This window comes from Miscanthus floridulus, chromosome 15 (assembly GCF_019320115.1).
Source record: "Miscanthus floridulus cultivar M001 chromosome 15, ASM1932011v1, whole genome shotgun sequence".
Taxonomy (NCBI): Eukaryota; Viridiplantae; Streptophyta; class Magnoliopsida; order Poales; family Poaceae; genus Miscanthus; species Miscanthus floridulus.
The window spans coordinates 83,812,976-83,957,154 of record NC_089594.1 but is presented as its reverse complement, the minus strand read 5'-3'; the positions used below and the strand labels follow the sequence as shown (position 1 = coordinate 83,957,154).

The following is a 144,179-nucleotide window of genomic DNA, read 5'->3' as shown; positions in this document are numbered from 1 at the left end:
ATCAACAAGAAGAAAACTCAATCAATCAAACTTCAAATGTGGTTATGCTACCAGGGCTAAAACTTCAAAACAACCCCTATGGTGCTGAAGTTGAGCAAAAGGTAGCTCATGGGCCTTGCTGTTTTGTGAAGGTACTTTTTGTCAATACTGAATCTTACTTAGGTACTAATGAGATCTGCAATTCTAGTTTGACGAACATGAGTGCAGAATAGAAATCAAAAGACATTCAAAATCTTCGGATAATAGTTGTAAAACTTTGTTTACTGGGTTTCTCTGGCTTTTGCATATGTTAATAAATGTCTCATAGGTTATGATGAAATAGAAATACATTGAATAATAAATCATTACTCGATGTGTGTGAGTGATAGTTAATTATTATATACTGTAATCTGTAGGATCGATCAATGGATACAGCATGGATGTCATTACCTAGTTAACCAAAAGTGAACAAGGTATAAACCAAGAAGAAAAAACAAACACATAAAAATTTCACTTGCAGGACACGCTAGAAAGCTAAAACTGAATCGCTTCAAAATCATGAAAAGTTACTTAGCATTTGTTTTCATTGCTGGCATACCTCTTATCCAAAAGAAAATTTTGCAGCGTCCTAATCAATTCGGACTCTTCCCACATTTCCATGTTGGTGTTCATAGGAGGTTTAAAGCCAACTTGAGATAGTATAGTCCTTAGTACCTTCCTAATATTTGGTTTTTGGGACACAGAAACAAAAGCTTGACACAGGAACAAGCCCTCTTGCTTGCGATAAATCTCATTTGCAAGGGTAGTTTTTCCAAGACCTCCAAATCCGACAATAGAGAGCACCTTTAGCTGATGTGAAGCAGGCACACTCTCTTCATCCATCAATTTTATCAGTTGGTCCCTGGGCTCCTCAATACCAACAAGGCTGGCTGACTCTGCATGGAGTGCCAAAACACGAGAATCGACGACTGTGTTGTTTGGCTTGGAAACAGTTTCATCGACCTTGTACCTCATGCGTCGCTCGTTCACCTCCATGACACGACTCCTGAGGCCTTCCAGCTCCTTCGCAATCTGATGCCGAATGTTCATGGTTGTCAGCAGGCTCATGCTTCTATCCATGAACCCCTTGAATCCACGCGGCATGCTGCTGTACTTGCGCTCGACGCGATGCAGGAACTCATTGATACTGTCATCTATATCGTAGGAGAGTTCACGTACCTCCTTCACCCAGCACTTGTCTTGCTCGTCAGGCTCTTCCATGTCTGACATCTTCTTCAGGAACGCGTGCATGCTCTCTAGCTCAGCTTTAAGGAACATGATCTGTCCCTTAGCTTCTTTGAGCAGCTTGTACTCAGATGTGATCAAATCACCAAGCTTCGCTATCAGGGAGCCCAAAGCACCATGAGAAGCGCTGACCACGGCAGCCTCCATCGATCCCCTGGCCTTTCCTTTCTTGTGCTCAGCACTCTGAATCTGAAGTTGGCGATGTGAGGTTTTCTCAATTTTACTCCTGAATCAAATATATCGACAGATTCAGATGCTCTGTTTTCATAAATAAAAACTAGTTTATTACTCAACCTGGAAGATTGATCATAGGTTTTTTTTAACAATCTGCACTTTTATTTGGAGAAGAAACATAAACAAAAAACTGCCAGAGAAGAGAGCGAGATTCGCTGAGGTCACTCACCACTACAGCGGAGCCACCACTATTGTCTCTGCTTTCTTAGTTTGACAGTACGTATCCAGCTTCATTTGAAAAGCTTTGTGAGGTGAGGTCAGTCCTCAAACTGCAAGAAAACTGTCCGCGAGCTTTGTCAGGCAGCTGTGAGATGTGGAACCACAATGAGAAGATTGCAATTTTCAGTCAACTCTGAGATCTAGTGTGTTCGAACTTCAACAAAATAAACCAAATGGAAACCAACGTACGTACGTACCAAGTTTTTCTGAGAAGTGGAAAAAAGACGGGTGATGGAGCAACACGCCGTCGCTGATTGTGTGCTGCTCCGAGTCACCGAGTGATTGTGTGCTTCCCCAATGGCAGCCAGATGAAGAGGGAGAGGCAGAGAGAAGTGTCCCTGGACCTGGCCGATGGAGTTTTTCTTTATCACGATTTACGAGTGACAGCTCTAGACTTCTAATTATCAATCTGGACTTGTATCTCCACTTTGGTTCGCTGTGATGGGAAAAAACTGTTGGCTGCGAATAGGCTGGAAGTCCGCGCCAAAGATCTGAGTGAGCAATAATCAGTTCTTTTGGTTTTCGATCCCCATCCCCAATCCATATACTGACAAGTTGCGCCTTGGATCTGTCGGAAATCTGCGAGTGAACGGATAGGTGTACGTGAAGTTCCTAAGCGAGAAAATGACAGAGTAGTAGAATGAAACAGAGGAGCTGAAATGTCAAGGAAACAACTGCGCAATTGTCCCAGTAGCGTAACCAGAGTTCTATATGCGATTACAAATGTTTATCCGGACTATACACACTACTGTACTATCTTTCCGTCAGTGTCAAGCTTTTTATACTTAAACAAAAAGATCCCAAATGGCCTAAATCATTGCACCCACGTCAGATGCGTTGAATTCCATAATTTTCTTTATCTTTTCTCTACGTCTCAATACTTGAGGACTTGTTTAAATCTAAGGTGTAAAATTTTGGGGTGTCACATCGGATATCACGTGAGGGTGTTGCATGAGGTGTTTGGATACTAATAAAAAAATAAATTACAGAATCCGTCGGTAATCCGCGAGGCGAATTTATTAAGCTTAATCAATCTGTCATTAGCACATGTGTTACTATAGCACCACATTGTCAAATCAGGAACTAATTAGGCTTAAAATATTCGTCGACCAAATTAGTCATAAAATGTACAATTAGTTATTTTTAGTCTATATTTAATACTCATGCACGTGTCAAACAATCGATCGATGGATAAGGAGTAAACTTTTAAGGCCTAAGTCACCGGAGAGTCCGTCAGTCCCCTACCCAATCATGCGGCAAGAGACGTCATGGGCCCATGGTGTGGAGAAAGTCGTGGTCTCCCGTCTCTAGGAACCCTGCCCTCCTTTGTAGAAGTCGTGATCTCCTGTATCTAGGAACCCTGCCCTCCTTTATATAGTCAGGAGGTCAGAATCCTAGTCAGTTTACAATGAGAGTTCCTAGTAGGATTACAGAATAATACTACTACTAAGATTATATGGGGAGAATCCTAGTTAGACTACATCTTCTCTCTTCCTTGCGGGGTATCCTGTGGATCCCGCACCGACAAGCCCCCGAGCACTTCATGGTTGAGCTCTAGAAGCCTCGTCTTGTTCTTTTAGGTCTTGCCGAGCAGGAACAAACGTCGTCCGAGTGCTTTCTTGAGCGAAACCGTGTAGCGCTCTGTGAGATCTTCGCGTGGTGTGTACCTTTTTGAAGAAAAAAGTACTCCCCTTTGGGTGTAGCCCCCGAGCCTCTTGCTATTTGGTACAAGGAGCGGGAGGGTCTTGTCTTGAAATCGCTCTGATCCTTCGTTGAAATGTTCCCGAGCATGTACCCGGGTTCTTTATAAAAAAGAACTCGGTTATAGCTCGGTCCGGCTTCTTTTTGTCATGAGTCCTTGAAGTAGTTTTGTCTTGAAGAAGTCTTCTTGGTGCCATGTGCTTTTTCGAAGAAAAAAGTGCACTCACTGAGTGTAGCCCCCGAGCCTCTTGCTATTTGGAACAAAGAGCTGGAGGGTCCTGAATCTTTGTTTGAAAATTGCTGTCTTGAAGAAGCCTTTCGAGTGATGTGCACTTTTTTGAAGAAAAAATGCACTCACTGAGTGTAGCCCCCGAGCCTCTTGCTGTTTGGAACAAAGAGTTGGAGGGTCTTGAGTCTGATTTGTTCGAGGAACTGAAATCTTCCCCTGTTGCAGCCTCTGAGCATTTATCCGGGTTCTTTGATTCAAAAAGAACTCGAATGCATTGTCTTGGCGTATTCTCTGGTAGTCTGTTGTTTGTCAGGTGTAATTGTATGGTGGTGGTTGAGTGTAAATGTTGCCTGTTCACAGGTTGTACAGCGTTGGCATATTCTTCCGAATATGCTCGTCTTCGAGTACTGTTCCTTCTCGTCTGAGTCTTCCATTATTGAGTCCTGTCTTTTCACTGTGTCCTTTGTTAGGCTTGTTTCGTTGGTACTCCTAGTCCATGTGCATCGCTCCTTCGATCTATAAATACCTTCCTGGAGTGCTTGTTTTCATTCATTGAACATTTTGTTGAAGCCTTCGTAGTCATGAATATGGTAGTTTGTGAAGTAGAGCAGCCTCCGGGCGTATTTTGTAGTTCCTATGCGTCTTGTCGTAGCTGGAGGAAGTCTTGTGATAGGGATTAGAGGTAGACTAATCCTGCAGCGGCATTGTACTTGGAAGTACGTGGTGGTAGTTGGAGGAAGTCTTGTGATGTGGGATGTGTTCCTTCATCCAGCAGTTCTGGGTTGATCTTCCTTGCCCGCCCTGTGACTGTCCGATGCAGATCAACACCTGATCCCACATCACGTCGGGCTTGGGTAGACAGATGCCTGCCGACTTCCCCTGGTCTATGTTGTCCCGCCGTGCTGCTGATTTCCGCCTTGGATGCACTGCGTCCGTCATTTGAAGAAAATAGTGTAGCCGAGTGCGGTTTGTTCTACCGAGTAGCAATTTGGGACACGTAGTCGTTCCAGAGCCTAGCTGTGTCCGGGTTCCTCTTTGCTACCTTGCTTATCGTAATACCGAGTTCATTGGGTCTTGTAAGATGTGTAATCCTCAATTTCTTGAAACCATTTGTAATGAAAAGAATCTTGTCTTCTGAGTTGTCATTCTTTATTCTGCTGATGTCCCGGTTGTTCATGATAGTCCCGAGTTCTTTTTTAAGGACCGAGTTGTTATGTTCCTTGTGAGGTAACCTTCCGTTGCTTCATGGTTGATGAGTTCTTTTTGCAGCAATATGGTAACTCTGCCATTTTCCTGGATGGATAAGTCCAAAATCTGCACGTTCAACTGTACCGTTGTGTGGATTTGTGCCTTCCGTCATTTTAGCTGTGTCAGTAAATGGACCATCGCGTTCTCACATCATGCTTTAACGGGCCTGGCGGGTCGTTTTTATCGCTGTAAAATCTATTTAAAGACCTTTCATCTTCTTTTTCTTTACTGCCCTGCTCTTGCCTTGAAACCCTAGTTTTCATAAATCCGCCGCCGCCATTGTCATCGTCACCTTAGCGCCGCCGTCTGAGCCTCATCTTTCCCTATTGCCTTCTTGCTTCCATTAGCATATGGGCAAGAAGAAAGCCACGAGCAAGTCCCAGGCAGCCTTCGTGGACTAGGAGTCATCCCTTTCTTTGATCGAGAACCAAGAGTTCGTGGCCATGAGGGCTGCCTAGAAGGTTTGGCCGGCTCCAACAACAACCGAAGACCAGCTTCGTGAGCTTGTCAGTGATGGCTTGATCTAGAGCAAGGACATTGCTGAATGGAGAGCTCCAGGCGAGCATCGGGTTCCTGCTCTGGGTCCTAGTGAGATCGTTCTTTTTGTCTCTTTCATCTGTGCCGGTCTTTGCCTTCCTACTTCTGCCTTCCTTCATCGGTTTCTCAATTACTTTGGGGTTAGCTTAAACCATCTTGCTCCCAATATGGTCCTCCATCTTTCTATTTTTGTTCATCTTTGCGAAACTTTCCTTGGAATTCCCCCTTCTCTTTCGCTACTTCTTTCGTCTGAAACCCCAACCCCGCCGTGAAGACACCAGTGTTCTTGGTGGCTGCGGGATTCAGTTTCACCAAGGTCTTAAGAACAAGTTCTTTGACTATGACCTGGTTGATTCTGTGAGGGATTGGCGTGCCGACTGGTTTTACGCCGCCAATTTGATTCCTCCTCTTGATGTTCACTCTGGATCTAGTCCCTTGGTTAATGACCGATGGGATAAGAACCCTGTGACGACGGCTGAGGTTTAGGCGATCCAGCCATTTCTTGATAGGATAAGTACTCTAAAACAGCAGGGCTTGATCGGCTTCAGTATTGTCTTGAGCTTTCTTCGTCGTCGTGTTCAGCCTTTGAAGGAGCGAGAGAACTTTGGCTTCGAGTACTCTAGGGCTGAGGAACCTTCTCGCATGGTCCCTACCCTTGAGTTGACCGACGAGGAGGTACTCGAGCGTCTCCAGAAGATGCTGAAAGGAGCAAGCGTTGTCCCGCTTACTGTCTCCGAGTACTCTGCAAACAACCCGCCTCCAACTGTAAGTCGTTTTCTCTTCGTGTGGGTACTTTATGTATTTCTTTTGCTGTATCCATTTTTGCTTAATTTTCCTTGTCTTGTTGTTTTATTCTTTTCATAGGAATTGGGGCGCAACTTTGTTGACCCGATCCCCCTTGATGTCCTCCCTGCCGTGGTGAATATTGGGGAGAACCTTGATGGGGCTTCTGTAACCAGTAAGTTCCAAATCACCACAGTGTTTCCTAGAGTTTCTTCCGGAGTTGTTGATGTATATGAAGAATATGTTCCTTGTCCAGTCCCTCGAGGTCCTCGTAGTGTCTCGAAGAGGGGGTGAGCGGATGGTTCTTCATCTAGCTTACCTGCTTCCAAGAAGTCTCGCCAGCCGAGTACTCATCCAGGCACTCCAGTTATAGGTAGCGTGCTCCTAGGTGCGCATATTAATATGTTTGGTCTTTCTGTTATTTATTTGTGCCTTTGACTGAGTTCTTTTCTCTCTTTTTTAGATGGCGCTGTAGCTGTCTTGCTGGAGACTGAGGAAGATGAGGACGATGATGTGCCCCTCATTACGCGTCGGTGAGTTGTTTACTTGTCTTTCTTTTGTTGAGCACTTCTTCTTGTTCTGACTTCGTCCTTGCTCTTTTTTTGTAGCAAGCGGTCATTGGGCTCGAGTTCTTCTGGGGTTCCAGTATCGACCACGCCACCCCCATCGCGGGGAGGTGGTGATGTTTTTGCTACCGTTGTTCCCCCTGTGAGGTCTTCTTTTTGTTTTACGAAGAAGAAGATAGCTGGGTGAGTGAATTCTGGTTTCGTCTCTTTGCTTTTGTTCTCCTTTTCTCTTGTTCTTATTGGCGAGTTTCTTTATCAACTTTCAGGCCTTCGTCTTCTCTCGACCCTCCATCGACTTCTTGCCAGTCCTCTGGTGTGCCACCGAGTACCGAGCCTCAGGACTCGGAGCGCACGGTCGATGAAGCGGCTGTGGGGGAGACAAGGTTTTCTGGTGATGATGCTGCTGCTGGCTTGGTTGCCCCGGAGGTGACTGTGGCCATGGTGGTGGATTCATCTAGGAAGGTAGCCGGGACTTCCCATGATGTTTCCCTGATCTTGCCTTCTCTGCATCGGCCGTCTTCTCCCTCCACTCCTCTTTCTACTGAAGATGTGGTGCATCAATTTGATGCCACTCATCGGTTGTCAGAGTTGACCGCTTCTTGGGGAGACTTTGCGACCTTTGCAACTTCTTTTGGAGAAAAACTCCAAGTAAGTTTTCTGAAGTTCTTTCTTTGGATGTTCATCTTTCTCCTGTTATTATGCCTTTTTTCTCTCTTTCTTTTTGTTCAGTCCTTCTCTTGGGACCATACCGGCTTCTTTTTCTCATCGGAAATCGAGAAGAAGTTGTCTTCTGAGTTGAGTGCCCTGAAGACAGAGCTTGGTCTCTGCTAGGACGAGATGGAGGCTGAGCGTCAAACGCATCAGAAGGAGGAAAAGCTCTTCGTGCCCGGGTTGTTGAGGCCGAGAAGCAGAGGGATGCTGCTATCCAGAAGGCTTTAAAGAATTCGGAGGCCATGAAGAATTTGGAGGCCGTGAAGAAAGAGTGCAATGGTATTGCGGGTTCTTTTTGTTTCCTTCTGTATTCAAATTCTCCTTTCTGCTGACTTATTGTTTGGTGCCTTGTCTAGCTCTCCGAGTTGAAAAGCAGAAGCTCTTGGAGGGTTTTGATGAAATGAAGACTCTTGTTCATTCTAGTCACAACAAGGCTAAGGAAGTAATTACTCATGCCGAGGAAGAACTCGCGCTTGCTAAGTTGATTAGACATGGAGCTGATAGAGATCTTGTGTAGGCCCAAAAAACTATTGAAGACTTGTCTGGCAAGTTGGTGATGGCTACTAAAAACTGGAAAGCTTTGTGGAAATCCTTTCGTTCAGTAGCCGATGTTCTCCGAACTCCAGCGGATGATGGGCAATCTTGGGCTCAGTTAATTCCCCGAATTCCGACTCATTTCCAAGAGTTCGTGAAGAGGTGCGCCCAACTGTGTACCAAGAATGTCCTGGCCCAGGTCCGGGTTCTTGCTCTAGAGGCGCCTTTGTCCAAGATAGCAGAGGAAGCCGATAGTCAAGAACACATTGATGCCGTTGAGAGGATGGAGCCTGAGGTCGAAGACCTAGCCAGTAGAGTTGTAGATAATCTTAATATTGTTATCTCTTCTCCTGATGATGATGCTTGATGTAATTGACCTTTATGCTCGCACCTCGTAATATGACATTATACTTCTTTTTGAATGAAGATTTTTTGTTGATGTCTTCTTTGCCTGGATGCCTTGTTTATTCTTTGGATGAGTTGTCCAAGTGATCAGAGTTATTTGACTTGCCGAGTACTTTGTCTTGTTTTCATCTTTGCCATGTAAACAACTCTGCGTGTTATCTTGACAAACTTTCTTGATTTGTTGAGTACTTTTCTATCCTTCTTCTGTGCCATGTAAACAACTCATTATATGTAGATCTTTGTGTTGACAACTTTTCTTGATCTGTCGAGTGCTTGTCTGGCCTTCGTCTTTGCCAAGTAAACAACTCTGCGTGTTATCTTGACAAACTTTGGGCTCTTGTTAGTACTGAAAGGACTTAGGACCGTAGATCTCAAGCGTCTTCAGCTTCTTCTTTTCAGCTTTTTTGCTTAACTCGAACTGTGTTCAGCCTCTGTCTCTTTCCTTAGTTGCAAAAAACTTCTCAGGATCGGTAGGCCCCCGAGCACTTCATGGTTGAGTTCTGAAAGCCTCATCTTACTCCTTCAGGTCTGAGTGTAGCCCCTGAGCCTCTTGCTTCTTGGCACAAGGAGCTGGCGGGTCTTGTCTTAAAATTGCTCTAATTTATGCTTCATGCTTAATTTCAGTCGCTTTGCTTTTTGTTTTGGATGTTAGCTTGTTAGCTACCCTCATCGGCGGGCTCAAGCATCTTTTCAGCTATTTTGCTCTCGGCCGGGACGCTCAGGCGTATTTTCAGCCATTTTGCTTTTTGGTTCGGGTGTTAGCTTGTTAGCTACCCTCATCGGCGAGCTCAAGCGTCTTTTTAGCTATTTTGCTCTCGTCCGGTAGGCTCAGGCATGTTTTAGCCATTTTGCTCTCTGGTTTGGGTGTTAGCTTGTTAGCTACCCTCATCGGCGGGCTCAAGCGTCTTTTTAGCTATTTTGCTCTCGGCCTTTATGCTCAGGCATATTTTCAGCCATTTTGCTTTTTGGTTCGGGTGTTAGCTTGTTAGCTACCCTCATCGGCGGGCTCAAGCATCTTTTCAGCTATTTTGCTCTCGGCCAGGATGCTCAGGCATATTTTCAGCAATTTTGCTTTTAAGAAACAACTCGGGGAAAGCCAGACATGTGTTGTCGAGAAACCATCTTTATTGATCATGATCGTTTGACAAGCCATAATACATATGTTGTCGAGGAACACCATCTTTATTGGCCGTGAACGTTGATCTCTTGTGGTTTGTACATGTATTCTTCCTTGAGTTGTTTTCATGCATAGAATCTTCTTAGTTGGCTGATGTGCCATGTATTGCTGACTTCTTTCCCATCTTCAGTTATTAACTTATATGTGACTGGTCCAGTGACTTTTGAGACAATAAAAGGACCTTCCCATGGACTCAGTAATTTATGGCATCCATCAGTTTTTTGTATTCTTCTTAGCACTAGGTCTCCGACTTGTAGTGATTGAGGCTGGGTATTCTTGTTGTAGTGGCATCTTAATCCTTGGAGGTATCTTGCTGATTGAAGGGTAGCGTTTACTCTGACTTCTTCTGTACTGTCGAGTTCTAATCTTCTGGTGTGTTCTACTTCTCCTTCGTCATACTATTCTATCCTTGGTGATGTCCAAATCAAGTCGGCAGGTAGTACGGCTTCTGATCCGTAAACTAGGAAGAAAGGCGAGTATCCGGTGGCTCTGCTTATTTGAGTTTGTAGCCCCCATACTACTTTGGGTAATTCTTCAATCCATTTTGATCCATAGTCTGCTAGCTCTTCATACAGTCTTGGTTTCAATCCGGCTAGTATGAGTCCATTGGCCTTTTCTACCTGTCCGTTGGCTTCTGGATGTGCGACTGATGCGTAATCTATGCCGAAGCCACAATCATGTGCCCAACTTTTGAATTCTGTGGCTGTGAAGGAAGAACCTAAATATGTGATGATTCGATTGGGCATTACGAAGCGGTGCATAATGTCTTGGATGAACTCGACTGCTTTGGCTGCGCTATATTTTGCGAGTGGTTTGTATTCGATCCACTTGGTGAACTTGTCAATTGCTACGAAGATGTACTCGAAACCTCCCTTTGCTTTCTTGAGAGGTCCTACTTGATCCAGCCCCTAGCAGGAGAAAGGCCAAGCGGGTGGGATGCAGATGAGATTGTGGGCTGGCACATGAGCTTGTCTTGCGAACATTTGACAACCTTTGCATTTTCTGACAAGTTCTTCTGCGTCTTTCAGAGCTGTTGTCCAGTAGAATCCGGTGCGGAAAGCTTTGCCAACTAGTGTTCTTGAAGCGGTATGATTTCTGCAGCAACCTGAGTGTATTTTGTCTAAGATCTCTTTGCCTTCTTCAAACGAGACACATTTTAGGAGTACTCCTGACGATGCAGCTCTTCTGTAGAGCTTGTCCCCCACTAGGACGTAGTTTTTGCTTCTGCGAACAACTCGGGTAGCTTCCTCTTTATCTACTGGCAACTTATTCTCTTTGATATAATCAATAAAAGCCTGTGTCCATAAAGTGTTGATTACCAGAATCTGGTTGCCTTTGGCTGTGAGTTCTGCGCTTGTCTCACCGGATTTTTTGATTGAAGGAGCTGATAACTTCTCTATGAATACGCCGGGTGGGACCTTTGCCCTGTCTAATCTGAGCTTGGCGAGGACATCTACTGCAATGTTGGAATCACGCAGGACATGTAGAATTTCTAATCCTTGGAAATGTTTTTCGAATTTTCGGATTTCAGCGCAGTAAGCACCCATGTTTTCTTTGGTGCAGTCCCAATCTTTGTTGACTTGGTTGATGACTACTGCCGAATCGCCGTATACGAGTAATCGCTTGATTCCGAGGGTAATTGCCACTCATAGCCCGTGGATGAGAGCCTCGTACTCTGCTTCATTGTTGGTAGCTTGCCATAATATCTGAAGGACATACTTAAGTTGTTTTCTGTCTGGAGAAATTAGGAGAACGCCCGCACCGGCTCTGCCTAGCTTGAGTGATCCATCAAAGTACATCTTCCAGTGGTCAAGGATTGTATTTGACATAGGTTGTTGAATCTCTGTCCACTCGGCAACAAAATCGGCAAGGGCTTGAGATTTGATTGCTTTTCGCGGGGTGAAATCGATGTTGAGAGCACCGAGTTCAACTACCCACTTTGATATGCGCCCTGTTGCGTCTCTGTTGTGTAAGATGTCTCCGAGTGAGAAATCTGTCACCATGGTAATCTTGTGGCTTTCAAAATAGTGGCGAAGCTTGCATGAAGTGATCAATAGGGCGTAGAGTAGTTTTTGCACATGCGGGTACCGAATTTTTTATTCTGATAGTACTTCGCTGATGTAGTATACGGGTCGTTGTACTTTATACACGCGCCCTTCTTCTTCTCTTTCTATGACTATCGCCGTGCTGACCACAGTAGAAGTTGCTGAAATGTATAGCATCATGTCTTCGTCTTTCTTTGGAGGTGTGAGAACTGGTGAGGAGGTGAGGTATGCCTTAAGTTTCTTGAAAGCTTTATTGGCTTCTTCCGTCCACTTGAACTTGTCTATCTTCTTTAGTAGTTTAAAGAAAGGTAACCCTTTTTCGCCGAGCCTTGAAATGAAACGGTTGAGTGCCGCCATGCAGCCTGTTAGTTTTTGCACATCTTTGACGCTTCGAGGTGGGCCCATCTCTGTTATGGCTCGAATTTGCTTGGCGCTTGCTTTGATTCCGCGATGACTGACCAAGAATCTGAGTAGTTGTCCTGAAGGAACTCCGAATACACACTTCTTTGGGTTCAATTTCCACCTCCACCTTTTCAGGTTCCCGAAGGTTTGTTTTAAGTCTTCAATCAGTGTATCCGGGTTCTTTGTTTTTACAACCACGTCATCCACGTATGCTTCTACGTTTTCGCCGATCTAATCACTAAGGCACGTTTGGATAGCTCTTTGGTAAGTGGCTCCATCATTCTTAAGTCCAAACGACATGGTCTTGTAGCAGATGTCTTGCTCTAGTCTTGTTCTTTTAATGTGATCTGGTGATACCCTGAATAGCAATCAAGAAAGGATAGTAGGGTGGATCTTGCTGTTGAATCAACTATCTGATCAATGCGTGGTAGCCCGAACGGATCTTTCGGGCAGTGCTTGTTGCGATCTGTGTAGTCGACACACATGCGCCATTCGTCTGTGTTCTTTTTCTGTCCTAGAACTGGGTTTGCTAGCCAATCTAGATGAAGTATTTCTCTGATGAATCCGGCCGCCATTAGCTTTGTGATTTCTTTTTTAATCTATGCCTTCTTGCCAGGTGAGAATCGTCATAGTCGTTGCTTTACAGGCTTGGAGCCTTCTTGATATCAATTCTGTGCTCAGCCAACTCTCTTGGGACACCTGGCATGTCGGCCGGCTTCCAAGCGAAGATATCTTTGTTGTCCCAAAGAAAGTTGGTGAGCGCGAGTTCCTATTTTGCCGAGAGGTGGGCGCTGATGGTTGCTGTCTTGGAGGGATCGCCAGTGCCCAGGTCAATTTGCTTGACGTCGGCTTCTTTTGGTGGTGTGAGGATGCTGGGCTTTTTAGCCGGTATCTCTAGTTCTTCTTGGCTTATTTCTGCGGCAATAGTGGCTATTTCTTTTCTACCATTGTCGGCTTGTGCTTTGGCTGCGATTTGGATTGCCTGAACGTCGCAGTCAAAAGCGCGCTTCAAATCACTTCAAAGAGAAAGGACACCGTTAGGTCCTGGCATCTTAAGCAGTAGGTATGGATAATGCGGTATTGCCATGAATTTTGCTAGTGCTGGGCGCCCGAGAATTGCATGGTATGATGAATCGAAGTCCGCAACCTCAAACTTGATGAACTCTGTATGGTAGTTCGAGGGAGTTCCAAAAGTAACTGGTAGAGTAATTTGTCCAAGTGGCATGGCTGCCTTGCCGGGCACTATGCCATAAAAAGGAGTACTTGTTGGTGTAATCATCCCGGCAAGTTGTAGTCCCATCTTCCTTAGCGTTTCTAAAAAGATGATGTTGAGTCTGGCTCCCCCGTCGTTTAGTACTTTGGTGACAGTGATATCGGCAATAGTTGGATCTAGAACCAGTGGGTAATGGCCTGCGTTTCCTACGCTAGTCCATTGGACTTCTCTTGAAAATTGGATTGGATACTGTGACCAATTGAGATATCTTGGAGTAGCCAGTTCCGCTGCCATGATAGTTCGTAGTGCTAATTTTTCTTGATGTTTGCTTCTAGAATCTGGGGCCCTAGAGAAGATCACTGCTACCGTCCCCCTGGATTTTTGGAATCCCTTGTCTTTGTGGTTGTCCTCATCTTTTTTCTGATTGTCTTCTTTGGTGTTCTCCTTACTATCTTTTCTTGTGTATCGATCTTTGAAGGTGTAGCAATTTCCGATGGTGTGCTTTCCATTAGGGTGTAAGATGCAATGCATATTTTCAATGTCATCATATCTTCTGGGTTTGTAAAACTTCTTTGATTTGTCAGCCATTGCCACGGTGTTGTCTGGTCTATGTTTTCTTTCCTGATGTCTGCTATTTTGATGATTTTGCTTGTCCGGGTTATCTCGGTTGCTTCTATCCGAGAACCTTTCTCGTGTCTTCTCTTCTGCAGTAATCATCTTTTCTACTGTTCGTCTAAATTCTTCATTGTTTCTTGGATTTTCTTTGCAGAAGTCTTGAAATTGCCACCTAGCCATGATTCTGTGAGAGAAAGCTTCAATTACTTCTTGTTCGGTGATGTCATGTACTTGAGCTCGTAGTTCGCTGAATCGTCGATAGTAATCTCTGAGACTTTCACCTCCCTTCTGCTTGAGTCCTTTTAACTCTGCGTGGGTGATTGGGTGTGTAATGATCCCTGCGAAATTTTCACAGAAAGCTCTTTGCAAGTCCTCACAATTTCTGATTGATCCTAGATTCAATTTGTTGAACCATTGGAGAGGCATGGTTTCCAGGGCCATGGGAAAGAACAGGGTCTTGATATCGTCGTATCCTCCGGCTAGTTCAATCGATTGCAAATATATCCTAAGCCACTACCTTGGTTCAGTCTTGCCATCATATTTAGAGTGGTTGGACGGTTTGAACTTGTGAGGTAGTCGTATTGACGCAAGTCTGTTTGCAAAATAGGGGAATCTATCATGCGTTCTGGCTTCTTTGAATTCCGATTCGGCACCTTCTTCTGGCCAACTGTTGTTTTGATGAGAGTAATCCTGTGAGGCTGTCTGGGCAGGCGCCCTGCTTCTAGTCTTTCTTGGTTGTTCAACTCGGTGGCTCTGACTATGGTCCCTTCTACTTTCTCTGTTATGACTTCCACTTGGTCCAAGTCTCTCGAAAGCGGACTTTCTTTGATTTTGATCTTCTTGCCTATGGGTCGTTGATCTGGCAGGTAGTCTTGAGTGGGTCCTTTCTTCGTGCGTCCTCAGGGCTGCTGACCAGAGAAAATCCCGGAGCTATTCTTGTTTTTCACTGGGATGTGAGGTCGCTCTGAGTTCTTCTAATGCTTCCCAGATCTTATCGTAGGGTGTATTTGTCATGCGTCTTTCTTTGACTTCTCATTGTGATTTTCTTCTGTCGTACTCGGCCAACTCTGACTCATATCTGATCCAAGCTTCCTTGCGCTGCCTAGCACGGTGTTGGCGTCCTTGCTTCAACTTGTTTTTTCTTTCTCTGGCTTGTTTTTGATTCTCGGTCTCACCATCGTAGCCCTAGGCAAAGGGTGATATGTTGGATTCTGATTCATCCGATGACCTAACATCGGGCGCTTCTGGGGGGACTAATGGTGATCGAGGACGGTGAACTGTTCTGTTATTGGCGTTAGTTTTCACACTATCGGAATTGCTGATAACTTTAGTAGAGGCCTCGAGGTCGTAGATCGAGTCTCCTTCTTGGTAGGGTAGAATTGCCGTTGTCATCGTGTCGACCTGTCAGGTACTGCTATCCTCAGGAACAGAGCCTGGCCAGTGGACGATGCAATCTTGAGATGTTATAGTTAGTACGAGACCTTCCTGAGCTCCCTTCAGTGGCATTCTAAGCACTGGATCGAGGAATCCTTCGGGCCTTGTCTAATAAGATGTTGCCATGTTGTGGAGTCCGAACGAAAAAGGATCCAGCTTCTTGAAAAGATTCTGCGTGTACTCTGAGTTGTATTCTTGATAGGTTAGGACCGTGTTCTTAAGCCCCATCGGAAAAGAACTCGGTTTCCCAAAAGAACTCGGATAAGACTCCATCTCGGATGTGGAGCCTGAGTTCGAGTTGGATACGCAAAGCCATGAAACCTGAGTAGAATTGGACATCACGAGCTGTGTGAATCTTCCGGTGATTTGATCTGTCGTAGTCGTTGAAATAGAATAGTCTTCATGGTGATTCGAATCTTCGAGAAGACGGCTTTGGAGCTTGCCATTGTCGTCCGCCTCGCAGATTCATGAGCCGAAGATGAAAGTTGATCCCATCGAGAAGGTCATGCTGTCGAGATCCATCGAGCTCTCGGATGCAAATTCGCCGAAAGCCCCTACCTGGCGCGCCAGCTGTCGATGTTTTACCACCGATAGCCTGCCACGGGGTAACCCGGGACAGTATGTTCGGGCTTCAGCGTATGCGGAACTCGACGGTGAACGCAAGAGACAATCGATTTATCCTGGTTTAGGCCCTCGACTGTAGTCGAGTAATAGCCCTACGTCCAGTCGGTGTTAGCCTTTGCGTTGGATTGATTGTGTGTTATTGTGTTGTAGAAGTCGTGATCTCCCATCTCTAGGAACCCTGCCCTCCTTTATATAGTCAGGAGGTCAGAATCCTAGTCGGTTTACAATGAGAGTTCCTAGTAGGATTACAGAATAATACTACTACTAAGATTACATGAGGAGAATCCTAGTTAGACTAGATCTTCTCTCTTCCGTGCAGGGTATCCTGTGGGTCCCGCACCGACACTGCCCCCCCCCCCTCATCAGATCCTCAGAGATCCAGAGAGATCCTGAAACCCTAATTCATATTCTCCTCATGACGATCAGAGCTAGCTATCAAGAGAAGATTAGTCCTCCATATGATCTAGTCTTATAATTAAAAATAGTGAGATAGAGAGTGAGGGAAGAGTTTGGAGGAGATGCCGACATGTCGATGCTCTCTCTATGGCTTGTACCTTGGTGGATCCAAGTTCTACTTGAGCTTGTCTTCGAGATATCTCTAGTAATCAACTTCTGATTCAAATAAGCATCTTGTTTATATTGTTCTTCAGGTTCACGACTCTCTTTTGAGTGCTTTATTCTCTTCCTAGGGGGAGTAGAGTATTAATCGTGAGTGTAAGCGTGGTGCTTAGACTTAGGTTAATTGTGGATGCCCCCTGCATTCTAGATCGGTGGTAGATCGCGTGTGTGACATCAGTACTATGTAGCATTGTACTATATAGCATCGTTGATCCTTTGTAGTCCACCTCCCGTCTGTAGGCGCACGTAGGACCCGGTTACTAAGGAAAGCATCCTTTGTTGGTGTCTTCCCTTAAGTAATGTCCCCAGTTGGACAGTAGAAGACATAAGCTTACCCAAGCCAGAACTAGAGACCCTTAGTTACCCTCTTTACGCTCCTGTTTATCCTAACCTTGTTGCTACTCCTAGTTAAAATAACTCTTGACCTAATTGTTACCCCTCGTTAAGTTAGACCGTGGTTAGTCTCACACGTTTTCCTGTGGATACGATACTTGGAATACTTCTGGGTGAAAGCTACAGCGGTATCCATGTAGCTCTCCCTTTTTTTCTCCAGCAGTCCCCCAATAGCTCTCCCTTTTTTTGGTGGCCATCAAAAAATCACTCATCTCCCCTCAAATCAAGGGGGAGTTGCATCTCCACCAATATATTTGGGCCCACTCCAACTGCCTCTTCTTCCTCTGTGATGCCCGCGTGACCCCCAGCCTGCGCTCCCCATGTCCCTTGGCGATATCCCATGCCTAGAGAGGGGGAGGCATACCACTTGTTCATCGCGGGTAGAGACGTTGCATGGGGGCTCCTTTGCGCAGCCGTGCCCACCCGCCAACGTGCTCGAAGCTATCGGTCGGAGCCCCATGACGTGCTTGGAGCTGTTGCATCGCCCACCGCAGCGCCGCGCGCGACCCGGCTGCTCGCCCAAGCCACGGACCTACATGTGGAACTCGCGACGGACATGCCATGAGATCCATCGAGGAGCTCGCGACCAAGCCATGCGGTTGCTCGCCCAAGGCCCGGGACCTCATGACCGTGGCCATGGCCGGCGAACAGGGCGGCGGGGCGCCATGGCTGGGTGCACGCATGGGAGGCCGGGGACGGGGACAGCAATGACGGGATCGCAACAAGAGACGAGCTATTGAGTCGGGCGTCGGGGAGATCGAAGTCACTGCGAACGGGATCGGTGCGGCCGTGCGGGGAAGAGACCGATGAGTAGAGAGAAAAAGGAAAAAAATAAATAAATAAATTGCCTGACACGTAAGTCCCACGTATTGAGGGAGATTATTGGTGATCTGCTGTAGTATCTTCCACAAAAAGTTCAAAAAGTAATATTAGGCTACCCAATACCATCTTACTAAGAGAGTTGTATTGGGAAGCTAATGGAGATGCTCTGAGGGTGATTTAACACAACTTGTATGCAACCCCAAACTACTAGTGCAAAGCGACATTCTAAGAAAAGATGCTTAATTGTCTTATTCCTGTGACAAAAGCAACACTTCTCACTGCGTTGCCAATTGCGTTTTACTAAGTTATCTTTGGTTAAAACTCCCCTTCGAAGGTACCACATAAAAATCCAACATCATATTAAAATCACTGTTCATACACTGTAGTACAGAGCCGGCGGAGCTCGAAGTCGTGGCTTCGCCGGCTCCTCCTCTTTTCGGCTTCTTTTCAGTTCATTTTGCGCCTCGATTCCGAAACGGCTCCTCTTTTCAAAATTGTAGATCTTGATGCGATTTACAACTTTGTAGTTGATAAGTTTTTTTTTATTTCAAACTGTTTAGAGACCAAAATGTTTGTTTAATTTCTTAAATTTTGAAATGGAAAATTTAGACTTTTCAAACAACCTCGGATGTTGATATTGACCATACCAAATTTGTGCTTCTCAATACAATATACAACATTCTTTTTGAAAAACTTTTGATTCAAAGTTGGTTAGAGTCCTAAATATATGTTTAAATATTCTAGATCTTGAACTTTTTAATTTATAATTTACAAATGACCTACAATGTTCACAAAACTAAAGTTGCAGTGGTCAACCCAATCTACAGGTTTGTGGTTGGTAAATTCTTTATTGGAAGTTGTCTAGAGCCTCAAATTTTTGTTTTAAGTTCTCATATTTTGCGATTTGAATTTTTGAAATTTTCAAACCATCTCGATGGAGACACGTTTTATACCAACGTAGTAGTGCTTGACAAGCTTTAAAACTTTATAGTTGAAACCTTTTTACTTAACATTAATTATTTAGTGGCCAAAAAATTCAGTACATCTTAGGCTGTGTTTAGTTGGGTGAAATTTGGAAAATTGGCTACTGTAGCACTTTTCGTTTTTATTTGGCAATTAGTGTTCAATCATAGACTAATTAGGCTCAAAACGTTCGTCTCGCGATTTTCAACCAAACTGTGCAATTAGTTTTTTTTCGTTTACATTTAATGCTCCATGCACGTATCGCAAAATTCGATGTGGTGGCTACTATAGCACTTTTTAGAAAAAAATTTTGGAACTAAACGTGGCCTTAGCACCTCTTTTCACGGACGGGGTGCTGAGTCCAATCAAATTGTTTTTGGTTGGGCGTACAAAACACTGCTAGCAGAAGTTGGTAATAGGTGACCTATATATTAAGTTGTTTAAGATACCCGTACGGCAGATCGAGGAATAAATTGATTGGGTATATGTTCCAGCAAATTTGTAACGGCATGGTCCATCTTCAACAAAAAAGTGGCTTATTAGCATGTATGTGTGGCACGACATCAGGAGAAGAAATTGTTGTTCTTCTTGCGAACCTCCACCTTGAGCACAACCTCATTGTCCTCCTCCTCCTCCCACTCTTCGTCGTTGTCGTCATTGCAGGTGCGCTCGCAGATGACACGAAAAAAGCAAGTGTCTCCAACCTCGAGGCTGTTGTCGATGCAAAAAGGTGCTTTAGTGTAGAGAATAAAAAGAGGAACAATCTGGTATAGTTGAAATTCGCTGGAGACCCAATCCGGAACGAGCACGTCGAGATCAATGTGACGATGTATATATATGTAGAGTTTGGGCTGAGTTATAATAGAGTTAGGTTTTATTATTTTCAAAATATTTTTTTGTGAAAAACAATTTCAAAAAAGACCACAAGTAGTATTTAACCCTAAAAAGATACTCCAAAACCTCCAAAAAAATCGGGGAAAAATACTAGAAATATTTTGGAACATGATGAACCCGTAAAGTATTTGAAGCTCATGAAAAGGAATTTTAGAGCATCAAAAGATTGATTTTTTCTCTAGGAAAAATAGTAATAGGTTCTAGAAAAATCTAGAAAATTTCTGGGGAACATTAGATGATGACTAAGCGCATTTAAAGCATTTTGGCACTTATAAAGCACAAGATGCACCTAGCATGAATTCAACAAACTTTCCTTAGGATATAGTTAATTTGGAAAACATTTTGAAAGCTATTACTTTTTAGATAAAGGAATTAATTCGGCTTCATCTCTTTTAACCAAGAGAATCAGAGACAAATTTTATATAAGTTGAGAAACACATTAATAAAAGTATAAAACCCACTTAAATATCCATAATGTCCAACAAATGACTGCACCATCTGTCAATAACAATGTCTTATTTGATCTACCCCTTTGTTTGTGCCAATCATGTGAAGGATATCCATCACATTCACAGGGCATTTGAGACCCAAAACAAGATGTATCGTCCACCACGTGAACTGAGCATACAGACACTCGAAGAAGTGTTGAATTTTCGTCCCTACTACAAAACACAAAAGATTTGTTCCTATTCCAATTCCTCTTTAGCAAATTATGTTTAGTTAAAATCACCCCCTTCTTGGCGAACCATAGAAAATTTGTAGTTTTCAGTGGTATACTTAAACGCCAAATATCCTGTGAGGCTTTAATGCTCATATTCGCAAGGAATTTATACATGGAAATTACTGTGAACTCGCCACTATTTTTAAGGGCCAAAGGAACCTATCTCGTCCAACTATTAGTGAAGCTGTTTTTTTTCTTTAGCTCCATGAACAACTCTATTGGTGGAGCTAGAGCCGTTTTGGTAAATCGTTGGCAAAACAGCTCCGAGCTCCAGAAAACAGGCTCTCACATAACACCATGCAGGGCACCAGGACGACATGAAGCCAGGTGAAGCCACTATTTTTTGCTCCATCCCACCTCAAACCTCTGTGGGAACATGATTTAAGGGGATTCTTCAATGAAGCTGTTTTGTTTTACCCCGTTTGGCATGAAATAGCTCTAAATGACTCTTGAAGCTGTTGTCGATGCAAAAAGGTGCTTTAGTGTAGAGAACAAAAAAGAGGAAACCATCTGGTATAGTTGAAATTCGATGGAGACCCAATCCGGAACGAGCATGTCGAGATGAATGTGATGATGTATATATATGTAGAGTTTGGGCTGAGTTATAATAGAGTTAGGTTTTATTATTTTCAAAATATTTTTTGTGAAAAACAATTTCATAAAAGCCCACAAGTAGTATTTAATCCTAAAAAGATACTCCAAAACCCTCTAAAAAATCGGGGAAAAATACTAGAAACATTTTGAAACATGATGAACCCGTAAAGTATTTGAAGCTCATGAAAAGGAATTTTAGAGCATCAAAAGATTGAAGTTTCCTCTAGGAAAAATAGTAATAGGTTCTAGAAAAATCTAGAAAATTCCTGGGGAACATTAGTTGATGACTAAGCGCATTTAAAACATTTTGGCACTTATAAAGCACAAGATGCACCTAGCATGAATTCAACAAACTTACCTTAGGATATAGTTAATTTGGAAAACATTTTGAAAGCTATTACTTTTTACATAAAGGAATTAATTCGGCTTCATCTCTTTTAACCAAGAGAATCAGAGACCAATTTATATAAGTTGAGAAATACATTAATAAAACCCAATTAATATCCATAATTGTAGCACCCAGTTTTAAGAATAAAATCAGGTACACACGATATGTGAGCCCAGAAAGTCAAATCTCGTCGATATGGACCTGCTGTAGCTCCACTTTTCTCGTGTTGCTGTGAGCAATTTTCTTTGCAGTGCAAACCGAAACAAGAATGTGAGGGAAGAGTGCGAATCATATATACCTGAACGACAAGGTTCTTGCTGTCGGACCTAGTTTTCCTTCAAACTGCCGCCTGTATAAACCTTCATTGGTGTTCTAAATAATGGCAGCTCTGGCATACGGCAGGAACGCAGCGCGGCTTTGAAATCAGTCTCCACTGAGAAGCAAGGACCAAGAGGACGCCAGTTAGTGCGTGGTGACAGCAGAGAGAGCCAGTCTGAGCTAATGTAATGCAAACGATGATTCAGAGAAATTGCACAAAGCCCTTTAAAGTTTGAAGTTTTCTAAAAGCCACCTACTGATCTAAGGTTTTTCGATCCATGGACTAAACTTTAGTTCTTGTCACATAAAATGTTTGGATGTCAATTAGAAAAACTAAACATTAGGTAATTATAAAACTAATTGCATAAGCCATGACTAATTCACGAGACGAATATATTAAGCCTAATTAATCCATGATTAGCATATGTTTACGGTAGCATCACATTTGCTAATTATGGACTAATGAGGCTTAATAGATTCGTCTTGCGAATTAGTCACGGCTTATGCAATATTAGTTTTATGATCAGTCTATATTTAATAATCCTATTTAGTTTCAAAACACCCGATGTGAAAGCGACTAAAGTGTAGTCAAAGGTATCCACACACCCCCTTAAAGGCCACGCTTTGATGTTGTCCTATGCTAACTTCTCTTCTGCTCCATGTCATCTCACTACTTTGGAGGAGTCCAAAAGAGCACATTGTGCGAGTGTCAGTAAACGCTAGTACTCGTGAAAGGACAGGTAGCTAAGTGGTTATAAGAGACTCAGAAGCACCTGAGGTCTTGGTTCTACTCTCCGTGGGAGCGAATATTCCAAGATTTAATGGCTCTGTGCTTTCAATGGTTGGCGACGTTCGTATCGACAGTGAGGCGTCCATGGTGACTTCGTCAATCTCGTCTCGAGGATTTGTTGACTTAGTCTACGAAGGTGCTCACAAGGGTAGAATTTACGTGCATACGTTCATAGGAGTGAGTGTGTGTGCACTGTGAGCGTCTGTGTTGTACTATGTATTTTAAACAAAAGTTATAGTACTCCTAGGTGGTCAGAATTTGTAAAAAAAAGAAAAAGAAAGATGTTCTACTTTGAGAACCACAGAGTCTCGAGGAGCATTTTGTAATTTTCCCTTTTTTTTACTGGCAATTGATATATGTGTGTTTGATGATATGATTTGTACATATTGTGTCAGAGATTGGTACGATGCTCATATTAAATAGAGTAGGTATTGCATGAACCTCGTTGTCCCAGAAAGAGGCCATACAAGTAGTAAAACGGAACAGTTAGGCGATATCGGAATAACTACGGAACTACCGCTATTAGAGAACAGACTTTAAAATGATGTCCCAATTTAGTATTAGCCTCAGCATTTTTTTTTTGCTCCCGAGACTAAAGGACCCTTTAGTCCCGGTTGATAATACCAACCGGGACTAAAGGTCCCTGCCCAACGGTCGTCCGCGGGGCAGGGATCTTTAGTCCCGGCTGGTATTACCAACCGGGACTAAAGGTTTACCTTTAGTCCCGGTTGGTAATACCAACCGGGACTAAAGCTTTTAGTCCCGGTTTGGGTGATGCCCCAGAAATAAAGATTAATCTTTAGTCCCGGTTTGGACCCCTAACCGGGACTAATTATCTCGGTCTATAATTCAGCTCGTTTCTTCCTCCCGAGCCCGAGCCATTCCATTCAAACTCACTGCCTCTGTTCGTCAGCTTGCTGTTGTTCTTGCTCTCTCCCCTTCCATTGGTGTTGCTCTTCGATTTTGGAGGTAACAAACTTAATCCTCTTATGTTTTATCAGTAGCTTATCTCATTTTGCGATGTAGATGCATGTGTAACTTTATATGTTGGACTTTATTATGATTTTATATGTCATTTTTAGCTCAAAATCACATGATGATTTGCATATATGTTTGGATAAACAAAAGTTAAATTAGTTCATCAAAATCACGCCTCGCTCGTCCTCGCTGGAGCACGCGCCATCCTCGTCCCCGGTGGCTTACGTGATCTTAGAATTAATTTTTCCATGAAATGAAAAACTTAGAAAATTGTTAGAAAATTGTAGAAAATCCGTACTAGTTGAACTTGCGGACCGTGTTCAGCTCGGCAAGCATGTTCTCTGCCGAGCGGTAACGGACGTCAAGGAGGAGCTTTGATTCTACGAGGGAGAGCGGCAACGGTCGTGGAAGACCGTGTTCCCTTTCTCGTAGAATCGGAGCTCTTCCTTGGCCAAGTACGGTGCCGGCCGGTGGAGAAATGCTCGCCGAGATGATCACGTAAGCAAGGTCAACTAGTACGGATGGTTATTTATTGAAACATGTTTTTGAGCTATAATTTGATGGATATTTGATAACTTCAGACCTACAAATGTCATCTACAAATGTTACTATCATCGGCAACCTAAACGCCCACGAGCTAGCCGATATCGAGCATGTCACTTAGAATTATTTTTTCCATGAAATGAAATACTTAGAAATCATGCCTTTTATTTTTTAGAATTAAATTTTCCATGAAATAAAAAACTTAGAAAATAGTTAGAAAATTGTAGAAAATCCGTACTAGTTGAACTTGCGGACCGTGTTCAGGTCGGCGAGCATGTTCTCTGCCGAGCGGTAACGGACGCCAAGGAGGAGCTTTGATTCTACCAGGGAGAGCGGCAACGGTCGTGGAAGACCGTGTTCCATTTCTCGTAGAATCAGAGCTCTTCCTTGACCAAGTACGGTGCCGTCCGGTGGAGAAATGCTCGCCGAGTTGATCACGTAAGCAAGGTCAACTAGTACGGATGGTTATTTATTGAAACATGTTTTTGAGCTATAATTTGATGGATATTTGATAACTTCAGACCTATAAATGCCATCTACAAATGTTACAATCCTCGGCAACCTAAACGTCCGTGAGCTCACTTATATCGAGCAGGTCACTTAGAATTATTTTTTCCAAGAAATGGAAATCATGCTTTTTTAGAATTAAATTTTCCATGAAATGAAAAACTTAGTAAATAGTTAGAAAATTATAGAAAATCCGTACTAGTTGAACTTGCGGACCGTGTTCAGCTCGGCCAACATGTTCTCTGCCGAGCGGTAACGGACGTCAAGGAGGAACTTTGATTCTACGAGGGAGAGCGGCAATGGTCGTGGAAGACCGTGTTCCCTTTCTCGTAGAATCGAAGCTCTTCCTTGGCCAAGTACGGTATCGTCCGGTGGAGAAATGCTGGCCGAGATGATCACGTAAGCAAGGTCAACTAGTACGGATGGTTATTTATTGAAACATGTGAAATCCGTACTAGTTTTGTTTAAATATATCATTTTAGAAAATATGAAATTTACACTAGTTTGCAAAAATAAGTATAGAAAGTAGATGACAACTGGTACCGGATCCTTGGCCTCTCGTTCGATTGCGAAATGACTAAGGCCAGAACTCCCTCTCATTATCTGCGGCAAGTGTAAGCAGAAGATTGTGATGGAGTACCGAGTCAAGAGACAGGGACCCAACAAGGGTCGTGTTTTCTACAAGTACTCGGATCGTGATGTGAGTTTCATACGCATTTTATAATTATGGCTAATTGACCTGCTTTTCTTGAATATTTTTGACTAAATATTTTTTGGCTTTAATTTCAGTGGGAGGGCAATGGATGCGATGGTTGGTACTGGGAGGAAGATTATGCTACATACGTGCAGAATTTGGGTGCGCTTGAGGTAGCGGCTGCTGCTGATGAGTCAGTGAGCCAGCAGGAGAAGCTTATTGATATTCAACAGAAGAATGATTTGTCTGTTTTAGTTGCGTACGATCACGAAATAATTATGTTACTGAAGTGCATTGTAGTTTTAGTTTGTTTAGTGATAGTTGGGATTGCTTACGTTGTAGCCAGGCTTAGTTAATTAATCAACCGTGTGTGTGTCATTTATGTTGTGTAATAAAATACTTAATTATGTTCAAGGTTTTCATAATTTGTCGTGTAATACAGATTATGTCACGCCATTGGATGTACAATACCGATCGCCGCTCCCAAGACTTTATTGAGGGCTTGCACTATTTCTTAGGTGTGGCCGAGGCAAATAAGCGGGATGGTTTCATGTGCTGTCCATGTGCCCTATGTAAGAATTTAAAGGAATATTCAAGCTCAATGAGTCTTCATTCATATTTGCTTAAGTCAAGTTTCATGTCAAACTATATATGTTGGACTAAGCATGGAGAAAGCGGGGTCATGATGGAAGAAGGTGAAGGAGAAGATTTAGACATTGATGACATTATTGCTCAGTATGGTGCCTTTGATGATACTACAATGGGGGGAGATGAAGAAGAGGTAGCGGTAGAAGATGATCTCGGTGATGCTCTTGGCGATGCCATTCGTGATGCACAACAAGAATGGGAAAGTAAAAAAGAAAAAGTTAAGTTCGAGCGCATGCTTGAGGATCATCGGAAGTTGCTATACCCGACGGCCGAAGAGGGGCAAAAAAGCTGGGTACAACACTGGAATTGCTACAATGTAAGGCAAAGAATGGTGTATCCAACAAGGCATTTGGGAATTTATTGAACCTCATAAAGAAGATGCTTCTGAAGCCAAATGAATTGCCCACCACTACGTACGAAGCAAAAAAGGTTGTCTACCCTTTGGGATTAAAAATCTAGAAGATACATGCATGTCCTAATGACTGCATCCTCTACCATGGCAATGAATACGAGAATTTGGATGAATGCTCGGTATGTAAAGCATCGCGGTATAAGATCAGGCGTGATGATCCTAGTGACGTCGAGGGTGAACAACGTCCTAGAAAGAAAATCCCTGCCAAGGTTATGTGGTATGCTCCTATAATACCACGCTTAAAACGTTTGTTCAGAAATAAAGACCATGCAAAGTTGTTGCGGTGGTATAAATAAGACCGTAAGGTAGACAATATGCTGAGACACCCAGCTGATGGGTCCCAGTGGAGAGCGATAGACAAGGAATTTCTAGAGTTTGCAAATGAGGCTAGAAACTTAAGGTTCGCCTTAAGTACAGATGGTATGAATCCTTTTGGAGAGCAGAGCACTAGTCATAGCACTTGGCCAGTTACTCTATGTATCTACAACCTTCCTCCATGGTTATGCATAAAGCGGAAGTTCATTATGATGCCGATCCTCATCCAAGGTCCAAGGCAACCTGGCAACGATATTGATGTCTATTTGAAGCCATTAGTTGAAGAACTTCTAGTTTTATGGAACAAACCAGGTGTACATGTCTGGGATGAGTACAAACAAGAACACTTTGACCTACAAGCAATGTTGTTCGTAACAATCAATGATTGGCCTGCTTTAAGTAATCTTTCAGGTCAGACAAACAAAGGATATAATGCATGCACACATTATTTTGATGACCTTGACAGTATATATTTGAAAAGATGTCGAAAGGTCATGTACCTTGGCCATCATCGATTCCTTCCTTTGAATCACCAAGTAAGAAAGAAAGGGAAGCATTTTAAAGGTAAGCCAGACCACCGGAAGAAGCCTCATAACCAAACCGGGGAAGATGTACTCGCAATGGTCAAGGATGTGAAAGTAGTATTTAGAAAGGGACAAGGCAGTGAATCTGTTCCCAAAGATGCTAAAGGACATGCACCCATGTGGAAGAAGAAGTCCATCTTTTGGGAGCTACCCTATTGGCAAGTCTTAGAGGTCTGCAATGCAATCGACGTGATGCACCTGACAAAGAATCTTTGTGTGAACCTGTTAGGATTCATGGGTGTGTACGGGAAGCCAAAGGATTCACTTGAAGCACGCCAGGACTTGTAGGGCATGAAAGAACGAGACAACCTTCATCCAGAGAAGACAGATGATGGACGTCATTACTTAAGTCCTGCTAGCTACACGCTTAGCAAAGAAGAGAGGGACAGCATGTTCAAATGTCTAAGCAGCATCAAGGTCCCAGCAGGATTCTCCTCCAATATAAAGGGTATAATAAATGTGCCAGATAAGAAATTCCTAAACTTAAAGTCCCACGACTGCCACGTGCTTATGACGCAATTGCTTCTAGTTACTTTAAGAGGAATTCTACCTCCACATGTATGTCTAGCCACCGTGAAGCTATGTGCATTCCTCAATGCAATTTCTCAGAAGGCAATCAATCCAGTGGAACTAGCTACTCTACAGAATGATATGGTTCAATGTCTTGTCAGCTTTGAGTTGGTGTTCCCTCCATCCTTCTTTAATATCATGACACACATCCTAGTTCATTTGGTGAAGGAGATTAGTATTCTTGGACCTGTGTTCTTACATAACATGTTCCCCTTCGAGAGGTTTATGGGAGTCTTGAAGAAATATGTGAAAGTCTGTTCTAAGTCTGAAGGAAGCATCGCCCAGGGCTATGGAATAGAGGAGGTCATTGAGTTCTGTGTTGACTTTATTCCTGACCTTGCCCCGATTGGCGTTCCTGAATCACGACACGAGGGGAGACTCAGTGGTAAAGGAACTTTAGGGAAGAAAATATATATCGGCATGGAAGACGATTATTTCAATAAAGCATACTACATAGTTCTTCAGAACTCGTCATTGGTGCATCCGTACATCGAGATACATAAGGAGTTCTTACGATCCAAGTTTCCAGGGAAGACTGAAGCTTGGATTAGGCGTCAGCACATGGAAAGTTTCAGTGGTTGGTTGCGAAAAGAATGTCAAGGCGATGACAATATTGATGAGCAACTGTATTTGTTGGCTAGGCAGCCATCGTGGCATATCCTCACGTACCAAGGGTACGAGATAAATGGGAATACATTTTACACAGTTACCCAAGATAAAAGGAGCATCAATCAAAATAGTGGTGTTCGCATAGATGGCACAGATCCAAATGGGAATATACAAACATATTATGGCCGTATAGAAGAGATATGGGAACTAGACTACGCACCTAATTTTAAAGTCCCTTTGTTCTGGTGCCAATGGGTGAAGCTGACCGGAGGAGGGGTAACAGTCGACAAAGAGTATGGAATGACAACAGTGGACCTCAACAATATTGGGTACAAAGAGGAACCATTCGTCCTTGCTGTCGATGTGAGTCAGGTGTTCTATGTGAAAGACATGTCTACAAAATCAAAGAGAGGAAAAAACGAAGACATCAACTCAATGATCAATGAGCCAAAGCGCCACATAATTCTTTCTAGGAAAATAAATATAGTGGGAATTGAAGACAAGTCAGACATGTCACAAGATTACGAAAGAAATGTCCGAATTCCACCCTTCATAGTGAAGAAAGATCCAAGCATCATGTTAAATGATGAAGACACTCCATGGTTACGACAAGATCATAACCAAGGGTCATACGTCAAGAAGAAATTCACTGTTGTGCCCGCATGATACAACGATGCATGTTTAATATATTATATTTTAGAGACAGATATTATGTAATATGTTATGACTTCACAATTGTAGATCTTGTTGAGATGATCAAACTTGGTATTCAGAGGTTTTTCATCTGAGGTCATTTAGTGTCTCATTTGAGCAAGTTTGACCAAGTCAAATTTGGACAAATAAAAAAACAACACTTTGACTATAGTATTATGAACTCTAAATGACTTCAAATTGAAAAGTTTTGAATACCAAGTTTGTTAAACTCATCAATATCTACAATTGTTGTTTTGGTCAACTTTCCATTTGAGAAAGTTTGGACGGTTCAAATTTGTGATTTTTAAATTTCAACGCCTACAAACTAGTTTTCGGGACCCTAGATTGTCTCAAATTGAAAAGTTTTGAATACCAAGTTTGTTAAGCTCATCAATATCTACAATACTTATATAGGCCATTTTTTCATTTGAGAAAGCTTGAACAAAATGTAGTTCAAATTTCACAAGTGTGTGACATAGTTTTAGAAAGTCTATATGAGATTCAAGAAGTTGTGACTAGTGTTTGATAAAAATTTCTCAAATGGGAAAATGAGCTATGTAACAATTGTAGATCTTGCGGAGATGATCAAACTTGGTATTTAGAGTTTTTTCATCTGAGGTCATTTAGTGTCTCATTTGAGCAAGTTTCACCAAGTCAAATTTGGTCAAATAAAAAAACAACACTTTGACTCTAGTATTATGAACTCTAAATGACTTCAAATTGAAAAGTTTTGAATACCCAGTTTGTTAAACTCATCAATATCTACAATTGTTGTTTTGGTCAACTTTCTATTTGAGAAAGTTTGGACGGTTCAAATTTATGATTTTTAAATTTTAACGTCTACAAACTAGTTTTCGGGACCCTAGATTGTCTCAAATTGAAAAGTTTTGAATACCAAGTTTGTTAAGCTCATCAATATCTACAATCCTTATATAGGCCATTTTTTCATTTGAGAAAGCTTAAACAAAATGTAGTTTAAATTTCACAAGTGTGTGACACAGTTTTAGAAAGTCTAAGATTCAAGAAGTTGTGACTAGTGTTTGAAAAAACTTCTCAAATGGGAAAATGAGATATGTAACAATTGTAGATCTTGCTGAGATGATCAAACTTGGTATTCAGAGTTTTTTCATATGAGGTCATTTAGTGTCTCATTTGAGCAAGTTTGACCAAGTCAAATTTGGTCAAATAAAAAAACAACACTTTGACTCTAGTATTATGAACTCTAAATGACTTCAAATTGAAAAGTTTTGAATACCAAGTTTGTTAAACTCATCAATATCTACAATTGTTGTTTTGGTCAACTTTCCATTTGAGAAAGTTTGGACGGTTCAAATTTATGATTTTTAAATTTCGACGCCTACAAACTAGTTTTCGGGACACTAGATTGTCTCAAATTGAAAAGTTTTGAATACCAAGTTTGTTAAGCTCATCAATATATACAATCCTTATATAGGCCATTTTTTCATTTGAGAAAGCTTGAATAAAATGTAGTTCAAATTTCACAAGTGTGTGACATAGTTTTAGAAAGTCTATGAGATTCAAGAAGTTGTGACTAATGTTTGATAAAACTTCTCAAATGGGAAAATGAGCTATGTAACAATTGTAGATCTTGCTGAGATGATCAAACTTGGTATTCAGAGTTTTTTCATCTGAGGTCATTTAGTGTCTCATTTGAGCAAGTTTGACCAAGTCAAATTTGGTCAAATAAAAAAACAACACTTTGACTCTAGTATTATAAACTCTAAATGACTTCAAATTGAAAAGTTTTGAATACCAAGTTTGTTAAACTAATCAATATCTACAATTGTTGTCTTATTGATATTCAACAGAAGAATGATTTGTCTGTTTTAGTTGCGTACGATCACGAAATAATTATGTTACTGAAGTGCATTGTAGTTTTAGTTTGTTTAGTGATAGTTGGGATTGCTTACGTTGTAGCCAGGCTTAGTTAATTAATCAACCGTGTGTGTGTCATTTATGTTGTGTAATAAAATACTTAATTATGTTCAAGGTTTTCATAATTTGTCGTGTAATACAGATTATGTCACGCCATTGGATGTACAATACCGATCGCCGCTCCCAAGACTTTATTGAGGGCTTGCACTATTTCTTAGGTGTGGCCGAGGCAAATAAGCGGGATGGTTTCATGTGCTGTCCATGTGCCCTATGTAAGAATTTAAAGGAATATTCAAGCTCAATGAGTCTTCATTCATATTTGCTTAAGTCAAGTTTCATGTCAAACTATATATGTTGGACTAAGCATGGAGAAAGCGGGGTCATGATGGAAGAAGGTGAAGGAGAAGATTTAGACATTGATGACATTATTGCTCAGTATGGTGCCTTTGATGATACTACAATGGGGGGAGATGAAGAAGAGGTAGCGGTAGAAGATGATCTCGGTGATGCTCTTGGCGATGCCATTCGTGATGCACAACAAGAATGGGAAAGTAAAAAAGAAAAAGTTAAGTTCGAGCGCATGCTTGAGGATCATCGGAAGTTGCTATACCCGACGGCCGAAGAGGGGCAAAAAAGCTGGGTACAACACTGGAATTGCTACAATGTAAGGCAAAGAATGGTGTATCCAACAAGGCATTTGGGAATTTATTGAACCTCATAAAGAAGATGCTTCTGAAGCCAAATGAATTGCCCACCACTACGTACGAAGCAAAAAAGGTTGTCTACCCTTTGGGATTAAAAATCTAGAAGATACATGCATGTCCTAATGACTGCATCCTCTACCATGGCAATGAATACGAGAATTTGGATGAATGCTCGGTATGTAAAGCATCGCGGTATAAGATCAGGCGTGATGATCCTAGTGACGTCGAGGGTGAACAACGTCCTAGAAAGAAAATCCCTGCCAAGGTTATGTGGTATGCTCCTATAATACCACGCTTAAAACGTTTGTTCAGAAATAAAGACCATGCAAAGTTGTTGCGGTGGTATAAATAAGACCGTAAGGTAGACAATATGCTGAGACACCCAGCTGATGGGTCCCAGTGGAGAGCGATAGACAAGGAATTTCTAGAGTTTGCAAATGAGGCTAGAAACTTAAGGTTCGCCTTAAGTACAGATGGTATGAATCCTTTTGGAGAGCAGAGCACTAGTCATAGCACTTGGCCAGTTACTCTATGTATCTACAACCTTCCTCCATGGTTATGCATAAAGCGGAAGTTCATTATGATGCCGATCCTCATCCAAGGTCCAAGGCAACCTGGCAACGATATTGATGTCTATTTGAAGCCATTAGTTGAAGAACTTCTAGTTTTATGGAACAAACCAGGTGTACATGTCTGGGATGAGTACAAACAAGAACACTTTGACCTACAAGCAATGTTGTTCGTAACAATCAATGATTGGCCTGCTTTAAGTAATCTTTCAGGTCAGACAAACAAAGGATATAATGCATGCACACATTATTTTGATGACCTTGACAGTATATATTTGAAAAGATGTCGAAAGGTCATGTACCTTGGCCATCATCGATTCCTTCCTTTGAATCACCAAGTAAGAAAGAAAGGGAAGCATTTTAAAGGTAAGCCAGACCACCGGAAGAAGCCTCATAACCAAACCGGGGAAGATGTACTCGCAATGGTCAAGGATGTGAAAGTAGTATTTAGAAAGGGACAAGGCAGTGAATCTGTTCCCAAAGATGCTAAAGGACATGCACCCATGTGGAAGAAGAAGTCCATCTTTTGGGAGCTACCCTATTGGCAAGTCTTAGAGGTCTGCAATGCAATCGACGTGATGCACCTGACAAAGAATCTTTGTGTGAACCTGTTAGGATTCATGGGTGTGTACGGGAAGCCAAAGGATTCACTTGAAGCACGCCAGGACTTGTAGGGCATGAAAGAACGAGACAACCTTCATCCAGAGAAGACAGATGATGGACGTCATTACTTAAGTCCTGCTAGCTACACGCTTAGCAAAGAAGAGAGGGACAGCATGTTCAAATGTCTAAGCAGCATCAAGGTCCCAGCAGGATTCTCCTCCAATATAAAGGGTATAATAAATGTGCCAGATAAGAAATTCCTAAACTTAAAGTCCCACGACTGCCACGTGCTTATGACGCAATTGCTTCTAGTTACTTTAAGAGGAATTCTACCTCCACATGTATGTCTAGCCACCGTGAAGCTATGTGCATTCCTCAATGCAATTTCTCAGAAGGCAATCAATCCAGTGGAACTAGCTACTCTACAGAATGATATGGTTCAATGTCTTGTCAGCTTTGAGTTGGTGTTCCCTCCATCCTTCTTTAATATCATGACACACATCCTAGTTCATTTGGTGAAGGAGATTAGTATTCTTGGACCTGTGTTCTTACATAACATGTTCCCCTTCGAGAGGTTTATGGGAGTCTTGAAGAAATATGTGAAAGTCTGTTCTAAGTCTGAAGGAAGCATCGCCCAGGGCTATGGAATAGAGGAGGTCATTGAGTTCTGTGTTGACTTTATTCCTGACCTTGCCCCGATTGGCGTTCCTGAATCACGACACGAGGGGAGACTCAGTGGTAAAGGAACTTTAGGGAAGAAAATATATATCGGCATGGAAGACGATTATTTCAATAAAGCATACTACATAGTTCTTCAGAACTCGTCATTGGTGCATCCGTACATCGAGATACATAAGGAGTTCTTACGATCCAAGTTTCCAGGGAAGACTGAAGCTTGGATTAGGCGTCAGCACATGGAAAGTTTCAGTGGTTGGTTGCGAAAAGAATGTCAAGGCGATGACAATATTGATGAGCAACTGTATTTGTTGGCTAGGCAGCCATCGTGGCATATCCTCACGTACCAAGGGTACGAGATAAATGGGAATACATTTTACACAGTTACCCAAGATAAAAGGAGCATCAATCAAAATAGTGGTGTTCGCATAGATGGCACAGATCCAAATGGGAATATACAAACATATTATGGCCGTATAGAAGAGATATGGGAACTAGACTACGCACCTAATTTTAAAGTCCCTTTGTTCTGGTGCCAATGGGTGAAGCTGACCGGAGGAGGGGTAACAGTCGACAAAGAGTATGGAATGACAACAGTGGACCTCAACAATATTGGGTACAAAGAGGAACCATTCGTCCTTGCTGTCGATGTGAGTCAGGTGTTCTATGTGAAAGACATGTCTACAAAATCAAAGAGAGGAAAAAACGAAGACATCAACTCAATGATCAATGAGCCAAAGCGCCACATAATTCTTTCTAGGAAAATAAATATAGTGGGAATTGAAGACAAGTCAGACATGTCACAAGATTACGAAAGAAATGTCCGAATTCCACCCTTCATAGTGAAGAAAGATCCAAGCATCATGTTAAATGATGAAGACACTCCATGGTTACGACAAGATCATAACCAAGGGTCATACGTCAAGAAGAAATTCACTGTTGTGCCCGCATGATACAACGATGCATGTTTAATATATTATATTTTAGAGACAGATATTATGTAATATGTTATGACTTCACAATTGTAGATCTTGTTGAGATGATCAAACTTGGTATTCAGAGGTTTTTCATCTGAGGTCATTTAGTGTCTCATTTGAGCAAGTTTGACCAAGTCAAATTTGGACAAATAAAAAAACAACACTTTGACTATAGTATTATGAACTCTAAATGACTTCAAATTGAAAAGTTTTGAATACCAAGTTTGTTAAACTCATCAATATCTACAATTGTTGTTTTGGTCAACTTTCCATTTGAGAAAGTTTGGACGGTTCAAATTTGTGATTTTTAAATTTCAACGCCTACAAACTAGTTTTCGGGACCCTAGATTGTCTCAAATTGAAAAGTTTTGAATACCAAGTTTGTTAAGCTCATCAATATCTACAATACTTATATAGGCCATTTTTTCATTTGAGAAAGCTTGAACAAAATGTAGTTCAAATTTCACAAGTGTGTGACATAGTTTTAGAAAGTCTATATGAGATTCAAGAAGTTGTGACTAGTGTTTGATAAAAATTTCTCAAATGGGAAAATGAGCTATGTAACAATTGTAGATCTTGCGGAGATGATCAAACTTGGTATTTAGAGTTTTTTCATCTGAGGTCATTTAGTGTCTCATTTGAGCAAGTTTCACCAAGTCAAATTTGGTCAAATAAAAAAACAACACTTTGACTCTAGTATTATGAACTCTAAATGACTTCAAATTGAAAAGTTTTGAATACCCAGTTTGTTAAACTCATCAATATCTACAATTGTTGTTTTGGTCAACTTTCTATTTGAGAAAGTTTGGACGGTTCAAATTTATGATTTTTAAATTTTAACGTCTACAAACTAGTTTTCGGGACCCTAGATTGTCTCAAATTGAAAAGTTTTGAATACCAAGTTTGTTAAGCTCATCAATATCTACAATCCTTATATAGGCCATTTTTTCATTTGAGAAAGCTTAAACAAAATGTAGTTTAAATTTCACAAGTGTGTGACACAGTTTTAGAAAGTCTAAGATTCAAGAAGTTGTGACTAGTGTTTGAAAAAACTTCTCAAATGGGAAAATGAGATATGTAACAATTGTAGATCTTGCTGAGATGATCAAACTTGGTATTCAGAGTTTTTTCATATGAGGTCATTTAGTGTCTCATTTGAGCAAGTTTGACCAAGTCAAATTTGGTCAAATAAAAAAACAACACTTTGACTCTAGTATTATGAACTCTAAATGACTTCAAATTGAAAAGTTTTGAATACCAAGTTTGTTAAACTCATCAATATCTACAATTGTTGTTTTGGTCAACTTTCCATTTGAGAAAGTTTGGACGGTTCAAATTTATGATTTTTAAATTTCGACGCCTACAAACTAGTTTTCGGGACACTAGATTGTCTCAAATTGAAAAGTTTTGAATACCAAGTTTGTTAAGCTCATCAATATATACAATCCTTATATAGGCCATTTTTTCATTTGAGAAAGCTTGAATAAAATGTAGTTCAAATTTCACAAGTGTGTGACATAGTTTTAGAAAGTCTATGAGATTCAAGAAGTTGTGACTAATGTTTGATAAAACTTCTCAAATGGGAAAATGAGCTATGTAACAATTGTAGATCTTGCTGAGATGATCAAACTTGGTATTCAGAGTTTTTTCATCTGAGGTCATTTAGTGTCTCATTTGAGCAAGTTTGACCAAGTCAAATTTGGTCAAATAAAAAAACAACACTTTGACTCTAGTATTATAAACTCTAAATGACTTCAAATTGAAAAGTTTTGAATACCAAGTTTGTTAAACTAATCAATATCTACAATTGTTGTTTTGGTCAACTTTCCATTTGAGAAAGTTTGGACGGTTCAAATTTGTGAGTTTTAAATTTCGACGCCTACAAACTAGTTTTTGGGACCCTAGATTGTCTCAAATTGAAAAGTTTTGAATACCAAGTTTGTTAAGCTCATCAATATCTACAATCCTTATATAGGCCATTTTTTCATTTGAAAAGGCTTGAACAAAATGTAGTTCAAATTTCACAAGTGTGTGACATAGTTTTAGAAAGTCTATATGAGATTCAAGAAGTTGTGACTAGTGTTTGATAAAAATTTCTCAAATAGGAAAATGAGCTATGTAACAATTGTAGATCTTGCTGAGATGATCAAACTTGATATTCAGAGTTTTTTCATCTGAGGTCATTTAGTGTCTCATTTGAGCAAGTTTGACCAAGTCAAATTTGGTCAAATGAAAAAACAACACTTTGACTCTAGTATTATGAACTCTAAATGACTTAAAATTGAAAAGTTTTGAGTACCAAGTTTGTTAAACTCAAAAAGATCTACAATTGTTGTTTTGGTCAACTTTCCATTTGAGAAAGTTTGGACGGTTCAAATTTGTGATTTTTAAATTTCGACGCCTACAAACTAGTTTTCGGAACCCTAGATTGTCTCAAATTGAAAAGTTTTGAATACCAAGTTTGTTAAGCTCATCAATATATACAATCCTTATATAGGACATTTTTTCATTTGAAAAAGTTGTAGAACAAAAAATACTACATTGTCTTTATTTTTATAGGTTCAACAAAAATTTTCTGTCAATTTTGGTCAAAAACCGAGAAAATATTGAAACATTGACGTTACAATAATGTGATAATAAATTTGCTATCGAATAATATTAGTTTTATTAATTTTAAGTTACAAATATATTTTTGCATTAACAAAATACTTAGTATTAGTAACATTTATATTCTATATTCATAACAGAAATTAAAAACTTTAGGTTACAAAATTTTCCTATTTACAATAAATAATTAGTTAATCAATAGTATTTTTTAAAATAAATATTGCAAAGTATTGAAGTTGCTATGGAATTAATTGATTAACCTAGTATTAAACAAAATCAAAATCCCAGGCCTTTCCAATTACGTTGGCGGGTTGCTAAAATTTTTAGGCCTTCAGTCCCGGCCCAGGCCAAGAACTGGGACTAAAGGGTGGGCGGCAATTTCGGTGCCCGCCCAAAAATACCTTTAGTTCCGGCTGGTAACACCAGCCGGAACTAAAGGACATTTAGTCCCGGCTGGTAAGGCCAACCGGGACTAAAGGTCCGGTTGGCCTTACCAGCCGGGACTAAAGGGTCCCAGCCTATATATATCGAACGTCTGTTCTGTTCATCTTCGATCTCGCCTCCGTCGCTTAGCCCCGCCCGGCCGCGCCATCTGTCGTCGTCGAGCTTGTCTCTGCCGCGCCGCCGTCGTCGTCTACCCCGCCCGGCCGCGCCATTCTCCCAGCCCACATCGCGCGCCGCATCCCGGCTCCGCCGCCGCACCCGACCCCACCCTCCGTCGCCAACGCTTCCCGCGCGCCCACCGTACCTCCGTCGAACTCTTGATCTGCTGCTCTCGATCGGCCATGTTTTTTAGATTTTTTTACAAAGTCTCGGCTGTATGTTAGATTAAAATATATTAAATTTTAATTAGTAGTTTATTGTTAGTTTTTAGTTATTTTTAGATAGTTTTTGATATATGTTAGATTTAAATGTATTAAAATTTAATTACTATTTTATTTAGATAGTTTTTTAGATAGTTTTTTTATTATAGTTTTTGATATATGTTAGATTAAAATGTATTATCTATTACTAGTTTATCTGATTTCATGTTAGATTTATTTAATTGGATTTAGTAATTATATATTCTATCTCTCTATATATATCTAGATCGAGAGAGATTCTATATGTATACATATGTACTTAATTATTTCTATATGTATATATACATGTACTTATTTTCATGTGTTGAGAGCGAGAGAAAATTGTATCTAGAGAGACATTCTATGTGTTATCACATGCATATATAGAGATATAGACATATGCACTTATTTCTATGTGTTAAGAGAGGGAGAAAATATATTGTATCATTCTATGTGTATATACATACATGTACTTATTTCTATGTTTTTGGATCGAAAGTGTTTTTGATTCGATTCCAAAGCCTATACCTTATTATTGTTTATCCTTATGAAATATTATGTGTTATTATATTTAATTGGATTTAGTAATTCTATATGTGTTATCACATGTACTTATGTTATGTACCATAGTAATTCTATCTATGTGTTATCTTGAAGATACAAATGGCTGCTCCGGATGATAACTTGAGTGATGACATAATGGCGGATATTATCAACGCCGGCACCAATGTGGATGTAGATGACACGAGTCAGTACTTTGCTGATTATGAGGATATCCTGAATATGCCGGTGGTTGAAGATCAACAAATTGTCGTGCAAGAAAATACTGGCGAGGTATATTCGATTATCTATCATCTCTTATAGATGCATGCGTACGTATATTTGTTGTTAATCGTTGTGTTTGTACTCATGTAGCCGGTCTCTGGATCTACATCAACCACCGATAAAAGTAGGAAAGTCCGAGGGCCAAAAAAGCCATTAGAGGGCCGTTTCATAATATCAGAATTCGACACCGACACCGGCAAACCATTGGGACCACATGCTCACACATATGTCAATCAATGTGGGTTCATTGTAAGGGATAGGATCCCAGTTAGTGCTCGTGAATGGAAGCAGAAGATATCCGCTCCTAATGTTAGTTTTGTATTTGATCGTGACAAGAACCTAGCTTGGAGAGATATCACTCAGCATTTCACATTACAAGCAGATGATGCTTTGAAGGAGCTAGTGAGGGATTGGACAATGAAGAAGATGGCAACATTGTTCTAGAGTTGGAAGAAGACATTGTATAAAAAGTTTATCTTGAAGAATGCTACGTCGGATTTTAATGCTAAGGCGTTTGTCAAGTTGGAGTCCCATTGGGATGCCTTCGTAGAATACAAGACATCTCAAGACAGTAAGGAATGTGTGATGAGGAATCGACAGAATGCCCGACAGAAGCAATACCATCATCGCATGGGATCAGGTGGTTATAGGAGTGCTATTCCCAAGTGGCAGAACCTAGAAGCAGAGATTACTACCAAGGGAATCATACCTGAAACAATAGAGAAGAACTGGCCTCAACACGTGAAGAATTGGTTCTACGCTCATGGGGGAAGCCTAGACCCAGACACTGGCAAGCTAATTTTCGGCCAAAAAATTGAGAGAGCAACATAGAGACTAGCTCATGCTAGGGAAGAAGCTGATAGTGGTGTTTTCAAGCCCAATAGAGAGAAGGATGAATTGACATATGCCCTAGAGAATCCTGAACACGGTGGTCGAACAAGAGGCTATGGGGAGGTTCCGTGGCTACACGCATTCCCAGTAGACAAGGATACCTACAGAAGCCGCCAGAGAAAGAAGGATGATGAGGCAGAACGAATCCGTGCATTGGAGCAATTTGTTGATGAGTCACGACAAGCATTGCTTGAATCACGTGAACGAGAAAAATCTCTTGACGTAAGAATGCAGGAGGAGATCAAGAGGCAAGTGCAGCTAGCAATGAGTCAAATACAATCGCAATCAACGCCGGGAGTCACCATTAGCCCTGTTGATCAGATGAAAAGCAGTTGTGCTTCTACGGAGCTGCCAGTTATTCAAGACGACGCTGGGTTGCGCTTCCCTGTTGATGACATTACCGAGCCTCTAACAACATGTGAGCTGCATATTCCAGATGGTAATAATGCATCAATCATGGTGGCTGTCGGGGTTGTATCTCTAATAGACCGAACGAAAACACCAAGAATCCATGGGTCAGTTATTCAACCTGGATATGCTAGCGTCTCGGTCGATAGAGTGCTCAAAGGTTACAGCAATGTTCCTCTCGATATTGAAGGCGGTGATGGGGAGAAAACACTAGGAGAAGCAGAGAAGACATTTATTCAATGGCACAAAAGCTTCATCATCATTCCTGGGGCGCCACCGCTTCCCCTACCTCACCCTAGGTACGAATGAAAGTGAATGAAATATTATTTTCCATTAATTTTCTATTGGCTTCAAAAATAATTGACACATAACTTGTTTTTGTAGTAGGGTCTCCCCCCAGCCTAGCCTAATCATTCATTCCCCATCTCATCACAGCGTCGCGGGGGGCGAGACGACTTTATCCCCACGGCGATCGCCAACTCCTACACCGGCCCTATCGCCTCCACAACGATCTCCAACTCCTACACCGGCCCCACCGCCTCCACAACGATCTCCAACACCTCCACACTGGTCTCCACCAACACCGGCCTCATCGCCTCGACGTCGGTCTCCAACACCGCCCCCACCCCCTCCACAGCGACGCACTACAAAGACGTCTAAGGTCCCGGCGGCAAAGAAGACCCCGAGAAAAAGAGTTATTTCTCAAGAAATACTTCCTGAAAAGACTGATGAGCAAATAGCAGCTGAAGAAGACAAAAAAGTGAAAGATTTTTTTATAGATATAAAGAACAAGAGTCAAGCGAAGCTTAAGGAGAAGCCGTACTTTTACATACCACGAGATGTGCTGAGGCAGAAGGTCGATGCTCACAAGAAAAAGATGATTGAACTTCGTAAGCCTTCGCCACTATCAGACTATGACCGCTCCCTCGTGAAGTCACATGATGCAGATAAGAAAAGGAAAAGAGCATCAGGGAAGGATGTCCCACAGCTCGGACAACAGAAGCAACCAATGCAAAATCTTGTTGTTGCTAATGAATATGGTTCCAACATAGAAGTCTATCGACCAGACAACTCTAGAGAAGTGTCGGTTCAAGCCCTTAATGCTTTTTTTGAAGATACTGGTTTAACCTTGGATCAATTGACGGGCAAAGCTCCAATCCAGAACCTGGAAGTTGATACCTGGAAGACTTATAAATATGGCAAAAGTTTGTACAACCCTACGGCTCTGAATGAATTGGGTACGCAAATGTACTTGCTCAACAAGTGGTACATGCAGGCGTGTGGCAGGGGTGAGCAGTGGATCTTTGTCAGATTTAGAGACCATCATTACTTCCGTGGCGATGACATCTTACATATTAGTTTCGAAGAATTGCATCAACTATACCACATGGACGCTCTGGACAAATCAATCATTAGCTCCTTTTGTTTGTAAGTGATTCTTACTTTTATTTAATAAACTCACTTCCATGCGTACGTGTATATAATTATCCTCACATGTAACTTATATTTATATACAGATTCCAGATGTCAGAGCTCCAAAGAATACAAGACACCAGTGTTGGCTTCATTGATCCTTATATCGTATTCAAAACCGGTATTATTGTCAAGGAGCGGTGGGTATCTGAAGCACAGGAGAATATCATGATGTTCTTCGTGAAGCAGCATGACAAGACAACAATATTTTTCCCGTACAACTTTGAGTAAGTGTTAATAATAATGTAGTCTACACATTTTATGTAATATCAATACAACTTATATGCATGTACGTGTGTGTATAAACTAATGCAGGTTTCACTGGATACTCATTGTCATTGAGTTAAACTCAAGTCGGTTAGTAATCTTTGACTCGTTGAGAAAAGAGCGGGCACTATACCAAGATATAATAGACATTATCCAGGGGTAATTTCGATCTCTCGCGCACAACTATTATTGAATAGACTTTGCCATAATTTATTAACGATCGTACATTATTGGTCGCACAGGGTTTGGAAAGAGTTTATTCGGCAACATCGCAAGGATTGCAAGGCACCACTTAATGTAGTTAAAATACCAGTAAGTTGTACTATATACACTTTCCCACGTGTTTAATTACTATATCGTACTTCAATTTACGTGTGAGATGATGAGAATAATCTTCTTCTCGTACAGTGGTGTTTGCGGCAGGAACCAGGTAATAACTTGTGTGGATACTACGTTTGTGAATTTATCACTGCGCACATAAGAAGAACTCCTAAAGATGTCCTCAGAGTACGTATATATCAATTTTTTATTTATTTTTAAATGAATATATATATATATATATGTATTAATACTTTTCCTTTTATTTCAAATGCAAGACTGAATGGTTGAAACGAAGGGTCATGCAAAAAGACCATCTGAAAGCAGTTCAAGAGTCAATAGCAGGATATCTTCTAGAAAAAGTGCTAAATCCCAACGGCGAATTCTACTTTGATCCTAAGGAATAAATGATGTAAATTAAATGTTTATTGATATCGTTATTTTCGAGAACAAGATTATGAAAGTGTTGTATATATACATATATATATCTATAATATATATAGGTTCATACTTTATTCGAATATAATAATGCTCAAGATAAGAATTAGATGTAATTATATGCGTGCGTGTATTTATATTAGCAGCGTAGAATACGTACATAAAAACATATTATATATTAAACAAATACGTGTAACTGAACTGAAAACAAATTAAACAAAAAAAAAGAAAAAGAAATGGAACCTTTAGTCCCGGTTGGGGTTACCAACCGGGACTAAAGGGTGCGGCCACGTTTACTCGGCTGGAGGGCCTTTAGTCCCGGTTGGTAACACCAATCGGGACTAAAGATCCCTCTTTAGTCCCGGCTCGATGACCCGGGACTAAAGGTGGCACCTTTAGTCCCGGGATCGTTGTCCCGGCGCGGTAACCGGGACTAAAGGCCGTTACCGCCCGGGACAACAAGTCCATTCTGTAGTAGTGTACATCTGACGCGGACGAGAGAGACATATTATTATCGATTGCTTAAAAACAACTCCAGCTTTTTGCACGAACCCAAACAAGTGGTGCCAAAGTTCTGGCAGGTGCATGTCGATGTCACTTGTCTTGCTTTGCTTTAATTTACTGTTAGATAGAGTAGTTCTAAACACGGTGATGAACCATTTTCAATCTGTGCCATTCCAGCACAAAAGCATTCTTAATTAAGCACTTCAACTAGAGCGATAAATAATGTCCTACCAATGGACATTAGGACGCACTTGGCAAAGGTACCCAACCAAACGCCAACGAAATCGGCAGGTTCCGTTCCGTCCTCTGGCTGCCAGGCGTCCACCTTCTTGGACATTGCCGTCATTGCTTGCTGGCTTCTGTGTTTCAGTGGGTGTCGTCTGCTAACTTTAGCTGGTAGAACATTTTTAATCACCTCAACTTCTTTTGCGTTTGCCTTTTTTTGAATCGTTCAGAGGGAATAGTAGACCAGGTACGTTAATTATATCTAGCACAACGATTAGTTCCAGTGCCCCCTTTCTTTTTCATTTTTGGTTCTATTATTGATTGATAAATTCACCTGTTTGGTACGTCTCCTGCTACAGTTTTACTGACTCATAGAGTCATAGGAGCTTCTGAAGTTAAAAAAAATTGCTTTCCAGGCTTCCAGATTATTTTAGCAAGAAAGAGTTGATTTATAAAATGGAGACAGAGCCATTAAGAGCTGTGCGAAACAAAGCTTTAATTTGTTGATGGCAATATGGCATCAATGTCTTAGAAGACAATGAGAAGGGCTCGCTGGCGTTGCAGCCCCGCCCACGGATCCGCCCGCCGGCACGTACAACGGCAACCAGGCAACTGGATGGCGCCGGGATGAGCGAGACTGGGAAAGCGAAATGCCCGCGGGCGGGCGGCCAATCGTGCTTTGTTTTGCAGTGTCGGGCGGTGGTCCGGTGGACAGGTTCCGTTTCTCCCTCCTGCAGATTGCGAGCGGCGGCGGCGCCGTTTCGTTCCTTTCTTTCTTCTTCCACGGGATAGAATCGATCGATCGGCGCCGCCCGAATCTACTAACTACGGCGACCCAGCGCCGGCCGGCAGGGCGTAGTTGGATGGAATGTGGACACTTTCACATGTCACATGTTGTTGCGTGATGCCAATTTTCTTTTGATTTATTTATTGTGACTTCCTCACATAATGTGAGTCACATTTGGTCTTCTGCTGAACTGAATACTGGTGGAGAGTTTAAGCTGCTGCAGGCTAGGAGGCTCTGGAGCTGGAATCCCTTTGCTGAATAAATTGTTGGTGCATGTGCATTACATCAGACCCGCTGGTAAAATAGTTCTTGACAAATGCAACCCTTTTGTATGTTCCTTGATTCGCTGCATAAATGAACTCTGTTTATGCTTTCATGAATCAACTCTGCATAAATTATTGTAATTGAGGTTGTTATATCAGTAGCAATCTCATCTGTTTCATTTTAACACCTCTCTGTAGTTTTTTAACCTTCCTATTTCGCTACTGAAATTATTCCAGGATAGCAAACGAAATTATTCCAGGATAGCAAAATACCGACATCATTCATCTTGTGCAAGTACCACAAATAGCTGAAACAATAGTTGGCAGATTCAACCATTCAGTCATTGATTCACTGCATTGTGCTCATTAGCCGTGCAGGTACAAAAACTACAGTAGTATCTTAAACTCATCCTGGTATAACCTGAAAGTGTTGCAAGCTGTTCTTGACGAACTAGCTCAGTTTCTTTATAGATTTTTCGGTAACGCTGAGTATAGGGTGTCCGTCCGTCCGGACGGTGCCGATGGTGGGCCATGAGTCCATGACATAGCCCAACGAACGCTCATCCACCCGCCCTCGCCCCCAACTGTTCTAAAAAAAAGAAAAAAAAACCTTCTTAATTATCCCTTCCGCTCCCTTCTCTCCACCACAACGCCTTGCGGCTGCTACTCCGTCCGTCCCTCGTCCTGAACACGGATGCCACTCTGCCTCACTGCTGCTGCACGCCCCATCTGGCGCCGCTCGCTCGCCCCCACCGCGGGCGCTTATTGCCCCTTCCCGTCATGCGCGCGCTCTGGTGATGGTGGTGCTCACTCTGCCCGTCACGCGCGCCGCCCGCCCGCCCGACGAGCCAAGACCGACGTTGGTGGTTGTGGTGTGCGCGCACGCCACTGGTGCTAGTGTGCCCGCCCGGCAGAGCCAAGCCTGCTGCCGGTGGCGGTGGGGCTCGCACGCCGCTGCTCACTGCCAGCTTCGACCCCGACGGCTGGAATCGACCAACGTCGGCCTTCCCCTCCACTATGTTGAATATGTATTTTCAATTGTTTCGGATGTTTCAGATGTATGATGCAGTTGTTCCATTTTGATGTTGCAAAAGTAGATCGGGGGATATTGCACATGTTGCATATGTTGCGGTGTTTCAGATGCATGTTGCAAGCATTTGTTCAAAATGTTTCATCTATTTCCAGACGTATGTTGCATATGTTTTTTATTTGGATGTTGCATATGTTACACACAAATGCTGCAACAGTATGTTTCAAAATGTTTCAGCTGTTTCAGTCCTATGTGTGCAGCAGGTGGTTTCATGTTATAAGTTGCAAGTGTTATTTTTTGGATGTTTTATGTGTTCCACACATATGTTGCAAGTATAAGTTCCAATTGTTTCATCTGTTTTCAGACGTATGTGTTGACACCGTTTTTTGCACGTGTCAGAATAATCGGAGTGGACTAATCGGCAAGGGGAAAGTTATTGAATACTTTGATAGCCAATGAAAGCCAGTTTGTAAAGATGGTTGCCGATAGCTGGTGATGGTCGATGTAAAGGTTGATTTGGACTCGGGCATTGCCGATGAGGTTGGAGGTGTTATTGTCGATGCCGATGAAGGAAGACTTGAAGACTACTGCCGATGAAACAGGGAGTATGCCGATGAAGGAAGACTTGAAGACTACTGCCGATGAAACAGGGAGTATGCCGATGAAGGAAGACTTGAAGACTACTGCCGATGAAATAGGGAGTGTGCCGATGGGAAGGAGGACAGTGAGATTTCCATCGTAATTGAGGCGGACAGGGAAATAGATAGGAGTTGATTTCCTTTTCTATATTTGTTAGGTTATGATTCATGTAAGAGTCACGTGTTTCCTTAGATATGGGATTGGTGTCCTAGTTGTGTTTGGTTGTGTCTCTTTAGATCAGGGTATAAATATGGAGTAAGGGGCAATGTAATAGATATATATCAATCAATATCAAAACCAACTTTTACTCCTATTTGCATCTACTTACTTTTCGGCGACTTCGTCAATCTGCATATTTTTCCTTTTTACGAGTTCTCATTGATTCGGCGAGCTGCATCGCTTCAGTGCGACCTTCGGCGATTCTCGAGTTCCGCGTGAGCACCTCTTGGCCGTGACTTCCGGGCGTATCGCTGTTGTCAGGACCAAAGTGTTCGTATCTTCATCCTTGTCGATTAGCAGGTCAAATCGACTGGCACGCTTTGGATATCGATTCGGGTATTAGCCCTTTGTGTTTGCAGATCACTTTTGCATCAACACATCTTTTGGCACGCTCGGTGGGACAAATCAATCAATATGTTCAATTCTGAGATCGATCCAGGGAACATTATCGCAGTATCAGAAGAAGATCTCAAGGAAGAACAGAGGCAGGCTATGGAAAAGGCTGTAGAAGAATACAAGCAGCTTTGTCTGAGATCGTTTAGCTTGAACAAGAGTGGACAAGTCATCCAGAAGCAAGATTTGCCGTTGCCTCGGCAGGTTACCTTTGACTCCAATCCTGGTAAACTTCAAGAGATGGTTAATTCTGCAGTAAATCATGCTTTGATTAATCATTCCAATGTGCTGTCCAATACTGTTCATAATGCTGTGGTTCGAACTCTCAAAGAAGGACAAGCGGCACCACATTACGTTGGGCCTGCCTATCATCAACCAGAGCCGGCATCTGTCAAAACTCCATCGGCTCCTTCGGCCGTTGTGGGTACAGAAGTTACTTCCCCTCCAGTATTGGCAGGCTCACCTAATATTCAATCTACACCGATACAATCAGATCAGGTACTACCAGGAGGGCGAGTTCAGCTTAATACAGATCTATCGGCATCAGCTATGTCAGGCCCTGTGTCTCAGAATAGCCAGATTCCTACTAATTGGTGGGGATATGGCATGCCTCCAGAGTCCTCTGCTTTCAATCCTAGATTACCTCAAGTGTTTGATGCAGTAGGAAGAGCGCCTATACCATCGGCCGTTTCGCCGATGGCTCAAGTGCCTCAATATGCCGCAACTACTTCTGTGCAACCAACTCCAGGAGGTTTCCAGATGCCTATGGTTCAAACATTCAATTCAAGTCCATCGGCGAGCATACTGCCGATGCAGCAGAAAGCCCCTGCTATGAGTCAAACTGGGGTTCAGTTCATGCCTCAAACCAGTTATAATTATCCAACAATATCAGCAAATTACCAGCCATCAGTAAGTTTTGTACCGATGAGTTCTAATAATGATTGGTCAGGACAGTTACCTACAGTTCAGCGAAATCAGCAGGTTACAGGGATTCAACAAGGTCATATGCAAGTTGGTTTCCAGAATCAAGCATCGGCAGCCCAGCCGATGAATCCTTTCCAACAGGCTAATGGACCACAAGTAACGGCAAATATGCCGATTGCTGAAGATCGTGGGCCACAAAGATATGTGGAGGGATGTCAGCAGGCACCTCCTGTAGAAATTCAACCAGTTCGTCAGCAGGAGGCTGATGCTTTTTGGGCCGATAAGATAGCAGAAATTATGAAGGATCAGTTTGGGATAAAGCCCAAGGTCAATACTTATTCTTATCGGACTCCATACCCTCCTGCATACGATTTAATTCCTCTCCCAAATCGGTACAAGGTACCGGATTTCACTAAATTCTCTGGGCAAGATGATACATCAACAATGGAACATGTCAATCGTTTCATTATTCAATGTGGAGAGGCAGCTAACAGAGATGAATTAAGAGTTCGATTATTTTCATCATCTTTGTCTGGATCAGCATTTACATGGTTCATTTCATTACCACCAAATTCTATTATTACTTGGGTTGATCTAGAAAAACAATTCCATAAGTATTTCTTTGCTGGAATCCATGAAAAAAGCTTACCGATTTAGTAAAATTGAGACAGCGTAATGATGAATCGGTAGAGAGCTTTGTACAAAGGCTACGAGATGTAAAAAATAAGTGCTACAGCCTAGTGCTGGATGATCGGCAGCTTGCCGATCTGGCTTTCCAAGGGTTATTGCCACATCTTAAGGACAGATATGCTTCTCAGGAGTTTGAAAGCCTCAGTCATCTTGTGCAAAGGATCTCTGATCAAGATACTAGGGTTTTTGAACCAAAAAGAACTGGAGTAAAAAGGTATCATTTGTTGAAGAAGTAGGAGATTCTGACTCTGATGAAGAACCAGTTATCGGCTTAGCTGAGTGGGTTAAGAATAAAAAGCCGATATCATGTCCCTTTGGTCAAAAAGAGCCAGAAAAGTTTACCTTTGATATCACCAAGGCCGATAAAATATTTAATCTTCTGCTTCAAGAGGGCCAAATTAAGCTGTCACCTAATCATGTGATCCCATCGGCAGAAGAGTTGAAGAAGATTTTGTACTGCAAATGGCACAATGCAACTTCACACAGTACAAATGAGTGCAAGGTATTCAGGCAACAGTTACAATCGGCTATTGAATCTGGGAGAATTAAGTTTGGTACTTCCAAGACCCAGAAGCCGATGAAAATTGATCAACACCCTTTTCCAGCAAATATGTTGGATGCCAAAGGAAAAACCAAGGTATTGACGTCAGAGGCTGCTGAGAAAAACGCGTCAGTAGACCCCCAACATCGGATAACTACCGATGATGCAAAGAGTAAGGGTTTGCTAGGAGAAAGCAGTAGTTCCAAAAATCCTCCTCGACCTGGCATTGTGATTACTCATCGAAGGCAGCAGGAGGGTTGGCGTCAACGTAATGACCGATATCGGCAACAGCAAGAAATGAGACGTCAGGAAGAATGGAATCGACATAAAGATCATTGGAGATGTCCGTTTTTCATCCATTGCTGGGAAGAAGGTATTAAATTGCCAACTGTTGAAAATTGCCCTGAGTGTAATGGTTATTACGGAGTCAATCGTTCAGAAAGGAGGTTTCAACGTGGTAATCAGGGTTTGTCTATCAATGAGCCGATCAGAGGCAGAGCATCAGTGCATGATCGGCTGGGGGGCAGACTTAGTGTACATGAGAGGCTTGGTAAACGCGCTGGATATTTTCCAAGGAATCAAGAGGAGCTTGAGGAGATGGCAAACGCAAGAGTTCCCGATGAGGAAATATTCTACAGGGATCCTAATATACGTCGTGTAGAACCAACTAGGACTTGTTATCAGCCGGTTTGGAAAACCAAGTTTCCTCGATGGTGCCCAGAGGGTCTAACAAAGACGTAGAGAAGGAGGATACAACGTGAGCGTCAGGAGGATTTATACCAAGAAGAAAATTCCTCCAATGAAAGGCCTGGTCATCAGCAGTGGCAGGTAAAACACAAAAATAAGGGTCCATCGACAGATGTTAATATGGTATTCATGTTGCCGATGGAGTTTTTGGCACTATCTGATAATGAGGAAGAAGTTGTTCTCTCTGATCAAGTAGCTCAGTTAACACTAGATCCAATGATGGCTGTTTTTGAGAAACCTACCGATGACGAGAGACAGCATCTTAAGGCTTTGTTTGTGAAGGGCAGAGTTGATGGGCAGCCTGTGTCTAAGGTACTTATTGATGGAGGGGCTACGATTAATATTATGCCTTACGTGATGTATCGGAAACTTGGTAAGGGAGATCAAGACTTGACCAAAACCGATATGATGTTGAAAGATTTTGAAGGCAATGTGTCACCGGCTAAAGGGGCAGTGTGCGTTGAATTGACTATCGGCAGCAAAACCTTGCCAACAACGTTCTTTGTTATTAACGGCAAGGGTGCATATAATCTGCTTCTAGGGAGGGATTGGATTCATGCTAATTGTTGTGTTCCTTCTACAATGCATCAATGCCTCGTACAGTGGATTGGGGATAAGATTGAGGTCGTCCCTGGTGATTCTTCTTATATCATCGCATCGGCAGAATCAGACACTTATGAGCGAACTAAATGCATATCAGGAGAAGCTTGGGAAAAAGAGTTCCTTAGAGTTGCTGATTATGAAATTCCACCGATCCAAGCAGTCGGTTCTGAAGAGGAGTTTTAATGGATAGGTTTGCCGATGATGGAAAATTAGGTCAAGGGTTCACATCGGCAGATGATTTAGTAGAAGTAGATATCGGTGATGGTGATAGGTTAAGACCTACTTTTATTAGTGCTAAGTTAGATTCCAAGTGTAAGCAGCGAATAACAGATTTGTTAAAAGAATATAAAGATTGTTTTGCTTGGGATTATACTGAGATGCCTGGATTAGACCGATCGATAGTTGAACATCGGTTACCTATCAAATCTGGATTTCGGCCACATCAGCAGCCAGCGCGCCGATGCAACCCTAATGTACTTCCTGACATTAAGGCCGAAATAACTAGATTAATTGAAGCAAAGTTTATTCGGCAATGTCGATACGCAGAGTGGATCTCTAATGTGGTTCCTGTTTATAAGAAAAATGGAAAACTTCGTGTTTGTATTGATTTCAGGAATCTCAACAAAGCCACACCGATGGATGGCTATCCAATGCCGATTGCTGATTTGTTGGTTGATGCTGCGGCTGGACATCGAATTATCAGCTTCATGGATGGTAATGCAGGTTACAATCAAATATTCATGGCTGAGGAAGATATTCCCAAGACTGCTTTCAGATGTCCAGGACATGTGGGGTTGTTCGAGTGGATAGTCATGACGTTTGGTTTGAAAAATGCCGGTGCTACTTATCAAAGGGCTATGAACTTTATTTTTCATGAGTACATCGGCACATTAGTGGAGATCTACATTGATGATGTAGTGATTAAGTCTGGAGATATCACAGCACATTTGGCCGATCTGCGAAAAATACTGGAGTGCACAAGGAAGCATGGATTGAAGATGAATCCTAATAAATGTGCATTCGGTGTATCGGCAGGACAATTCTTGGGTTTTATGGTGCATCAGCGGGGCATTGAAATCAGTAGGAAGTCTATTGATGCAATTAACAAGGTGATTGCTCCTGCCAATAAGACTGAATTGCAATCTTTGATCGGTAAGATTAATTTCATTAGAAGATTCATATCTAATCTGTCGAGTAAGATCAAGGCTTTCAGCCCACTACTTAAATTGAAAGCTGATCAGGAATTTGTATGGGGAGTTGAACAGCAATTAGCCCTTGATGAAATTAAGAAATATTTATCAAATCCTCCAATGCTAGTTCCACCTCAATATGGGAAGCCTTTCAGGTTATATTTGTCAGCTGATGATACAGTTATCGGTTCAGCTCTTATTCAAGAATTTGAAGGGAAAGAACGTGTTATTTATTATTTGAGCAGAAGATTAGTAGATGCTGAGACGAGGTATTCGGCTATCGAAAAATTGTGTCTGTGCTTATACTTTTCTTGTGTCAAATTAAGGCATTATTTGTTATCTGCCGAATGTACGGTCATATGCAAAGACGATGTGGTCAAGTATATGCTGTCGATGCCGATATTAAGTGGTAGAATCGGCAAATGGATTTTAGCATTATCAGAATTTGAACTACGCTACAAATCAACTAAGGCAGTTAAAGGGCAAGTGATGGCTGATTTTGTCACTCAGCATTGTAATACGGTGGATTCTCTGGGGATTGCTCCCTGGACACTTTTCTTCGATGGGTCCACATGTGGTGAAGGAGCAGGTATCGGCATTGTGTTAATTTCACCTCAAGGAAAGAAGTATGAGTTTTCATTGCCGATTGTTGCTACAGTGACAAATAATCAAGCTGAATACCAAGCCTTGATAAAGGGGTTAGAATTGCTGAAGGAGATACGTGCTGATGTTGTTGAAATCTTTGGTGATTCTATGCTAGTTATAAATCAATTGGCTGGAATTTATGAATGTCGAAGTGAAGCTTTGATTTCGTATTATGAAAGATGTTTGCAATTGTTGAAAGGATTTAGAGATTTTTGTCTTGAACATATCTCTCGATTGCATAATGAGGAAGCTAATCAACTAGCTCAACATGCTTCAGGGTATCAGCCTATTCAGGAAGTGCTAACATCGGCAGTTGATACCGATGACTGGAGGAAGGAGATTGTCGATTATTTAAAGGATCCATATAGAAAGGTTGAGAGACGTATAAGGTTCCAAGCTACCAAATATGTGCTCCTCGATGATGAATTATATTATCGAACTATAGATGGAGTTTTACTCAGATGTGTTAGCAATGATGAATCGAAAAGCTTGATGGGTGAAATTCATGAAGGAGTATGTGGGGCACATCAATCGGCTTTCAAGATGAAATGGATGATCAGAAGGAATGGGTACTATTGGCCGACTATTCTTGAAGATTGTTTTAAATATTTTAAGGGATGCCAGGGGTGTCAAAAGTTTGGTAATATTCAAAGAGCGCCTGCATCGGCTATGAATCCTATAATCAAACCATGGCCGTTCCGGGGATGGGCTATTGATCTCATTGGTCAGATTTATCCGCCATCGAGTAAAGGACATAAATTTATTATGGTTGCTACCGATTATTTCACAAAGTGGGTTGAGGCGATTCCTTTAAAAAAGGTGACATCGGTCAATATGATTGATTTTGTGAAAGAGCATATTGTTTACCGATTTGGTATTCCTCAGACTATCACTACCGATCAGGGTACTATGTTTACATCAGGAGAATTTGATGAGTTTGCTGTAGGTATGGGAATTAAAATTTTAAATTCTTCTCCATATTATGCTCAAGCTAATGGTCAAGCTGAGGCTTCTAACAAAGGGATCATCAAACTCATTAAGCGCAAAATTGAAGAAAATCCTAGGAGGTGGCATACAGTATTAAATGAAGCCTTGTGGTCATATCGGATGTCATGTCATGGTGCAACCAAAGTAACGCCTTATCAGTTAGTATATGGACACGATGCAGTATTGCCTTGGGAAATTAAGGTTGGCTCTAGACGAATACGTTCTCAAAATCAGCTGACAGCCGATGATTATAATACTCTTATGAAGGATGAGTTGGAAGATGTGGCGGGTCATCGGTTAAGGGCTTTAGTTAGTATCGAAGAAAATAAGAAAAGAGTAGCTAGATGGTATGACAAGAAGGTGAAAGTAAAAGAGTTTGCCGATGGAGATCTGGTCTGGAAATTGATTTTACCGATTGGGACTAAAAGTTCAAAGTTTGGAAAGTGGTCTCCTAATTGGGAAGGTCCATATCGGATAAATCAGTCTATTCCTGGTAATGCATATATTTTAGAAACCCTCGAAGGGGTTGTGTTTCCCAGAGCGTTAAATGGAAAATATTTAAAGAAATATTACCCTAGTATCTGGATAGATGCATAAAAGTATAAGTGCCGATAACAGTACTATCGGCTAGAATTATGCAAGGATGTCAATGTCTCATAAAGTGCCGATACAATAAATAAGATTACACGTTCAACAAGGATTGGATAGCTAATATCGCACGCAGGCGAATCTGGTCGGCTTCCTCCATTTCTTTGATATCGTCATCGGCAGCACCCTCCACAGGCTTGAGTTTTTTCTTCATGGCCAAAGCTTTGCGAGCTTGGATATCTCTTTCTTGCTGAAGGGCTTTGACGGCATTGGGTAGCTGGCTTTCTTCTTGTTGAGCATGAGTTAAGGCTGCATCGATTTCTTTCAATTCAGCCAATAGAGCTGCCTTCCTTGCCGATAGATCCAAGATTTTCTGCTTAAGTGCAGCACCCGAAGTCTGCAAGTTGACGATGCCCTTGTGCTTCTCATCAGCGATTTGTTTCAGTTGTAGCATTTCTTCTTTGAGTTGAGCTTGAGCTGCTCTATCGGCAATGCGCTGAGCAGCCCATTGATATTGCAGTTGGCGGCTTTCTAAGTGGGCTGCTGGGAAGAGTACTTCTTCAACATCGGCAGGGACCTGGCCACGAATTGTTTTGAAAATTGCCTTTGCGGGGTCCGAGTCATCTACCAGTTGGGCGGTTCCTTGCTGTAGCAAGTTCAGGAGGGTTTCCAACTTGGATTTAGTCTCTGTCGATATTGTTCCCAGCGCAAGGGAAGAACTTGTCTCCTCTCCATCATCGTCAGAAATGTCAATGGCAAAGGAAAATAGGCTGTTCGGGGAATCTTGTTCCTGAGAGAGAGAAAAGGAGATCAGTTAGGGGTAAGTATGAGTATTGTAAAATCAGAAAGGCTGATTGGTTTACCTGTTTCAAGGCAATTTCCTGTGCTTGACTGGAGGAAGCAACCTGGAGTATGTCGTGTGGAGGATCGGCTGAGCTTGCCGATGGGATATCCTCTGTGACTTCATCGGTGGTGGGCTCTTGAGGTATGATGACCGATGACGTTGGGGCAGATGTAGGGATCGGCATAGACCTTTGTCGTTTTGGCTGTGCTTCAGTATCTGTTAAAGCTTTGCGCTTTGCTTGGACATCGGCAACGATTGGCTGGGGGGCATCGACACTTGTTGGTTGTGAAGCTTGGACATCTGGTACGTTTGCCGATGTACCCAATTGTTGCTGCAAAACAAAATGTAAGATATGATATTTAACAGATAAAATGTAAAGTCAAGAAGCTACCTCTGAAGGAGTGGTGCTTGATATCGGCGGAATTACCGATGATGATCCAGTAGCAGCTCTTACCCCCTGATGATTAAGGTTAATACAGTTTGTGATCGGTATAAGTGAAAATAAACAAGGTTGTTACCTTAAAGGCTTTGACCAAGGTTGTAGCAGCAGCCGATGGAGTAGCCCTGGATGTAGCCAATTTGGACTTAGAAGTGATGGTCTTGGTACGAATCTTCTGGTGGGTCAAAGCGGCTAAGGTGGGAGCGTTGTAGCCGATCGGCGATGTTGGGGAAACAGGCTAGAGATTGAAGGGTTTCCCACTTTTGCTCACCGATGGTGCTGGGTTGTTAACCTGTTACAAGAGAATCAGTTACTGATGTATGAAGGGAAAAGCAGAAGGGAGTTAAAGGAAACTTACCGCGTCGTCAGGGATGGCATATTCAGGGTCGATCATGTGCCGATATGTGTGAGCAGAAGTTGCGAACAGTTGTTCTTTCCACTCTCGCCACCATTGCTTGTATGACTCGGTGATGAAAGATATTGGTGTCCAGGTGGATATATCAACATCTGTAGTATCGGCATCAGGAGAGAGTTGTACTACCTTGTTCCAGTCTGTTCCGCAGGTAATTGTTTCCCTGGGTTTGATCACATCGGCAAAGCAGAGTTTGATTGGCAGTTGCCCAAAAGCCAATTGGCGGGATACTGCCGATGGGTTGTAAAATTCATATGTAATGTTGGTGTTTTTCCCGCTGCCGAATGTGTTTACTGGAATTGCCCTGGGAGTGATGATAGCCATCATGAGCTCATTATCTTGATTCAGAGTGTCATCGGCAAAGTTGAAAAGAAGGGGGAATCTGTTTTCTTCGTCGATATAAGGCACCCAGGCCCTATGATCACGAGAAAGACCATTGTAGAAGCTTTGAAAGAATCTGCCGATTTGGTCTTCATTGGCTTCTGTTCCAGGAAGGACAATTATGGCTTCACCAAAATTGAGGGGTGAGCGTGTTGCCGATTCATCATCCCCGAGCACATAATCTTCAGCAATTTCTCGTGGGAATTGTTGAGCAAAAAAGTCCCATTGCAAACGTTTGTGCATATGGGCATTCAGCCACATGTTGATAAACCACCACGGGCCTCCCAGGTTGCCGATGGGTTCGCCAAGCAAAAGTTTCTGAGACACTTGGTGAAGAAGATGATAAGTGGAGCTCAGAAGGTATCGGCCAAGAGGAAACCTTACGCCATTAGCCAAAAGTTCAGCTGCAGGGAGGAAGGCGTTGGTTGGTCCTACTGATCGACCACAGAAGATAAATTTTTCTAACCACATATTCAGGAATGTGGCATGTTCCCTCTGGCTAAGTGTCCCGGTTTTCTGGTATTCTTGAATATATCCTGTCCAACCGCCGATGTTACGGGTATTCACTCTATATTCAGGCTTTCTACCATAGATGGAGCCTTCATCGGCAGTTGAGATGTCCAAGCCAGTAAGCATGTGGACATCGGCAAGGGTAGGAGTAGCTGGGCCATGTCCAAACATAAAAGTATTGGTCGTGTCTGACCAGAAATAAGCAGCTGCAATTATTATTGATTCATTTTTCTGCATATCGGCAATAGAGAGCCTGATACATTGGTCTAACCTTCGTTCTGCCCAGTATACTTGCATCGATCTATTAACCCTCAAATACCAGTCTTTCCACCCTTTGGTGGTTTTGGGCCAAGATCGGAATGTGTCTTTCCACAAATTCAGAGAGAAATTTTGGGCTCTAAAGGGGATTCTGTTAACCTCTGCGTTGATCAGATCGGTTGGATCTGGGTTGCCCATTGGTCCAAGGCATTGGACGTGCGGCTGATCGGTTGGGATAATTAATTTGTTGCGCAGTTCCTAAGGTTATGGAATCCAGAAGACAGAAGAAAGGAAAAATCACCAACTGAATGAATTTGCAAAAGGATCAAAGTAAAAGGTAATGGAAGTGGAGCGAACCACGGGAACATCGAAGTTGATGGCCATTGTCTTGAGGAAGGTGGAGGTACGAGCCGGGAACTTGAAGTTAGCGCCGGAGAAGGGTTCTTGTTGGTTGAGGTCGCGCGGTTGTTCGTCGGAGTCGCCGCCGGAGAGAGAGAATGCCAAGGATTGGAGGCTGAAGATAGAAAATGAGGGTTCCGGAGAAATCTATTTATAAGCCGCCCAGGATAAGGGTATTTTGGACTTATCTCTATGTCGCGCGCATATAGGTCAAGGCGGTTCAGAGAGATATGGTAATTGTTCGCGCGATAATTAGGGGATTGTACAGCATTATCATGTTAAGATCTTGCCGATGGGTTATTGTTTTGGTATCTCAACCATAATCAAGGCAAGAGTGGTTGGCGATTGTGCGATATTTACTGAAGTGCGTGAATCAAGATGAGATTTGATTGGATTTGATAGCAAATCAAGTTTTGGCTTGGAGAATGAGTTACAGTAATCGGGCAAAGGCAAGCGTTATCTGGAGTAAATTTCGGAGCATTAATGGTTTTATACTCCGAAATTGGGGGGCATGTGTTGACACCGTTTTTTGCACGTGTCAGAATAATCGGAGTGGACTAATCGGCAAGGGGAAAGTTATTGAATACTTTGATAGCCAATGAAAGCCAGTTTGTAAAGATGGTTGCCGATAGCTGGTGATGGTCGATGTAAAGGTTGATTTGGACTCGGGCGTTGCCGATGAGGTTGGAGGTGTTATTGTCGATGCCGATGAAGGAAGACTTGAAGACTACTGCCGATGAAACAGGGAGTATGCCGATGAAGGAAGACTTGAAGACTACTGCAGATGAAACAGGGAGTATGCCGATGAAGGAAGACTTGAAGACTACTGCCGATGAAATAGGGAGTGTGCCGATGGGAAGGAGGACAGTGAGATTTCCATCGTAATTGAGGCGGACAGGGAAATAGATAGGAGTTGATTTCCTTTTCTATATTTGTTAGGTTATGATTCATGTAAGAGTCACGTGTTTCCTTAGATATGGGATTGGTGTCCTAGTTGTGTTTGGTTGTGTCTCTTTAGATCAGGGTATAAATATGGAGTAAGGGGCAATGTAATAGATATATATCAATCAATATCAAAACCAACTTTTACTCCTATTTGCATCTACTTACTTTTCGGCGACTTCGTCAATCTGCATATTTTTCCTTTTTATGAGTTCTCATTGATTCGGCGAGCTGCATCGCTTCAGTGCGACCTTCGGCGATTCTCGAGTTCCGCGTGAGCACCTCTTGGCCGTGACTTCCGGGCGTATCGCTGTTGTCGGGACCAAAGTGTTCGTATCTTCATCCTTGTCGATTAGCAGGTCAAATCGACTGGCACGCTTTGGATATCGATTCGGGTATTAGCCCTTTGTGTTTGCAGATCACTTTTGCATCAACAGTATGTTGCATTCAAAAAAAAATTTATGTTGCAAGTGTTTTATGTTGTTCGGCCAGGGACGAGCCAAATATCATGTGACACTTTATTGCATGTATTCATAAGGAGTTTATAAATGAAATTTATTGTGAACTCGACACTATTTTTAAGGAGCCAAAGGAACCTATCTCATCCAACTTTGTAAGCTAATGTTCATGACTCTTGCTACTAAGTGAGCGCTTGGTATAGCTTCTGAAACAGCTCTGGGAGCTCCATATCAGCCAACCGCTCTCCCACACAACTGCTTCATGTGCGGAGTCCTAGGAATACCGCTCACTAGAGCTGTTTTTGAAAGAGTGATTGGAATGAGTTGTTGTATTCCATATTGTGTATGGGTACATATATAGGCAGTCGGGGTAGCATGCAAGCCAACCACACAAGCGCACAAGTACAAGGCGACCATTGCTATATTTACATCATGCTAATACTCCCCCGCAGTCTTATCAGGAGCACAGCGAACGTTAAGATTGGATCGAAACTCTTGAAATACATATGTTGGGAGACCCTTGGTGAAGATATCGGTGTACTAGGATGTCGTGGGAACATGGAGAACTTGAACATGACTGAGGGCGACACGCTCCCGAATAAAGTGGAGATCAATCTCAACGTGCTTCGTGCGCTGATGCTGGACCGGATTGGTAGAGAGGTAGACAGCACTGACGTTGTGGCAATAAACCAGGGTGGCATGACGAAGATGGTGGTGAAGCTCGGCAAGTAACTGATAAAGTCATGTAGCTTCAGTGACACCATTGGCCATGGCTCGATACTTGGCCTCTGCGCTAGACCGGGAGACTATGTGCTGATGCTTGGAAGACCAGGACACTAGATTGTCATCGAGGAACACCGCGTAGCCAGAGGTCAAACGACGAGTGTCGAGGGAGCCGGCCCAATCCGCATCAGTGTAAACAACAAGCTCTGTAGGCGGAGAGCGATCCAGAGTCAAGCCAAGGAAAAGAGTACCCTATAAGTACCGTAGTATCTGCTTGAGAGTAGCATGGTGCGGCTCGCGTGGATCATGCATGTAGAGACATATCTGATGGACGGCATAGGCAATATCCGGACGAGTGAAAATCAGATACTGTAGTGCACCAGCCAAACTACGATACTGAGTAGAGTCAGCAACTAGAGGACCGTCGGCGGACAACTTGGAGTGCAGGTCGACGGGAGTGCTTCAAGGCTTGCAAGCACTCATCCCGACGCGTTCCAAGATGTCCAGAGTATACTGCCGTTGAGAGAGCAAAAGGCCATCATTGCAGCGAGCGACGGAGACACCAATGAAGTGATGGAGCTGTCCCATGTCGGTCATAGCAAACTCACGCTGAAGGGCTACAATAATATGTTGAAGTGTCGACACAGAATTTTGTCTCGTGTCGAGGACACATGCAGCAAGCCGGAAGGGTCTGCTCGATGGAGCAGATCCACCTAGCTTCAGCGCAAGGGTGGTCGATCCTACGCAATCCTCCCGAGACGTGCCAGTCAATTTGACCCTGTAATTGACAAGGAGAGAAAGTTTATTAGTAGTTAAGGGCGGAACATGCCTGTGTTGCCAGACAGTCCCGAATATGCGGCTCTGAGAGCCGATATGAGAGGAGATCGACTAAATAGTCGATTCCAGCATATTCATAAGAATAAATCGGTTAAAGCTCATGGGGTTATGTAAGAAGAATCGGTTATCATCCAAGATAGATATAATTTGAGCAATAATTTAATCAATGACAATAAGATATCGATGATGATTGGTTTAAACTGAGCCAAGGATTACAAGTAACCGAACCCCTTTTTATATAAAAAACAATTCAACACCACTTAATCATTTAATACAGATAAATCTAATGAACATGTTAGATCTCATCTATCACCATAACCAGTGGGGCATGAGGCAGAATCATGCAGGCCGTAGAAACAATAATAGACTCGACGACCCTAACTCATTACTAATATCAGTGGGGCATGAGGCAGAATCATGCATGCCGTAATACAATAATAAGATCATGGGGCTAACATATCTTTTGACTTATCTCTACTTCAATGATCTCGTGATGTAAACTGTTCGTGAAAGCATTCGATATCGGCTAAACAGTCGATTCAGGCATAGCGCACAGTTAAGGTCATGCCTTCTCAGGAACAGATCCATCAACTAACGATCCCCACTCTATAGGGCTAACAGTGGGGTGAGAGGCAGAATCCCACAGGCCGTGATAACGAATCATGGAACGGTTCTCGCTAACCAATAGATCTACTCAAGATTGAACATGCCTTAACTGCACACTATGCACAATTAAGATTGATATAAAACAGCCAATAAAAATATAACTCATCGTTTAAGATATAGATCAGATCAGTTTTAGATTAGCAAACGATGGGTTAAATAAGATATAAGGCCGATCCAGATCAATCTCAATCGGGCAGAGTAATATTGCTTTAATCAGATAAACAATGAAAGCAATAAGCAATATCGGTAACTTAATGAATCTACCAAGGACTGCCATTCAAAGGTAGAGCTGATAACTTGACCTTAATCTAATTCAAGCAGTGGGGTGTGAGGCAGAATCACATAGGCCATACTTGAATTAGACAAGAGTCGATAACTAGTCTATACCAGAGTCGTAGTGGGGGTCGACCGGATCGATGTAGCCATACGAATAGGGGTATAAACCATGACGGTACTTACAGACAAGCAGTGGAGGTCGACCGGATCGATGCAGCCGTACTCGCTGAAGAACTCGCCGAGATCTACTCTACTCCTACTCCTAAGGGGTGGCCGGAGCCGAAAGAAGTAAATTGACTTATATTTGATTGATTGTGTCCCATTACAATAGCCGGAGTTTGATATTTATACTCGAAGTCTAGACATGAATCCTACTCGAGCGTGATTTGTTACAATATTTGGCATAAAAAACGAAAACATTCCTAATTTAAGATAACTTGGACGCTAATCTTTTCCATTTTAGTAGAGTCCAGCATGCCTCGTCCCAGCGCCGATCATAGCTTCTGTTGTTATCCACTGGCGCTATCTGAAGAAAGCCGATTGTAGTGTTGTATCTGAATCAGTTGTTTTTGATCTACACACAATTGATTCCTCGCTGACATGGTTTTGGGAGTTTTTCGAGCCTCTGAAATCCTTCTTCCAAATTCTAGTGTAAACATGAAGAAACCCAACTGAGGAGGCGGTTAGAACAATATCATCAACATAGAGCAGCAGATATGCACTGTCTGATCCCCGATGATTAGCGTAGGTGCTTTGCGAAGTGCTTAGGTTAGTTAGACCACGCTCATATGCGCTTGCTCTAGGCTTAGGTCTAGTTGCTAGTGAGGTTTGCATACCTCTTGACCAAAGGTGCTTACGTGCACCGTGCTTGTACTTGGCGGGGCTTATAAGTCTTGCGAGACCATACCAACCGTGTTTGTGGTGTGTCCGCCTCCGTGTATGGAGGGAACAAGGCCCGCGGCATTTCGGCCGAAAGCTTGATAGCGAAGACGGTGGGAAGCGGTCCGAGAGAGGTACACCAGAGACCCACTTGCGCGTGGGGAAGGCCCGGGGCTATCCACGGAGTTATCTGACTGGGAGCTTGGCACTTGTGAGGGATTACTTGCGAGGGGCTCCAACGGGGATTATGGGGAAGCTTGCGTGCTTCTCGATACCTCGGTAAAAATACCAGAGTCATTGACGGGAGTTTGCATCTCTACCTCATCTTTATCTTCTGCATTTTTATTGTAATCTTGGTTATGTGCTTTACCATTCATAGCTTAGTTGATAGGCTAGTTGATAAGGTTGGAACCTAGGTTGCATAACTCTTTTGCAGAAGAGATAGCAACACACCTATCAAAACCTTAGTTGCACATTTAGATAGATTACTTTCTTGCATAGGTTTTGACTAGGTGGAATTAGTGGCCATAATTAGAAGTAGAATTTTAAGTTGCCTATTTCACCATCCTCTTAGGCGTCACGGTCCTTACACGCTGGACGCACTCTTCCCGTACGGTGGAAAAGGCTCGTCCAGGCAGCCGCGAAGACGCAATGCCACCTTCTAGGTCGCACCGCTGCATCGGATTTGGTTGTTTTTCATTTATGTAACATCGAAACTAGAGGCCTTTCGCTAAGATGGTCCAGCTACGACTGTTTTTAGGTCGACCTCCTTCGGCGCTCGATAGAGACGTGTTGTCTGTATGTTTAAAATCTTCTTCTTAATACAATGATACACAAATATTTTGCGTATTCAAGAAAAAAATAAGATGGAGGTCCATATTGGCCCCGTTCGCTTGTCTTAAAAATGGCTTATTTGGCTTCTTTTTTCAGCCGGAACAGTGTTTTTCTCTCACAACAATTCAGCCGGAACAGTGTTTTTCAGCCAAGTTTCAAACCAGCGAACGGGGCCAATTATAGGGGATGGTCTCTCCACACTATAACTGATATAAACATAAACAAAGATGGAGGTCTATATGAATATCAACTTTATTGGTTTGATTTTCTAGCAAGGTGGCAGGCTTTATGGCACAGCCTCCCAACAGTGCAGCAACGTAACGGTGGCTTGCTCCAGCAAGGCAGCGCCCAGTAGATTAGTGGTCGTGGTGGAACCAATTTTTTTGGTTGATCATGCTAGAGCATGGAACAGTGGACAAGGACAGGAAGAATGAGAGGAGGAAGAGAGTGTGTGAAGATGAGTTGGAATGCACAAAGATATTACTCCCATTAGCATTGATATGGTCATCAGTCATCACACACAGAATCTGACCCTTCTTTTCTTTCCAACATCTTTTCATGGCTGACCAATGCTATATATATATATATATATATATATATATATATATATATATATATATATATATATATATATAATTTTTTTTTGAGGAAACTGGAGGGGCCTTACAGATTGAACTTATTAATTCTACCAATACTATATTCTAGTCCTAAAGTTCCACTAATGGAGAACAGGGGGACGCCCTTTACGCAATACCAATGCAACCATAAACAAAACTGCTAGGTCCATGTGAACATCAATCAATTGTATTGGTATTCGTAAAGTGCAATGTCGTGCTGTCTGGTCGGCCACAATCAGCATTTTCATTTTGTGCCACTCGAATGCAGAGAACTCTTAATCATGCCAACTAATGCTTATGATGGTGATTTACAAGGTAATCGTACAAACGAAGCCACTATATTAATAAAGCTCGGAAGCTAGCAGGAGCGGATTTAATAATTAAGATTATGTAAGCGAGCCATGAGGAATTCTGGAGGAATTTGGATGGTTTGGAGGAATGCTGGAGGAATTTGTGAGAGAAAAACACTGTTCCAGATAAAAAAAAAAGTGGATTAAGCCGGGTTTAAGGGCACGCGAATGGAGCCGAAATGTCTTGCATGTGTACGCGTAACCGAGTAGAAACTGACGAACATAACGTTTAGACTCTGCACCTAACAACTCCTGCTAGTTACTCGGTTAATTAGTTCGCTCGACTTGATGCATCCACAGAAAAAATATATATTTGATTTGTAGAGAATCTCTTAAATTTCAGTAGGACACATATGTATGAGGAGTAGTTACCGACCCGGCTGCTAGCTGCAAGCAAGTGCTTACCGACGACGCCAGGGGCGGGGAAGGCGGCAAGCAAGGACCGAGAGGACGCAGCGGGGCACGGCAAGGAGGAAGAGGAGCCAGAGACGGCGGTGGCGGTGGTCGGCCGGTGAGTGCGCGGCGGCGTCACTCCTCCCTCCTCCTCCGAGAGCGACGACGGCAGGACTAGAAAGCCCAGCACGGCCCGAAAAATGGACAGCCCAGGCCAAAATCAGGCAGGGCCAGCATTACGTGCAGGCCCAACAGATCTTTTTTTCCCTGAAGGGAAGTGGCAGAAGCCAGGCCCACTAGATCCAGCCCGATGACTTCGAGCATTCGATTCCAAATGCGAGAGGGCTGGAAACAGAGTACACTTGTTTCATTTAGTCCAGTTACTAAACATGTTAAGCCTGATGAAATTTCAGCCTATTAGTATTATTTTTTGAACAAGTTCAGTGAATCTGTTGTAGATAGAAAAGAGAAAAACACACAAGCCCAACTGAACTTCGGATCCATGGAAACAAATGGCTCTGTTAGAGCCTCAGCAGAAGCCTCGAGCAAGTATATGTGAATAACACTGTGCTAATTCATCCCTGTTGGGGTTTAGTCCCACATCGTATAGCGATGGTGGGGGAGCACAACATATAAGGCGGGAGAACCCTCACCTATAAGGCTAGTCTTTTGGGTCGAGTAAGGCCCAAGGCCTTATATGTTGTCAGCTCCGGTGGACCTAGGACCTGTGGGAGCGCAGGCTCGTTGTAACGAGCCGGGCCGGCTGTAAGCCAGCTCCAAGATCGTGAACTCGGTGGTCACCACCGGTTCCAACAAGTGGCATCAGAGCTAGTGTTCGAGAGACCTGCTGTCGCCATGACGCGTGGTCGCTCGCCGAAGAAGAGTGACGGCTCCAGCGGTTCTGGCGCCAAGTCGCCACCGCCGCGTTCGCCGCACCTGAGCCGATCTCCACCGCGTCGTTCGCGCACACGTCGTCCGCGCAGCCGCGACTCATGTCGTCCGCGGGAGGTGGTGGTCGAGCGCATCGTCCGGGAAGGAGGTGCCTCCGACAACTGGCCGCAGCTGTCGAAGACAAACTACAACTCGTGGTCGCTGCGCATGAAGCTGAAGATGCAAGCACGCCACATCTGGGACGCCGTGGAGTTCGACGACGCGGACTACTGACGACGATCGTAGCGCGCTCGACGCCATCTGCAGCGCCGTCCCGGAGGAGTTGGTGCCGGCGCTAGCGACCAAGGCAACCACCAAGGAGGCCTGGGAGGCCATCCGGACTCTCCGCATCGGCGACGACCGGGTGCGGAAGGCGACGGCGCAGAACCTCCACGCCGAGTACGAGTCGATCGCCCTGCGCGACGGAGAGGCGATCGAGGACTTCGCGCTTCGTCTGACCGGCATTGTCCAGCGGCTGGCAACTCTGGGCGACCCTGAGCCAGACAACAAGGTCGTGGCGAAGTACCTGCGAGTCGCGCGATCGAGGTATAAGCAGCTGGTCATTTCAATTGAAACGTTACTTGATATCTCCCAACTGTCCATCGAGGAAGTCACCGGCCGGCTGAAGGCGGCGGACGACGTCGAGCCCACGCCGCCTCAAGCCACTGGTGGTAAGCTGCTGCTCACCGAGGAGCAGTGGTTGGAGAGGTACAAGAAGCAGGACACGGGACGTGGTGGTTCCAGCTCCGGCGGTCGCGGCAAGCCTCGCGGCCGCGGCAGCGGAAATGGCGGCAACGACGGGCGCGGCGCTGCTGGTTCAGCTCGTGCTGGGCCGGATGATGAGTGCAAGAGGTGCGGCAAAAAGGGTCATTGGGCCCAGCATTGCCGCGGCAAACTCAAGGTGCAGGAACAGGCCCATATGGCCCATGATGACGAACCCACACTGATGTTCGCGTATGGGGCCGAGGAGGACGCGTCGCCTCTCCACGCAACCCAGACACGTGCACCGTTCCCCACCAACACCGCCAGCCGCCGCTGGAGACTCTGCTCCGCCCCAGTCCGCGTCGCTCCTCCCCAGCACCAGCGCTATCTCCCCAGATGCCGCTCAGCACCGGAGCGAGAGCGAGCTCCAGGAGGCGGACCCACCTTCGCCCCCTCCGACATCAGGCGCCCGGGAAGGTCAGCTGGAGGAGCCGCTGATCCCGCGCCCCAGCTCGAGCTCGTGGAGGCGAAGGTGCTCGCCGCCTTCGACGCGGCAGAGGACCGGGACCCGAAGCACTGGGTCCTGGACACAGGCGCCACGAACCACATGACCGGCTCCCGCAGCGCCTTCTCCGACCTGGACACCGGCATCGTCGGCACGGTGCGCTTCGGCGACGGCTCCGTCGTCAAGATCGAGGGCCGCGGCACCATCCTCTTCGCCTGCAAGAACGGGGAGCACCGCACCCTCGCCAACGCGTACTTCATCCCACGCCTCACCACGAACATCATCAGCATCGGCCAGCTCGACGAAGGTGGGGTTCCAGGTGCTGGTGGAAGAAGGGGTGATGCGGATCCACGACGAGGAGCGCCGCCTACTGGCCAAGGTACACCGGAGCCCAAGCCGGCTCTACATGCTCGACGTCGAGATTGCACGGCCGGTGTGCCTGGCCGCGCACGCCACGGAGGATGCGTGGCTCTGGCACGCCCGCTTCGGCCACGTCAACTTCAGCGCCCTCAAGGAAGATGGGGCACGAGGCGCTCGTCCGAGGTCTGCCCAAGCTGGAGCAGGTGGACCAGCTCTGCGACACGTGCCTCGTCGGCAAGCACCGGCGGACGCCTGTTCCCTCAGCGCGCGCTCTCGCGTTCCACGGAGGTGCTGCAGCTGCTGCACGGGGACATCTGCGGGCCCATATCTCCACCGACGCCGAGCGGGAACCGCTTCTTTCTGCTGCTCGTCGACGACTACTCGCGGTACATGTGGATCGCGTTGCTGCCTTCCAAGAACACGGCGGCTGCGGCGATCAAGCGTATCCAGGCCGCGGCGGAGCGCAAGACCGGGAAGCGCGTTCGTGCACTCCGTACGGATCGGGGTGGCGAGTTCTTGGCGGGCGACTTCGAGCTGTACTGCGCCAACATCGGGCTACGCCGCGAGCTGACAGCGCCGTACTCGCCCCAGCAAAATGGCGTCGTCGAGCGCCGGAATCAATCGGTGGTGGGTACCGCCCGGTGCATGCTCAAGGCGAAGCAACTTCCAGGCGTCTTCTGGGGGGAGGCCGTGACAACAGCCGTCTACCTCCTAAATCGCTCCTCCTCCAAGAGCATCGGCGGCAAGGACCCCATATGAGCTCTAGACCGGGAGCGCACCTGGAGTCCAGCACCTGCGCACATTCGGGAGCATCGCGCACATGAAGCTGACGGCGCCGAACCCCAAGAAGCTCGATGACCGGAGCCGGCGCACCATCTTCTTCGGCTACGAGGCGGGCTCCAAGGCGTACCGCCTATACGATCCACTGGCGTGGCGTGTTCACGTGAGCCGCGACGTCGTCTTCGACGAGGGCGCCCAATGGGACTGGGCTGGTGAACATCCTGCTGGAGACGATGACTTCACCATGGAGGAAGGTAGCATGGAGGCGCCTGAGGTGATAACCGGGACAACATCGACTACGCCGGCTGCGGGCACATCGACGTTCAGCTCGACATCACCTACACCGTCACCGCCTCCTTCATCAGCCTTCCACGACGTCACGCCGCAGACTCCAAGCACCCCAGCACAAGCTGCTGGACAGGGGCTAGGAATTTGCCACGCCTCCAGGCACTGGTGAAGCAGATTTGGATGCTGATCATGATGATGCTCCACTTCGTTTCCGTAGGGTTGACAACGTGCTGGGCCCTGCGTCACCACCAGGCCTGGCACATCGGGAGACGTCCGAGCAGCTGCTGCTGGCCAGTGATGCTGAGCCGTCCACGTTCGCCGAAGCGCTGGAGCACGAGTGCTAGGCGCCTCGCCATGCTCGATGAAATGACGACGATTGAGGCCAACGGCACATGGGAGCTCGTTGACCCTCCACCGCGCACTCGGCCCATCGGACTCAAGTGGGTGTACAAGGCGAAGAAGGACGCGGCCGGGCTCGTCTCCAAGTACAAAGCCCGGCTGGTGGCGAAAGGCTACGTCCAGCGACAAGGCGTGGACTTCGATGAGGTGTTCGCGCCGGTGGCGCGTCTGGAGTCCGTGCGGCTCCTTCTTGCGCACGCTGCAAGCGAGGGATGGGCTGTCCACCACATGGATGTCAAATCGGCCTTCCTCAACGGCGAGCTGCAGGAGGAGGTCTACGTCGAGCAGCCACCGGGCTTTTGTCCTCAAGGGGCAAGATGGCAAGGTGCTGCGCCTCGTCAAGGCGCTGTACGGGCTTCGCCAAGCCCCCCGCGCCTGGTACGCGAAGCTGGACAGCTCGCTGCTGGGACTTGGCTTCCGGCGCAGCAACTCCGAGCACGCTGTTTATCTCCGCGGTGAAGGCGCACGTCGCCTCATCGTGGGGGTGTACGTCGATGACCTTGTGATCACCGGCGGAGTTGCAGGGAGACATTGAAGAGTTCAAGTCGCAGATGAAGGCAACGTTGCAGATGAGCGACTTGGGGCTGCTGCACTACTACCTCGGTCTGGAGGTAACTCAGTCCACAGATGGCATTACCTTGGGCCAAAGTGCATATGCAGCGAAGATTCTCCAGAACGCCGGGCTGGCTGGGTGCAACCCCAGCTTCATTCCCATGGAACCGCGCCTCAAGCTGAGCAAGAAGAGTTCTGCACCTGCCGTCGACGCCACCGCATACAGGAGCATCGTCGGGTCTCTCCGGTATTTGGTGAATACCAGGCCAGACTTGGCCTACTCAGTGGGCTATGTGAGCAGGTTCATGGAGGAGCCGACCACCGAGCACTTGGCTGCTGTGAAGAGGGTGCTGCGCTATGTCGCCGGCACGCTGGACTATGGCTGCCACTACACCAGGAAGAAGGACGCACGGCTGGTTGGTTTCAGCGACAGTGACCTTGCTGGGGACATCGACACCCGCAAGAGCACCACCGGAGTCGTCTTCTTCCTCGGCAACAACATCATAACCTGGCAGAGCCAAAAGCAGAAGGTTGTGGCCTTGTCTTCGTGCGAGGCTGAATATATCGCTGGCACAACGGCTGCCTGCCAGGGAGTATGGCTGGCGCGTCTTCTTGGCGAGCTCAAGGGCAAGCAGGAGGGCGCGATCAAGATCAACATCGACAACGAGTCTGCCATCCAGCTCAGTAAGAATCCTGTGTTCCACGACCGTAGCAAACATATAGATGTGAGGTTCCATTTTATTCGAGAATGCGTCGAGGAAGGCAGGGTGTGTGTTGCTTCCATTGGCACCACTGAGCAGCTGGCAGATATCATGACAAAGGCACTAGCGAGGGAGCGCTTCTGTGAACTGCGTACCAAGCTCGGCCTTGTCAAGCTCAAGCAAAAGTGCAAGGCTTAGGAGGAGATTTGTCAGTTTAAGCCATGCACTGTAAATAGGATAGGGATGCATGTTTACATTCTGTTTCTGCATGCGCACGAGCATTGTCTTGTGGTGGCCTGTGCGTGTAGGAGGTAGTGGAGCGAGAATAGCTCGCACAAGCATCTGGGTGATTGGTTCTGGGCGCACGCCATGGACGTGGGGATGGACGCGTCATGCAGCGCGGTATGCGGCCAGCCACCGAAAGCTCTACTTCTTGTAATGCATAATAAAAGGAGAATACAAGGTCAGAAAATGCTGCGGTGTTTTGGGCAGCACCAAATCGCTTGTGTTAGTGTGTTTCTTCTCCAGCGAGAGCCTGTGTTCCCGGCGCCGTACATCGTCGCCCAGGGCATGACAAGTGGTATATCCCGGCTCCAAAACAAATCACATGTTAAAAAAGCAGTATGTTGTTTGTTGATGGAAAACCCCACAATACAAGGATTGAGAGAACAGTCATTAACTCAAGCATATATAGTAGGACCAAATTCTGCTGGACAAAAATCCAATAGCAAGTGGATTTAATGAATTTAGAGTATATATAACTTTTGGATAAAGAAATGATCGGCACATCCAGCATCCGTGTTACTTATTACAACAAATTGAGCCAGTAAGGCAAGAAGCAGCTGGTCCCCAGTCCCCTAATAGTAACTCAACAAGTCCAAAGCCCCAAACCATACTACCACAAGCGATGCTGCAGGTTCATCAGAACCAACAGCAATCAGCATGCATCTACACATATTATCAAGTCTGAAGTAAAATTAGTAGTGATAATTCTCGAGACAACAGCCTGCTCTGCAGCTGGATCCATGTCGTAACCATACGCTGGAGACGGTGGTGCCAGCTGATGAACGCAGAGAGACTGCAAAGATGCTTCAACGCTGGATCCATGCATGCTATGCCTGTCAAATCAAATTATTATTGTTAACTTAAACGTGCTAGAATTGACGTTAGTTATTAACATGGTAAGAGAGTATACACAAAAAAAAACGGGGGTAGCTAGGAAACAATACTAATTAATTAAATATGACGTACCGAAGTAATAATATTAATTAAATATGATATATGTATAACAGCTGGCGCAAACATAAGGTAAAAAGACTCTGTAGTCTGTACCTGGCCTAGGCACTGCTACTATTCCCGTCCTCTTCTTCCCGGGGCTCATCGTCGTAGCCATCAAATCCATAACGCCCGCCCATCAGTTTGATGTTGGATACAGGGTGACCTGGGTGCAGGCCAGCCACGTCCCTGAGCGCAGACTCTGCAGCCCTTCGATTGGATCCCTTTGCAAAATGGACCGCGATGTTTCCGATGACTTCCTTGAGGCCTGATAGGTACTCGATGCCAGCAGGCACACCACCATACCTGTCCCATCCCTGTGCATTGAGACACAGCTCGAGCCTTTCAAGCTTCGGCATCGCCCCTGCCTCAAAGGCCAGGTACGATATCCTGAAACATTCAACTGTAAAATGCTTGAGAACAGGGAATCCTCTTCCACGGATGATGATCTTGTCTTTAGGAACTCCATGGATGTGCAAGTGGAGGCAGACAAGGGAGGGCAACTGTGAGAGAATCCCAACGTCATCCCCATACACATCCTGAACACCAAGCTGCAGGTCATAGAGGCTATGGTGCTGGCCAATCCACCCAGGAATCCTCGAGAACCATGAACGAAAGCTCTGGAGATGAATGAAAGAAGTTGGGACTGAACACCATGAATCTAAGCAGGCTCTGATGAGAGTGACAGGTAGGTAATTATTAAAAATAAGACATTTGAGGCTGCAAATGTTTCCAAGGGCGTGCACAAGTTCCCTTCTTTTTGCTGCAAACTCGTCTCTATTGGTGGATGTGTTGTCAGAATAACTGATTTCAACATTTGTCAGATTTGTCAGTTCTCTCAGACCCTTGATATTGTCTAGTGAGTTTCTCAAATCAAAGCAACGTGGAGTACGCAATGATTTCATGTTACTGATCCCACTAGGAAATATTACTTTGCGTGGAACAATTAGATGCCATAAACGGCTCAAATGAACAATATCTGACGGTAGCTGCAGATCTGATTGTCCAGCATCTATTTCAAATGTTTTCAGTTGCTGCAGACGTCCAATTTTACTAGGTAACACCACATGACGACCACTTGCTATGATCTTTAAGAATCCCAGTTGAAACAAATGACATATTCCATTCAAGTCAAGTAACTCAGATGAATAGGGCCAACTTGAAATTTCAATCGTCAAAACTCGGAGATGCTTGAACTGTAAAATAGGAGGTAGATATAAAGAGGTACCAAATCTTGCTAGCATTCGTGTTTGGGATAGCTGGAAGGATCTTCCTACTGTTTCATCTATTGCACCATCCAAACTGAGTGAGAGTCGACGGATCTTTGCAGGCTGTCTTGTCAAATCTTGTATATCATCCATTACAGAGATAAAATTGTCTTCTCTGGATTTATATAGGATAAGATCAAGCATCATGTCATGAACCCTGCAAGACATCACCTCACCATTGTAGTCTGTATCTACGGGCTGAATCAAACTCCTATTGATAAGCTCATTAAAATAGCTCTTTGCAATATCCTCTGGATCTGTCCCACGACCTTCACATATAAAACCTTCACTTACCCACTGTCTAACCAAATCATTCTTATTGATTGTGTAGTCCTCTGGATAAATGCCGAGATATAGCATACAAGTCTTCAAATAATGAGGAAGGTTTATGTAGCTGAGGTTTAATATTTGTCTCATGCCATCCAAGCTTGGGCTCACTTCAAAGCTGGAGCCCAGAGAGTCCCTTACATGTTCCCAGTGCTCCTTTAGTTTGCTTGGTTGGCTGGCTATTAGGCTAGATGTTGTAATAATTGCAAGTGGCAAACCACCACATTTTTTCAAAATTTGAGCAGACACTTCCATCAAATATGGAGGGCAAGCTTCCTCTGCACCAAAAATTCTTTTGAAGAATAAGCTTCGTGAGTCTCGGTCACTAAGGGCCTTCATCTTGTAAACACATTCAATGTTCTTAGCACAGCAAGCTCTGGCCACAGTCTCAATTCGTGTAGTTATTAATACTCTGCTGCCATTAATGTTCTCTGGAAGAGCACATCTAATGATATCCCATGCAGGAGCCTCCCAGATGTCATCAATTACAATTAGGTACCTGACATGTAAATGCATACCGCGTGTAGCGACCTTTAGGACAGTGTTAATGAAAACGTGAAAGCATCATAGCTAGAGGCTAGAATAACCACAACAAAAACAAGAACTCAGTCGAAAAACTTCAAAAGTGGTTATGTTGATAAGGGTTCCGGTTGAAAAGTTATGAGAGCAATGCCTTCTATTTTTTAAAGTAACTATTTCTTAACACATAGTCTTAGTAGCCTATAGATGCTGGTGAGAACTAAAATGGTAATTTGAGGAACAGTACTTCGAGAATAGATATGAAATGCAGCAAAATTCTTATAAGAACTGTAATACTTTGTTTGTATGGTTTATTTGTTTTATATGTATAACAACTTTGATGATTCTAATAAAGTGCAAAAGTATTAAACATATAATCCAATTAATTAGAGTGTTAATTAATTGTACTACAGAAACATATAAACCTGGGTCTAAGGATACAGGAGGGACTCACTTCAACTAGTCAATCCTATGGAAACGAGGTGAAAAGAAAAAATATGGACAGATTAGCATGTTGACTTGTTGACTACAGAATAGTAGCATGCTCAAGAAGAATGACATCTAAATAGAACAAACTAAAACACGGATGGTAGAGGCTGTAACTTTATTCCCTTATCTAAAAAAACTAAAACACAATAAACCATACTAAGCATAAAATTATTTCAACGCAGGCATACCTCTGTTTTAGAAGGAATTTTCGTAGCGCACTAATGAATTCTGTCTCTTCCCAAATTTCCATATTGGTGTCCATAGGAGCTACAAAGCCAACTTGAGATAGCATGGTTCTCAGAAGCTTCCTAATGTTTGGTTTTTGGGACACAGACACGAAGGCTCGACACTGGAACTCCCCCTGAAGCTTGCAATAAATCTCATTTGCAAGCGTAGTTTTTCCTAGGCCTCCAAATCCGACTATAGAGAGCACCTTTACCTCATCCTCTCCACCCATCAACTGAATCAGTTCATCTGTGGGGCCATCCATGCCCACAAGGCCAGATGCCTCTGCATACATTGCTAACAACCGAAGATCAATGGTTGTGTTGGTTGTCCTAGGGGCAACATCATTAGTCTGCTGGTACCTCATGCGTCGCTCCCTGGCCTCGACGAGACGGACCTTGAGGCTTTCAAACTCTTTGGCAATGTCATGTCGAATGTTCATGGTCGTCAACAACTTTGTGCTCCTATTTATGAAACCCATGAATCCGCGTGGCTTGCAGCTTGACTTGTGTTCCACACGGAGCATGAACTCACTGACACTGTCCTCAATATCATAGGACAGCTCACGTACCTCCTTGGCCCAACACTTGTCTTGCTCATCAGGCTGCTCAGTATCTGAGATCTTCTTGAGGAAGACATGCATGCTCTCAAGCTCAGCTTTGAGGAACAAGATCTGTCCCTTAGCTCCTTTGAGCAGCTTGTACTCAGCTGCGAGCAAATCACCAAGCTTCGCTATCAAGGAGCCCATAGCGCCGTGTGATGCAGTCACCACGGCAGCCTCCATCAATGACCTTGCCTTTCCTTCCTTTGCTCGCTCTCACTTTGTGCTTGTGTAGTCTTATTTCCAATCCTGAAAGAAATCAACGGAAGCAACATATTTAGAGTTTTTTATTTATCAATGACGAGTGACGATTCTAGTAATCGATGTGGACGACATGTAGCTCCACGTTTTGTTTCCTTCAGTGTGCCCAGATTCATTGAATAGAGCACAAACTCCACTTATTTTACACTGTGCAGTTTTCTTTGGAGTGCAAACCAAATCAAGAACAAGATGGAAGAGCGTGTGATTCATACCCTACGGCGTACGCAGCCGGCAGGAGAGAGATCAAGAATGACAGGACTGTTGCTGTCCGGCCAAGTTTTCCTTCAAACTGAAGACCACAAGAAAACCTTGTTGGAGATGAAAAGTGGCAGGTACTATAGTGACGGCATGCCGGAGCGCGGGGCGGTGGAAGCGCAAGCTTTGTTGAAAACAATTGCGGAGGGGGGGCAGGTGTTTGTAGCACTGGCACCACTGAGTGCGTGCCTGCGTGGGCGTGGTTCCAGCAGCGAGATTCAGAGGAAGAGGATGGGACGGGAGGCGACGGTGTGAAACTATGGATCTGCAAGTGAAGGACAAGAGGATTTCCTGGATCTGCAAAGCTCAGGGTTTCATAGAACTGCACAATGCAAACCCAGATCTGTATAACGACGCGGTTTCTCAAACAACCACCTCTTCTGTCGCAATATTTTTTGTTTGCTTTATTTGTATACCAGTCCTTTGCATTGGAGAAGATTGGGATACAATATAATAGTGCAACACAGTACTGCACAAAAGGGAGCTGGTAGGACTCGTTTGGGACGAGTGAAAGCAAGATGGAGGCATACAATAATTGTAGCAGGTTGTTATATTATCAGCCTGCCAATAGGGTACACACACCAACTGTTTTTTTTAATCTGAAGATGACTTGCAGGTTGTAAGGATGCTTCGTTGCGTGCTTCCGGTCTTGTGCTGCATTTAAATTGGAATGTTAGTACATATACACAGGTACACTGCTGGAATCATCTGAAGAAGAAATATAACCCAGTCTTGCAGGGATGAATGCAGCACGCGCTGCACAGTGGACACGGCGCGGAATTATTGGATATTGGGGCAGAGGACATGCGTGCATCGTCACCATCCATGTGAGGTGACGGGCTGGGTTCGGCGCGAGAGCGAGACCACCTGTCGGCACTCGCGACTTGACTCGCCATCGCGGCAAACTTTATATGCCGGCGCTACAAACTGGACGCCATCGCCAATTCGCCATCGCGGCATCATTGCCTCGCTACGAGACGGGCGAGGCCTGCTGTACCTAGTCCACATGAGCATTATTGTGTGTTTGATGGACAGGTCTCGATCCAACAGCTTTGCTTGGACCCTGTTTAGTTACACCCCAAAATGTCAAATTTTTCAAGATTCTCCGTCACAACGAATCTTTGGACGCATGCATGAAGCATTAAATATAAATAAAAAATAAAACTAATTACACAGTTTAGACGAAATCCACGAGACGAATCTTTTAAGCCTAATTAGACTATGATTGGACACTAATTGCCAAATAACAACGAAAAGTGCTACAGTGTCATTTTGCCAAATTTTTTGCATCTAAACTGGCCCTTGGTAGATGAATTGAACTGAACTTATGGCGACCATTCACAGGTCCCAGCTAGCGAGTTTTTCTCCGATCCTCCCTCACCATGCCTCCACAACGCAACCAGATGAATGGTGACGGCAAACTGTAACCCTACGTGAGATACGTTTCCAGTTCAAGTGATTAGTGGTTGTGCATTTTTTTTTTGTTAAAAGTAGACTTTTTTATTACTTTCACTTTAAAATTTGTCTGGTTTCTACGGGTACGAGCGATGAAAGTCATTATGACAGATTTGCATGCTATCCATGGTTGTTGCCTTTTTGTTTCCCAAAATTATATAACGCATATTTTTTATTTTGGAATTGACAAGATCGAGAGCCGTTGTCCCCCACCCCCGCGCGGTGACCACGTTGCCGGCGGCTAACCTCGCACTCCAGCCCCGCTGGCCGGATCCCCCTCCCCTCTTCCCAACGCACCCTTGTGAGTTGTGATAGGATGGGCGAACCCTAGGCGGGCCCCTGGCGGCTGCTCCCCACCCCGTGTCGCCGTCGCAGGCTGCTGCCAGCTCGGCGGCGGCGGCCCCCTCACCCACCTCTCTCCCCTTCGCCACAACCTCCTCACTCGTAGATCCGGCCTCCCCCGCGAGCATCGGCTCCTCAAGATGCTCCATCACCCCCAATCTGCCGCCGCCGCACTCCCAACCCGGCGAACTTGCGGCGCCCTCCGCGCCGCCGGCCTCAAGAACAGCATCCGCCTCCCCCTCCCTCTCCCCTCCACCTCCGCGGTGTTGTGCGGCTGCCGGCGTTGGAGATGATGACACCCCGTCTCCCAACTGCCCCCCGCCTCCACCGCAACCTGTCGGCCGCCTTTCCGGCTCCAGCAGCCACCACACAGACTCCCGGCGCGTCCGGCGCCGGTCGACCACCTTCCCCCTCTCCCCTAATGTGCTTCCGTTCTTCCCCTGTTCCACTAGTAGATCCAAGTCCATACACTAGGACGAGATCTGCCTCTCCGACGACTCAGACGGCGAATGATCCCCTTCGTCGTACCTCGAGGCCGCTCGCTGGGCGCTAACGGCTACCCTAACTGCTCTGGCCATCACTAGGATGTCGAGGAGCTAGGCGCGGTCGACGCTGCCGCTGCAGCTACAGCCCCAACGGACGGCAGCGGTGGGGCGCCAAGGGTACGCTGCCCATGACGTTGTCGCTAGCCCAATGGGTCACCGAGGTGCCCAGCCGACATCGGCTCAGGACCTAGCTTGCCTACAACTGCCAGCGCACCAGCGGTTGGGGCCACGCCGCCGTGTCTCAGCCCTAGACGCTGAGGGGTGGCAGCGGGTGCTGCCACAATAGGAGGTACAGCGCCCTGCCCAGTAGCCGCAGCGCCAGGGTGTTGTGGCTGGGTCTGACTATGTCGGCGCACGTCATCCCTTACCCGCCGTGCTCTAGGGGAAGTGCCTCAACTACCTGTCCTGGTCGCACCATGTCGCCACCTGCAGGCTGCCATGTCACTATCTTCGGTGCTATGATTTTCGGCACCTGGCGCGGGACTGTAAGCGGCAGTGTCCCGATATCGACGGTGGACGCAGGGCGGTGGGCAGGGATGGATGGAGGATCGTGCGTTGCAAGCGGCAGCGGAGGGTGCCTCCTGCTAGCTCCAGCGCAGCTACCGGCACTGATGGCAGGCGACGATGACTAGCCCGAGACCGTGCCTCGAGCACCAAGCCACCCGCCCAAGTCGACCCGGTGGAGTCGGGTGGGGCTATGCATGTGTCGCCTGTTGGTCGAGGGCATCGGCGCCGACGCACGAGGTGCCAAAGACGGACAGAGGAAGGCACTAGTGACTCCTCCAACGGCGGTGGGACCGACCGTGACTTGTCGGCTAGCGGGACGTGCCTTCCTGGCTATGACCCGTTGACGCTGACTGCGTGGCCTCACGACGAGTTCTCTGGTCACGACGCATGGACAACCCAATGCTCGAGGAGTTCGCAGCCTCGATCGCCGTCAGCAGGATCGTCACGCGCCCTCCACTTGACCGCCTGGCTTCATCTCCGGCGGCCAACCAGCTGGAGGATAGGCCCACGATGGTGGTCACCTATGTCTGCACCTGCGGGTGGCAGATGTCGTCCCAGCATGCCGACTCGGAGCTGCGGACTCCACCTCCGCACACCACTCTGTGGGCAGCAAACTCCCCCCGGTGTAGACTCAGCATGGGCAGACAAAGGTCACGCCATCGCGGTTGGTGCAAAACGCCCCCTCAGGCATTGATGCATCCACGGAGGACTAAGAGGGCTACCCGCCAGGCTTCGGTCCGGTTGACCTCACGACGGATGCCTGCCCCCTCAGGCGCCCGTTGCCTCTGGGCAAGGAGTCCTGGATGTTCAGTAGCATTCTCTCGCTGACATTCCACGCTTGATCCGGGAGGGAGCCTGCCTACCTCTCCAAACTCTTGTGCTTCGGGGAAGACCCACCCTCAGGGTGCCTCGGGCCCGACCCAGCGTCAGTGCACCTAGGAGGAGTACGCGCTTCGCTGCTAAACCTCGGGCGGCCAACTCAACTCTTCAGGCACAGGCGCACAGCAAGTTCTTATGGCTAAGTTGGGGCTCGCAGTTCCAGCACAGCCCGTCGGCTCTACAGCTCTATAGAAGTTTGTGTTCATCTTTGCTGAACCGCTTTCAGAGTCCAAGCAAGAGGCATTCAAGGTTCTGTTCCCTGACAACGCGAATACTTTGTCCCGGAGGTTGACACGCTTCTCGCCAAGCCGCCGAGTGCGACGTCGGGTGGCTAGGGAGGTTGTAGCCTAGCTAGCCTTTGACTGGGCGTCGGCAGGTTTCCTGCAGTTGTGGTTGCCTTTTTTTTCCGTTGTAATCCTCAGCTTTTTTGGGTACTTTTTTTATTATTTTTTTGTGTTCTTGGTCCTCCTCCTCTTTGGTAATTTCGGCGCTTATCATTGATGGGGGAGATTGTAATGTTTCTCTACTTCTTTTTAATGAAATACGAGCCTAGGCACGGTCTCAAAAAAAAAAGAATCAACAAAATCAAATGTTGGAAGACATATACTTTGTAATTTGCCCATTCTACATGGAAATGATTGTTTCGTCAGTTGTTTAGTGTAGTCAATTTAGTTACATTGGAAAAGAGACATTGCCCCCCAGGCTTCCTCTACCACTCGTCTGCAATCATCTTCCTTCAGCCAATTGGCCTCGAATTTGATAGCACTTGGGCTCTAAATCATTCTTCTAGCAGGCAGTAGCTAGTACATCTATTCAATTCAGCTGCCACTGAACCGTTGCAACGACGGATGGTGGCGATGGTAGTACACAGTGCTGAATCCCAAGATGAAATGAAGAGTGTGAATCAGCAGCGCCAACATGACGTACGAGCCTTTTTTTTTTGAATCTTACGAGCCATTATTGGTGCCGCTGAAGTGTTCCTTCTGATGCAAAGATCGATGGTACGTACTCTACACAGAGCATTATTGGTGCCTCAAAGGGAGCTATCTAGCGTCGGGACCACCAATGGCGGAGCCATGTGAATGATGAGTAGGATTCGTTGTAGCCGCCTGCTCCGCGAGACCGACACCCCTTGACTCCACACTCCACAGCGAGGTCTCCGTCTGAACGGGCCTACACTCGAGGTGGATGCCCATCGCTACCAGACGAGACATGTACCAGTACTGGTCCATAATGCAGTCTGCTGCTGTCTGTAAACTTATAGCTAAATCTATTAGTATACCTATCATATAACAATTAGCCCACGTAGAGTAAGACTAATAATATATTCGGCTACAAGCTGTAAAGATATTTGGAGCCTATCTCTTGGTCTACACAGAGCATTATTGGTGCCTGGTGGAGACGGCATGTTACATCATCCCTCACAGGTAGCTATCTAGCGCCGGGGCCACCAACCGCGGAGCCATGTGAATGATGAGTATGATTCGTTGTAGCCGCCTGCTCCGCGAGACCGACACCCCTTGACTCCACACTCCACAGCGAGGTCTTCGTTTGAACGGGCCCACACTCGAGGTGGATGCCCATCGCTACCAGACGAGACGAGCGATGCATGAACCAGTACTGGTCCATAATGCAGTCTGCTGCTGTCTGTAAACTTATAGCTAAATCTATTAGTCTACCTATCATATAACAATTAGCCCACGTAGAGCAAGACTAATAATATATTCGGCTGCAAGCTGTAAAGATCTTTGGAGCATATCTCTCGGTCTCCACAGAGCATTATTGGTGTCTGGTGGAGACGGCATGTTACACCATCCCTCACAGATAGCTATCTAGCGCCGGGGCCACCAACCGCGGAGCCATGTGAATGATGAGTAGGATTCGTTGTAGCCGCCTACTCCGCAAGACCGACACCCCTTGACTCCACACTCCACAGCGAGGTCTCCGTCTGAACGGGCCTACACTCGAGGTGGATGCCCATCGCTACCAGACGAGACATGTACCAGTACTGATCCATAATGCAGTCTGCTCACCATCCCTCACAGGTAGCTATCTAGCGCCGTGGCCACCAACCGCGGAGCCATGTGAATGATGAGTAGGATTCGTTGTAGCTGCCTGCTCCGCGAGACCGACACCCCTTGACTCCACACTCCACAGCGAGGTCTCCGTCTGAACGGGCCCACACTCGAGGTGGATGCCCATCGCTACCAGACGAGACGAGCGAGGCATGAACCAGTACTGGTCCATAATGCAGTCTGCTGCTGTCTGTAAACTTATAGCTAAATCTATTAGTCTACCTATCATATAACAATTAGCCCACGTAGAGCAAGACTAATAATATATTTGGCTGCAAGATGTAAAGATCTTTGGAGCCTATCTCTCAGTCTACACAGAGCATTATTGGTGCCTGGTGGAGACGGCATGTTACACCATCCCTCACAGGTAGCTATCTAGCGCCGGGGCCACCAACCGCGGAACCATGTGAATAATGAGTAGGATTCGTTGTAGCCGCCTGCTCCGCGAGACCGACACCCCTTGACTCCACACTCGACAGCGAGGTCTCCGTCTGAACGGGCCTACACTCGAGGTGGATGCCCATCGCTACCAGACGAGACGAGCGAGGCATGAACCAGTACTGGTCCATAATGCATTATGCTGCTGTCTGTAAACTTATAGCTAAATCTATTAGTCTACCTATCGTATAACAATTAGCCCACGTAGAGCAAGACTAATAATATATTCGGCTGCAAGTTGTAAAGATCTTTGGAGCCTATCTCTCAGTCTACACAGAGCATTATTGGTGCCTGGTGGAGACAGCATGTTACACCATCCCTCACAGGTAGCTATCTAGTGCCGGGGCCACCAACCGCGGAGCCATGTGAATGATGAGTAGGATTCGTTGTAGCCGCCTGCTCCGCGAGACCGACACCCCTTGACTCCACACTCCACGGCGAGGTCTCCGTCTGAACAGGCCTACACTCGAGGTGGATGGCCATCGCTACGAGACGAGACGAGCGAGGCATGTACCAGTACTGGTCCATAATGCAGTCTGCTGCTGGCTGTAAACTTATAGCCAAATCTATTAGTCTACCTATCGTATAACAATTAGCCCACGTAGAGCAAGATTAATAATATATTCAGCCACAAGCTGTAAAGACCTTTGGAGCCTATCTCTCAGTCTACCCATATAGGAGCTACATATCTTAACTATTAATACACTAGTCCATGAACCTGTGCTGCCGCACGGGTTGGATTCCTCAGTAAGAGCTAACATTGAGATACTTTAGCAATAGAAAACTATGTTTAATATATGTTAAAATAAAAATTACTATATTCATTTAACTTTTATTTGAATCCAGAGTTCCACACATGTTTAGAATTGGCATTGGCATGTATGAGAGATATCGTTGTGGCTTTGCTAATAGTGTTCATTAATTTGGTTCCACGGTTGGATATTTTCTTCTCCTTCCTTTCTTTTGTGCCCCATCTTATTGTATATTATATGGGCGTGTTGGATATCCTTCTTTAGTAATTTAATTGTGTGGATAACAATATTGAAATATTATTATCTTTTTAATGATAGATGTGGATAATTTAGGTACAAATTTAGGGATTATTTTGAATTATAGTTCATAATGGTAGAGTCATATTTAACGTATCTAATGATATATTTTTTCTTGTTAAACATAGCATATTATATGGCTTTTATTGATGAATTTTAGTGCGTCATACGAATTAACGTGAGTTAAGCCAAAAATATTATTATTAACTTTGAAGCTAAGCCAATTTTTTATGAGAGATTGTAGCGATTTATTGGGCCATTTCAAATAGTTGGTCCTAACCGCGTTTATGTATCTATAGTACGGCACAATAGAAGGTCCTAGAGACCGACTGATGATAAGTCCAGTCTCAATGGATAGTTTCACGGCGTCGTACTATTTCGAAGACTATCACGTCATATAGAATGAAAAATAAAACTTGGATAAAACACTCACTCTCAATGCAAAGTTTCATTCTATAGTTTCATAGGCGCTAAATTTCATGACTCATAAATAGTTGATAATCATGCCGAGCTTCATCTAGATGAAACTCATTTATCCTCTCTCTCTCTTCTTAAAAACAATGTCGTCAAAAGTACCTATGTGCTAACCTATTTAATGCAAATGAAACTTCTACTAAGACGGACCTAATAAAAAATAGAAGGTTGTCTTGGGAGGCTAGAAGGATACTCCTGTATATTTTGTTACACTTATAGAGTAAGAATGAAATGATTTTATATCTTTCACATCCCCTTTCACTACTACACAAACTTTACTGGAGGCGGGCGTTTTCGGTTTTCCGCGGCGGGCAAAGCCGTCCGCCGCGGCCTAGAGGCCACGATAAATCGTGTCTTAACTGCGGCGGGCGACCTTGCCCGCCGCAGTTAACCGATTTACCGCGGCGGGCGGTGTAACAGTACCCGCCACGGTAAATATACTTTTACCACGGCGGGCACGTTAGGATGCCCGCTGCGGTTAATCATTTAAAAAAAACAAAAAAACCAGGAGCCCACCGACGAGCCCGTTCTCGAGCCCACTGGCGAGCCCACCGGCGACGGATCCGGGCTTCCCACGGCTGCAGATCCGTGCTGCTCGGGGAGGGAGAAGAGGAGCAGCCGGCCGGGCCCCAGCGTCTCTGGAGAAGCCGGCTGGACACGCCGACGCCACTGCAGGGCCGCCACCACCTCGCTAGTCGCTCGCAGGGGACCATGCCGACGCGTCCTCGGCCGCCATGGTGGAGGTCTCGGCGTCGTGGCCGTGGTGGATCCCGACGTCGTGGCCGTGGTGGAGATCCCGCCGTGGTGGAGGGAGGCCGCCGCGCCGAACCGTCCTCGCCCGCCGGATCCAGCCACCACGTGTGGCCACCGACCGGATCCGCCTCGGGACGCCGTCACCGGCCGGATCCGGTCACCGCGCGCCGCCACCGGCCAGATCCGCCTCAGGACGGGCTTGTCGTGGATCTGGCCTCAGTCACCGTCGTCGTCGTGGACGCGCCATGGAGAGGGAGGGAGGAAGGCCGCCGCCGTGGTGGACGCCGCCGCCACCTTGCTGTGGCGGTCCTTGCCGCCGGCCACGGCGCGCACCACCGGGTATGCCCGCCTTGCAGCGCCATCACCGGCGTCATGGGGTGGAGAGGGAGATGGAGGCTGGCCGGAGGAGAGGGGCGGCGCGCCGAGACGGTGTGAGGGAGAGGGGCACGAGTGAGAGTTGGAGGAGAGGGAGCAGGGGCGCCGTGTGGATCTGAGAGTGAGAGGGAGCCGAGAATCGCGATGAAGGGGATCGGGTGCTCACGGAGGCGGAGGGAGGGACTTCGGCTGTGGCTGGGAAACCCTAAGTGTGCCTATTTATACCTGGAGTGGCTATCGGGCTTCGTCTTAGGGCCGGTTGGGCCAGGCCATTTTCCGTGGCGGGTCTTATAACGTGCCCGCCTCGGAAAATCAATTTACCGAGGCGAACACCTTAAAATGCCCGCCAGGGTTAATACCTATTAACCGTGGCGGGCATTTTAAGGTGCCCGTCTTGGTAAATCGATTTTTCGAGGCGGGCAAAAGTGCCCACCACGGTAAATAAAAACCAGCCCGCCTCGGTAAATCATGAGATTTACCGTGGCGGGCTAAAATAGGCGTCCGCCTCGGTTAAGTTTTTTGGGTGTCTCGCAAAATTATTTCTGTAGTAGTGTTTCTTCTCTTTGCAGTTTACAGGCTCACGCTCCTGCACCAGCAGCAGCACGGGAAAGAAAGACTTGGGCGCAGTGAGCAGTGCGCTAAGTCGAGGCACGGCCGCAATCTCTCGCTAACCATTGTAACTTATAAACTGAAAAACATAATAATGATGGCATTAATTTACCTTTTTCTTGTAGATCGCATGAGACAGATCAGATCGTAAATGGATTCAGCACGACGGTCATATACTTTTGGTTGGTGAATGATGAAAACAATAGACCTTCTTGTAAACTGAAAAATATAATAATGAGATGGCATTAATTTACCTTTTTCATGTAGATCACTGGAGATAGATTAGATCGCAAATGGATTCAGCAAGACGGCCGTACCTTTGGTTGGTGAATGAGGAAAACAATAGACCTTTAGTTCATGCTGATGATGGAAACAACAGGAGGATGAGCAGTGAATAAATGGATTCCTGCGATTAGATGGATTCTTATTTCCACGTGGTTGGCAAAAATATATAAAGGCAGTTCTGTATGACCGTACCTTCAGTTTTTGGATGATGAAAAAACGATGGCTCACAAAATATATAAAGGCACTCCGGCAGATGTATATCTATTTTGTTGGATCTAGAATTTTTGTTAGTATATTAACAGCATGGACGTACGGGTACTCGATTGGATGGATTTGTTCGAGTAGATAGATTGCCTCGGATATCTTTTATCTAGAAGAATGTGTGTTTTTGTTATAATAATATATTAATACCCAATAGTGGACTGCTTGCAAAAAAAAAAAAAAAAAAAAAAAACTAATCATGGACGCAGTATATATATATTTTATTTAGGTACTTGGTATAGTTCTCCGTTGGATGGATTTTCTCAGAATGACAGACTCGGTTTTTCTCTAAAAAAATAGATATTTGTCTATTTTTTTAATCTACGGCAAAGGTGGGTAATTTTCTAGATAACAAAATAGATCCAATGGTCATTGGTGGATACAGACTTTCGATTCGATGGCCGGATGTTTCTGATTAACAGTGAGAATTTCTAGCATTTATCTTTTTTCCTAGCGTATCTGGTGAGAATTAATGTGGAACATTCGTTGGGGCCTCCAATTAGTAATAGTAAGATAAGATAGTCCACTTGTCTCTCCCACGAAGTTTTTTTTGTTCCTGTGTCTAAGCCGCTTTCACTGCCACTGGATTCATCGTACGAAGCCGCGAGAAAGATAAGGGTCATTTACAGGCTGACTTCATCTGTGAGCTGTGAGCACTTGATCCGTGGTTGTGGCGCAGGAATTGTACGTATTACTTGTTTCTGTGATCCTGTTTGAACCGCTACGGTATGAGTATGAGAGATGAGAGCTAATTGTTAGTGTTCGTTCGCTTTGCTATATATACGGCTTGGGAGTTTGGGAGATCTCTATCTGTTTCGTGTCCTATGTCATCCTATGTCAGCAAAGCACGACGTGAAGCAGAAACTGTATTTTTTTTTACCTCTATGTTGCTTGAGCGTTTTTCTGCTGAACTGCTATCATCACTTCCCTAAAATTCCAAATGAATGACTGGGCACCTGCATGATGTGTACGTCCTCGATGCCAATGCCCTGTTCGCTTGAACTTATCAGCACTACTTTTCAGCCATGGAATAGTGTTTTTCTCTCACAACAAATCAGCATCAGCATCAGTCTCAAGTTTGACCAAAACATCACAAATTATAAGCCCACAATGACTTTTTCATAGCTGACAATAGCTTTTCCAGTAAATTTTCACAGCTCACGGCTAAACCAAATACACCCTCTATCAACTAGAAGAAAGAAAATGTTCCAGTCTATGGATCAATTTTTCTTATTTATGAGAAAATGTTCTAGTTTCTTTCTTTAAAAGGGAAAAAAATTAGGTTTACAAGAAAAATGTTCTATCATCACGAGAAACTATTATAGTTTTAGGTGGAATCTTTTTTCTTGCATTAGAAACAAAAAAATGAATAATTAAAGAAAATAAAAGTTGATTTGAAGGGCAGAAAAATAAAAAAAGAAACAGGCCTATTAGGTCACCATTATAAAGGAAACGGGTCCGCATAAACGACACGTTGAACAAAGTTTATTTTCATCATGGGAAGTGACTACGCATCAATCGACTGATTTCTGTTTGTGTTACAGCCGATTTTTTCCAACCAGTCAGAACAGGACACGTGCACATGGAACCAAAAGTGACTACGCAAGATTCGACTGATTACTGTTTGTGTTTCAGCCATTTTTGTTCAACCACTCAAAACAGTACACGTGCACATGGAACCAATCAGTACGAACAACAACAAAAAACTGAAAAATACAAATGATTTTTCTGATCGGCGAAAGACAATTTCTGAAAAAACCGAAGCCAACTAAAATGTGTCATTCAACTGATCAGAAGTTACAAGGTATAAAAGTAGTGAGCTGAACAACCTCTCTGGATTTGCCTCCTGAACAACCCCTGATCACAAAAACACCAACAAGCTAGCTCCCAGGTTTTGATCTCATTCTCCAGGGAAGACCTGTCTTCGGGAGATCCGATCCTGTGCATGCCAGGAGGCGGCACCATGCACTTTGGCTTGTTCTTCAATTCTGCAAGCAGGGGTGTTGTTGCTTGGTCTTTGAATGAAGCTAGCTGAGTGTCCATGTCATTGACACTATTGGCTTGTTCTTCACCAGCATTTACTTACTTTGTTTCTTTCATTCATCCTACCACGCCCAAGGAAGCTGTGGTCAAGATGTGCTGTATTACCACGGATGAAGCCGAGTATTCCAGAGAAACGAAGCAGCAGTTGTGTTGGAATGTCTTCCAAATTCATCGATCAGCTGCCAACAGCTCTTGACAAATTTTCACTTGGTCAAGAAGCAGTGGCCCCCATCCTCTGGATCTCCGAATGCAGTTCAGGTGCCTGAGATAATCGGAAGCAAATGTCACTAGAATGATATACACATGCATTATCGCTAACCACCTATAACAGCATGATTGAACATACTGTAAAAAGATTGATGGCTACAAGGTGTCCAAATCTCTTTTTAGCATTGCAAGTTGTAACAAAATATAAAAACTAATACCGACAAGCTGAAACAATACTCCTGATTATTTGAATCTCAAAACCACTATTAATAAGAAAATAAGCTTAATTTAGCCTCTGTAGCATGGATGCTCCATAGTTGACCATCATTCAGGATTCAGGACATGGAAAATAATGCAGAAGAGAAAGGAGGAAAGAACCTACCTTCATTGACAAGTCTAAAGACTTCCTGTACAGCTCATTTGCAAGTTCCTACAAACAACATGTCTGAGCTTTAGTTTCCAATCAATCCAAATTGTACCTGAACATTGCAGCAAGAAACGGAAGTTTTTTGGAATGAAAAAAAGGCAAAATCATAGTTCTTTCATGGATATTCCTCCAGATGCTTGCATGAAAACCTGACGGCATGTGGCTCAAGCCCCATGCGAATAGTTGCAGGTAAGCCATGCTACACGTGAAGCACAGGATTACACTAACTGATCAACTGATACTTGAAGGAATAAACATGATTAGATAAGCTGAAATTGCTTCTCTAGATAATGAAAAGGACATGCACATACCACAAGATTTGTGTGCTGCTAACCTCAGAACGAAAACAGAAGTGAGCTGCAGCCCCTTCTCCTTCTAGAAAATGAATAGAACATGCAGCTGGGCAGTGTCTAACTAATCTAACTAACTATCTGCTTTACTGGACAAACTGAACTAACTAAACAAACTGAAAACTGAAACAAAATTCAAACTGAAAACTGCACTGACAAACTGAACTAACTAAACAAAATTTAAAAAAAAATGAAAACTCTGAATATAAACTAAACTATCTGCTAAAATCCTGAAAAGTGAAAACTGAAACAATTTTCAGAACAAAAATCCACGCACTGAAGATGAACCATAGCTGCAAACGAAAGCCTAAGCCAACTTGTAAATTGAACTGTACCCGATGAAACAGATCATAGTCCAGGTGTAACGAACTGCGCTTTACTGGAACCAAGTGAAGCAAACTTCTGACAACAGAAAAAGCACGTTGCACGCCTTGCGTGGCTTACATTAGATGAAACTAGCCTAAACTTGCACACCTGAGTATTACTAGGTACATTCGAGGTACACACTAACCATACTTCCCAAACAACCGAAACAGCCACTAGCCATACACATAATGAAACCTGTGTCAAGTATATAACTCAATCTCACACCACAAACTTAAATCATAGATTATTGTAGCTTGGTTAATAGTTCACCAATACAGCTGGCATATGCAGATATAGTCACTAGGTTTCATCAGCTACACGCAAATACATATATGTAGATGGATACATATATAGCAAGCAAAACAATCCCATGAACATAGCCATCAAATCGCACAAAACAAGATAGGTGCGATGACGCGCCTTTATTACAAGCATCTGGTCTGGTCCCTCTCAAACAGGCTGGACTGAGGTGATAGATTGCTGACAGCCAGACACACACACACACACGGGAACTAGCTAATTAAATCTAAGCAAACTGATTCACTCAAAGATATCAGCCATAACGCCAGACATCCCAGTTACAGAAGAAATCTGAATTTTCAAGAGCTCTAAAAATGATTTAATGCATGCAACATGCAAAACTGAATATATAAAATTAACTATGTGTCAGTTTAAGGAGTTAATTAAACATTAACTGAATATAAAATTAACAATGTCAAACTGCTGCTGAACAAATATACTGAAACTTACTACCTGAATACTTGAACCACGATGGGTTCAGTTACTTTACTTGAAACTATAATACTAAAAATAGACCTTTGAAAAAGCAAAATACTAAAGACAACAGATCAGCAAATCCAAATCACCCTTGATACTAACAACACTACAGATCCAAATTAACATATGGCACAATACACAAATTAGGGATCTGAGCATCAGATATTTTTGCATTATTATGGGGGACAGAGAAGGCATGAGATAGTGTCGAAATACCTTTAGAATCTGGTGAATCAACACCAAATATATGCAGAATCAAGTGACCGATTGATAGATGACTGAAAAATTGAAGAAAACGGTGTCTGCATATGGGGGTAATGGGAAGAGTACCTGCGCCACGACAACAGTAGCACGAACGAGCTCTCCCATCGGACGGGTTGGGGGAGGAGAACGAGCTCTACCACCGGATGGTTTGGGGGAGGCGATGAATCAACATCGACCAATACACAAACATAGAAAATGAAAACATCAGATTAGGGTAAGGGAAGAGTACCTTCGCCGCGACAACAGCAACGAACGAGCTCTCCAACCGGACAGTTTGGGGAAGGCGATGAATCAACAGCGAGCACGGCACAGGGGTTTGGGTCCGGCTGGACGGCGGGCGTGGGGTTCAGGCGAGCGAGCGGCGCAGAGCCGGAGCAGGGAGAGGCGCTACAACATACTAGGGCTCCAGCGGCTACCGGCAAGCAGCGCCTCCCCCGCTTCTGGAAGAAGAACAGGGGAAGGAGTAGGCTGGATATTCCGAGAGGAAGAAATGACGGCAAAACAGTCACGATGGCATAGGCGCGGAGTTCGAAAAAATAATTAGGCCCACGGTGAGAAGCCGGCCCACAACGACAAAGCGTAGCACACAAAAAGAACCGACGGATGACGAATAAAATAATCAGTCGACTGATGATTAGAAACTCCGTTTCAAATCATGGAGGAAGAAAGAATACAAGAAGGGCCGGGGATGACGCTTCCGGTCGATGGGAGTGCCCACAGATACAACGCGGATGAAATGGCCCATAGTAAATTGGCTGCCATGGATGCCGATGCCGTCCGTGGTAATGATTTGGCCTGGTAATAAGGCCCAAAGAGACCGGCCCAGGGAAGAGACGGAGCCGTGCAGGGCTGGGCTACGCGTGCGTGTGTTTTGGAACCGAGGAGGAACACGGGTGAAATTAAACGAGAGAGAGAGAGAGATCCCAAAACCCTCGTCTCCACGTATGGCGCTTCGCAGCATGAAGACACCAGGGCAAGCAACTTCAGCTCTGGTTGCATTTTCTGCATTTGTGTGCCATGCTTTTCTAGTTGTGTCAGCGCATTATCTTCATCTTCATGCAGTAATAGCTCAACCAATTTGTTTTGTTTTTGGAAATTGTAATTTGTCTTCAACCTGTTATAATATCCATGTACACAAGTCGTGGTGCTTCATTTATCTCTGGGGTCTCAAGAATAACTCAATTCTTACTGGAACCTTAGAAACATTAGAGCAGTAGAGCACGCGCTCGTGCTCCGCATTACATGCCTTGTCGGCTTGCCCTTACTGTCATTGCTAAATTTTAAGGGAAAGCATGGCATCAAGTTCATATATAACAGATATTAACTAGTACGAAATAACAGCAGTAGTTATGATAGCTTTTATTTTATTGATGCTGCCCGCCAAGCTTATTTGTCTTACCTAATTCATTATATATTCTTCCTTAAACTGTGTAGGCTAGACTGCTGAGCAACATAAAGAGAATTCAACAGGAAGCTGCTGTATATGTGCTTGAACCGGAATATCTGTTGGTAGAGCTGGAAAACATTACAAAGGTTGCCAAGTGAGTATTCTTTACCTGATTCCATTCACTCGTCACATAATTTCAGACGTATGCATGCATTTTATTTCTTACCTCGATCTTTTCTGTTTTACTACTTTTGGAAGGCAGCGCACGGTGGAGTTGGAACAGGTTCGACGCCAGAAGAAGAAGGCTCAAAAGATCTATGGCTTCACTTTGGCTGCGCTATCTTGCATGACAGTGCATTTGTATAATACTAGTGGTAGGTGCGCGCCTTCGCGCGCGACGGTAAAGGATTTTAGTATGGTTCATAGTGTGGTAGCATTATGATGGTGGATAAGTATGGAACACATTTAGTTCGATGCGTATTGTTAAGGCGCATAATTGGAAGACCACAAAAAAAACGGGAAAAGACGAAGTGACCATAGCCATTCAGCTGACTTATTTTGGCAGCATAATAAAAGGGACACATATTGTTAGGATTGATCTCCCACCAGTTAGGCCCAAGGCCTTGTTCTCGCGCCCTGATCGGGGGCGCCCAACCCTACATGGTTGGTGGGCCCCCGTCGCACAGCGCTATAAAGGAAAGGTGGGGGCCGGGACTCGCAGTACGAGGTTCACCGCGCCGCCAGTCACCCCACCGACATCCTAACCCTAGACCCGATCGAAAGAAGGGGCGCTGCCAGCGACGGGAAGCACCACCGACGCCGGCAACGCCACCGAGACGCACACACCGCCGCCGAGGACGCCACAGCGCCGACTCCCTCTCCACCGAACGTCGCTGCCGGCGCGCAGATGGCGTCCGTCAACGAAACCCCGGCCGGAGCTTCGACAACTACGGCATTTGATGGTTTGCCACCTATCACCCCTCTCTCTCTCTCTCTGTTAAACCCGAACACCTATTCTACTACCAAGACCTCCCGATCTGATGAACATGACTAAAAACGAAACCTAACAATGGTACCGGAGCCACGGTTCGACAAGAAATTAGATCGAGGAAGTGAAACCGACCGATCTGATGCGGATCGGGAAAGAAAATAGAAAACCGAACCCTAAGACCTAACCCTAATTCCCCAAATCAAATCGGAAGAAGGGGAAAAGGGAGGGTCGGATTCCGAGAACCCTAGACGCAAATCCGAAAGAAGAAAAGGGGAAGAAGAAAGAAGAAGGGTCGAACCCTAATCCTAATCCCAATTTTTCCATTCGGATGAACGAAAAGAAAGAAATCAAAAAGCAAAGAAAACGAATCGGCAAGAACAAACCCTAACTCGAATCGGCAAGAACAAACCCTAACCCGAATCGGCAAGAACAAACCCTAACCCTAACCCTATTTTTTCCCCATTCGGATAAACCCAAAAAGAACAACTCATAGAAAGAAAGGGGAAAGTAGGGGTAGGGTTAGGGTGCACGGATGAACCTCTTCGTCGGTGTGGGAGAAGAAACCGAGCCGGGGGTGCGGGCTCGCCGGGCTCGGCCAAGGAAGCGCCGCGGCCAGGCCGCTCGATGGTGGCGTGCTCACCCGTTGGGGAGCACGCGTGCCGGCGAGGGGGCCAGCGACGGCGCCAAGGCTCGCCATGGCCGCCCGCTCTGCTTTCCTCGCTCGCGGCTACTCCGTGGCGACTGTGTCCGCTGCGACTGAGAAGAGAGAAAGAGCGAAGAGAGAGAAAGGGGAAGAGGCGAATGACCTAGGGTTTCAGGCCCCCCGCGCGGCGTTGGTTTTGATCCGGCCGAAGACGGCGCGCGACCGTCCGATCAAAACCAACGGCCACGGATCCACGGGCCATCGTTGGCCCAGGCGGGCGCGAGGGCGCGCGGCGCTTTGCCGGCCCAGGCCCAGGTTGTGGCCTGGGTGCGGCCTGTGCGCGCAAGGACCGCTGGGCTGAGCCGGTTTCAGCGCGTTTTGGGCCGTGCTGGGCTGAAAATGAAAAGAAGAAGGAATTTTTTTCTTATTATTTTCCAGAAGCAATTTTAAATGCATATTTTGATGAATTTGAATGATTTTGACACAATTTTCTGTGCAAATTTTATCCAACGATATTTTGCTCAGAAAACAATGAATTTTTTAGTGCTTCTGGAAAATGATAATATGAAAAGATTATTAATGTTTCCGCTGTGCATGATAATTATTGTTCTCTTTGATTAAATTTGAACCAACGGGATAATTTAATTTTAAGAGAAATGAATTTCTGATAATTTTGATGCGATTATGATATTGTTATTTTCTGACCAACATTGTTAATAACAATATTATAATTTTTTGATCCATGAGAAATTGTGCATTAATTTTACTTCTGCCCAACAGTGATGTAAAATGTTTGCATGGATGAATTATAAGTTTTAATTTGACCAACGTTGAGTTAAAGCATGGAATTTTATGTATAAATGTTTCTTACTTACTCTGGTGTGATTTCAGGAGGCAAATGCATTGTGAACATTGCCAATATCCCGACACTCAACGGAACCAATCACCGTGTGTGGTGGGAGAAGTATGAATTGGAACTTGCGTTGGGAGAGGTCGATTTTGCCATCACCTCACCGTGTCCTACTGAGCCAGAGGACCCGGTGAGAGGTGACAATGAATCTGACGCTGATTTCGCTTCTCGAAAGCGTGATCATGCTGAAATAAGAATGAAATACGACCTTGAACATAGGCAATGGACTCTCTCCAACCGCAAGTGCCTGTTGGTGGCCAAGGCCACCATAGAAGATCAGATAAGGGGCTCAATCTATGAATGTGCTACTGCCAAAGAATATCTTGAGAAAATCAAGAGTCAGTTTACTGGGTCTACCAAGACCACAGCAAGTTCACTAATTAAGAAGCTTGTGAATGAGAAATTCACTGGTGGTAGCATAAGAGAGCACATTTTGAAGATGAACACTACGGCATCTAAGCTAAAAGAAATGAATTTGAAGGAGGAGGATTTCCTGATTCATTTGATTTTTGCTTCTTTGCCGAAAGAATATGACACCTTTATTGTGAATTACAATATGCAGCCTGAAAGATGGGGCATAGAAAGACTCATCTCAATGTGTGCTCAAGAAGAGGAGAGGATAAAGTCCTCACAAGGTGAATCTGCTCATTTTGTGAAGGACAACAAAAGAAAGAACTTTAATGGCAAGAATTCTAAACCACTAAGGGAAATCTAAGTGGGATAAGTCCTCTTCCTCCAGTTCACAGGGAAAGAAACCTCAGGATTCTGAGAATCAGCAGTATGGTGGAGCTGAAAAAGATCAGTGCAAGCACTGCTTCAAGAAGGGACACTACAAGAGGGATTGTCCAGACTTCCTGAAATCTCTGCTAAAGAAAGGTGATGAATTTATTACATTTGTAGATGAATCCCTGTATTTATGTTATGATACATCCACTTGGTGGGTTGATTCAGGTGCAACTACTCATGTTGCCAATTCCTTACAGGGGTTAAGTGGGACAAGAACCTTGCAAAGAGGAGAAAGAACGATTAAAGTTGCAAATGGAGTGCAAGCCAATATTGAAGCCATTGGAGTTTTTTCTTTAGAATTGAATAATGGTTTTGTACTTAGACTTAAAGAAGTACTTTATGTTCCCTCTTTGCGTAGAAATTTGATAAGTGTTTCGAAACTTGATGATGATGGAATTGATTGCTATTTTGGTGATGGCAAGTGTAAGATACTGGTTAATAATAAATGTGTTGGTCTTGCCTTCCGACAAGACAAGCTTTATTTATTATCTCTTGCTGAGAATGTGAACAATGTATGTGATGAGAATGTGAATGATTCCCCATCTGCGGATGTAACTAAGAAGCGGAAGAGAATTGAAATTGTCTCTTCGAAATTATGGCATTGTCGCTTGGGCCATATTTCGAGGGAGAGAATGGAACGATTGGTTAAGGAATCAATTCTCCCGCACTTAGAATTTTCAGATTTAGAACAATGTATTGATTGCATTAAAGGAAAGTATGTCAAGAAAATTAAGAAAGATGCCAAACGAAGCACAGGAATTTTAGAAATAATCCACACAGACATATGTGGTCCTTTTCCTGTGAAAAGTGTGGATGGTTATGACTCGTTTATAACATTCACAGACGACCACTCTCGTTATTGCAATATTTATCCAATTAAAGAAAGATCGGAAGCATTGGATAAATTCAAAATATTTAAAGCTGAAGTTGAAAATCAGCACAATAAGAAAATAAAGATAGTACGATCAGACCGAGGTGGAGAGTACTATGGGCGACATACCCCATATGGCCAAATTCCTGGACCATTTGCAAGGTTCCTACAGGAAAATGGCATAGTTGCTCAGTACTCCACACTGGGGGAGCCTCAGCAGAATGGAGTGGCTGAAAGACGTAACCGTACCTTAATGGATATGGTAAGAAGCATGATGAGTTACTCCACATTACCGATTAGTTTATGGATGGAGGCACTGAAAACCGCCATTCACATACTTAATCGAGTACCAAGTAAATCGGTGCCTAAAACACCGTATGAATTATGGACAGGAAGGGAACCCTCACTTAACCATTTGCGTGTGTGGGGCTGTCCAGCTGAGGCAAAAGTGTTTAACCCAAACATAGGAAAGTTAGACTCCAAGACAGTCAGCTGCCATTTTATTGGCTATCTAGAAAGATCGAAAGGATATCGCTTCTATTGTCCTGACAGACATACGAAGATTGTAGAAACAAGACACGCTGTGTTCTTGGAGGATAACATGATCAGGGGGAGCGTGGTAGCACGAGAAATCAGCCTACAGGAGAAGCGGGTACATGTACCCACTCCGATGGTTGAAGAACCATTCTTCACGCTACCTGCTGCTGTTGCACCGACAGTGCAGGACATTGTAGTGCCAACACCTGCTGCAAGTTCTCCCGTGGCGACAATGAATGAACATGAGGAACCTGTCCTTGAGGAACCTATCCTTGAGGAAACTATAGAACCAAATGTTGCACATGAGAAAGAACAACAACAGCCCAATGTGGAACAAGTGCCGGAGGCACCTAGAAGGTCTCAAAGAATAAGACGATCAGCTATTACTGATGACTATGAAGTTTATGAAACAGAAGAATGTCAGATGGGGGATGATCCCACCTCATTTGAAGAAGCCATGAGAAGCGACCACTCATCAAAGTGGCTTAAGGCCATGGAAGATGAATTGAAATCAATGAGTACCAATAAAGTTTTGGACTTAGAAAATATTCCTAAAGGAGCCAAAACAGTAGGCTGTAAATGGGTCTACAAAATGAAATATGACTCCCAAGGAAATATAGAAAGATTTAAAGCGCGACTTGTGGCGAAAGGCTTCACGCAAAGAGAAGGGATTGATTACAATGAGACGTTTTCTCTAGTCTCATGTAAAGATTCCTTCAGAATTATAATGGCACTTGTAGCCCACTATGATTTGGAGTTACATCAAATGGATGTAAAGACGGCTTTCCTAAACGGGGATTTGGAAGAAAATGTCTATATGGCACAACCGAAAGGTTTTGTCGTAAAAGGAAAGGAAAATATGGGATGCCGCCTGAAGAAGTCAATCTATGGATTGAAGCAAGCTTCAAGACAGTGGTATTTGAAGTTTGATAGAACGATAAAAGGTTTTGGGTTTGAAGAAAATATTGAGGACAATTGCGTTTATGCAAAGTTCAAGAATGGAAAGTACATATTCCTAATTTTGTATGTGGATGATATCTTGCTTGCTAGTAGTGATATCAATCTACTAATGGAAACGAAGAAATTCTTGTCCTCAAACTTTGATATGAAAGATCTCGGTGAGGCCTCGTTCGTTTTGGGAATAGAGATTCACCGAGACAGGAGAAAAGGGGTTCTAGGATTATCGCAAAAGGCATACATAGAAAAGGTTCTGAAGAAATTTAGTATGCATGCGTGCAGTCCTTCACCTGCTCCTATAGTCAAGGGCGATAGATTTGGGGAACATCAGTGTCCCAAGAACCAATATGAAATTGACCGAATGAAAGCGGTACCGTATGCTTCAGCTGTTGGAAGTTTACAATATGCTTAAGTGTGTACACGCCCTGACTTAGCTTTTGTTACCGGGTTACTTGGCAGATATCAAAAGAATCCAGGAATTGAACATTGGAAATTAGTGAAGAAAGTCCTGCGTTATTTGCAGGGTACGAAAGGCCTCATGCTTACGTATAGAAGATCTGATTCCCTGCAGATAGAGGGGTATTCAGATTCTGATTATGCGGGAGACGAAAGAAAATCCACGTCAGGATATGTATTTACTCTCGCAGGAGGGGCTATATCGTGGAAAAGCTCCAAACAAACCGTAACTACATCCTCGACAATGTATGCCGAGTTTGTAGCATGCTATGAGGCAACGGGGCAGGTGAATTGGCTGAAGAAATTCATACCCGGATTGAAAGTGATTGATGATATAAATGAACCACTGAGATTGTATTGTGATAACAATCCAGCGGTACAGTACGCTCACAACAATGGGTCAAGTGGTGCTGCCAAACACATTGACATAAAGTACTATGTTGTGAAAGATAAAGTTCGGGATCATATAATAAATCTTGAGCATATAAGTACAGAGAAAATGCTCATGGATCCGCTCACAAAGGGCTTACCACCCAACGTGTTCAGAGAACACGTAGCCGGCATGGGTTTAAGGGAAAGCCTATGATACCCGAACATACGAAGGGCCCAAAGAAAGTTTACATTTCAAAACGGAGAAGTGTATTGTGGCTGTTAGTCTAACGGCACTAATTGCTGTGACGATGGGACAGTTCTATGCACTAATCTGTAATGAAATAGGATGGAAGCAAGAAAAATATGAATTGAAAGTTTTGAGTATGAAATTGAAGAACGAAGAATAGATGAGAGATCAAGGGGGAGAATGTTAGGATTGATCTCCCACCAGTTAGGCCCAACGGCCTAACTGGGCCTTGTTCTCACGCCCTGATCAGGGGCGCCCAACCCTACATGGTTGGTGGGCCCCCGTTGCACAGCGCTATAAAGGAAAGGTGGGGGCTGGGGCTCGCAGTACGAGGTTCACCGCGCCGCCAGTCACCCCACTGACATCCTAACCCTAGACCCAATCGAAAGAAGGGGCGCTGCCAGCGACGGGAAGCACCACCGACGCCGGCAACGCCACCGAGACGCACACACCGCCGCCGAGGACGCCACAGCGCCGACTCCCTCTCCACCGAACGTCGCTGCCGGCGCGCAGATGGCGTCCGTCAACGAAACCCCGGCCGGAGCTTCGACAACTACGGCATTTGATGGTTTGCCACCTATCACCCCTCTCTCTCTCTCTCTGTTAAACCCGAACACCTATTCTACTACCAAGACCTCCCGATCTGATGAACATGACTAAAAACGAAACCTAACACATATAACTATCTAGCTTTAGGATTCAGTAATTAGTATTTATAATCTGATGATTGCTATACCTTTATTTACTGACAGACCTGTAGATGTCTATGGATCTCGGCAATAGGAATGGATACAATTTCTTTGGAAGTGCAAACCTTGAAAAATAAGAAGTGAAAAGCAAAAAGGAAAAAAGATCATGAGAACACAGTGACAAACTGAGAGATAGAAGCATGAATGTCATCCGCATAAATTTCAACTGAATCATGCATTTGTATGGGCATCTAAATCTGAAGAAAAGTAAGTTCGAGAAGGTTATCAAGGTACCGTTTAGTTTCCTTCTATTTTGCAAAAAATTTCAAGATTCCCCATCACATCGAATCTTTGGACGCATGCATGAAGCATTAAATATAAATAAAAAATAAAACTAATTACACAGTTTAGACGAAATTCACGAGACGAATCTTTTAAGCCTAATTAGACTATGATTGGACACTAATTGCCAAATAACAACGAAAGTGCTACAGCACTATTTCGCCAAAAAATTCTCCAACTAAACCAGGCCCAAGGGAAAACAACCTCAACTGATGATTTTGCTTTTAGCTAGTAGTCCCAGTCTGGGAGGCCACAAAGAAGCCTTCTTATATAATTGAACATAACCTTCGTTTTAATTTGTAGCATACAAAAAGGCTGAACCTTGCTTATATAATTCTACATAGCCTACATTTAATTTGAAGGATGCAATAGGCAACATGCCATCTAATTAATGTAGAAAACTGATTGATAACTTTCTAAGAGCAAATTTTATGGCAGTGCAAATTCACTTTATTGAAATCTAAGGTGAAGGCATTCATACTCCATGTTGTAAGCAGAGGTGTTGATGTGATCACTTCATTGCATTGACACAAGCAATCTTATTGTAGAACCTCAACACTGACAGAATCTACTGAACAATACGAAAAATGGAGTGCAGTAGCTCCATGCCTTAAATTGAATCTAAGTATAAATATTTCAACGGAGAAGCAATAGGGTCTGGTTACAAAATATTTCTAATTTCTATTTCGCGTGCATCATATAACCTCAAATTTCATGGCATGATGCATCTGGTAGAAGAATCCAGAGCCGACCTCATCCGAGCGGTATGTAAATTTAATTTCTATTGACAGCTCTGATCCTACACTCGCTGTGCTGTAATATCTAAAGTAGGAAAAATAATTCAATTTCGATTGCTAATGTAGAAAACTGTATAGGAACTTTAGTTCCAAGTTGAAATTTGTCCTTGCTATCCCATTGGAACATGTTTGTTGCTGAAACGGTCCCCCTATAAACAGAAGCCGTAGCAGTGGCTTCATTGGTAAGAACTAAGATTAGGAAAAACAAATAGACAGGACAGCAGTAGCTATATTTCTGTAGATGTAATCACGAGCATGTATGACACGAGTGGTTTCATTTGAAGTGTAGTTGAACAGTATGTTTGTATCAAGTAATTAATTCTGTGAACTGCAGAGGCAAACTCTTGACCTCATAAATAACGATGGGTCAGGCAACCAACATGGTGTGTATTGCTTTGCATACCTGAATATGGAGATGCACTTAGTATGCAACTTCTCCAAGCCATGACATGGTCATTGGTGCCATATTCGTATTGCAGGTAAACTGAACACACATATAATTCCATTCGAGCCGCTCCACCGGAAACTACTCTAGCAAAAAAGAGCATCCAGACACATAAAAATGAGCTGTTGGGTCAATTTTATACTGATCAATATTTGTCCTTTTCCTGGAGGCCTAAGCTCTAGTATAAAATGCAACACTATATTGTACTGTATCTACCAGGATAGTCTATAGTATAGATACACCAGAAGATTCCACAATCTGAATCTGTAGTGCGCAGACAGAAGAAAAGGGCGTACCCAGTGCAGAGAGCTCCCGCTCTGTGCGGGGTCTGGGGAAGGGTGTCAGTGGCAAGCCTTACCCTCGCCTATGCAATGCGAGGAGACCACGACTCGAACCCGGGACCTTCCGGTCACCGGCGGTAAGACTCTACCGCTTGCACCAGACCCGCAGACAGAAGAAAAAAACTGAGGAAATGCCAAAGGCCATTGGCAACATTCAGTTAGCATGTGAAAGCGAAAGCCAATCAAGTTTGATGTTCCAACAGAATGGTTAAATCTGGTAAGAGGCATAGATAAAAGTAGAGTCAGCCATAATCCTAAGCTGAAAATACACAATAGTTTGTCACTTATAATGATGCAAGTGTGCGACGATAAAGAGTTGCATGGAAGGGATTAGAAAGGAAAATGCATATATAAAATTCTCCTGTATGTCTAAGTAGTCACAAATTTAATCATGGCACTAAAAGGAGCACAGAAGAACGGCCTAGATACTCGTAAATATTATTTGGCATCGGTAGGTCATTTGAAACGTTAAATTCAAAGACAGCCTTGAAATCTAACTGCTAACCTCAAGTGTGCATTGTGTCATCATTCCCAAGGATCACACGTGATGGCATAAAGTATGGAGGCACAAGATCATGCGGCAGAGCCAAGGAAGTCAAACAAGAGGGATTAGTCCTTTGATTTTGTAAATCAACCACAGCACAGAAGCAGTCACTACTGTGGGGCCATAAAATTGGATTGTTGTATCCGAAAACAAGCACACTGGATTTACTCATCAGTACAGTATTGGACTGAGTATAAGACATAATAATATTATTAAACAAAGAATATCGAACTATTATAGGTGTATAGAGACATTTTCTTTACCGAAGTAGACACACGCCACACCACACGGGCAGGAAATAAGGAGGATGAGCTTACCAGGGAACTACATCACAATCAGCTTTGCTTTGTTTCATGTGTGCATAGAATAGAATATCTGATGTTGGTCCAGCAGGTCTGACCCCAAACAATATACAGACTAATAATGCAATGGGAAGTGAGCCTAAAACCTCAAAAAACATGGAAAAGCAAATGTAAGATATTATTTGAACAGACCTAGGGAATACCGAAGAAACTGCAGGGACTGCAAAAATTAATAATGGACCAAGTACATAAATCTGATGTGGTTAAAGATACCATATTACTCATTAGGGACTGATATTTCTGGCTTGAACTCCCAATTTGTAGATGGCATCAGTAAATTCTATAGTACTATGGGGATACAAATAGACTATACATCCAACGGGCTCATATCTTATAAGCTAGAGCATGCGGCATCATATTTTGAAAGAACTTGCAGCTATACAAATGGATAGAGAGTAGTTTTAATCTGAACTTAGTAAGTTCTGGGTCGGGATAATGTGTTTTGGGTTAGTGTTTATGTGTTTATGTGTTTTGGGAGGTGGGCACACAGCTATAAAATGAAATACGCAACTGCAGGCACAAGAATGGAGGAAAAAGATTATTAGTTTTGGTTAGCAAATTTATGGCGGTGAGCTGCCGTACCGTCTTAGAGGCCTCAGTAATGTGGCAATGATCGTTTGTTCATGAACCTGGAGTTTGAAGGCATGTTGACAAATGGGTTACTCTCAGAAACTGCATAATATAGGTAACAGGCCATGCCGAGTGCCTCAGAAGCAAATAAACCTGAGATCATATTGCTATGCAATGGATGGTCAAAACATCAAACTATAACGATAGGAACACATGATATGATTTGGCAAATGGTTACAACAGGAGATCGTAAGCAAAGAGGCTTGCAGCACATACAAAAGTGTCAGAGCTTGTTGGAGGACTCAGTAATGTGTTAATCATCATTTGTTCATGAACTTGGAGCTTAAAGGCATGCTGACAAATGGGTTGCTCTCAGAAATTGCAGGCATGCCTAGTACCTCACAAGCGAATGAACATCAGATCATAGCGTTGAGCAACGGATGTCAAATTTTCATCATAGGCTGAAGAAGGAAAAAAATGGCAAATGGAAAATGGCCAGAGCTTGAGACCATAGTGAATGAGGAACGCATGGCATAAATTGGTAAATGGTTAGAACACGAGATCATAAGCAAAGAGGCTTGGAGCATATAGAAAGTTGGCAGAGCTTCGTAGAGACCTCAGTAATGTGTAAACCATCATTTGTTCATCAACTTGCAGCCTCAAGGACAATCTTGCATGGTGAAAAGCTAAAGTAGAATATTGAGTGGAAACTGTAAATAAAAATATACATCCAGTAACTGTAGCAATCCATTTAAAATATACTACCCCATGTAGCTTCTCACTAAACTGCCTAGCTACACACCTGAATTGGAGATCAGAATCACCAAACTTGCTTGGATCATTAGACAACCATTGGAGCCCAAATATTATGTCTTTGAGTCATATGACAATTCACTCAAAACTGACTAAATTTTGGTATAAGTAACGTAGGTGAGCTCACCATCTTATCTATTTCATTTATACAGAGGTAGGATTATTGTACAAAAAGCGTCGTAGTCTAAGTATCTGAACTTTAGGTTGTCTAGGCATTCATAAGTGCTTCAGTAGCGTGGACGTGCAATAGGCTGGGTAACAGGACAACTGCTACCAGCAACATAAATTATACTGGAAGTGAATAAATGACCAGTTCAGTTGAAAAAATAAAGAGATGAGCATAAAAAAGAGAAACAGCATGGCAAAAAAATAAGCAGGTAAATGACTTATGCAGGGCAATGAATGGAACAATTAGCAGTAACTGAGCAGGTAAGCTATAGATGAATGACGCGGAGCACAATGTCATGGAAAATTTCATGTACAGGAAAAACGGAAGTAGGTTTCAAAGGGATAATCGTAACAAATTAATTTCTAGAAGATAAAAATGGCATACCATTTGTTCATTAAGTAGTAAATAGCAACCATGTATGGCACTACTGAGTTTATGTGCTAACTGACCTCCTCATAAAAGAAGTGCTGATCACAGAGTTCAAACAATGGTATTAAGATGATTAGATGAATGACAAAAAGAAAGTACAATTAATTTTAGGAGTACTTTGGTGCAAGAGACACCTTCCAAGGTAGCTCAGTTTCATATAGGATCAATATTAGGATGCATAAGTTTAGGTTCATGCATGTTATCAACCAAGATAGTTATAGTACGACATCACACAAGGTAACATAATTATATTCCATCACTGATCAATGACGACTGACTATGTAGGCAACCTCCTTGTATTAAAATTCCTTTCAACAACCAACCAATGCAAGATGAGTCCAAATTGTTTCTACATGCAAGATTTCCAACGGGCTGCCCGAACACTATTAGTGTATTTTTGTCACAAACACTTAACACAAACCATGAAAAGTAATCTGAGACAAGCAAAGGTACAATGCATAAATAATAGGTATAGTTTGGACAGTTAAAGAGGAAACTAAGCCTGATATTGACATTCACTAAGTAGTAAATTACCTCTCTAGCAAGGCCAATCGCAATTACATCTGTGCTCAGTAATAGAAGAACTGATGAATTGTATGAAGCAAAGACATCATTGACAATGGATGTATGCTGACTAACAAATGGATAAAATGTGCAACTAATGGAACGACATTGTCACAAGATTCATTGAAGAATGAAATAACTATGTACTCATCACTGCAGAACTCCATTGTCTCAGTCTTAAAAAGATCATCATTGCACCATCCCCAAGCCTCAGTAGATAGCATGAATGTAACAATTTATAATCACTGTACATGGAAGGATATCAGTTGTGCACAAAAGATAACAGCAAGAGACAATGGACACTGGGCGAGCTTGCTCGCTGCAGCGAAGAGGGGGAGGGGAGCCAAGATCCCCGCAGTGAGGAGAGGGAGTTTAGGGAAGGGGAGAGAGCGCACGCCGGAGTTTAGGGTTTGGCCCATCCGGCATCGTACCTAGGGTTTCGCCGACAGGAGGAGCGCAGGCGCCCCGGTGGGAGGAGGCATCGAGGAGACCGCACGGAGGATGGGGGAGAGGGAGGGGGCCGTCGGGCCCCACCCGCGCCGCCTGCAGGTTGCGCCGCTGCCTCGCGGCCGCCGCCGCCGCGGGAGAAAGGAGGAGGACGAGGAGGACGAGGAGGAGGCGGAGGAGGAGGAGGAGGGCGGCCGCAGCGCGCCGCTCGCGCCCGGCGCCGTGGCCGTCGCCCCTAGGTGTCGGGAGGAGAAGGGAGGAAGCGAAGAGAGAGAGAGAGAGGGGGGGAGGGAACGGAAGAGGTATGTTTTTTTACTCAGGTGAAGCGGAAGCTGATATATATATTTACTGGCCTCGATTCAAACGCGAAGCCGAAAAAGCTGATAAGAAGCCGGAGAAGCGCACGAGAAGCCCGCTCTGGGCGGAAGTCAGTCGGACCAATCTAGGCCGTTGGATGGCGAGATCGAACGGAGGAGAACATTTCAGACGACGTGGACGGTGGTTCCGCTCGAGGAGCAGGCCACCCTTGTCTAGGTAAATGCCTACACCAATGGTTGAACAGGGCAACACTTCCCCTTGAGTTATATTTGTATAATACGTATTTCCCAAGCCACCACTCTGTCTTAATTTGGATCAGTGTATGTACCATGCATGCATGCATAGGATCAAAGTATGTATATATACTAGTTGTTGGGTTGGGTGGCCGTATATTGTCAGTGTCATTGGCATAGGTGGCTGCCTTTAATTTGTGTGGGGGCAAGGCAATCTATTTTACATGCATATGCATGCAAGGAGCAACTTTGGATGGCTTGGCATGTTTTTTTTTTTTTTTGACACCAGCTTGGCATGTTTATATATATCCTAGCTAGATATGACAATGCTGAAATACAATAAGAAAAGAATGAATAACAATGCTGGGCCTTCCAGGCCCAATACGGCCCAAGGAGCGACCGGGCTCCGCTCCCCAGGAAACGAAACCAACTTCCTCCTCCGGCCCGGCCCACTCAAAGCAAGCAAGGCATCCCCTCCGCCGCCGGTATCCTCTCTCTGAGGATGAGGAGCCGGAGCCAGCCCATCCGCCGCCGGTGAGGAGCGGAGCAGCGAGACGTGACCTCTGTGGTGGAGCCGTCCCCTACACCTGCAGTGAAGAAAACGAAGGGGGAGGAACAGCAAGAGCATAAGGCTAGCTGTTACGACTTACGAGGGTCCCCATTCCGGTGTCCCTGGCCATCCGCTCCGGCAGCACCTCCGGTGCCCCAGCCCGTTCCCACTCGGTAAACCCACCTTCCTTCCTCGAGTTCCCTCTTCTTCGACCTGATGATGTCTCCCCCATCCATCTCGGGACTGATTTCTTGCAGGTGCTATAGTCCCTTGTTGCCTCCCCACCTCGTCTCCCTCACATTTACTCTTCTGCAGTTCTGCTGAACTGGGCGCTGGAATCCCTTTACTGTATGAATTGGTGCATTACACTAGTATGTTCTTTTATTAGCTGCATGAATGAACTCTGCGTAAATTGTTGTGATTAAGGTTACATGGTTTGGTTTGTCAACCTCTAATGAGTATTGCGGCTACTGATATATCACTACAGTAGGGTCTAGGTCTTGTAAAAGCATGTGTCCTATTCATTCATCTACTGTTAGTAGGGCCTGTATGTGTATTCTGCAGTTGGTGTTTTCCTTCTGTCTTCCTCCAATCAGGAATCTGCCAATTTGATTGGTGTTCAGTCTTGCAATAGTTCAAGGGAAGATTCTAGGCAGTGTTTCAGCTTGTGCTTGTATGTCTCTTTCAGTTCATCTGATATCTACAATGATCAAATAAGTGGTGAAAAATTGAAAAAATTTAATCTGTACTCTGGACTTATGTGGTTAAACCTGAAATTCCTACTCGTTCTTTGAGTACTGTCAGACTAGAACAGATGCTAGAATGGAAGGAGCTCACTTCACAAAATTGCATCATGTGTTTCTGTGAGACTCACTTTTTTCATTGTTTATTGATTTGTGAAACTCTACTTGTGACTACCTGGCAAAGATCCAAAGTCCAGACTCACGATTCGTGCTTAACTAGCTCAGTTTCTTTATAGAATTTTTCCATGTTAGCTTTTTTTTTTAACTGAGTTTATAGTGCAGTTTCTATGATTCCTTACTTAAAAGGACATTTTTTCCTCATGAGTTGGTACTTGGTAGTATGAAAGCATCTATCTACTAGTTAGAACTTTCAAAATATTCGATTTTGTTTCAATACAAAAGTAACATATTTTTGTTTTCTGGAACGATTGAGAAACATATTTGCTAACTGCTATGTAGCATCTCTAATTTTTGTCCATAGTGAGGGTGTGGGGAGCAGGGGAATTGGGTGGTGTGATTTCTGGAGATTTGCCGTTGGTTAGATCATAATGAATTCTCCTCATCAGCCAATATCCTGCTACAGCTAAATTGAAAATGCTTCAGAACAGGGAATCCACTTCCATGGATGATGATCTTATCTTCAGGAGTTCCTTTGATGAACAACTCCAGGTTGATAACTGAGGGCAGCTATGCAAGAATTCCAACATCTTCCTCAAGCACTTGCTTAACAAAAAGACGCAGGTCATAGAGGTTATGGAGTTGGATGATCCATCTCCAGGAACCCTTGAGAACTTGTGTCCATGGAATATCTGGAGATGACGGAAAGAAGCGGGTGTTGAACTCAACGCATCAATGTAGAGATTGTTGTCACAATAATTTTTCATATATAGTTATTTGAGGCTGCAAATCTTTCCAAGGCAAGTCTGCAGAACTTCCCTGCCTTTCTCCACTATCTCATCATTTGCCTTTTCACCAAAATTACATATGATTTTAAGATTGGTCAAATTGGTCAGTTCCCCCAGACCCTTGATACTGTTTGGTGAGTTACGTAAATTGCATGTTACCGATCCCGTTTGGCAATATTATGTCATATGGAATAATCAGATGCGATAACCGGCTCAAATGAACTATATCCGATGGTAGTTCATGAAATGATTGTCCCTTAGACAATTTTATAGTAGCATTGATTTCAAATGTTTCCAATTGCTGCATACTCCCAATTTTACTAGGTAACACCACCTCATGACCTTTTGCTACAATCTTTAAATATCTCAACTGAAATAGATGATGTGTCTCAGTAAAGTCTAGTAACAATGGTGGATAGGACTGTACTGTAATTTCAATTCCGAGAACACGGAGATACTTGAACAGTTCAAAAGGAGGTAAATATGAAGAGGTTCCAAATATTGCCAGTGTTCTTGTTTGGGATAGCTGGACACATCCTGCAGCCCTATCACCTACTGTACCACCCAGGTTGAGAGAGAGTCGATGAATCTTGTCTTGTTGTCCTGTCATGTCTTGTATATCATCTATTACAGTGACAAAATTCTCTTCTTGGGATTTATGGAGGATAAGATCAAGCATCATATCATGTACCTTGCAAGACATCACCTCACCATTGCAGTTTGTATCTGCAGGCTGAATCAAACTCCTATTAATAAGCTCATTAAAATAGCTCTTTGCAATATCCTCAAGATCCATCCCACGAACTTTACATATAAAACCTTCAGCTATCCATCGCCTTGTCAAATCATTCTTTTCAATTGTGTAGTCCTCGGGATAAATACCTAAATATAGCATGCAAGTCTTCAAATAATGAGGAAGATTTATATAGCTGAGATTCAGTATCTGTCTCATGACTTCCAAGCTAGGGCTCATTTCAAAGTTGGAGCCCAGCCTGTCCCTTACATGTTCCCAGTTCTCCTTTAGTTTGCTTGGCTGACTGGCTATTAGGCTAGATGTTGTGATGATTGCAAGTGGTAAACCACCACATTTTTTCAAAATTTGAGCAGATACTTCCTTCAAATATGGAGGGCAACCATCCTCTGAACCAAAAATTCTTTTGAAGAATAAACTCCTTGAGTCCTGGTCACTAAGTGCCTTCATCTTGTAAACACATTCAATGTTCTTAGTGCAGCATCCTCTAGCCACAGTTTCAATTCGAGTAGTTATTAATACTCTGCTACCATTAATGCTCTCTGGAAGAGCACATCTGATGATATCCCATGCAAAAGCCTCCCAGATGTCATCAATTACGATTAAGTACCTGACATATATAAAAGCATATGGAGTATAGCAAACCATTAGGATAGCGTAAAAGCATCCTCACTATAAACATACATTAACCAGGATATAAGAATACAATAGGGACACACATAAACTAGTCAATCATAAGAAAACAAGGTGAAAAGAAAAAATACAGACAAATCAACATGTTTAGTTGTTGATTACATAATACTAGCATGCTAAATAAGAATGACATCAAATTAGAACAAACTAAATCGCAAACAAACCATACTAAGCATACAATTATTTCTAGGCCGCATACCTCTGTTTTAGAAGAAATTTTCGGAGCACACTAATGAATTCAGATTCTTTCCCACAATTCCATGTTGGTGTCCATAGGAGCTACAAAGCCAACTCGAGATATATAGCATAGTTCTCAGAAGCTTCCTGATGTTTGTTTTTTGGGCCGCAGACACAAAGGCTCGGCACTGAAACTCACCCTGAAGCTTGCAATAAACCTCATTTGCAAGGGTAGTTTTTCCTAGGCCTCCAAATCCAACTATAGAGAGCACCTTTAGCTCATTCTCTCCACCCATCAACTGAATTAGTTCATCCCTGGGGCCATCCATACCAACAAGGCCTGATGCTTCTGCGTACATTGCTAAGAACCGAATATCAATGATTGTGTTGACTGACTTAGAGGTAACATCATCAGTCTTCTGGTACCTCTTGCGCCGCTCCTGTGCCTGCACAACACGGACCTTAAGGCCTTCAAACTCTTTGGCGATGTCATGCCGAATGTTCATGGTCGTCAACAACTTCGTGCTCCTATTTATGAAACCCATGAATCCGCGTGGCTTGCTGCTTGAATTGGGTTCCACACGGAGCATGAACTCACCGATGCTATCTTCGATGTCATAAGACAGCTCACGTACCTCCTTGGCCCAGCACTTGTCCTGTTCATCAGGCTGTTCTGTATCTGAGATCTCGTTTAGGAACCTATGCATGCTCTCAAGCTCAGCTTTGAGGAACAAGATCTGCCCCTTAGCTTCTTTGAGCAGCTTGTACTCAGCTGTGAGCAAATCACCAAGCTTCGCTATCAGGGAGCCCATAGCTCCATGCGATGCGGTCACCACGGCAGCCTCCATAGATAACCATGCCTTTCCTTTCTTTGCTGGCTCTCACTTTGACAGTGCGTGTGTAGTCTTATTTCTAGTCCTGAAAGAAAACAACAAAAGCAACATATTTAGATGTTTTTCATTATCCATCACGAGTGACAATTTTAGTAGTCGATATTGACGACTTGTAGATCTGCTTTCTTTTTCTTCAGTGTGCCCAGATTCAATGAATTGAACAGAAGCTCCACTTGTTTTACAGGGTGCAGTTTTCTTTGGAGTGCAAACCGAATCAAGAACAAGAGGGAAGAGAGTGTGATCCATACCATATATACGGCGTACGAAGCCAGCAGGAGAGAGATCGAGAACGACAGGAATGTTGCTGTCCGGCCAAGTTTTCCTTCAAACTGAAGCCAAACCTTGTTGGAGATGAGAAGTGGCAGGTACAGTAGTGAAAGCATGCAGGAGCGCCGGGCGGTGGAAGTGCAAGCTTGGGTGAAAGCAATGGCGAAGGGAGGGCAGGTGTGCCTGGAGTACTGGCTCCACTGAGTGCGTGGTTCCAAATGCTGGATCTACAAATGAAGCTCAGGGTTTGATAGATCGAACTGCACAATGCAGACCCTCTGTAACTGCCCGCAGTTTCTCAGAAAACCACCTCTTCAGTCGCAATATTTTCGGTTCCCTTTATTTGTATGCGAGTCCTTTGTATGGGGGACTAGGATACAATATACTAGGACAACGTACACAATCCTGCACAAGACTCGTTTGGGACAAACGACAAGCAAGATGGCATACAATAATTGGGTGCTTCGTTGCGCGCTTCAGGTCTTGAGCTGCGATCCCATGGGGCCATGCATCTGTCTCAAACGTTGTTTTGTGTTGCTTCCCACGTGATTACACGTGACCATAGGGAACAGATGGATCTGATCGAGGCGGTGGCCCGGTTTAATTAATTTCCCCAGAGATAGATTCCTCTTGTTGTGGCAAATGTTATCTAATCCCAGTTAACATATATTGGACCAAAGGATGCCCTACCGTTGTAAGACAATACCATACCATGTCAACAAGTCTATCTTCAAAATTTAATTTGAGCTTTTGCTGTGCAGGGCAAAGAAGAAATACTTCCCAAAAAATTCAGGAATATGGATTACAAGCTTAGACTAAATAAGAGAGCTCGAGTGTATTCTATTTTCCTCTTCTTCTTCCCCTTTTTAGTTCCCTAATGGCTGCCCCTATAGCCCCTAGCTCATCTCTTTTGTACTGAACATTTGTTTTCTTTAATATATTTTCAGTAGGGGCTCCCTGCCCCTCCTGTTTGTTCAAAAAAAAAACAAGTCAAAAGTATCTTGCTTTGCGTTTATTTTTTGTTTGCAGAGGATAGATCTCGACTGAATGGCAGACCACAATCTAAACATTACTACACTACTACAAATAGGATTTTAGGAAAAACTCGTCAGTCGCCAATAGAAATAGTTGCATAAAGATAACTTGTAACTTTTTCATATGAACTAAGATGAAGATGAACTTTATATCAAAATTACAGATTTTGATGTGATTTACAACTTTGTAGTTGATAAGTTTTTATTTGGAACCTCGGATGTTGACATGGACATACCAAATTTGGACTTCTCAAATCGACATTCTATTTGACAAGTTTTTTTATTTTAAGTTGGTTAGAGTCCAAATATATGTTGAAATTTTCTAGATTTTGAAATTTTAAATTTAGAATTTACAAACGACCTAGAATGTTCACATAGTTAATGCCAAAGTTGTAGTGGTTGACCCAATGTACAAGTTTGTGGTTGATAAGTTCTTTATTTGAAGTTATCTAGAGCCTCAAATATTGGCTTTAAGTTCTCATATTTTGAGATTTGAATTTTTGAAACTTCCAAACTATCTCGGATGGAGACACGATTTATACCAAAGTAGTAGTGCTTGACGAGCTTTAAAACTTTGTAGCTAAAACTTTTTTAATTAAAATTAATTATTCAGTGGCCAAAAAATTCACTACATCGCAACACCTCTTTTCACGGAAGGGGCGCATAGTCCAATCAAACCGTTTTTTGGTTGGGCGTACAAAACACTGCTGGCAGTTAAGTTGGTAATTGGTGCCCAATATATTAAGTTGTTTAATAAATAAAATATACAAATATGACATATCGATGAATAAATTGATTGGGTACATGTACAGCAAATTCGTAACGAGGTCCATCTTCAATAAAAAGTTAGCATGCATGTGTGCCACGACATCAGGAGAAAAAAAACTGTCGTTCTTCTTGCGAAACTCCACCTTGAGCACAGCCTCATCGTCGTCGTCCTCCTGCTCCTCCTCCCACTCTTCGTCGTCGTCGTCGCCACAGGTACGCTCGTGGATGACACAGAAGAAGCACGTGTCAGCAACCCATCTGGTATAGTTGAAATTCGTTGGAGACCTCATCTGGAATGTAATGATGTATATATATCACTACTATAGAATTGACTTTCAGTACCGACAATGATAGTGTCTCCCAACCCATCACTACCGTTTTTTGGCTAAAACCGACAGTGTTAAAACCAATCGACACTGATATTCGGGTCATCACTGCCAGTTCATATCACTGTCGATTTTAGCCATGAATCGGCAATGATATTAGATCATCACTGCCGGTTCAAGTCACGAACTGCCAGTGATATGCTGCACAAAAAATGTTCATAACTTTCTCATATGATGTCTGATGAAGACAAACTTTATGCCAAAGTTGTAGTAGTTGACGAGATCTACAACTTTGTAGTTAAAACTTTTTGATTTGAGATAGTTTGGAAGTCTAAATATACACCACAAGATTTTATAGAGTTAATATCAAAGGATTCCATATGCTTTATAGTCATAAGTGAGTGTGTAGTGGTAGTTAAGGATCTTTGATGGAGAAGTGACCAAAGCAAAAGTTGTAGATCTCTAAATGTTATGCAACTAAGTGAGCGCTTGGTATAGCTTCTGAAATAGCTCTGGGAGCTCCATATCAAGCCAACCGCTCTCCCACACAACTACTTCATGTGCGGAGTCCTAGGAATACCGCTCACTGGAGCTGTTTTTGAAAGAGTGATTGGAATGAGTTGTTGTATTCCATATTGTGTATGGGTACATATATAGGCAGTCGGGGTAGTATGCAAGCCAACCACACAAGCTCACAAGTACAGGATGACCATTGCTATATTTACATCATGCTAATACTCCCCCGCGGTCTTATCGAAACTCTTGAAATATAGATGTTGGGAGACCCTTGGTGAAGATATCGACGTACTAGGATGTCGTGGGGACATGGAGAACTCAAACATGACTAAGGGCGACATGCTCCCGAACAAAGTGGAGATCAATCTCAACGTGCTTCATGCGCTGATGCTGAACCGGATTGGTGGAGAGGTCGACAGCACTAACGTTGTGGCAATAAACCAGGGTGGCACGACGAAGATGGTGGCGAAGCTCGGCAAGTAACTGATGAAGTCATGTAGCTTCAACGACACCATTGGCCACGGCTTGATACTCGGCCTCTGCGCTAGACCGGGAGACTATGTGCTGATGCTTGGAAGACTAGGACACCAGATTGTCATCGAGGAACACCGCATAGCCAGAGGTCAAACGACGAGTGTCGAGGGAGCCGGCCCAGTCCACATCAGTGTAAACAACAAGCTCTGTAGGCGGAGAGCGATGCAGAGTCAAGCCAAGGAAAAGAGTACCCTGTAAGTACCGTAGTATCTGCTTGAGAGTAGCAAGGTGTGGCTCGCGTGGATCATGCATGTAGAGACATATCTGCTAGACGACATAGGCAATATCCGGACGAGTGAAAGTCAGATACTGTAGTGCACCAGCCAAACTGCGATACTGAGTAGAGTCAGCAACTGGAGGACCGTCGGGGGACAACTTGGAGTGCAGGTCGACGGGAGTGCTGCAGGGCTTGCAAGCACTCATCCCGACGCGTTCCAAGATGTCCAGAGTATACTGCCGTTGAGAGAGCAAAAGGCCATCATCGCAGTGGGCGACATAGACACCAATGAAGTGATGGAGCTGTCCCATGTCGGTCATAGCAAACTCACACTGAAGGGCTGCAATAATATGTTGAAGAAACCCAGCTGAGGAGGCGGTTAGAACAATATCATCAACATAGAGCAGCAGATATGCAGTGTCTGATTCCCGGTGATTAGCGTAGGTGCTTTGCGAAGTGCTTAGGTTAGTTAGACCACGCTCATATGCGCTTGCTCTAGGCTTAGGTCTAGTTGCTAGTGAGGTTTGCATACCTCTTGACCAAAGGTGCTTACGCGCATCGTGCTTCTACTCGACGGGAATTGTAAGTCTTGCGAGACCATACCAACCGTGTTTGCGGTGTGGCCGCCACCGTGTATGGAGGGAGCAAGGCCCACGGTGTTTCGACCGAAAGCTTGACAGTGAAGACGGCGGGGAGCGGTCCGAGAGAGGTACACCAGAGACCCACTTGCGTGTGGGGAAGGCACGGGGCTATCCACGGAGTTACCCGACCGGGAGCTTGGCCCTTGTGAGGGATTCCTTGCGAGGGGCTCCAACAGGGATTAGGGGGAAGCTTGCGTGCGTCTCGATACCTCAGTAAAAATACCAGAGTCATTGACGGGAGTTTGCATCTCTACCTCATGTTTAGCTTCTGCATTTTTATTGTAATCTTGGTTATGTGCTTTACCATTCCTAGCTTAGTTGATAGGCTAGTTGATAAGGATGGAACCTAGGTTGCATAACTCTTTTGCAGTAGAGACAGCAACACACCTAGTAAAACCTTAGTTGCACATTTAGATAGATTACTTTCTTACATAGGTTTTGATTAGGTGAAATTAGAGGCCATAATTAGAAGTAGAATTTTAAGTTGCCTAATTCACCACCCTCTTAGGCATCACGGTCCTTACACGCTGGACGCACTCTTCCCGGACGGTGGAAAAGGCTCGTCCAGGCAGCCGCGAAGACGCAATGCCACCTTCTAGGTCGCACCGCTGCGTCGGATTTGGTTGTTTTCCATTTATGTAACATCGAAACTAGAGGCCTTTCGCTAGGATGGTCTAGCTACGACTGTTTTTAGGTCGACCTTCTTCGGCGCTCGATAGAGACGCGTTGTCTGTATGTTTAAAATCTTCTTCTTAATACAATGATATATAAATATTTTGCGTATTCGAGAAAAAAAAAGATGGAGGTCCATATTATAGGGGATGGTCTCTCCACACTATTACTGATATAAACATAAACAAAGATGGAGGTCTATATGAATATCAACTTTATTGGTTTGATTTTCTAGCAAGGTGGCAGGCTTTATGGCACAGCCTTCCAACAGTGCAGCAACGTAACGGTGGCTTGCTCCAGCAAGGCAGCGCCCAGTAGATTTGTGGTCGTGGTGGAACCAATTTTTTTGGTTGATCATGTTAGAGCATGGAACAGTGGACAAGGACAGGAAGAATGAGAGGAAGAGAGTGTGTGAAGATGAGTTGGAATGCACAAAGATATTACTCCCATTAGCATTGATATGGTCATCAGTCATCACACACAGAATCTGACCCTTCTTTTCTTTCCAACATCTTTTCATGGCTGACCAATGCTATATATATAATTCTACAAATACTATATTCTAATCCTAAAGTTCCACTAATGCAACCATAAACAAAACAGGGGGACGCCCTTTACGCAATACCAATGCAACCATAAACAAAACTGCCAGGTCCATGTGAACATCAATCAATTGTATTGGTATTCGTAAAGTGCAATGTCGTGCTGTCTGGTCGGCCACAATCAGCATTTTCATTTTGTGCCACTCGAATGCAGAAAACTCTTAATCATGCCAACTAATGCTTATGATGGTGATTTACAAGGTAATCGTACAAACGAAGCCACTATATTAATAAAGCTCCGAAGCTAGCAGGAGCGGATTTAATAATTAAGATTATGTAAGCGAGCCATGAAATGTCTTGCATGTGTACGCGTAACCGAGTAGAAACTGACGAGCATAACGTTTAGACTCTGCACCTAACAACTCCTGCTAGTTACTCGGTTAATTAGTTCGCTCGACTTGATGCATCCACAGAAGAAATATATATTTGATATATAGAGAATCTCTCAAATTTCAGTAGGACACGTATGTATGAGGAGTAATTACCGACCCGGCTGCTAGCTGCAAGCGAGTGCTTACCGACGACGCCAGGGGATATAATGAATTTAGAGTATATATAACTTTTGCATAAAGAAATGATCGGCACGTTCAGCATCCGTGTTACTTATTACAACAAATTGAGCCAGTAAGGCAAGAAGCAGCTGGTCCCCAGTCCCCTAATAGTAACTCAACAAGTCCAAAGCCCCAAACCATACTACCACAAGCGATGCTGCTGATTCATCAGAACCAACAGCAATCAGCATGCATCTACACATATTATCAAGTCTGAAGTAAAAATAGTAGTGATAATTCTCGAGACACATATTATCAAGTCTGAAGTAAAAATAGTAGTGATAATTCTCGAGACAACAGCCTGCTCTGCAGCTGGATCCATGTCGTAACCATATGCTGGAGACGGTGGTGCCAGCTGATGAACGCAGAGAGACTGCAAAGATGCTTCAACATCGACACCACCCGTGTGGCTCTTGCCGCACAAGTCCTGCCCACTAATATTGACGTTAGTTATTAACATGGTAAGACAGTATACACAAAAAAAAAACGGGGGTAGCTAGGAAACAATGCTAATTAATTAAATATGACGTACCGAAGTAATAATATTAATTAAATATGATATATGTATAACAGCTGGCGCAAACATAAGGTAAAAAGACTCTGTAGTCTGTACCTGGCCTTGACATTAATTTATATCAGGCACTGCTACTATAACCAAAACTCCCGCCCACCAGTTTGATGTTGGATACAGGGTGACCTGGGTGCAGGCCAGCCACGTCCCTGAGCGCAGACTCTGCAGCCCTTCTATTGGATTCTTTTGCAAATGTGCTCCCAATGTCTCCGACGATTTCCTTGAGGCCTGATAGGTACTCGATGCCAGCAGGCACACCACCATACCTGTCCCATCCCTGTGCATTGAAACATAGCCCGAGCCTTTCAAGCTTCGGCATCGCCCCTGCCTCAAAGGCCAGGTACGATATCCTGAAACATCCAACTGTAAAATGCTTGAGAGCAGGGAATCCTCTTCCACGGATGATGATCTTGTCTTTAGGAACTCCATGGATGTGCAAGTCGGAGGCGGACAAGGGAGGGCAACTGTGAGAGAATCCCAACGTCATCCCCATACACATCCTGAACACTAAGCTGCCAGGTCATAGAGGCTATGGTGCTGGCCAATCCACCCAGGAATCCTCGAGAACCAGCGATCGTACATTGCATGAAAGCTCTGGAGATGAATGAAAGAAGTTGGGACTGAACACCATGAATCTAAGCAGGCTCTGAGAGTGACAGGTAGGTAATCACTATGAATAAGTAGACATTTGAGGCTGCAAATGTTTCCAAGGGCGTGCACAAGTTCCCTACATTTTGCAGCAAACTCGTCTCTATTGGTGGATGTGTAGTCAGAATATCCTGATTTCAACATTTGTCAGATTTGTCAGTTCTCTCAGACCCTTGATATTGTCTAGTGAGTTTCTCAAATCAAAGCAACGTAGAGTACGCAATGATTTCATGTTACTGATCCCACTAGGAAATATTACTCTTGCCTGGAACAATTAGATGCCATAAACGGCTCAAATGAACAATATCTGATGGTAGCTGCAGATCTGATTGTCCTTTTATTTCAAATGTTTTCAGTTGCTGCAGACGTCCAATTTTACTAGGTAACACCACATGACGACCACTTGCTATGATCTTTAAGAATCCCAGTTGAAACAAATGACATATTCCATTCAAGTCAAGTAACTCAGATGAATAGGGCCCACTTGAAATTTCAATCGTCAAAACTCGGAGATGCTTGAACTGTAAAATAGGAGGTAGATATAAAGAGGTACCAAATCTTGCTAGCATTCGTGTTTGGGATAGCTGGAAGGATCTTCCTACTGTTTCATCTATTGCACCATCCAAACTGAGTGAGAGTCGACGGATCTTTGCAGGCTGTCTTGTCAAATCTTGTATATCATCCATTACAGTGATAAAATTGTCTTCTCTGGATTTATATAGGATAAGATCAAGCATCATGTCATGAACCCTGCAAGACATCACCTCACCATTGTAGTCTGTATCTACGGGCTGAATCAAACTCCTATTGATAAGCTCATTGAAATAGCTCTTTGCAATAACCTCTGGATCTGTCCCACGACCTTCACATATAAAACCTTCACTTACCCACTGTCTAACCAAATCATTCTTATTGATTGTGTAGTCCTCTGGATAAATGCCGAGATATAGCATACAAGTCTTCAAATAATGAGGAAGGTTTATGTAGCTGAGGTTTAATATTTGTCTCATGCCATCCAAGCTTGGGCTCACTTCAAAGCTGGAGCCCAGAGAGTCCCTTACATGTTCCCAGTGCTCCTTTAGTTTGCTTGGTTGGCTGGCTATTAGGCTAGATGTTGTGATAATTGCAAGTGGCAAACCACCACATTTTTTCAAAATTTGAGCAGACACTTCCATCAAATATGGAGGGCAAGCTTCCTCTGCACCAAAAATTCTTTTGAAGAATAAGCTTCGTGAGTCTTGGTCACTAAGGGCCTTCATCTTGTAAACACATTCAATGTTCTTAGCACAGCAAGCTCTGGCCACAGTCTCAATTCGTGTAGTTATTAATACTCTGCTGCCATTAATGTTCTCTGGAAGAGCACATCTAATGATATCCCATGCAGGAGCCTCCCAGATGTCATCAATTACAATTAGGTACCTGACATGTAAATGCATACCGCGTGTAGCGACCTTTAGGACAGTGTTCATGAAAACGTGAAGCATAGCTAGAGGCTAGACCTTTAGGACAGTGTTCATGAAAACGTGAAAGCATCATAGCTAGAGGCTAGAATAACCACAACAAAAACAAGAACTCAGTCGAAAAACTTCAAAAGTGGTTATGTTGATAAGGGTTCCAGTTGAAAAGTTATGAGAGCATGCCTTCTGTTTTTTAAAGTAACTATTTCTTAACACATAGTCTTACTAGCCTATAGATGCTGGTGAGAACTAAAATGGTAATTTGAGGAGCAGTACTTCGAGAATAGATATGAAATGCAGCATCAAAATTCTTATAAGAACTGTAATACTTTGTTTGTATGGTTTATTTGGTTTATATGTATAACATGGATGTCATTACCTAGTTAATCAAAAGTGAACAAGGTATAAACCAAGAAGAAAAAACAAACACATAAAAATTTCACTTGCAGGACACGCTAGAAAGCTAAAACTGAATCGCTTCAAAATCATGAAAAGTTACTTAGCATTTGTTTTCATTGCTGGCATACCTCTTATCCAAAAGAAAATTTTGCAGCGTCCTAATCAATTCGGACTCTTCCCACATTTCCATGTTGGTGTTCATAGGAGGTTTAAAGCCAACTTGAGATAGTATAGTCCTTAGTACCTTCCTAATATTTGGTTTTTGGGACACAGAAACAAAAGCTTGACACAGGAACAAGCCCTCTTGCTTGCGATAAATCTCATTTGCAAGGGTAGTTTTTCCAAGACCTCCAAATCCGACAATAGAGAGCACCTTTAGCTGATGTGAAGCAGGCACACTCTCTTCATCCATCAATTTTATCAGTTGGTCCCTGGGCTCCTCAATACCAACAAGGCTGGCTGACTCTGCATGGAGTGCCAAAACACGAGAATCGACGACTGTGTTGTTTGGCTTGGAAACAGTTTCATCGACCTTGTACCTCATGCGTCGCTCGTTCACCTCCATGACACGACTCCTGAGGCCTTCCAGCTCCTTCGCAATCTGATGCCGAATGTTCATGGTTGTCAGCAGGCTCATGCTTCTATCCATGAACCCCTTGAATCCACGCGGCATGCTGCTGTACTTGCGCTCGACGCGATGCAGGAACTCATTGATACTGTCATCTATATCGTAGGAGAGTTCACGTACCTCCTTCACCCAGCACTTGTCTTGCTCGTCAGGCTCTTCCATGTCTGACATCTTCTTCAGGAACGCGTGCATGCTCTCTAGCTCAGCTTTAAGGAACATGATCTGTCCCTTAGCTTCTTTGAGCAGCTTGTACTCAGATGTGATCAAATCACCAAGCTTCGCTATCAGGGAGCCCAAAGCACCATGAGAAGCGCTGACCACGGCAGCCTCCATCGATCCCCTGGCCTTTCCTTTCTTGTGCTCAGCACTCTGAATCTGAAGTTGGCGATGTGAGGTTTTCTCAATTTTACTCCTGAATCAAATATATCGACAGATTCAGATGCTCTGTTTTCATAAATAAAAACTAGTTTATTACTCAACCTGGAAGATTGATCATAAGTTTTTTTTAACAATCTGCACTTTTATTTGGAGAAGAAACATAAACAAAAAACTGCCAGAGAAGAGAGCGAGATTCGCTGAGGTCACTCAGCCACTACAGCGGAGCCACCACTATTGTCTCTGCTTTCTTAGTTTGACAGTACGTATCCAGCTTCATTTGAAAAGCTTTGTGAGGTGAGGTCAGTCCTCAAGCTGCAAGAAAACCGTCCGCGAGCTTTGTCAGGCAGCTGTGAGATGTGGAACCACAATGAGAAGATTGCAATTTTCAGTCAACTCTGAGATCTAGTGTGTTCGAACTTCAACAAAATAAACCAAATGGAAACCAACGTACGTACGTACCAAGTTTTTCTGAGAAGTGAAAAAAAGACGGGTGATGGAGCAACACGCCGTCGCTGATTGTGTGCTGCTCCGAGTCACCGAGTGATTGTGTGCTTCCCCAACGGCAGCCAGATGAAGAGGGAGAGGCAGAGAGAAGTGTCCCTGGACCTGGCCGATGGAGTTTTTCTTTATCACGATTTACGAGTGACAGTTCTAGACTTCTAGTTATCAATATGGACTTGTATCTCCACTTCTTTTTTAGAGTGTGCAGTTTTCTTTGGAGGGCAAATCGAATCAACTGTGAGAGCAGAGAGAGTGATATTCATACCGTACACACCAGGAGACACTGAACTGAATGGTAAGGTGGTGGTTGCTGTGGGAGCCAAGTTTTTCTTCCAACGCAACTGAAAGCAATCGCGGAGGCGCAGGAGATTCAGAGGAAGACGATGGGATTGCAGGCACTGATGGGAAATTATGGGGCCAAAGGCTGCGGTGCGAGGGAACAAATGAACAAGAGGATTTTGTCCTTTGTTTCCTCAGCTCGATCTGCAAAGGTCAGGGTTTCAGATTAACAGAATTGCACAAACCCCTCTGTTACTTCAGGGTTTCTTCAGATGCTGAAAACCACATAAACTCAAGGGGTCTATTGCAATTTTTTGTTTCCTTTATTATTTGCATGCTTGTCCTTATTTGCAACGGAGGCTGGGATACAGCACAAAAGGATCGAGCTGAACCTGCTATTGGGCGTCCACATAATTAAATCTTTGTATGTTGTAACCAATGAGTGACCAGCTAGATCGAGGACATACAATGAGTGAACACTTTCTAATAAGAAAACAAGTTTTACAAAAGTTTTTATTAATTGTATTATTGATCAACCTGCATGCCAATACACACCAACAGTTGTTTAATGATCTAAAGACCACTTCTAACGATGCTTCGTTGGGTGTTTCAGGTCTTGCGCTGCTTTCAAATTACTTGGATCCCATGTGGCCAGGCCATACATGCATGTAATACGAAAACTATATAGGATAGATATATGCTCGGCCTTTGCATGACAATGACCACCAATCATGTTCCTCAACAAGTCAAGTCGTCTCTTGCATTGGTTTGCGTTTCATTATTTGTAGATAGATCTGGAGCGAATGGCAGGCCACCAACTAATAAGCACAAAAGGAGGCTGAACCTGCTTCTGGGCGTACGTCCATATAATAAAATCGCGTATTTTGTAGCGAATGAGTGCCAAGCTACAGGGCATACTACAACAAGTGAATGAACACTTTATGGCGAGCAAACAAATTTTAAAAAAAGTTTTAACTAATTATATTATTATCGATCAACCTGCCAATACACACACCAACATATTTGTTTAATCTGAAGATCACTTGTAACGATGACAAGGGTGACAAGGTGACAAGGGTGCAGACATCGCAGTTAATCCATACACAAGGTGACAAGGGTGCAGACATCGCAGTGAAGGAGCAGCAGTGACGGAGGTATCCTAGCAGTCGCATGGGTCAACGACGCAAGGAGAGGGGGGTGCTAATACTTCTGCTCCTACAGCAGCATCCTAGCAAAGTGCTGGAGCACCACTGCACCAGAGACCGGCCGGGACGACAGGCAGAAGCAAACGGATGCGCGAGAAACCAAACAAAACGAAGCACTGGGTAATTATGTCGAGCAGTTACCGTGCAACTACTGCTTACCTGATGGCACGCGATTGGCCGCTGCCAGCAGCAAGATCCACGGCCCCGATGGAGTCTTGGAGAAGAGGAACACCTAGAGACCTTCAGGAGCCATTGCGGCGAGCTTGACCTTGAGAGTGCCGGCCGGCGACTCGCGTGGCAGCAACCACAGCCACAATCTGCAAATGCAGCAACAGCTGGGGTCACTTCAGCGGTGAGGGGGCATTTAAGTATTTAACACCTTGCTAAAATTGAAGCTTACCAGAAGCACGAGTAAAGGAATCCAACCACTTTCGAAATGCTCGGCGACCAACGCTTCACAAGACTAGCTACAATCTGAATTGCTCTAATACTAAACAGCAACTCGGATAGGCAATTCCACTAGTAGTCTAGCAAAGAGATCGCCATGGGCAGTCTGCGTAGGCTAAATCGGCTTTGTTAGTAGCAGACGGATTAGTTTGTTTTGCAAGAATTGGGAGAAACATCAATCAAAGAAGACAAAACCCAAGGGTTAGAGCATCCGAGAGAGGAGATATATGAATCATAATCCAGATCGGTGAGAATCTCAATCCAAAATCTGTAGTAAAGAAAGCAGGACGCCGGAAACAGAGACGGACCTTGAGCTCGGACATGGCGTGGGAGACGACGTCATCGTCGTTGGCAATGGCGTGTCTCCAGCCAAGTCTCCACCTAATGGTAGGCACCGGGATGAAGAAATGACGAGTGAGAGCGCGTTAAGTGGGCGGAGGGAGATGACTTGACTCACCAAGTCAATACTCAAAAGTTGTGTACGAACGAGTTGACTTGACTTAGGATGTCTGCGCCCTTGTCACCTTGAGTTGTAGTCTGTATCTACGGGCTTAATCAAACTCCTATTGATAAGCTCATTAAAATAGCTCTTTGCAATATCCTCTGGATCTGTCCACGACCTTCACATATAAAACCTTCACTTACCCACTGTCTAACCAAATCATTCTTATTGATTGTGTAGTCCTCTGGATAAATGCCGAGATATAGCATACAAGTCTTCAAATAATGAGGAAGGTTTATGTAGCTGAGGTTTAGGGCCTCTTTGGCACGGTTTATGCCGGCTTCGGCTTCATCTATTTTGCGCAAATCGAGGCACTGTAGCATGAAGCCGTTTTGTAAGCCAGTGTTAAAATGAACTAGAAGCCGGGAAAACCCAGTTTTTCTAGCTTCACCGGTGAAGCCGTTTTGGATGAGCCGTGCCAAAGGGGGCTTTAATATTTGTCTCATGCCATCCAAGCTTGGGCTCACTTCAAAGCTGGAGCCCAGAGTGTCCCTTACATGTTCCCAGTACTCCTTTAGTTGCTTTGGTTGGCTGGCTATTAGGCTAGATGTTGTGATAATTGCAAGTGGCAAACCACCATATTTTTTCAAAATTTGAGCAGACACTACCATCAAATATGGAGGGCAAGCTTCCTCTGCACCAAAAATTCTTTTGAAGAATAAGCTTCGTGAGTCTTGGTCGCTAAGGGCCTTCATCTTGTAAACACATTCAATGTTCTTAGCACAGCAAGCTCTAGCCACAGTCTCAATTCATGTAGTTATTAATACTCTGCTGCCATTAATGTTCTCTGGAAGAGCACATCTAATGATATCCCATGCAGGAGCCTCCTAGATGTCATCAATTACAATTAGGTACCTGACATGTAAATGCATACCGCGTGTAGCGACCTTTAGGACAGTGTTCATGAAAACGTGAAAGCATCATAGCTAGAGGCTAGGGCCGTGTTTAGTTGGGTGAAAGTTGGAAATTTGGCTACTGTAGCACTTTCGTTTTTATTTGGCAATTAGTGTTCAATCATGGACTAATTAGGCTCAAAACGTTCGTCTCGCAATTTCCAACAAAACTGTGCAATTAGTTTTTGTTTTCATCTACATTTAATACTCCATGCACGTATCGGAAGATTCGATGTGATAGCTACTGTAGCACTTTTTGGAAAAAGTTTTCGCGAACTAAACACGGCCTAGAATAACCACAACAAAAACAAGAACTCAGTCGAAAAACTTCAAAAGTGGTTATGTTGATACGGGTTCCGGTTAAAAAGTTATGAGAGCAATACCTTCTGTTTTTTAAAGTAACTATTTCTTAACACATAGTCTTACTAGCCTATAGATGCTGGTGAGAACTAAAATGGTAATTTGAGGAACAGTACTTCGAGAATAGATATGAAATGCAGCATCAAAATTCTTATAAGAACTGTAATACTTTGTTTGTATGGTTTATTTGGTTTATATGTATAACAACTTTTATGATTCTAATAAAGTGCAAAAGTATTAAACATATAATCCAATTAATTAGAGTGTTAATTAGTTGTACTACAGAAACATATAAACCTGGATCTAAGGATACAGGAGGGACTCACTTCAACTAGTCAATCCTACGGAAACGAGGTGAAAAGAAAAAAATATGGACAGATTAGCATGTTGACTTGTTGACTACAGAATAGTAGCATGCTCAAGAAGAATGACATCTAAATAGAATAAACTAAAACACGGATGGTAGAGGCTGTAATTTTATTCCCTTATCTAAAAAAAACTAAAACACAATAAACCATACTAAGCATAAAATTATTTCAACGCAGGCATACCTCTATTTTAGAAGGAATTTTCGTAGCGCACTAATGAATTCTGTCTCTTCCCAAATTTCCATATTGGTGTGCATAGGAGATACAAAGCCAACTTGAGATAGCATGGTTCTCAGAAGCTTCCTAATGTTTGGTTTTTTGGACACAGACACGAAGGCTCGACACTGGAACTCCCCCTGAAGCTTGCAATAAATCTCATTTGCAAGCGTAGTTTTTCCTAGGCCTCCAAATCGAACTATAGAGAGCACCTTTAGCTCATCCTCTCCACCCATCAACTGAATCAGTTCATCTGTGGGGCCATCCATGCCCACAAGGCCAGATGCCTCTGCATACATTGCTAACAACCGAAGATCAATGGTTGTGTTGGTTGTCCTAGGGGCAACATCATTAGTCTGTTGTGGTACCTCATGCATCGCTCCCTGACCTCGACGACACGGACCTTGAGGCCTTCAAACTCTTTGGCAATGTCATGCCGAATGTTCATGGTCGTCAACAACTTTGTGCTCCTATTTATGAAACCCATGAATCCGCGTGGCTTGCAGCTTGACTTGTGTTCCACACGGAGCATGAACTCACTGACACTGTCCTCAATATCATAGGACAGCTCACGTACCTCCTTGGCCCAACACTTGTCTTGCTCATCAGGCTGCTCAGTATCTGAGATCTTCTTGAGGAAGACATGCATGCTCTCAAGCTCAGCTTTGAGGAACAAGATCTGTCCCTTAGCTCCTTTGAGCAGCTTGTGTTGGATTGATCTCCCACGCCATTAGGCCCAACGGCCTTTGGGCCTTGTTTTCGCGCCCTGATCGGGGGGTTGGTGGGCCCCCAACCCTACATGGTTGGTGGGCCCCCGTCGCACAGCGCTATAAAGGAAAGGTGGGGGTCAGGGCTCGCAGTACGAGGTTCACCGCGCCGCCAGTCACCCCACCGACATCCTAACCCCTAAACCCGATCTTGAGAAGGGGCGCTGCCAGCGACGGGAAGCACCACCGACGCCGGCAACGCCACCTCGACGCACACGCCGCCACCAAGGACGCCACAGCGCCGACTCCTCCCTCTCCACCGAACGTCGCTGCCGGCGCGCAGATGGCGTCCGTCAACGAAACCCCGGCCAGAGCTTCGACCACTATGGCTTTCGATGGTTTGCTACATCTCACTCCCCTTCTCTCTGCCTCTTATGTAAATCCCAAACACCTATTCTATTCCTATGCAATACATCCCGATCTGAAACGAAATTCCAACAATGGTATCAGAGCTAGGTTCCGAGAAGAAACTGGATCAGGAAAGAAAATAGAAAGCCGAACCCTAAGACCTAACCCTAATTCCCCAAATCAAATCCGAAAGAGGGAAGAAGGGGAAGAAGAAAGAAAGAAGGGTCGAAACCCTAACCCTAACCCCAGTTTTCCATTCGGATGAACGAAAAGAAAGAAATCGAAAGCAAAGAAAACCGAATCGGCAAGAACGAACCCTAACCCTAACCCTATTTTCCCATTCGGATAAACCCGAAAAGAACAACTCAAATCAGAAAAGGGAAAAGTGGGGCTAGGGTTAGGGTGCGTCGGATGAACTTTCGCCGGCGCGAGAGAAGAAGCCGAGCCGGGGGCGCTGGCTCGCCGGGCTCGGCCAAGGAAGCGTCGCGGCCAGGCCGCTCGACGGTGGCGTGCTCACCCGTTGGGGAGCACGCGCGCCGGCGAGGGGGTCGGCGACGGCGCAAAGGCCCGCTCGCTCATCGCGCTCGCTCTCGGCTGCGCTGCGCTGAAGAGAGAAGAGAGAGTGCGGCGAAGAAGAAGAAGAGAGAGAGAGAGAGAGCAGGCGCGAAGGCGCTAGGGTTTCCACGGCACCGCGCGCGGCATTGGTTTTGATCCGGCCAAAGATGGCGCGCGACCGTCCGATCAGAACCAACGGCCACGGATCCTCGGGCCGTCGCCGGCCCAGGCGGGCGTGAGCGCGCGCGGCGCTTTGCCGGCCCAGGCCCAGGTTGTGGCCTGGGTGCGGCCTGTGCGCGCGAGGACAGCTGGGCCGAGCCGGCTTTCAGCGCGTCTTGGGCCGCGCTGGGCTGAAATGAAAGAAGAAGAAAATTTTCTTATTATTTTCTAGGAGCAATTTTAATGCATATTTTGATGAATTTGAATGATTTTGATACAATTTTCTGTGCAAATTTTATCCAACGATATTTTGCACAGAAAACAGTGAATTTTTTAGTGCTTCTGGAAAATAATAATATGAAAAGATTATTAATGTTTCCGCTGTGCATGATAATTTTCGTTCTCTTTTGATTAAATTTGAACCAATGGGATAATTTAATTTTAAGAGAAGTGATGAATTTCTGATAATTTTGATGAGATTATGATGTTGTTATTTTCTGACCAACGTTGTTAATAACAATATTATAATTTTGATTCATGAGAAATTATGCATTAATTTTACTTCTGCCCAACGGTGATGTAAAATGTTTTGCATGGATGAATTATAAGTTTTAATTTGACCAACGTTGAGTTAAAGCATGGAATTTTATGTATAAATGTTTCTTACTTACTCTGGTGTGATTTCAGGAGGCAAATGCATTGTGAACATTGCCAACATCCCGACACTCAATGGGACCAATCACCGTGTGTGGCGGGAGAAGTATAAATTGGAACTTGCGTTGGGAGAGGTCGATTTTGCCATCACCTCACCGTGTCCTACTGAGCCAGAGGACCCGGTGAGAGGTGAAAATGAATCTGACGCTGATTTCGCTGCTCAAAAGCGTGATCATGCTGAAATAAGAATGAAATATGACCTTGAACATAGGCAATGGACTCTCTCCAACCGTAAGTGCCTGTTGGTAGCCAAGGCCACCATAGAAGAACAGATAAGGGGCTCAATTCCTGAATGTGCTACTGCCAAAGAATATCTTGAGAAAATCAAGAGTCAGTTTACTGGGTCTACCAAGGCCACAGCAAGTTCACTGATTAAGAAGCTTGTGAATGAGAAATTCACTAGTGGTAGCATAAGAGAGCACATTTTGAAGATGAATACTACGGCATCTAAGCTAAAAGAAATGAATTTGAAGGAGGAGGATTTACTGATTCATTTGATTTTTGCTTCTTTGCTAAAAGAATATGACACCTTCATTGTGAACTACAATATGCAGCCTGAAAGATGGAGCATAGAAAGACTCATCTCAATGTGTGCTCAAGAAGATGAGAGGATAAAGTCCTCACAGGGTGAATCCGCTCATTTTGTGAAGGATAACAAAAGAAAGAACTTTAATGGCAAGAATTCTAAACCACAAGGGAAACCTAAGTGGGATAAGGCCTCTTCCTCCAATTCACAGGGAAAGAAACCCTAGGATTCTGAGAATCAGCAGTATGGTGGAGCTGAAAAAGATCAGTGCAAGCACTGCTTCAAGAAGGGACACTACAAGAGGGATTGTTCAGACTTTCTGAAATCTCTGCTAAAGAAAGGTGATGAATTTATTACATTTGTAGATGAATCCCTGTATTTATGTTATGATAAATCCACTTGGTGGGTTGATTCAGGAGCAACTACTCATGTTGCAAATTCTTTACAGGGGTTAAGTGGGACGAGAACCTTGCAAAGAGGAGAAAGAACGATTAAAGTTGCAAATGGAGTGCAAGCCAATGTTGAAGCCATTGGAGTTTTTTCTTTAGAATTGAATAATGGTTTTGTACTTAGACTTAAAGAAGTACTTTATGTTCTCTCTTTGCGTAGAAATTTGATAAGCGTTTCCAAAGTTGATGATGATGGAATTGATTGTCACTTTGGTGGTGGCAAGTGTAAGATACTGGTTGATAATAAATGTGTTGGTCTTGCCTTCTGACAAGACAAGCTTTATCTATTATCTCTTGCTGAGAATGCGAACAATGTATGCGATGAGAATGTGAATGATTCCCCATCTGCGAATGTAACTAAGAAGCGGAAGAGAATTGATACTGTCTCTTCAAAATTATGGCATTGTCGCTTGGGCCATATTTCGAGGGGGAGAATAGAACGATTGGTTAAGGAATCAATTCTCCCGCACTTAGAATTTTTAGATTTAGAACAATGTATTGATTGTATCAAAGGAAAGTATGTCAAGAAAATTAAGAAAGATGCCAAACGAAGCACAGGAATTTTAGAAATAATTCACACAGACATATGTGGTCCTTTTCCTGTGAAAAGTGTGGATGGTTATGACTCGTTTATAACATTCACAGACGATTACTCTCGTCATGGCAATATTTATCCAATTAAAGAAAGATCGGAAGCATTGGATAAATTCAAAATATTTAAAGCTGAAGTTGAAAATCAGCACAAGAAGAAAATCAAGATAGTACGATCAGACCGAGGTGGAGAGTACTATGGGCGACATACCCCATATGGCCAAATTCCTAGACCATTTACAAGGTTCCTACAGGAAAATGGCATAGTTGCTCAGTACTCCACACCGGGGGAGCCTCAGCAGAATGGAGTGGCTGAAAGACGTAACCGTACCTTAATGGATATGGTAAGAAGCATGATGAGTTACTCTACATTACCGATTAGTTTATGGATGGAGGCACTAAAAACCGCCATTCACATACTTAATCGAGTACCAAGTAAATCGGTGCCTAAAACACCGTATGAATTATGGACAGGAAGGGAACCCTCACTTAACCATTTACGTGTGTGGGGTTGTCCGGCTGAGGCAAAAGTGTTTAACCCAAACATAGGAAAGTTAGACTCCAAGACAGTCAGCTGCCATTTTATTGGCTATCCAGAAAGATCGAAAGGATATCGCTTCTATTGTCCTGATAGACATATGAAGATTGTAGAAACAAGACATGCTGTGTTCTTGGAGGATGACATGATCAGGGGGAGCATGGTAGCACGAAAAATCAGCCTACAGGAGAAGCAGGTACATGTACCCACTCCGATGGTTGAAGAACCATTCTTCACGCTACCTGCTGTTGTTGCCCGACAGTGCAGGACACTGTAGTGCCAACACCTGTTGCAAGTTCTCCCGTGGCGACAATGAATGAACATGAGGAACCTGTCCTTGAGGAACCTATCCTTGAGGAAGTTATAGAACCAAATGTTGCACATGAGGAAGAACAACAACAACCCAATGTGGAACAAGTGCCAGAGGCACCTAGAAGGTCTCAAAGAATAAGAAGATCAGCTATTACTGATGACTATGAAGTTTATGAGACAGAAGAATTTCAGATGGGGGATGATCCCACCTCATTTGAAGAAGCCATGAGAAGCGACCACTCATCAAAGTGGCTTAAGGCCATGGAAGACGAATTGAAATCAATGAGTACCAATAAAGTTGGGACTTAGAAAATATTCCTAAAGGAGCCAAAACAGTAGGCTGTAAATGGGTCTACAAAACGAAATATGACTCCCAAGGGAATATAGAAAGATTTAAAGCGTGACTTGTGGTGAAAGGCTTCATGCAAAGAGAAGGGATTGATTACAATGAGACGTTTTCTCCAGTCTCATGTAAAGATTCCTTCAGAATTATAATGGCACTTGTAGCCCACTATGATTTGGATTTACATCAAATGGATGTAAAGACGACTTTCCTAAACGGGGATTTGGAAGAAAATGTTTATATGGCACAACCGAAAGGTTTTGTCGTAAAAGGAAAGAAAAATATGGGATGCCGCCTGAAGAAATCAATCTACGGATTGAAGCAAGCTTCAAGACAGTGGTATTTGAAGTTTGATAGAACGATAAAAGGTTTTGGGTTTAAAGAAAATATTGAGTACAATTGCGTTTATGCAAAGTTCAAGAATGAAAAGTACATATTCCTAATTTTGTATGTGGATGATATCTTGCTTGCTAGTAGTGATATCAATCTACTAATGGAAACGAAGAAATTCTTGTCCTCAAACTTTGATATGAAAGATCTCGGTGAGGCCTCGTTCGTTTTGGGAATAGAGATTCACCGAGACAGAAGAAAGGGGGTTCTAGGATTATCGCAAAAGGCATACATAGAAAAGGTCCTGAAGAAATTTAGTATGCATGCGTGCAGTGCTTCACCTGCTCCTATAGTCAAGGGCGATAGATTTGGGGAACATCAGTGTCCCAAGAACCAATATGAAATTGACCGAATGAAAGCGGTACCGTATGCTTCAGCTGTTGGAAGTTTACAATATGCTCAAGTGTGTACACGCCCTGACTTAGCTTTTGTTACCGGGTTACTTGGCAGATATCAAAAGAATCCAGGAATTGAACATTGGAAATTAGTGAAGAAAGTCCTACGTTATTTGAAGGGTACGAAAGGCCTCATGCTTACGTATAGAAGATCTGATATCCTGCAGATAGAGGGGTATTCAGATTCTGATTATGCGGGAGATGAAAGAAAATCCACGTCAGGATATGTATTTACTCTCGCAGGAGGGGCTATATCGTGGAAAAGCTCCAAACAAACCGTAACTACATCCTCGACAATGTATGCCGAGTTTGTAGCATGCTATGAGGCAACGGGGCAGGTGAATTGGCTGAAGAAATTCATACCCGGATTGAAAATGATTGATAATATAAATGAACCACTGAGGTTGTATTATGATAACAACCCAGCGGTACAGTATGCTCACAACAATAGGTCAAGTGGTGCTGCCAAACACATTGACATAAAGTACTATGTTGTGAAAGATAAAGTTCGGGATCATATAATAAATCTTGAGCATATAAGTACAGAGAAAATGCTCGCGGATCCGCTCACAAAGGGCTTACCATCCAACATGTTCAGAGAACACGTAGCCGGCATGGGTTTAAGGGAAAGCCTATGATTCCCGAACATACGAAGGGCCCAAAGAAAGTTTACATTTCAAAACAGAGAAGTGTATTGTGACTGTTAGTCTAACGGCAATAATTGCTGTGACGATGGGACAGTTCTATGCACTAATCTATGATGAAATAAGATGGAAGCAAGAAAAATATGAATCGAAAGTTTTGAGTAAGAATTAAAGAACGAAGAAAGTGATGAGAGATCAAGGGGGAGAATGTTAAATTGATCTCCCATGCCATTAGGCCCAACGGCCTTTGGGCCTTGTTCTCACGCCCTGATCGGGGGGCGCCCAACCCTACATGGTTGGTGGGCCCCCGTCGCACAGCGCTATAAAGGAAAGATGGGGGCCGGGGCTCGCAGTACGAGGTTCACCGCGCCGCCAGTCACCCCACCGACATCCTAACCCCTAAACCCGATCTTGAGAAGGGACGCTGCCAGCGACGGGAAGCACCACCGACGCCGGCAATGCCACCTCGACGCACACGCCGCCGCCAAGGATGCCACAGCGCCGACTCCTCCCTCTCCACCGAACGTCGCTGCCGGCGCGCAGATGGCGTCTGTCAACGAAACCCCGGCCGGAGCTTCGACCACTACGGCTTTCGATGGTTTGCTACATCTCACTCCCCTTCTCTCTGCCTCTCATGTAAATCCCGAACACCTATTCTATTCTTATGCAATACATCCCGATCTGAAACGAAATTCCAACAGCTTGTACTCAGCTGTGAGCAAATCACCAAGCTTCGCTATCAAGGAGCCCATAGCGCCGTGTGATGCAGTCACCACGGCAGCCTCCATCAATGACCTTGCCTTTCCTTCCTTTGCTCGCTCTCACTTTGGCAGTGCTTGTGTAGTCTTATTTCCAATCCTGAAAGAAATCAACGAAAGCAACATATTTAGAGTTTTTTATTTATCAATGACGAGTGACGATTCTAGTAATCGATGTGGACGACATGTAGCTCCACGTTTTGTTTCCTTCAGTGTGCCCAGATTCATTGAATAGAGCACAAACTCCACTTATTTTACACTGCAGTTTTCTTTGGAGTGCAAACCGAATCAAGAACAAGATGGAAGAGCGTGTGATTCATACCCTACGGCGTACGCAGCCGGCAGGAGAGAGATCAAGAATGACAGGACTGTTGCTGTCCGGCCAAGTTTTCCTTCAAACTGAAGACCACAAGAAAACCTTGTTGGAGATGAAAAGTGGCAGGTACTGTAGCGGGGCGGTGGAAGCGCAAGCTTTGTTGAAAACAATTGCGGAGGGAGGGCAGGTGTTTGTAGCACTGGCAGCACCGTGGTTCCAGCAGCGAGATTCAGAGGAAGAGGATGGGACGGGAGGCGACGGTGTGAAACTATGGATCTGCAAGTGAAGGACAAGAGGATTTCCTGGATCTGCAAAGCTCAGGGTTTCATAGAACTGCACAATGCAAACCCAGATCTGTATAACGACGCGGTTTCTCAAACAACCACATCTTCTGTCGCAATATTTTTTGTTTGCTTTATTTGTATACCAGTCCTTTGCATTGGAGAAGATTGGGGCCTCGTTTAGATTGCGAAAAAATTTCAACCCGATGAATAGTAGCACTTTCGTCTTATTTGACAAATATTGTCCAATCGTGGACCAACTAGGCTCAAAAGATTCATCTCGTGATTTCGAACTAAACTGTGCAATTAGTTATTTTTTTACCTACATTTAATACTCCATGCAAGCGGCTAAAAATTGATGTGATGGAGAGAGAGTGAAAAAACTTGGAATTTGGATGTAATCTAAACAAGGCCTGGGATACAATATAATAGTGCAACACAGTACTGCACAAAAGGGAGCTGGTAGGACTCGTTTGGGACGAGTGAAAAGCAAGATGGAGGCATACAATAATTGTAGCAGGTTGTTATATTATCAGCCTGCCAATAGGGTACACACACCAACTGTTTTTTTTTAACCTGAAGATGACTTGCAGGTTGTAAGGATGCTTCGTTGCGTGCTTCCGGTCTTGTGCTGCATTTAAATTGGAATGTTAGTACATATACACAGGTACACTGCTGGAATCATCTGAAGAAGAAATATAACCCAGTCTTGCAGGGATGAATGCAGCACGCGCTGCACAGTGGACACGGCGCGGAATTATTGGATATTGGGGCAGAGGACATGCGTGCATCGTCACCATCCATGTGAGGTGACAGGGGCTGGGTTCGGCGCGAGAGCGAGACCACCTGTCGGCACTCGCGACTTGACTCGCCATCGCGGCAAACTTTATATGCCGGCGCTACAAACTGGACGCCATCGCCAATTCGCCATCGCGGCATCATTGCCTCGCTACGAGACGGGCGAGGCCTGCTGTACCTAGTCCACATGAGCATTATTGCGTGTTTGATGGACAGGTCTCGATCCAACAGCTTTGCTTGGGCCCTGTTTAGTTACACCCTAAAATGTTAAATTTTTTAAGATTTTTCATCACAACGAATCTTTGGACGCATGCATGAAGCATTAAATATAAATAAAAAATAAAACTAATTACACAGTTTAGACGAAATCCACGAGACGAATCTTTTAAGCCTAATTAGACTATGATTGGACACTAATTGTCAAATAACAACGAAAAGCGCTACAGTATCATTTTGCCAAATTTTTTGCATCTAAACTGGCCCTTGGTAGATGAATTGAACTGAACTTATGGCGACCATTCACAGGTCCCAGCTAGCGAGTTTTTCTCCGATCCTCCCTCACCATGCCTCCACAACGCAACCAGATGAATGGTGACGGCAAACTGTAACCCTACGTGAGATACGTTTCCAGTTCAAGTGATTAGTGGTTGTGCATTTTTTTTTTGTTAAAAGTAGACTTTTTTATTACTTTCACTTTAAAATTTGTCTGGTTTCTACGGGTACGAGCGATGAAAGTCATTATGACAGATTTGCATGCTATCCATGGTTGTTGCCTTTTTGTTTCCCAAAATTATATAACGCATATTTTTTATTTTGGAATTGACAAGATCGAGAGCCGTTGTCCCCCACCCCCGCGCTGCCCCTACGGTGACCACATTGCCGGCGGCTAACCTCGCACTCCAGCCCCATTGGCCGGATCCCCCTCCCCTCTTCCCAGCGCACCCTTGTGAGTTGTGATAGGATGGGCGAACCCTAGGCGGGCCCCTGGCGGCTGCTCCCCACACCGTGTCGCCGTCGCAGGCTGCTGCCAGCTCGGCGGCGGCGGCCCCCTCACCCACCTCTCTCCCCTTCGCCGCAACCTCCTCACTCGCAGATCCGGCCTCCCCCGCGAGCATCGGCTCCTCAGGATGCTCCATCACCCCCAATCTGCCGCCGCCGCACTCCCAACCCGGCGAACTTGCGGCGCCCTCCGCGCCGCCGGCCTCAAGAACAGCATCCGCCTCCCCCTCCCTCTCCCCTCCACCTCCGCGGTGTTGTGCGGCTGCCGGCGTTGGAGATGATGACACCCCGTCTCCCAACTGCCCCCCGCCTCCACCGTAGCCTGTCGGCCGCCTTTCCGGCTCCGGCAGCCACCACACAGACTCCCGGCGCGTCCGGCGCCGGTCGACCACCTTCCCCCTCTCCCCTAATGTGCTTCCGTTCTTCCCCTGTTCCACTGGTAGATCCAAGTCCATACACTAGGACGAGATCTGCCTCTCCGACGACTCAGACGGCGAATGATCCCCTTCGTCGTACCTCGAGGCCGCTCGCTGGGCGCTAACGGCTACCCTAACTGCTCTGGCCATCACTAGGATGTCGAGGAGCTAGGCGCGGTCGACGCTGCCGCTGCAGCTACAGCCCCAACGGACGACAGCGGTGGGGCGCCAAGGGTACGCTGCCCATGACGTCGTCGCTAGCCCAATGGGTCGCCGAGGTGCCCAGCCGACATCGGCTCAGGACCTAGCTTGCCTACAACTGCCAGCACACCAGTGGTTGGGGCCACGCCGCCGCGTCTCAGCCCTAGACGCTGAGGGGTGGCAGCGGGTGCTGCCACAATAGGAGGTACAGCGCCCTGCCCAGTAGCCGCAGCGCCAGGGTGTTGTGGCTGGGTCTGACTATGTCGGCGCACGTCATCCCTTACCCGCCGTGCTCTAGGGGAAGTGCCTCAACTACCTGTCCTGGTCGCACCATGTCGCCACCTGCAGGCTGCCATGTCGCTATCTTCGGTGCTATGATTTTCGGCACCTGGCGCGGGACTGTAAGCGGCAGTGTCCCGATATCGACGGTGGACGTAGGGCGGTGGGCAGGGATGGATGGAGGATCGTGCGTTGCAAGCGGCAGCGGAGGGTGCCTCCTGCTAGCTCCAGCGCAGCTACCGGCACTGATGGCAGGCGACGATGACTAGCCCGAGACCGTGCCTCGAGCACCAAGCCACCCGCCCAAGTCGACCCGGTGGAGTCGGGTGGGGCTATGCATGTGTCGCCTGTTGGTCGAGGGCATCGGCGCCGACGCACGAGGTGCCAAAGACGGACAGAGGAAGGCACTAGTGACTCCTCCAACGGCGGTGGGACCGACCGTGACTTGTCGGCTAGCGGGACGTGCCTTCCTGGCTATGACCCGTTGACGCTGACTGCGTGGCCTCACGACGAGCTCTCTGGTCACGACGCATGGACAACCCAATGCTCGAGGAGTTCGCAGCCTCGATCGCCGTCAGCAGGATCGTCACGCGCCCTCCACTTGACCGCCTGGCTTCATCTTCGGCGGCCAACCAGCTGGAGGATAGGCCCACGATGGTGGTCACCTATGTCTGCACCTGCGGGTGGCAGATGTCGTCCCAGCATGCCGACTCGGAGCTGCGGACTCCACCTCCGCACACCACTCTGTGGGCAGCAAACTCCCCCCGGTGTAGACTCAGCATGGGCAGACAAAGGTCACGCCATCGCGGTTGGTGCAAAACGCCCCCTCAGGCATTGATGCATCCACGGAGGACTAAGAGGGCTACCCGCCAGGCTTCGGTCCGGTTGACCTCACGACGGATGCCTGCCCCCTCAGGCGCCCGTTGCCTCTGGGCAAGGAGTCCTGGATGTTCAGTAGCATTCTCTCGTTGACATTCCACGCTTGATCCGGGAGGGAGCCTGCCTACCTCTCCAAACTCTTGTGCTTCGGGGAAGACCCACCCTCAAGGTGCCTCGGGCCCGACCCAGCGTCAGTGCACCTAGGAGGAGTACGCGCTTCGCTGCTAAACCTCGGGCGGCCAACTCAACTCTTCAGGCACAGGCGCACAGCAAGTTCTTATGGCTAAGTTGGGGCTCGCAGTTCCAGCACAGCCCGTCGGCTCTACAGCTCTATAGAAGTTTGTGTTCATCTTTGCTGAACCGCTTTCAGAGTCCAAGCAAGAGGCATTCAAGGTTCTGTTCCCTGACAACGCGAATACTTTGTCCCGGAGGTTGACACGCTTCTCGCCAAGCCGCCGAGTGCGACGTCGGGTGGCTAGGGAGGTTGTAGCCTAGCTGGCCTTTGACTGGGCGTCGGCAGGTTTCCTGCAGTTGTGGTTGCCTTTTTTTTCCGTTGTAATCCTCAGCTTTTTTGGGTACTTTTTTTATTATTTTTTTGTGTTCTTGGTCCTCCTCCTCTTTGGTAATTTCGGCGCTTATCATTGATGGGGGAGATTGTAATGTTTCTCTACTTCTTTTTAATGAAATATGAGCCCAGGCACGGTCTCAAAAAAAAAAAGAATCAACAAAATCAAATGTTGGAAGACATATACTTTGTAATTTGCCCATTCTACATGGAAATGATTGTTTCGTCAGTTGTTTAGTGTAGTCAATTTAGTTACATTGGAAAAGAGACATTGCCCCCCAGGCTTCCTCTACCACTCGTCTGCAATCATCTTCCTTCAGCCAATTGGCCTCGAATTTGATAGCACTTGGGCTCTAAATCATTCTTCTAGCAGGCAGTAGCTAGTACATCTATTCAATTCAGCTGCCACTGAACCGTTGCAACGACGGATGGTGGCGATGGTAGTACACAGTGCTGAATCCCAAGATGAAATGAAGAGTGTGAATCAGCAGCGCCAACATGACGTACGAGCCTTTTTTTTTTTTAATCTTACGAGCCATTATTGGTGCCGCTGAAGTGTTCCTTCTTATGCAAAGATCGATGGTACGTACTCTACACAGAGCATTATTGGTGCCTGGTGGAGACGGCATGTTACACCATCCCTCAAAGGGAGCTATCTAGCGTCGGGACCACCAATGGCGGAGCCATGTGAATGATGAGTAGGATTCGTTGTAGCCGCCTGCTCCGCGAGACCGACACCCCTTGACTCCACACTCCACAGCGAGGTCTCCGTCTGAACGGGCCTACACTCGAGGTGGATGCCCATCGCTACCAGACGAGACATGTACCAGTACTGGTCCATAATGCAGTCTGCTGCTGTCTGTAAACTTATAGCTAAATCTATTAGTATACCTATCATATAACAATTAGCCCACGTAGAGTAAGACTAATAATATATTCGGCTACAAGCTGTAAAGATATTTGGAGCCTATCTCTTGGTCTACACAGAGCATTATTGGTGCCTGGTGGAGACGGCATGTTACATCATCCCTCACAGGTAGCTATCTAGCGCCGGGGCCACCAACCGCGGAGCCATGTGAATGATGAGTATGATTCGTTGTAGCCGCCTGCTCCGCGAGATCGACACCCCTTGACTCCACACTCCACAGCGAGGTCTTCGTTTGAACGGGCCCACACTCGAGGTGGATGCCCATCGCTACCAGACGAGACGAGCGAGGCATGAACCAGTACTGGTCCATAATGCAGTCTGCTGCTGTCTGTAAACTTATAGCTAAATCTATTAGTCTACCTATCATATAACAATTAGCCCACGTAGAGCAAGACTAATAATATATTCGGCTGCAAGCTGTAAAGATCTTTGGAGCATATCTCTCGGTCTCCACAGAGCATTATTGGTGTCTGGTGGAGACGGCATGTTACACCATCCCTCACAGGTAGCTATCTAGCGCCAGGGCCACCAACCGCGGAGCCATGTGAATGATGAGTAGGATTCGTTGTAGCCGCCTGCTCCGCAAGACCGACACCCCTTGACTCCACACTCCACAGCGAGGTCTCCGTCTGAACGGGCCTACACTCGAGGTGGATGCCCATCGCTACCAGACGAGACATGTACCAGTACTGGTCCATAATGCAGTCTGCTGTTGTCTGTAAACTTATAGCTAAATCTATTCGTCTACCTATCATATAACAATTAGCCCACGTAGAGCAAGACTAATAATATATTCGGCTACAAGCTGTAAAGATCTTTGGAGCCTATCTCTTGGTCTACACAGAGCATTATTGGTGCCTGGTGGAGACGGCATGTTACATCATCCCTCACAGGTAGCTATCTAGCGCCGGGGCCACCAACCGCGGAGCCATGTGAATGATGAGTATGATTCGTTGTAGCCGCCTGCTCCGCGAGACCGACACCCCTTGACTCCACACTCCACAGCGAGGTCTTCGTTTGAACGGGCCCACACTCGAGGTGGATGCCCATCGCTACCAGACGAGACGAGCGAGGCATGAACCAGTACTGGTCCATAATGCAGTCTGCTGCTGTCTGTAAACTTATAGCTAAATCTATTAGTCTACCTATCATATAACAATTAGCCCACGTAGAGCAAGACTAATAATATATTCGGCTGCAAGCTGTAAAGATCTTTGGAGCATATCTCTCGGTCTCCACAGAGCATTATTGGTGTCTGGTGGAGACGGCATGTTACACCATTCCTCACAGGTAGCTATCTAGCGCCGGGGCCACCAACCACGGAGCCATGTGAATGATGAGTAGGATTCGTTGTAGCCGCCTGCTCCGCAAGACCGACACCCCTTGACTCCACACTCCACAGCTAGGTCTCCGTCTGAACGGGCCTACACTCGAGGTGGATGCCCATCGCTACCAGACGAGACATGTACCAGTACTGGTCCATAATGCAGTCTGCTGTTGTCTGTAAACTTATAGCTAAATCTATTCGTCTACCTATCATATAACAATTAGCCCACGTAGAGCAAGACTAATAATATATTCGGCTACAAGCTGTAAAGATCTTTGGAGCCTATCTCTTGGTCTACACAGAGCATTATTGGTGCCTGGTGGAGACGGCATGTTACACCATCCCTCACAGGTAGCTATCTAGCGCCGGGGCCACCAACCGCGGAGCCATGTGAATGATGAGTAGGATTCGTTGTAGCTGCCTGCTCCGCGAGACCGACACCCCTTGACTCCACACTCCACAGCGAGGTCTCCGTCTGAACGGGCCCACACTCGAGGTGGATGCACATCGCTACCAGACGAGACGAGCGAGGCATGAACCAGTACTGGTCCATAATGCAGTCTGCTGCTGTCTGTAAACTTATAGCTAAATCTATTAGTCTACCTATCATATAACAATTAGCCCACATAGAGCAAGACTAATAATATATTTGGCTGCAAGATGTAAAGATCTTTGGAGCCTATCTCTCAGTCTACACAGAGCATTATTGGTGCCTGGTGGAGACGGCATGTTACACCATCCCTCACAGGTAGCTATCTAGCGCCGGGGCCACCAACCGCGGAACCATGTGAATGATGAGTAGGATTCGTTGTAGCCGCCTGCTCCGCGAGACCGACACCCCTTGACTCCACACTCGACAGCGAGGTCTCCGTCTGAACGGGCCTACACTCGAGGTGGATGCCCATCGCTACCAGACGAGACGAGCGAGGCATGAACCAGTACTGGTCCATAATGCATTATGCTGCTGTCTGTAAACTTATAGCTAAATCTATTAGTCTACCTATCGTATAACAATTAGCCCACGTAGAGCAAGACTAATAATATATTCGGCTGCAAGTTGTAAAGATCTTTGGAGCCTATCTCTCAGTCTACACAGAGCATTATTGGTGCCTGGTGGAGACAGCATGTTACACCATCCCTCACAGGTAGCTATCTAGTGCCGGGGCCACCAACCGCGGAGCCATGTGAATGATGAGTAGGATTCGTTGTAGCCGCCTGCTCCGCGAGACCGACACCCCTTGACTCCACACTCCACGGCGAGGTCTCCGTCTGAACAGGCCTACACTCGAGGTGGATGGCCATCGCTACGAGACGAGACGAGCGAGGCATGTACCAGTACTGGTCCATAATGCAGTCTGCTGCTGGCTGTAAACTTATAGCCAAATCTATTAGTCTACCTATCGTATAACAATTAGCCCACGTAGAGCAAGATTAATAATATATTCAGCCACAAGCTGTAAAGACCTTTAGAGCCTATCTCTCAGTCTACCCATATAGGAGCTACATATCTTAACTATTAATACACTAGTCCATGAACCTGTGCTGCCGCACGGGTTGGATTCCTCAGTAAGAGCTAACATTGAGATACTTTAGCAATAGAAAACTATGTTTAATATATGTTAAAATAAAAATTACTATATTCATTTAACTTTTATTTGAATCCAGAGTTCCACACATGTTTAGAATTGGCATTGGCATGTATGAGAGATATCGTTGTGGCTTTGCTAATAGTGTTCATTAATTTGGTTCCACGGTTGGATATTTTCTTCTCCTTCCTTTCTTTTGTGCCCCATCTTATTGTATATTATATGGGCGTGTTGGATATCCTTCTTTAGTAATTTAATTGTGTGGATAACAATATTGAAATATTATTATCTTTTTAATGATAGATGTGGATAATTTAGGTACAAATTTAGGGATTATTTTGAATTATAGTTCATAATGGTAGAGTCATATTTAACGTATCTAATGATATATTTTTTCTTGTTAAACATAGCATATTATATGGCTTTTATTGATGAATTTTAGTGCGTCATACGAATTAACGTGAGTTAAGCCAAAAATATTATTATTAACTTTGAAGCTAAGCCAATTTTTTATGAGAGATTGTAGCGATTTATTGGGCCATTTCAAATAGTTGGTCCTAACCGCGTTTATGTATCTATAGTACGGCACAATAGAAGGTCCTAGAGACCGACTGATGATAAGTCCAGTCTCAATGGATAGTTTCACGGCGTCGTACTATTTCGAAGACTATCACGTCATATAGAATGAAAAATAAAACTTGGATAAAACACTCACTCTCAATGCAAAGTTTCATTCTATAGTTTCATAGGCGCTAAATTTCATGACTCATAAATAGTTGGTAATCATGCCGAGCTTCATCTAGATGAAACTCATTTATCCTCTCTCTCTCTTCTTAAAAACAATGTCGTCAAAAGTACCTATGTGCTAACCTATTTAATGCAAATGAAACTTCTACTAAGACGGACCTAATAAAAAATAGAAGGTTGTCTTGGGAGGCTAGAAGGATACTCCTGTATATTTTGTTACACTTATAGAGTAAGAATGAAATGATTTTATATCTTTCACATCCCCTTTCACTACTACACAAACTTTACTGGAGGCGGGCGTTTTCGGTTTTCCGCGGCGGGCAAAGCCGTCCGCCGCGGCCTAGAGGCCACGATAAATCGTGTCTTAACTGCGGCGGGCGACCTTGCCCGCCGCAGTTAACCGATTTACCGCGGCGGGCGGTGTAACGTACCCGCCACGGTAAATATACTTTTACCACGGTGGGCACGTTAGGATGCCCGCTGCGGTTAATCATTTAAAAAAACAAAAAAACCAGGAGCCCACCGACGAGCCCGTTCTCGAGCCCACTGGCGAGCCCACCGGCGACGGATCCGGGCTTCCCACGGCTGCAGATCCGTGCTGCTCGGGGAGGGAGAAGAGGAGCAGCCGGCCGGGCCCCAGCGTCTCTGGAGAAGCCGGCTGGACACGCCGACGCCACTGCAGGGCCGCCACCACCTCGCTAGTCGCTCGCAGGGGACCATGCCGACGCGTCCTCGGCCGCCATGGTGGAGGTCCCGGCGTCGTGGCCGTGGTGGAGATCCCGCCGTGGTGGAGGGAGGCCGCCGCGCCGAACCGTCCTCGCCCGCCGGATCCGCCTCGGGACGCCGTCACCAGCCGGATCCGGTCACCGCGCGCCGCCACCGGCCAGATCCGCCTCAGGACGGGCTCGTCGTGGATCTGGCCCCAGTCACCGTCGTCGTCGTGGACGCGCCATGGAGAGGGAGGGAGGAAGGCCGCCGCCGTGGTGGACGCCGCCGCCACCTTGCTGTGGCGGTCCTTGCCGCCGGCCACGGCGCGCACCACCGGGTATGCCCGCCTTGCAGCGCCATCACCGGCGTCATGGGGTGGAGAGTAAATATGGCAACGGGGAATTCCCCCTCGGAGGTTGCCTCCCCATCCCCGTCCCCGCGGGGAGAAAAAATCCCCGTCCCCGTCCCCGCCAAAGCTCACGGGGACGATTTCTCCCCCATCCCCGCCCCCGCGAGGGGAAAAATCCCCGTCGGGGATCCCCGTCCTCGCATTTGTTCATCACCATTCAGGTTAATTCATCATCATTCACATGAGTTCATCGACACAATATTAGAGTACACCACGAATCACAATCCAAAAATAGCTAAATAGCAAGAAGCAGGATATTAATCATCACAAAGGTGTAGAACTAGGGTTATTGCTGTTATATATACTCAGAAGACATTGGGCCTTCGTGGGCTGGTTGGGCCATCAGGAAAGAGAGCAAAGCCTGTATATAAACGGGGCGGGGATGCGGGTATCGGGGACGGGGAATGCTCCCCCAAACCCGTCCCCGCCAAACCCGACGGGGGATGTTTTCTCCCCGTTTAGATCCCCGTGGGGGCATATTTGACTCCATCCCCGTCCCCTAATAGGGGAATTCCCCGCGGGGAATCGGGGATCGGGTCCCCGTTGCCATCTTTAGTGGAGAGGGAGATGGAGGCTGGCCGGAGGAGAGGGGCGGCGCGCCGAGACGGTGTGAGGGAGAGGGGCACGAGTGAGAGTTGGAGGAGAGGGAGCAGGGGCGCCGTGTGGATCTGAGAGTGAGAGGGAGCCGAGAATCGCGATGAAGGGGATCGGGTGCTCACGGAGGCGGAGGGAGGGACTTCGGCTGTGGCTGGGAAACCCTAAGTGTGCCTATTTATACCTGGAGTGGCTATCGGGCTTCGTCTTAGGCCGGTTGGGCCAGGCCATTTTCCGTGGCGGGTCTTATAACGCGCCCGCCTCGGAAAATCAATTTACCGAGGCGAACACCTTAAAATGCCCGCCAGGGTTAATACCTATTAACCGTGGCAGGCATTTTAAGGTGCCCGCCTTGGTAAATCGATTTTTCGAGGCGGGCAAAAGTGCCCACCACGGTAAATAAAAACCACCCGCCTCGGTAAATCGTGAGATTTACCGTGGCGGGCTAAAATAGGCGTCCGCCTCGGTTAAGTTTTTTGGGTGTCTCGCAAAATTATTTCTGTAGTAGTGTTTCTTCTCTTTGCAGTTTACAGGCTCACGCTCCTGCACCAGCAGCAGCACGGGAAAGAAAGACTTGGGCGCAGTGAGCAGTGCGCTAAGTCGAGGCACGGCCGCAATCTCTCGCTAACCATTGTAACTTATAAACTGAAAAACATAATAATGATGGCATTAATTTACCTTTTTCTTGTAGATCGCATGAGACAGATCAGATCGTAAATGGATTCAGCACGACGGTCATATACTTTTGGTTGGTGAATGATGAAAACAATAGACCTTCTTGTAAACTGAAAAATATAATAATGAGATGGCATTAATTTACCTTTTTCATGTAGATCACTGGAGATAGATTAGATCGCAAATGGATTCAGCAAGACGGCCGTACCTTTGGTTGGTGAATGAGGAAAACAATAGACCTTTAGTTCATGCTGATGATGGAAACAACAGGAGGATGAGCAGTGAATAAATGGATTCCTGCGATTAGATGGATTCTTATTTCCACGTGGTTGGCAAAAATATATAAAGGCAGTTCTGTATGACCGTACCTTCAGTTTTTGGATGATGAAAAAACGATGGCTCACAAAATATATAAAGGCACTCCGGCAGATGTATATCTATTTTGTTGGATCTAGAATTTTTGTCAGTATAGAAGAATGTGTGTTTTTGTTATAATAATATACTAATACCCAATAGTGGACTGCTTGCAAAAAAAAAAAAAATCATGGACGCAGTATATATATATTTTATTTAGGTACTTGGTATAGTTCTCCGTTGGATGGATTTTCTCAGAATGACAGACTCGGTTTTTCTCTAAAAAAATAGATTTTTGTCTATTTTTTTAATCTACGGCAAAGGTGGGTAATTTTCTAGATAACAAAATAGATCCAATGGTCATTGGTGGATACAGACTTTCGATTCGATGGCCGGATGTTTCTGATTAACATGAGAATTTCTAGCATTTATCTTTTTTCCTAGCGTATCTGGTGAGAATTAATGTGGAACATTCGTTGGGGCCTCCAATTAGTAATAGTAAGATAAGATAGTCCACTTGTCTCTCCCACGAAGTTTTTTTTGTTCCTGTGTCTAAGCCGCTTTCACTGCCACTGGATTCATCGTACGAAGCCGCGAGAAAGATAAGGGTCATTTACAGGCTGACTTCTGTGAGCTGTGAGCACTTGATCCGTGGTTGTGGCGCAGGAATTGTACGTATTACTTGTTTCTGTGATCCTGTTTGAACCGCTACGGTATGAGTATGAGAGATGAGAGCTAATTGTTAGTGTTCGTTCGCTTTGCTATATATACGGCTTGGGAGTTTGGGAGATCTCTATCTGTTTCGTGTCCTATGTCATCCTATGTCAGCAAAGCACGACGTGAAGCAGAAACTGTATTTTTTTTTACCTCTATGTTGCTTGAGCGTTTTTCTGCTGAACTGCTATCATCACTTCCCTAAAATTCCAAATGAATGACTGGGCACCTGCATGATGTGTACGTCCTCGATGCCAATGCCCTGTTCGCTTGAACTTATCAGCACTACTTTTCAGCCATGGAATAGTGTTTTTCTCTCACAACAAATCAGCATCAGCATCAGTCTCAAGTTTGACCAAAACATCACAAATTATAAGCCCACAATGACTTTTTCATAGCTGACA

The 144,179-nt window shown here is 44.6% G+C and overlaps 3 protein-coding genes, 3 long non-coding RNA genes and 2 pseudogenes across 14 annotated transcripts in view; 2 read left to right on the top strand and 6 right to left on the bottom strand.

Annotated features, from left to right (window-relative positions):
* LOC136508356 (disease resistance protein RGA5-like) overlaps window positions 1–2,387 on the bottom strand; it is a 5,083-nt gene extending 2,696 nt beyond the window's left edge. For 2 of the 5 annotated variants that reach the window (XM_066503010.1, XM_066503014.1), the window contains exons 1-2: window positions 1,667–1,900; window positions 578–1,489 (exon numbers count right to left, since the gene is read on the bottom strand). In XM_066503010.1, coding sequence (XP_066359107.1) covers window positions 578–1,410 — 833 coding nt within the window. In that variant the 5' untranslated portion in view covers window positions 1,411–1,489; window positions 1,667–1,900. The other 3 variants (XM_066503011.1, XM_066503012.1, XM_066503013.1) reach the window with 3 other exon arrangements.
* A 65,763-nt stretch (window positions 2,388–68,150) lies between these two features.
* LOC136506645 (uncharacterized mitochondrial protein AtMg00810-like) lies at window positions 68,151–69,115 on the top strand. The gene has a single exon (XM_066501544.1). It carries the CDS (start codon window positions 68,196–68,198, stop codon window positions 69,093–69,095), a length of 900 nt encoding a protein of 299 aa, XP_066357641.1. The 5' UTR covers window positions 68,151–68,195; the 3' UTR covers window positions 69,096–69,115.
* A 497-nt stretch (window positions 69,116–69,612) lies between these two features.
* On the bottom strand, window positions 69,613–124,021 carry LOC136508494 (disease resistance protein RGA5-like). 2 transcript variants are annotated; one of them, XM_066503178.1, is made up of 5 exons: window positions 74,844–75,776; window positions 74,075–74,771; window positions 72,964–73,850; window positions 70,230–72,266; window positions 69,613–70,015 (listed from the first exon to the last, which is right to left on the bottom strand). In XM_066503178.1, exons 3-4 carry the CDS (start codon window positions 73,782–73,784, stop codon window positions 70,235–70,237), a joined length of 2,853 nt encoding a protein of 950 aa, XP_066359275.1. In that variant the 5' UTR covers window positions 73,785–73,850; window positions 74,075–74,771; window positions 74,844–75,776; the 3' UTR covers window positions 69,613–70,015; window positions 70,230–70,234. The 2 variants fall into 2 exon arrangements, with proteins under 2 accessions (XP_066359275.1, XP_066359276.1); XM_066503179.1 differs by lacking the exons at window positions 74,075–74,771; window positions 74,844–75,776 and adding an exon at window positions 123,820–124,021 and having other exon boundaries at window positions 72,964–73,332.
* On the bottom strand, window positions 85,836–89,143 carry LOC136507958 (uncharacterized). Its single transcript, XR_010771802.1, has 3 exons — window positions 88,828–89,143; window positions 86,797–88,731; window positions 85,836–86,469 (listed from the first exon to the last, which is right to left on the bottom strand). It is a non-coding gene; the product is annotated as an uncharacterized lncRNA (long non-coding RNA).
* Window positions 104,404–108,851, top strand: LOC136508658 (uncharacterized). Its single transcript, XR_010772069.1, has 3 exons — window positions 104,404–104,541; window positions 104,626–106,028; window positions 108,715–108,851. It is a non-coding gene; the product is annotated as an uncharacterized lncRNA (long non-coding RNA).
* Window positions 105,655–108,915, bottom strand: LOC136508657 (disease resistance protein RGA5-like; annotated as a pseudogene).
* On the bottom strand, window positions 115,294–123,812 carry LOC136509401 (disease resistance protein RGA5-like; annotated as a pseudogene).
* A 6,364-nt stretch (window positions 124,022–130,385) lies between the features above and the next one.
* LOC136508495 (uncharacterized) lies at window positions 130,386–135,838 on the bottom strand. 4 transcript variants are annotated; one of them, XR_010771989.1, is made up of 3 exons: window positions 135,297–135,815; window positions 131,322–132,638; window positions 130,386–131,099 (listed from the first exon to the last, which is right to left on the bottom strand). It is a non-coding gene; the product is annotated as an uncharacterized lncRNA (long non-coding RNA). The 4 variants fall into 4 exon arrangements; XR_010771988.1 differs by having other exon boundaries at window positions 131,322–132,227; window positions 132,300–135,811; XR_010771990.1 differs by having other exon boundaries at window positions 131,322–132,227; window positions 135,297–135,811.
* Between the last annotated feature and the right edge of the window lie 8,341 nt (window positions 135,839–144,179).

What these genes read in the sequence shown, in the direction of transcription:
- LOC136506645 (XM_066501544.1), top strand. Translation starts at nt 68,196, where the DNA reads ATGAAGGCAACGTTGCAGATGAGCGACTTGGGGCTGCTGCACTACTAC.
- LOC136508494 (XM_066503178.1), bottom strand. Translation starts at nt 73,784, where the DNA reads ATGGAGGCTGCCGTGGTGACTGCATCACACGGCGCTATGGGCTCCTTG. An exon ending in AAATTCCTTCTAAAACAGAG is followed by an intron (nt 72,267 to 72,963) that starts GTATGCCTGCGT and finishes TTTACATGTCAG; the next exon opens with GTACCTAATTGTAATTGATG.